At 46.7% G+C, this 144,179-nt stretch overlaps 1 protein-coding gene and 1 pseudogene across 13 annotated transcripts; one reads left to right on the top strand and one right to left on the bottom strand.

The window, feature by feature from the left end:
* Nucleotides 1-32,477: 32,477 nt before the first annotated feature.
* On the top strand, nucleotides 32,478-139,598 carry FBLN2 (fibulin 2). 13 transcript variants are annotated; one of them, XM_036445786.2, is made up of 18 exons: nucleotides 32,478-32,611; nucleotides 64,225-65,584; nucleotides 106,327-106,438; nucleotides 107,828-107,957; nucleotides 111,933-112,113; nucleotides 115,706-115,909; nucleotides 116,505-116,618; nucleotides 117,198-117,299; nucleotides 119,222-119,362; nucleotides 123,355-123,489; nucleotides 126,795-126,929; nucleotides 127,879-128,022; nucleotides 128,166-128,294; nucleotides 128,694-128,819; nucleotides 130,199-130,315; nucleotides 130,809-130,937; nucleotides 136,610-136,733; nucleotides 138,749-139,598. In XM_036445786.2, the coding sequence occupies exons 2-18, from the start codon at nucleotides 64,294-64,296 to the stop codon at nucleotides 139,104-139,106; spliced, it is 3,672 nt and encodes a 1,223-aa protein (XP_036301679.1). In that variant the 5' UTR covers nucleotides 32,478-32,611; nucleotides 64,225-64,293; the 3' UTR covers nucleotides 139,107-139,598. The 13 variants fall into 13 exon arrangements, with proteins under 13 accessions (XP_036301679.1, XP_036301677.1, XP_045440096.1 ...); XM_036445784.2 differs by having other exon boundaries at nucleotides 115,700-115,909; XM_045584140.1 differs by having other exon boundaries at nucleotides 115,670-115,909.
* Nucleotides 104,278-104,772, bottom strand: LOC118723472 (annotated as a pseudogene).
* Nucleotides 139,599-144,179: the final 4,581 nt, after the last annotated feature.

Raw genomic sequence — 144,179 nt, 5'->3', positions numbered from 1 at the left:
TGATTTACAGGAAGAAACTGAGTTGGTGGCTTCTGGGTGAGGGCTGGAGGGACAACTGCCATTGTCCCTGGGTGGAGCCTCCTCTCACTCAGCTGGCAAGTGGGCACCATCTTTCCTGTGTTGAGCTCTCCCTCCACCCAGCTGAATCCAATTCTGGATTAGCCAGATGAATACCATTTGCCCCACTCTGGTGCCTCCCTAATACCCTCTTGCAACCAACTCACATACCAACCCAGGCTTTTTCTGCACTGAGGCTTATGGGAAGCCCACAAATGGTGGCAGGCCTCAGGGTCACTTCTGCTGAGTGACCCCAGGCTTGCTACTAGTGATAGCCAGCCTTGGCATGCAATGTGACCTTTTCCATATGCCTCCAGACCCAGAGCATGGAGCTAACAACCACAGCTCACTTTGTAGCTACTATCAGGTAGCCCAGGCCACTCATAGAAAGCAACTGACCTTGGCCTACATAGAAGCCTCTCCCAAGAAGTTCCAGAACCAATAGATCTTCCAGCCAGCTTCACACCACTACAGAGCACCACCTGATAAATTCCACAAGTGATACACCTGGTCACCTATAAAAAGATGTCTGCAGGCACCACAGCCCACTGGGGGTGAATCCTGCTCCATGCCGTCAGCCCTGCACAGTGGTAACTTGTATGCTGTGTTCCTGGCCAAACCTCACAGATGGTCAGTCTGAGGGTCAACTCCACCCAGTAATGTGCCACAAGCAATCAAGGCTCAACTACAAGAGAAGGGCACACACAACCCACACAAGAATACTCCTAGAGTGTCTGGCTCAGTGGCCAGGGAAGCTGTGGCACAGGGCCCCACAGGACACCAATGCATTAGGCCACTCTACCAAGGCAAGGAATCAAAGCAGCTCTATCTAATACATAGAAACAAACACAGGGAGGCAGCCAAAATGAGGAGATAAAGAAACATGTCCCAAGTGAAAGAACAAAACGAAACTCCAGAAAAAGAACTAAATGAAAACAGCATGGTCCTGGCATAAAAATATACACATAAATCAATAGAACAGAATACAGAGCTCAGAAATAAACCCACATCTTTATGGTTAATTAATCTATGATAAAGGAGGGAAGAATATACAATGGGATAAAGACAATAAAGAATGTTGGGAAAACTGGACAGATACATGTAGCAACAACAAAAAAGAAATTACACCATCTTCTTCCACCACACACAAGAATAAACTCAAATGATTTAAAGACTTAGATGTAAGACCCAAAACCATTAAACTCTGAGAAGAAAACATAGGCAGTAAACTCTCTGACATTCCTCTTAGCAATATTTTTTTCTGATATAGCTCCTCAGGCAAGGAAAACAAAAGAAAAAAAAAAGTTTTTGTATGGCAAAGGAAGCCATAAACAAAATGAAAAGACAACCTACCAATTGGAAGAAGATATTTGCTAAAGATACTTCCTATAAGAGGTCAATATCCAAAATTTATAAAGAACTCATACACCTGAACACACAAAAACAATCTGCTTAAAAAAATGGGCAGAAGACCTGAATAGGCATTTCTCCAAAAAGTCAATAGACATATGAAAAGATGTTCAATGTCACTGATCATCAGAGAGATGCAAATTAAAACTACTATGAGATACCACCTCACACCTGTCAGTATGGCTACTATCAATAAATCAACAAACAAGTGTTGAAAAAGAGAACCAACATACACAGTTGGTGGAATTGTAAATTGGTGCAGCCACTATGGGAAACAGTATGGAGGTTACTTAAAAAATTAAAAATTAAAAATAGAATTACCATAAGACCCAACAATTCCATTTCTGGATATTTATCCAAAGAAATCCAAAATATTAATTAAAAAGATATATACACCCTTATGTTCACTGCAGCATTATTTATAATAGCCAAGCTATGAAAGCAACCCAAGTGCTCAATCATAGATGATTGGATAAAGAATAGGTGGTACATATAAACAATAAAATAATACTCAACCATTAAAAGAGTGAAATCTTAACATTTCTGCAACATGGATGGACCTAGAAGGTATTTCTCTAAGTGAAATAAGTCACACAAAGAAAGACAAATATATAATTTCACTTTTATGTAGAATCTAAAGAACAAAATAAACCAACAAACAAAAAATATACAGGCTTGCCGAAACCAGTTTGGCTCAGTGGTAGAGCATTGGTCTGTGGACTGAAGGGTCCCGGGTTCGATTCCGGTCAAGGGCATGTACCTTGGTTGTGAGCACATCTCCAGTAGGGGGTGTGCAAGAGGCAACTGATCAATGACTCTCTCTCATCGATGTTTCTAACTATCCCTCTCTCTTCCTCTCTGTAAAAAAATCAATAAAATATGTTTAAATAAATAAATAAATAAATAAATAAATAAATAAACAGGCTCATAGATACAGAGAACAAAATGACAGTTGCCAAATGGGAGGTGGTGTGAGAGGCTGGGTGAAAAAGTACAAATTGGCAGTTACAAAGCAGTCACAGGGATGTAAAGTGCAGCATAGATAATATTGTCAATATTATTGTAATAACTATGGTATGGTGTCAAGTGGTACTAGACTTATCTGAGGAATCACTTTGTGGAAATGTCTAATCACTATGCTGTACACTAGAAACTAATCTATACTAATAAAAGGGTAATATGCTAATTAGATCAGACATCTTCTGGACATCCATTTAGACATCCTTCTGGACAAAGCCATGGTGGTGGGGTTGAGGCAGAGGCGGTTAGGGGTGATCAGGTTGGCAGGGGAGGTCAGTTAGGGGGCGATCAGGCCAGCAGGAGAGCAGTTAGGGATGATCAGGCAGGCAGGCACATGGTTAGGAGCCAATGGTTCTGGATTGTGAGACGGATGTCCAACTTCCCCAGATTGGAGAGGGTGAAAGCCAGTCTGAGGGACACCCTTTCCCATGCAGGAATTTTGTGCACCAAGTCTCTAGTATAATATAATATTGACTGTCAATGACAATTGAAAAAAATTTTAAGAGTTGCAAAGTTGTTCACATAAGGAAGGGAAAGGCAAGCTGTGGAGGCTGGTGTGGTGGTGCCAGGGCCAATCCTGCCTGCTCCCCAACCTCCAGGAAAGCTACCATGGCAACAAGACAATAGTTCAGCATGATCAATTTCATGAGGGCAGGGACCCTGTGCTATTCTGTGATCTCTGGCACAGAAGGTGCTGAGAGACTCCAGTCTGGAAGAGGGAATTGATTTTGAAATGAGACTTGCATGCCTGTATTTCACCTTCAGTCGTCTGTAGAAATGGAATTTATATATGTACTAGAGGCCTGGTGCATGAATTCATGTATGGGGGAGAGAGGGTCCCTCAGTCTGGCCTGCACCTTCTCCAATCCAGAACTCCTGGTCCCAAATCGGCAGTCAGACATCCCTCTCACAATTTAGGATCGCTGGCTCCTAACTGCTTGCTTGCTAGCCTGCCTGATTGCCCCTAACTGCCTGCAGGCTTGATCACCCCCTAACTGCTCCCCTGCCGAACTGATTGTCCCCGATCTGCCCTCCCCTGCTGGCCTGATTGCCCCTAACTGCCTCTGCCTCAGCCCCAGCCACCGTGGCTTTGTCCAGAAGGACGTCCAGAAGATGTCTAGTCTAATTAGCATATTATCCTTTTATTACTTCAATAGTATAGATATACACAGATTAAGTTCCTTCCCACTCCAGGTTTGTGAGATATTGGCTTTATAAGACTCATTTTTTTTTTCCTGTTCCTATTGAGATGATTGAATGTTTTTTCTCCATTACTTGTTAATATGTGGACCAGATGACGTATTTGTCCAGGATTAAGCCAAACGGGCATTCCTTGATAAGCTGTATTTGTATGTGGTGCATTGCTTTTTAGAGATGGCTGGATTTGGTTTACTCCTATTTGTTTAGGAAGTTTTCATCAGTGTCTCTGGATGAGATTGGCCAATGCTTTCTTTTTCTCATAGGGAAAACACTGGGAGAAATGTTCTATTTCTCAGCCCACCTGCACCCCATACCTTAGCTGTGCTCGCCATCTTAGCCATATAAGGTGGCCTGGGCTGGGGGCAGAGCTTTCTGGACCCTGGTGAGGCATGAAGCCATCTGTACAGATTGGGGGGACCCGGAGGCAACATTCATTATGTTTGAGATTGATACCTGCTAGCAAAGCCACAGAGTTGATAGAGACACCCTCATTTTGCATGGTGGATGGGGCCCTGCTATGGAGGATGGAACTAGAGTCTTTCCCCATAAACTTCTGCTCTTTCTTTATGCAGCACAACCACCCAATTCAAGTGCCACCAGTTTATTGAGCAGCCTGGGCTTTTTGGGCAAACAATGGGGAAAGGGTTTTCTTCTCCTGTTGATGCTGTTCCTTAGGCCCTGTGGACCCCACTTTCCCTGATGGCCATCTTTGGTGAATCCCAGTGTTTGGGCCACTGTGGACTATGAATTCTCTCCCCATGGTTCAGGCACTGGGTGAAGGCAGTGTAATCTGTGTTCCCCTACACTCTGTGCCTCTTCTGCATCCAGTATGGGGATGTAGAAGGTTGCAAGGAGGAGGCCAGCATCTGACTCTACTATCCTCTTATAGTCAGTCTATATAGCCTCCTGGTTGCATTAACATGCCATCAATACCAGCAGTGCCCTATTGTGGCCTCCATCCCCACCAGCTTGTAGGAGCGTGTGATTCTTCCGGGAGAGGCCTCTCTGCAGAGGCCCTGACCAGAAACCCTTCCCATATGCCCAGTCCCTGTCAAAGCAGAGTTGTCTGTTGCTGTGGTCTTGGGCATGGAGTGTTCTGGTTAGATCTGAATTAGCTTCAAGATGAAGACAATCCCCCCTTCGTTTCCTCTTGTCCAGACATTTAAGGACAGAAAAGTTGACCTAGGGCAGTGGTTGGCAAACTCATTAGTCAACAGTGCCAAATATCAACAGTACAACGATTGAAATTTCTTTGGAGAGCCAATTTTCTTTTAATTTTTTTATTGATTATGGTATCACATAATTGTTCTCATCCCCCCATTTCCATCCCAAACCCTCTCCACATATGCCCATCCCTGTTGTCCATGACCACTGGTTAGGCTTATATGCATGAATACAAGACCTTTGGTTGATCAGAGAGCCAATTTTTTTTTATTAAGGTATTATATGTGAACATATCTTACCAATCCCCACCCCCCACTCCCATACTTGCCCTCCTTCCCCAGAGTTTTTTGTCTATTGATTATGCTTATATGCATGCTTACAAGTCCTTTGGTTGATTTTTTTATCTCTCCCATATCTCCCTACCCTTCCCACTGTAATTTGACAGTCTGTTTTTTTTTACTGTCTCTATTTGTTAATCAGTTTATAATATTCCCTATTATCCATAAATGAGTGAGATCATGTGGTGTTTTTCTTTCATTGACTGGCTTATTTCACTCAGCATAATGTTCTCCAATTCCATCCAGGTTGCTGCAAATGATGAGAATTCCTTCTTTTTTATGGCAGCATAGTATTTCATTGTGTATATGTACCATAGTTTTTTTTTATCCAATCATCTGCTGACGGGCACCTAGATTGTGCTGCTATGAACATAGGGGTGCATATATCCTTTCTGATTGGTGTTTCTAGTTTCTTAGGATATATTCATAGGAGTGGGATTACTGGCTCAAATGGGACTTTCATTTTCAGTTTTTTGAGGAAACTCCATACTGTTCTCCACAGTGGTTGCACCAGTTAGCATTCCCACCAGCAGTGCATGAGGGTTCCTTTTTCTTCACATTCTCATCAGCACTTGTCATTTGCAGATTTGTTGATGATAGCCATTCTGATTGGTGTGAGATGTTACCGCATTGTTGTTTTGATCTGCATCTCTTGAATAACTAGTCACTTTGAGCATGTTTTCATGTGTTTCTTGGCCTTCCTTCTGTCTTCTTTTAAAAAGATTCTATTTAGATCCATTGCCCATTTTTTAAATTAGATCTTTTATCTTCCTTTTATTAAGTTGTATAAGTTGTCTGTAGATGTTGGAGATTAAACCTTTATCAGTGATAACATTTGCAAATATGTTCTCCCATACAGTGAGCTTTCTTGTTGTTTTGTTGATGGTTTCTTTTGCTGTAAAAAAAGCTTTTAATTTTGATGTAGTCCCATTTGTTTATTTTCTCTTTAGCTTCCATTGCCCTAGGGGCAGAATCAGAGAAGAAGTTCTTTCAGCATATGTCTGAGATTTTGCTGCCTGTGGATGCCTCTAGTATTTTTATGGTTTCCTGTCTTATGTTTAAGTCCTGTATCCATTTTGAGTTTATTTTTGTGTATGGTGTAAGTTGGTGATCTAATTTCATTCTTTTGCATATATCTGTCCAATTTTCCCAACACCATTTATTGAAGAAACTGTCTTGACTCCATTATATATTCGTGCCTCCTTTGTCAAATATTAATTGAGCATAGTGATTTGGGTCGATATCCAGATTCTCTATTCTATTCCACTGATCTGTATGTCTGTTCTTGTGCTAGTACCAGGCTGTTTTGAGAACAGTGGCTTTGTAATACAGCTTGAAATCTGGTATTGAGATCCCTCCTACTTTATTCTTCTTTCTCAGGATTGCTGTGGCTTTCCGGGGTCTTTTTTTGTTCCAGATGAATTTTTGGAGAGTTTGTTTTAGGTCTGTGAAATATGTCGTTGGTATTTTTTTAAAATATATTTTATTGATTTTTGACAGAGAGGAAGAGAGAGGGATAGAGAGTTAGAAACATTGATGAGAGAGAATCATCGATCAGCTGCCTCTTGCAAACCCCCTGCTGGGGATGTGCCTGCAACCAAGGTACGTGCCCTTGACGGAATTGAACCTGGGACCTTTCAGTCCCAAGGACAACACTCTATCCACTGAGCCAAACAGGTTTCGGCTGCCATTGGTATTTTAATGGAAAATTCACTGAACCTATAAATTGCTTTGGGAAGTATGGACATTTTGATGATGTTGATTCTACCAATCCATGAACATGATATGTTCTTCCATCTGTTTACATCTTCCTCTATCTCTTTTTTCAGTGTCCTGTAGTTTTCTGCATATAGGTGTTTTACCTCTTTAGTTAAGTTTATTCCTAGGTATCTTAATTTTTTTGGTGTGATGATAAATGAGATTGCTTTTTTAGTGTCTGTTTCTGTAACTTCACTATTGGTGTTTAGAAATGCCATAGATTTCTTGGCATTAATTTTGTATCCTACTACATTGCCGAATTCATTTATTAAGTCTAAGAGTTTTTTGATGGAGTCTTTTGGGTTTTTTATGTACAATATCATGTCATCTGCAAATAAGAACAATTTTACTTCTTTTCCAATTTGGATGCCTTTTATTTCTTCTTCTTGTCTAATTGTAATGGCTAGTACTTCCAGAACTATGTCAAATAGGAGTGGTGAGAGTGGGCATCCCTGTCTTGTTCCTGTTCTTAGAGGGAATGGTTTTAGGTTTTGCCCATTGAGTATGATGTTTGCTGTGGGTTTATCATATACAGTATAGCTTTTATATGTTGAGGTATGATCCTTCTATTCCCACCTTGTTGAGAGTTTTGTGTTTGTTTGTTTTTAATCAGGAAAGGGTGTTGGATTTTATCAAATGCTTTTTCTGCATCGAATGATATGACTCTATGATTTTTATCTCTCAATTTGATTATGTGATGTATCACATTTACTGATTTGCAGATATTGTACCATCCTTGCATTCCGGGAATAAATCCTACTTGATCATGGTGCATGATCTTTCTGATGGCTGGAGCTGATTTGCTAAAATTTTGTTGAGGATTTTGGCATCTATGTTCATGAGAGATATTGGCCTGTAATTCTCTTTCATTGTGTTGTCTTTATCAGGTTTTGGTATTAGGGTGATGCTGGCCTCATAGAAGGAGTTTGGAAGTGTTTATTTTTCTTGAATTTTTTTGAATAATCTGAGGAGGATAGGTTTTATTTTTTCTATTTTTTAATTAAATTATTATCTGTGTACATATCTTACCATTGCCCTCCCTCCCATGTATACCCTCCCTCCCTAGAGTTTTGTGTCCATTGGTTGTACTTATATGCATATATATAAGTCCTTTTGTTGATCTATTATCTCCCCCAGATCTCCCTCCCCTCCCCGCTGTAATTAGACACTCTGCTTGTTGCTTTACTGTCTCTATATATCTATCTTTTGGTTCATCAGTTTATAATGTTTTTTATTATCCATAAATGAGTGAGGTCATGTGGTGTTTTTCTTTCATTGACTGGCTTATTTCACTCACATGATGTTCTCCAATTCCATCCAGGTTGCTGCAAATGATGAGAATCCCTTCTTTTTTATGGCAGCATAGTATTCCATTGTGTAGGTGTACCATAGTTTTTGGATCCAATCATCTGTTGACGGGCACCTAGGCTGTTTCCAAATTCTAGCTATTGTAGATTGTGCTGCTATGAACATAGGGGTGCATATATCCTTTCTGATTGGTGTTTCTAGTTTCTTGGGATATATTCCTAGGAGTGGGATTACTGGGTCAAATGGGACTTTCATTTTCAGTTTTTTGAGGGAACTCCATATTGTTCTCCACAGTGGTTGCACCAGTCTGCATTCCCACCAGCAGTGCACAAGGGTTCCTTTTTCTCCACAACCTGGCCAACACTTATCATTTGTTGATTTATTTTTAAAAAAATATATTTTCCTGAGTTTTTACAGAGAGGAAGGGAGAGAGATAGAGAGCTAGAAACGTCGATGAGAGAGAAACATTGACCAGCTGCCTCTTGCACACCCACTACCGGGGATGTACCTGCAACCAACGTACATGCCCCTAACTGGAATCCAACCTGGGACCTTTCAGTCTGCAGACCGATGCTCTACCACTGAACCAAACTGGTTTCGGCTGGTGATTTATTGATGTTGGCCATTCTGACAGGTGTGAAATCGTACCACATTGTTGTTTTGATTTGCATCTCTCGGAGGATAGGTTTTAGTTCTTCCTTGAATGTTTGGTAAAACTCTCCTGTGAAGCCATCTGGCCCCAGGCTTTTGTTTGCTGGAAGCTTTTTGATGACTGTTTCAATTTCTTCCCAAGTCACTGGTCTATTGAGATTTTTAGATTCTTCCTGATTGAGTTTTGGAAGGTTATATTTTTCTAGGAATATGTCCATTTCCTCCAGGTTGTCCAGTTTGTTGGAATAGAGTTATTCATAGTATTTTGTAACAATCCTTTGTATTTCGGCTGAGTCTATTGTTATGTCACCTCTTTCATTTCTGATTTTGTTTATTTGGGTCCTCTCTCTTTGTTTCTTGGTTAGCCTGGCTAGAGTTTCATCAATCTTGTTTATCCTTTCAAAAAACCAGCTCTTGGTTTTGTTGATCTTTTGTATTGTTTCTTTGTTCTCTATGTCATTTATCTTCGCTCTGATTTTTATTATTTCCTTCCAATTGCTTACATTGGGCTTTTCTTGTTGCTCTTTTTCTAACTCTTTGAGTTGTAGAGTTAGATAATTTGTTACCATTTTTTTCTTGTGTTTTTTGCAATAGGCTTGTAGAGATATGAACTTCCCTCTCAAAACTGCTTTTGCTGTGTCCCATAGATTGTTGTGCTTTCATTGTCATTTGTTTCCAGGATGTTTTTAATTTCTTCCTTGATTTCTCTGGTAACTCAGTTCTTGTTTAATAGCATGCTATTTAGTCTCCAGGTGTTTGATTTCCTTGGATTATTTTTATTGTAGCTGATTTCCAGTTTTATGCCACTATGATCTGAGAAGATGCTTGATATGATTTCTATCTTCTTGAATATGAAGAGACTTTGCCTATGTCCCAACATGTAGTCTATCTTTGAAAATGACCCTTGTGCACTTGAGAAGAATGTATATTCTGTGGCTTTGGGGTGGAATGTTCTGAAGATGTCAATTAATTCCATCTGGTCTAGTGCAACATTTAGAATTGATGTTTCTTCACTGGTTTTTTGTTTAGGTGATTTGTCCAAAGGTGATAGTAGGGTATTAAAATCTCCTAGTATGATTGTATTGCTATTAATCTCTCCCTTAATGTCCTCCAGCAGGTTTTTTGTTTGTTTGTTTGTTTGTTTTTTTAATGAATTTGGGTGCTCCTGTATTGGGTGCATATATGTTTACCAGGGTTATTTCTTCTTGTTGAATTGCTCCCTTTAGAATTATGAAGTGGCCTTCATTATCTCTTGCTATGTCCTTCACTTTGAGATCTAATTTGTCAAATATAAGTATTGCTACCCCACTTTTTATTTTCATTTCCATTCGCCTGGAAAACCTTTTTTCATCCCTTCACCCTCAGTCTGTTAGCGTCTTTTTTTCTGAAGTGGTTTTCTCATAGACAGCAGATATATGGGTCTTGTTTTCTTATCCAATCCATTACCCTATGTCTTTTGATTGGGGCATTTAATACATTTACATTTAAAGTTATTATTGATAGGTACTTATTTGATGCCATTTTTATTCTATACCCCTGTGTTCCTTCTTCACTTCCTATTTCTTTATTTTTACAGCAGACCCTTTAGCATTTCTTGCATTGCTGGTTTGGTGGTGATAAATTCCCTTAGTCTGTTTTTGTCTGTGAAGCTCCTGATTTCACCTTCAATTTTGATTGATGGCCTTGCTGGGTACAGCATTCTTGGATTCAGACCCTTCCTTTGTATGACTTTGTATATTTCATTCCATTCCTTTCTGGCCTGATGAGTTTCTGTTGAGAAATCAGTTGTTAGTCTGATGTGGGTGCCTTTATATGTAACTTTCTGTCTCTCTCTGGCTGCTTTTAAGATTCTTACTTTGTTGTTGGCATTTGCCAATCAAATTATAATGTGCCTTGGTGTCGGTCTTTTGGGATTCATTTTGCTTGGGACTCTGCGAGCTTCTTGGATTTGTGTGGGGTTTTTTCTTTTCTGTCTCAGGAAAGTTTTCTGTCATTATTTCTTGAAACAAGTTTTCCATGTCTTCCTCAGTTTCCTTTCCTTCTGGATGGAACCCCTATTATTCTAATATTGTTTTGTTTTGTATTGTCCCAAAGTTCCCTTAGGCTTTCTCCTGCTTTTTAATTTTTTTTTTCCAGAAGCTGCTTTAATTGGGTATTTTTTTCCATCTTGTCTTCTAGCTCACTGATGCGGTCCTCTGCTTCTTCTAGTGTACTCTTTTTTTTAAATATTTTTTATTGATTTTACACAGAGAGGAATTGAGAGGGACAGAGAGTTAGAAACATCGATGAGAGAGAATCATCGATCAGCTGCCTCCTGCACACCCCCCACTGGGGATGCGCCTGCAACCAAGGCACATGCCCTTGACCAGAATCGGACCCGGGACCTCTCAGTCCGTAGGTCGATGCTCTATCCACTGAGCCAAACCAGTCTCGGCTCTAGTGTACTCTTGATGCTTTATTTTGAGTTCTTTACATTAGTGATGTCATTTTTCATTTCTTCTTGGTTCTTCTTTTCCTCTTGGTTCTTACTCATATTGTCAAATTTTTCTTCCATTCTTTTTAGCCATCTTATGATCATTACTATGAATTCTTGCTTTGGTAGGTTGCTTGTCTCTAATTCGTTTACTTCCTTTTCTGGTGATGCCTGCTTTTCTTTCATATGCGGGCTGTTTCTTTATCTCCCCACGATCTCTCTTTTCTGGATGTCTGATTATGTAGTTCTCTCTCTCCTGCATTGATTTAAGGGCACAAAATACAAAACAACCAGGTATAACACACAAGGCACTGAATTGAAATGTATTTGCGATATAATTATCCTCCAATAAAGGTGACCATTAGAGAAAGGCAAATTGGGTGGTAGGAGAGATAGAAGAGAGAAAAAGAAAAGAAAAAAAAGAAGTGTGGCAAAATGAAATTGCGAGAAGGAGAAAGAGAAAAAAAAGAGAGAGAAATTAGAATGATACTAAGTGAGAAACGAGGAACTAACTATATATATATGGGAAGGAAACTCCCATAGAACAACCCTTAATCACAGCAAATGCCAGCAACAAGTATCTGGAGATTAATGCAACTTACAACACCAACTAGAATCAACTGAGAAAAGGGAGAGCAGAAGTAAAAACTAAAACACAATTAACAAAAACATACAATCAAACAAATAGAATAAGCAAAATAATCTCACAAAAAAGCATAAAACTTTGATATAGTTAACATTCAACATACAACTAAATAGGATATTTTTAGGACAGCAAAAAGGGATGAGTGTAGGCTTGGAGCAGGAAATTAGATATACACAAGTAGGGTGAAATTTTAGCAGAGTGTAAACAGAAAGAATAGGGAAAATCTAGAGCAGGAAAGGGTTAAGATAAACGGGATGCCAAAGGGGAAAGATTACAAAGAGAGTGACGGCATAAAGGTAGGGTTGAGATAGAATAAAGCATTGGTGAAGGAAATGTAAACATAGACTGTAGAACACTAATCCCAAAGTAAAATAAATAGCAAATAATATGACACTTAAAAAAAAGTAATAAAAATAAACAAAGTAAATAATATTAAAAAGTAAAATAGTAGTAATTATGCTGATTACAAATAAAAATGTATTAATTAAAAAGGTAAAATCAATTAGGAAAAAAATAATTTCTTGAGTAAATGTTGCAAATAAAGAAAATAAAAACAAAAATTAAAAAATTAAATAAAATGTGCAGTAGTAAAGGTCATTCACTTTATCATTCTGTTTGGCATGCCTGTTTTCCAGTCCAGACAGTATTGCAGTTCCCTGCATTTCACTGCTCCTCAGTGTTTTAATCTGGTCCTGCTTTTTAAGCAGTCCTTGTTTTGATTTTTTATTACACTAGGGTAAATTTATGTGATTTAGCCTCTGGGTGGCAGTGTTTCTGGGTTGACTTCCAGGGCTCTAAAGCCTCTCTAGATTTTTTCTTTCTTTCTTTCTTTCTTTCTTTCTTTCTTTCTTTCTTTCTTTCTTTCTTTCTTTCTTCCTTCCTTCCTTCCTTCCTTCCTTCCTTCCTTCCTTCCTTCCTTCCTTCCTTCCTTCCTTCCTTTCTTTCTTTCTTTCTTTCTTTCTTTCTTTCTTTCTTTCTTTCTTTCTTTCTTTCTTTGATACTCCACTGATCTGTGGAAGTTGGTGAGCAAGTAGGAGCAGCTGCACTGCCTTGAAACTTCTGGCTGTCCCTCCAATTAAAAAGAGTTGATATCTTTAGATGTCCCCCCTATTAGGAGCCCCGTCCACAATCACAGGTGACACCAGCCCAACAGCCTGGGGCTTCTGCTTGTACACAAGATCCCTGTCCTCAAGCTTCAGCACTAGGTGTGTGCACACTTCTTTCTTCTGTGTGGACTCATCCTACCCCCAAGAAATCAGACCTTTTCACTGTGTGGTGGTGCGCTCCTTTGAGTCCAAGTGTTTGTGCTGCCTGGGACCGGCATTCTGGGGCTCATGGCTGCTTGGTGGTCACTGTGGCTGTGGATATTCAGGTCTCTGACAAGATCCACTTTTCCTTCAAAGATGGCGAGATCTTCCCGTCCAAGCCTGTAGGTAGCTCTAGGAGGGAACCCAGCCCCTCTGTGGGTGCTTCCCTGTTAGGGTACCCTGATCAGCAGCCCCCAACTTTCTCCTGGATTTCGCCTGAGCTTGCTAACAAATACTCCCAGTGCAACCCTCAGCTGCTCTCTCTTTCTGCTTTGGGACAAGGCTCAGAACTCGTCCATCTAGTCTTCCGCCATTTTGTCTGAGCCAAATTTTTTAAGCTTAAACTTCTAATGCCATTTCTTCAAAATAGACTCACTCAGGCCGTGGTATTTTGTGGAAGAGCCACATTCAAAGGCTGCATGTGGCTCTTAAGCTGCAGTTTGCCAATCATGGTCCTAGGGCAAGGATTCTGATGCAACGAGTTTATTTGGAAGAAAGCACAGTGAGAGGGTGAGGCAGGGAAAGGGTGTGTTCCCTGAGTTGCCACTGGGGGACTTAAAAAAAAAAAGTATAGATTAACTTTGACTATTTTAGAACTTTGTAAAACATGGACTCACATGTGTGCAATCTTTTGCACCTGATTCCTTTGGCTGAAAGTTGAATTTGTGAACTATATTCATATGGTTGTTCTTGTGAACTATATCCGTGTGGCCATCAAGTTTTTGTTTTCACTGCTATGCAGTGTGGATAATCCATGACATCTTTTCTCTCCTGCTGCACAAGAACTTTTGGGTGGTGTCCAGTGTGAGAATTAGGTACAGTCCTGCAGGTGACCATTGTGTCTAGATCCCAGAGGACACATGCTCTTTTCCTGAGCAGAAATTTAGGAGTAGGATTTCTGGTCCTCCTGTGAGCATGTGTTCAGCTTTAGTCAGTTTCATCCCACAGTTTTCTAAAATGAAACTCCCGGGAGAAACCAAGATGGCGGCATAGGTAAACACTTAAACTGAAGCCTCACACAACAATTTCAAAAATACAGCTAAAAGACAAAACAAACATCATCAGAACCACAGGAAATCTGAGTGACTGGAAATTCTACAACTAGAAGGAAAGAGAAAACCACAAGGAAAATCAGAGAACTGTAAAAGCCCAAGATATGGAGACACAGCACATGTGTAGAGATGACGAAGCTGGAGAGGACAGGGTGGCTGGGTGCCTGGTTGACATTCTATAGCAGGAAGGAGATAAAAGATCGGACTGTGCTGAACCACAGTTCTGGGCAAGACCCAGGAGACCCAGGCTCATACAGGGGGAATCTGGGCTATGAGGTGGAAACTCAGGGGAGCAGTGAAAGGTAGAGCTCTGGAGGCATGCACGTGAATATGCGCGGAGGACAGACTGTTGACTGTGCTGCTGGATTGCCCTAGCGGGAAGGAGACAAAAACTCCGGTCTGTGCTGAACCCCAGTTCCGAGTGAGAATCTGGGAATCCAGATTCATTGGGGGAGAGACTAGACTGTTCTGGCAGCAGGCGAAACTTGAGGGTGTCTTTCTCTCAGAGGTGCTTGCAGTGAGGACTGAGGGACACTGAATCACACTGAGACTTAGGAACCTCATAGGGTGAAGCTGATGGGAAGCAAGGGCTGTAGGCTCCACCCTGAAATTCCACCCCATCCAAGCTGAGCACAGAGGCTTTTGCAATTTTCCAAGTCTAGTCGAATAAGGCTGTTTCCAAGAGTAGACATAGCTGATCCTCACAGCCATTTGGCCTGGAGGTCAACTCCTCCCACTGATAGCAACAACAACCAAGACTTAACTACAACAAGGCTGTACACACAGTCCACAAAGGGGTACACCAAGAGTGTCTACCTCAGGTAATTGGGGAGGCTGAGTCACTGGCCCATATAGGACACCTAGTACACAAAGCCACCTTACCAACTCAGGGAAGCAGCGAAAATGCCAAGACAAACAGATCACAAATGAAAAAAATGGAGGAAAACAAATGACTGGAGATAGAGTTCAAAACAATGGTTATAAACTTTTTCAAGAATTTCCTAGAAAAGGCCGATAAATTTAGCGAGACTCTCGAGGATATGAGAGAGACTCTCGAGGATATGGAAAAGGAACAACTAGAAATTAAACATACACTGACTGAAATTTAAAAATATTATACAGACACCAACAGCAAACTAGAGGAACACAAGAATCAAGTCAAATACAAAGAAGCAAAATTCACTTAATTGGAAAAGCTAAAAGAAAAAAGAATCCAAAGATTTGAAGATAGAGTAAGGTGCCTCTGGGACAACTTCAACAGCTACCAACATCAGAATTATGGGGGTCCCAGAAGAAGAGAGAGAGCAAGATACTGAAAACCTATTTGAAGAAATAATGACAGAAAACTTTCTCCACCTGGTGAAAGAAATAGACTTACAAGTCCAGGAAGTGCACAGAATCCCAAACAAAAGGAATCCAATAAGGACCACACCAAGACACATCATAATTAAAATGCCAAGAGCAAAAGACAAAGAGAGAATATTAAAAGCAGCAAGAGAAAAACAGTTAATCATCTAGAAGGGAGCACCCCTATGATTGTCAGCTGATTTCTCAACAGAAACTATACATGCCAGATGGAAGTGGCAAGAAATAGTCAAAGTGATGAATACCAAGAACCTACAACCAAGCGTACTCTACCCAGCCAAGCTGACATTCAGAATTGAAGGTCAGATAAAGAGTTTCACAGACAAGAAAAAGCTAAAGGAATTCAATACCACCAAACCAGTATTATATGAAATGCTGAAAGGAATTCTCTGAAAAGAAGAAGAAGAAGAAGAAGAAGAAGAAGAAGAAGAAGAAGAAGAAGAAGAAGAAGGAGACGACGACGAAGAAGAAGAGGAAGAAGAAGAAGGAGGAGGAGGAGGAGGAGGAGGAGGAGGAGGAGGAGGGGAGGAGGAGGAGGAGGAGGAGGAGGAGGAGGAGGAGGAGGAGGGGAGGAGGAGGAGGAGGGGAGGAGGAGGAGGAGGAGAAGAAGAAGAAGAAGAAAAAAGTAAAGATAAAAATTATGAACAATAAATACATATCTATCAAATGAATCTAAAAATCAAGTGAATTAAAAATTTGATATTCAGAATAAACTGGTGAATATAATAGAATCAGAGGCATAGAAAGGGTGTGGACTGACAACTCTCAGAGGAAAGGGGTATGGGGGGTGTGGGAAAAGACTGGACAAAAATCTTACACCTATGGATGAGGACAGTGGTGCAGGGGCGGGAGGGGGGAGGTAAGGGAAAAGGGTGGAATGGGAACCAGGTGGATGAGAGCTATGGAGGAAAATAAGAGGAACAACTGTAATAATCTAAACAATAAATATTTATTAAATTTTAAAAATAATAAAATGAAATGAAACTTCTACCAGGAGTGGACAAAAATTGCACTTGCTTCACTTCCTTGCCCACATTTAATATTTCCGTCTTTTTCCTTCTACAAATCTAGGGGCATGTCGGTTGTTCATATGCATCATGTCCTTCCATCCACCCCAGAGGCCTTGGGCACACTTCATAGACAGAAAACTTCAAAGGTGAACCTCTTGCCCAATGACACACAACTTGCAGGTGGCAGAATGAGGACTGAGCCAGGATTCTCTGCAGGAGATCTGCTGATGCTGGCATGCTGGGGTGGAGAGCTATGGGGACATGTTCAACAGATTTCCAATGTGGTAGGTGAGATGAGGCCTGCTCCTCCCCTGAAGCTGTCCAGCAGGCCAAGTGATGACATCTGTCCTTGTAAATTTTCTGATTTACTGAGGGCAGGCTGCACTGAGCCCTATTTTCTCATGGAAAGGCCAGTGTGAAGTTTGTTGAACAAAGAACCCCATCCCCGACTCCCGAGTTCCCTGGAAGAGTTGTGGTGTGGTCCCGGGCTCAGGGCAATGTAGTCGTGGAGGCAGGCTGTCCTTGTGTGGACCTGCCTCTGATCCTGCTGGATCATGGCCATGTCCTCCAAAACTCTCAAGTTCCTCATCTGTTGAATGGACCTGGGGAAATGCTCATCTGGAGGGTAACATGAGTGTTGCATGAGGCAGAAAGGGAACATTCCTCCACTGGCTCTCTCAGCCCCATGAGAAACTCAGATGAGGGCCTGTTGTAGCTGGGGGTGGGACCAGAGACAGTAGGAGAGCATTCTTCAAAGTGAGTTCCTGGCATCTGGCATTTGGGTGGGTCTGGACAGTGAGAGAGGTGCTGTGATGCTGTCTGCCCACCACTCCTCCTTCTACGTGTTGGCATATTGCTTTGTTCAGCTAGAGCCAAGCTTCTGCAGAAGGAGTTTCCATGAAAGAGCTCCGGGAACAAGGCCTCTTTGTCTGGTTAGGGGTCTGCCTGCTTCCTGGGCTGGCCTGACAGGGCACTCTCTGTGATGAAAAAAGGGGGGCCAGGGACCCTCTCCATTAGATGGGCAGAGAAGACAAGACACTGTGGAGAGATCTTAGCCTGCCAGCAGTAGAGGCAGGACCAGAACCCAGTTTCCTGGTTCCCAATGCAGTGCTCCCCCTCCTCCACCCTAAAGTGGGCTCATAGTAATCCCCAGTCCCTCCCACAGTCTGTGCTGGTGCAAAGAGTTTTTTTTTGGAGCTGACCCCAGAAAGCACAGTGAGGGCTTCAACAGCCCCACACTGCCTCATCCACCTCTTTGTCTTCCCACCCTTCTAACCGGGTAGCCACATTCTTAGTTACAAGGAATATAAATATGAGGAAAATGGTCATGATCTTGGCCCTCATGGACTTCACTGTCCAATAGCAAAGGCTCATGAGCCTGCTAACAATTATGGCACAGGAGCAGTGGCCTGAGATGGGTGTACTGGCACTGTGTTCCTGCAGTCTGGGTGGGGAGAAGCCAGGTGGTCTCCTTGGAGGAAGTGATGTTTTAGCCGAGATCTGAAGGCTAAGAAACAAGCAGCGAGGCAAGGGTCAGTGGGGAGAAGTAGGGTTTTGCTGGCAGGTGCCACAGCACAAGCAGGAGCTAGAAAGTGGCATAGAGCAGGATGTGGACAAGGAAGTGGAGGAAGTCCTGTAGGAGTTGAGGGGAGGGGAGAATATGAGAGGAGGGCTTCAGGAAATGCTCCTATTGAGAGTGGAGAGATACAGACCAGAGCCAAACCACTTGCTGGCCAGGCCACTGGGCGTAGGCTTTGCTCCGAGGCGCCTAGGGAGCCATCAAAGGGCCTACAGGCAGAGTCACATGGCCTGATTGTGCTCAGTGATTGTGAAGAGAACAACAAGGGGTAAAAGACATGCACAGAAATTTCACAAAAGAGAAAATGCAGATGCTTGATAAACATATGTCCATCTTATCCTCATTAGTGACAAGGGACATGCAAATTGAAACCATACCGAGACACCATTTCACATTTCTGAAGTACGTTAACAAGAGTTAGCCAGGAGATGCAGCCTCACCAGCAACCAGAGGGAGCGCACACTGGTGCAAACACTTTGAAATAACAGTTTGCATGAGCTGATCAACTTGAATGCATGCACACCGCATGACTCAGCACTCTGGCTCCTGGATGGCCAGAGGGCTAATACAAATGACACTGGAAGACTGGTACAAGGATAGTTATAGCAGCATTGTTTGCAATAGGGAAAACCAGAAAGCAAACTAAATATCCACAGACAAGTGAATCCAGCAATGTGTCAGTTAGTGGACCATTATATGTGCTAGAGAGATAAGAGCAGCTACTGGGACTGACATGAGTGTTCTCATGAATACAATAGGAATAAACAGAGGATATCTGTTTATATCAAGTTCAAAAACAGCCCAAACTAATGAACACTTTGTGGATGCATACAGAGATGGTCATGCTTTTAGGGAAACCCAGGATTTCTGGATCTGGCAGCCTCTGCAGTTCACAGACCCCCCTTTCTGGTATTTTCACATAACTGGAATCAGCCACTAGGCTCCTGCCACATTCTCTCTGGCTTAACATTTTTATAATGGGTGTAACCTCATTGTTGTATTATTAGTCACCAACCCCAAGCAACACTTTCCCCATCAGACCCGTGTTTGTTTGCCTGGCCTCTGTGAGTCAATGACCTTGTGAGAGCTGGGTATCTCATTGGACAGACTGAGCCAATCACTGACAAGCATCATGATGTCACCATGTGCCTATTGGGGATTTCACGAGAACTTGTTTTAATTTATCTGGCAGTGTCTGAATCTGGTGTAGAAGAAATTGATTTCAAACCCAGGGCTGCAAATTCACTGGCCCTGTTGGGGACATTCACAGATTCCAACCCCATTTTCATTTAGAGGTTCACCCTGCCCCCCTAGAGCTTTTGGGAGAGTAGATAACCCAGCTGCAGCGGTTCAGGCCTGGGCACCAGACTTAAAACCTTCCAATCTGAGAGAACCTGAAACTCAGTGGGTTACTGCTTCATTCTGCCTGGATTTGAGGGTTGTGGGTTGGAGCTGCTGGGGATTTTGCCCACCAGAGAAGTGCTTTAGGTGGAGAATGGAGGAGGGGGTAGGAGAGCTGAGGGACAGAAGGAAGGAACTTGTTCCTGGAGCACCTAGATCCACCTCTCATCTCTACTTCATTATGGAATTCAATATTTCCCCATTTTTGGTTAACCCTCTTTGAGTCAAGTATACTGAAAGGCCAAACCTGCTCTCCTTCCCAAGTCATCAGTAACACCTACTGAACCAGAAACCAGAGTCACCCGGTTCTTCCTCTCCCTGGCTCCCAACATCACACCTAATGTAGTCTCTCTACTCAGTATCTCTCCAGTTCTATTCCTTCCCCACACAGCCACCCTGTTGGGACTCTATCAGCTCTCCCTGGACTCTAGTCCCAGCTCATCCATTAAAACCCTACCATAGCTCCTCATAGCTCTCAGAATAAACACTAAATTCTCCTGCGGCCCACTGGGACCCTCAAGTCCTCCCACAATCTTGTCTTCAAGGGACTCCTTAGCTTTTATAGCACTAACTTTATTTCCTTGAGAACTTACTGTGTCAGGCCCTGCAAAATTCCTTCCCACCTGTTATTCATTTACTAGAGGCCTGGTGTACAAAATTTGTGTACCGGTAGGGTACCTAGGCCTGGCCATCAATCTGGACCGATCAGGTTCCCTACCTCCCGACCTCCCCACCTCCTCCTTCCCTCACTGCCTCAGTAACCCACCACCACCGCTGGTGCCCACCATGTTCTGTACCACCCTCAGGTGGTCAGCACACACCATAGTGAGCGATAGAACTCCTGGTCTCCTGGTTGAACTCCTGAGGGACAATTTACATATTAGCCTTTTATTATATAGGATTCCTCATGAAACTCAATGAGATAGGCACTGTTATCCCTATTTACAGAAGAGGAAACAAGGCCCAGACAGGTATTCTGGCTCCAGCCTCCATAGGCCAACCACTGCACCACACTGCCTCCCCTGCACCTTTTCTTTAGGGCGGTTCTTACTTTTTTGTTTTCAATTTATATCTGTCTTCTGTTACAGTGTGGGCTCCATGTGGGCAGGGGTGACTCTGCCCTCCTGCTGGTCCCCCAGTGGAATGCACAGTGCTTAGCACAGAGTGAATGCTCAAGAAAGAGTTGCTGAGTGAGTAGTATTAGCTAATTGTCCTTGAGCACCTACCCTGTACAAGTCACTCCCCTAAGCACTTTCCATACATTAACTCACTTAGCCTCACAATTGCATGCTGAGGTTGGCAGTTGTTTTATAGCTGGGAACAGAGACACAGAGAAGGGACTTCCCTCAGGCCGTATGGTTAGTATGCAGATCTAGGCCTCTTGGCTCCAGAGTCTGTGCTTGTAGCTGTATTGCCCCTGCATGGATGGGTGGATGGGTGAACGGGTGCTGAGGTCATGTTCCAACAGGGCTCAGGTGAGTGGAGATCAGGAGTGTGGAGCCCAGCCTGCATCCATAGTCTGAGCATGTCAGAAGACTGGGGCTGAACAAATGGCAATGTAGGATAAGGACACTCCTCATTGGGCTTTCTGGGGATGAAATCAGCAGCTAGTGTGCTGCCAAGGGGATGGGTTTCCCACTAGATGCCTGTAGCAGGGCTTTGGGGAGGAGGCTCGAAGGAAGAAGAGGCTGAGGCAGACTCCAGGGAGAGCTAGATTGGCTGGAAGGAGACCACTGCTGATGCCTGCCTGCCCACTGTTTCCCATACCCAGTTGGGTTAGCACAGAGAAGCAGCTCTGTATGTTTGGCTCAACAACTGAGGGGCCCTAAAACCAGTGTGTGTTGGTACTTTAACACAATCACCCCAATAACTAATCCAGCTTGGGTCAATTACCTGAAGCTAAATTTGGAATGTGGAAGGTGAAGCTTCTCTCTGCCCTAGGCCCTGTGCTCAGCACTAGGGAGTGACAGGCTGAGCTGGCCCTAGGGCACAGGGGGAGCTGGGGTGGGCCAGTCTAGGAAAGAGCAGCCTTGAGGCCCTGACAGGGGAGGAGCAGGACAGTCAGGGGACTAGAGGGCAGGGCCAGTACTCAAGAAGGGAGTCGCCTCTGGAGTGTGAAGACAAATCCCATGGAGTTGTCCAGGAATGGAAGGCTCTGGGCTCCCACCCAGAGCTGAGTTCCGACTCTGGCTTCAGTTGCGCAGAAGACCTGGGCTCTTTCTGCTGCTTTCTCCCACTCTCATGTAACCTTCCTTCGGTTCCTCCTTAATTCCAAACACATAAAAGAAGCCGCAAAGCTGTTATTCTCAGGAGTGTTTGAGGTCTGGCTTCCCAGCGTATGTTGTCAGTTTAGTGCAAATAAACTCATAAGAATTCTCTGCAAGTTTGGATACTTCTTTTGGCAACAGTAACCATGTGCTCTGTTCTTGGCGAGGAGTAGGGGGTTGTGGGGGAGACTGAGCTTAAGATGGCAGATCTAGAAGGGAGGACAATCACCCACGCTACTCAGAGGAGATCTGAGCGATGCATTCTCATGCCACCGGAATCAGTATTATCCTAAAATCCTCAATGCTTAAGGACTGGTTGTGTAGAACCTTGTCTGATACCTGGAGGCTATTTGGAGTCTCAGAGGCCAAAGTTTGTTATTTAAACAGACATGTGTCCCCTCCTTCCCTCCCTCCCCTCATTTTCCTAGAAGGGGAAGCTTCCAGAAATGACTGTAAAAGACTGCTGTATACAGGACGGGCCACCAGCTATGTAGGATGGGTAGCCAGAGGGCTTGGGATTGGATTCAAGGGCAACAATAAATGAATGATGGATGAGTGAATGAATAAAAAGGGAGCTGGAAAAATATATATGTAGCTTACTAAGTCTATCTTAGAATGGAGAAGAATCTAAGCACAAAAATACTGGTAAGTTTTTCAAATTTTGTAAGTTCTATATGTAAATAAATACAAAAGTTAAAACAGAGGCATTTGCAGCATTTATTTAGCCAACACTTCTACTATACAAAGAATTTCTTAAACTTATTAAAGAAAGATAAATACCTCACTAGTAAAAATGAATGAAGATCGTGTACACTGAGTCCTCAGGAGAAACACATACGGCTAATCCACATTTAAACCAGACATTCAACTTCAAATAATGGACACCATCTTCACCTAACAGGTTGACCTCAACTAGAAAGGCTGATGATACCTGGTGTACCTGGTTGTGTGGCCAATATGTATAAAAGATGCCCTCCCCATGCTTTAAAAAAAAAAAAAGTATTGATTTTAGAGAGAAAGAAAGGAGGGTAGGGGGGGAGGGAGGAAGAGATTTGTTGTTCCACTTATTTATGCAAGAAATTTGTGCACTGGAGGGTGGGGGGTTCTCAACCCGGCTTGCACCCTTTCACAGTCTGGGGCCCCTCTGGAGATATCCAGGCTAATATGCAAATTGTCCCCTTGACCAAGAGTTCAACTAGCAGGCAGGCTGGCCAACTGCTCATGTCCCTTCCCCCTGGCCAGGCTGGCCAGACCTCACCCATGCATAAATTCATGCACCAGGCCTCTAAATATATATATATCAGTGTGTACACACACACACACACACACACACACACACACACACACACTGAGTGGCCAGATTATTATGTGTTTAGAGATCAAAATAATCTGGCCACTCAGTTTATATAGATTGATTGATTCTTGTATGTGCCCTGACCAAGGATTGAACCTGCAACCTTGGCATATGGGGATGATGCTATAACCCAGCTAGGGCATCATCCATGCTTGATTTGTACAACTTCTTGGGGCCTTGCTAAAAAGCATTTAAAAGTATATAAGCCGATGCAATAGAAACCAAGATGGCGGCATAGGTAAACGCCTAATTGCAGCCTCACACAATAATTTCAAAAAAATACAACTAAAATACAAAATGGACATTATCCAGAACTACAGGAAAGTTGACTGGCTGGAAATTCTACAACTAGAAGGAAAGAGAAAACCAGAAGGAAAATCAGAGGAGCTGTAAAAGCCTAAGGTACGGAGACATGGTGCACACACGTGAGGAGAGGACAGAGTTGGAGAGGAGGGGGCAGCTGAGTGCCTGGCTGGTGTTCCCTAGTGGGAAGGAGATAAAAGCTCCGGAATGTGCTGAACCCCAGTTCCGACTGCACTGAACCCCAGTTCTGGGAGAGATCCTGGGGACCCAGGCTCATACAGAGAGATTCTGTATGAGCCTGGGTAAGGCAGAAACTCAGGGGAGTGGTGAAAGGCAGAGCCCTGGAGTCACGCACATTGACAGTCAACAGTTAGTCCTCTGTGCTGCTAGATTGCCCTAGCAGGAAGGAGACAAAAGCTCCAGACTGTGCTGAGCCCCAGTTCCGACTGCACTGAACCCTAGTTCTGGACCAGACCCTGGGGACCCAGGCTTACAGTCTGAGCTATAAGGCAGAAACTCAGGGGAGAGGCTAAAGGCAGAGTGCCGGTGGCGCGCATGTTGTGCGCAGAGGATGGACTCTTGTCTGTACCACTGGATTGCCCTAGCAGGAAGGAGACAAAAGCTCCAGACTGCACTGAACCCCACTTCCAACCCCACTTCCAATTTCACTGAATCCCAGTTCTAGGCTCATTGGGGGAGAGACTAGACTGTCTGGTAGTGGGTGAAACTAAAGGGCGCCTTTCTCTCAGAGGTGCTTGCAGTGAGTACCAAAGCAGCAAATACCAAAGGGCACTGAGGAACATTGAGACTCAGGAACCTCATAGGGCGGGGCTGTAGGCTCCACCCTGAAACTCCACCCCCATCCAAGCTGAGCACAGAGGCTTTTGCAATTTTCCAAGTCTAGTTGAATAAGGCAGTCTCCCGGCATAGACACAGCTGATCCTCACAACCAGTAGGCGTGGAGGTCAGTTACTCCCAGTGATACCAACAACAATCAAGACTCAACTACAACAAGGCTATACACACAGTCCACAAAGGGGTGCACCAAGAGTGTCCACCTCAGGTAACTGGGAGGCTGACCCACTGAACCATATAGAACACCTTAGCACACAAAGCCACCCTACCAACTCAGGGAAGCTGCGAAATGCTGAGACAAGGAAACAGATCACAAACAAAAGAAATGGAGAACAAAAAGTGACTGGATTTAGAGTTCAAAACCACGGTTATAAGGTTTTTCAAGAATTTCCTAGAAAAGGCTGATAAAATAAATGAGCCTATGAGGATATGATAAGGGATCAACTAGAAATAAAAAGGGATCAACTAGAAATAAAAAATACATTGTCTGAAATAAAAAATATTATAGAGTCCTAAAAACTGAATGGAAGATCGAAAGAATCAAGTCAAAGATTTGGAACATAAAGAGCCAGAAGACACACCTCTGTAGAAGCAAGAAGACAAGAGAATCCAGAAAGTTGAAAATAATGTAAGAAAACTCTGGGACAACTTCAAGAGAACCAACATCAGAATTATGGGGGTCTCAGAAGAAGAAAGAGAGCAAAATACCAAAAACATATTGGAAGAAATAGTGACAGAAAACTTCCCCCACCTGATGAAAGAATTAGACTTACAAGCCCAGGAAGTGCACAGAACCCCAAACAAAAGGAATCCAAAGAGGACCACACTAAGACACATCATAATTAAAATGCCAAGAGCAAAAGACAAAGAGAGAATATTAAAAGCAGCAAGAAAAAAGCAGGTAGTTACCTATAAAGGAGCACCCATACGATTGTCAACTGATTTCTCAACCAGAAACCATGCAGTCCAGACAGGAATGGCAAGAAATATTCAAGGCGATGAATAGCAAGAACCTATAGCCAAAAATACTCTACCCAGCAAAGCTATCACTCAGAATCGAAGGCCAGATAAAGAGCTTCACTAATAATAATAATAAAAAAAAAGCTAAAGGAGTTCATCACCGCCAAACCAGAATTATATGAATTGCTGAAGGGGGTTCTTTAGGAAGAGGAAGAAGATAAAGATAAAAATTATGAACAACAAATATGTAACTATCAATAAGTGAATCTAAAAACAAAGGGAATTAAAAAATCTGATGAACAATATTAACTGGTGAATATAATAGAATCAGAGGTATGGAAGGGGAGTGAACTGACAATTCTTGGGGAAAAAGAGATTGGGGTGTGTGGGAAGAGACTGAACATAAACTGTGCACCTATGGATGAGGCTAGGAAGGGGTGGAAAGGTCAGAGGGTGGGGCGGGAACCTGGTGGAGGAGAGCAATGGAGGGGGAAAAAAGTGAGGAACATTTGTAATAATATGAACAATAAAGATTTATTTAAAATTAAAAATAAAATAAAATAAGATAAAAGTGTATAAGCCCTTTGCCCTTACATTTTCTTAGAGGTAGACAAGTACCCGAAAATATAGATTCAAAAATAGGTTTTTTGTTTTTCTTTCTTTTTTTTCATTTTTTTAATTTTAGAGAGGAAGGGAGAGAGAAAGGGAAACATTGATATGAAAAATAAACTAATCAATTGCCCTGACTGGGGATTGAACCCACAACTTTTGATGCATAGAACAATGTTCCAACCAACCAAGCCATCCTGCCCAGGTCAAAAATATTCTTCAAATCATTTATTATACTAAAGAAAATTGGAAATGATCAATGGAGGATCAGCGATTGTTGTATGTAGTCATACATATGTTTTGATTTAGAAAAGAGCCAATGTATACCTAATAAAAAGGTAGCATAAACATCGTTAGAATCTGATTGTGGGCATACATAAATACATCCATGTGTGCATACATACATATATGACAACAGTGGTTGGAAGAGATTCTCTTGTGGAGGTAGATTTGCTGGTGTTGAATGTTTTATTATTGTATTTCCTAACTTACTTATTAAAATCAGAGTCAGCCCTGGACAGTTTGGCTCAGTTGATAGAGTGTTGACTGGAGGACTGAAGAGTCAAGGGCACGTGCCTCGATTGCAGGCTTGATCCCTGTCCCAGTTGGGGTGCATGCAGGAGGCAACCAATGGATGTGTTTCACATCAATTTTTCTCCCCTTCTGTCTCTCCACCTCTCTTCCACTCTCTCTAAAAATCAATGGAAAAATATTCTCAGGTGAAGATTTAAAAATAAATAAATTAAATTAGTGTCAGCACCTCCCATTTCACAGATGGGAAAACTGAGGCTCAGAATGGGCAAGAGGATTGCTGGGACCAGGCTTCCTGTCTCTGGGCTACTTTTGCTGCCCTGTGGCCCCTTTTAGCTCCTTAGGGTTTCACTGAGTGGCCATAGGCTAATCCTTCCCCCTCTGGGCTGCTCCAGTAGGAAACAGGCTATGAGAACCTTCAGCCTAGTTTTCCAGCCCACTAGTGAAGTTTCAGCCCCTGAGGTCAGCACCCCTGACCCCTCAGTCTCCCCTCTCCCCTCCACCCCAAGCCAGGAAAGCTGTCCTGAACAGCAAGGCTGGGACCAGTCCTTTCCAGGGTGACCAGAACTTTTCTGAAGTGCCAGAAATTTCATCACACCAGGCAAGGGCTGGGCTGGGGGTGAGTCATGAATGTGCTGGGCCATAGGAGGTAGGAGTTAATCATTTCCAGATGGGAGGCATCAGCCCAGGCAGCTCTCCAGGAATAAGCAGAGTTTGGGAAAGCGTAGAGAAACCCCAGCATGAAAAAAAATTGTAATGTTTCCCCTCTCCCCTTTCAGCACACACTCCATTCCATATGCCAGGGGGTCACCCAGTCCCTGTTCACAAACCCTGGGCATGGTAAACTGGCTGCGTCCTACAGTGTGTGTGCTCCGCTGTGTTCTCTGCAAGGGCAGGGAAAAACATGGAGACTCTGCAGTCACACTTCTCTGGACTGGGGCCCTCTATGTCACTAAGCCTCAGTTTCTTTGTCTGTAAAATGCAGCAATAATATCTAGCACCTCTAGGATTGTTTTTAGAATTAAATGGATTAATCAATGTAGGGTGTCTATTAAAATACTGGGCATTAACAAACAGAAGTTTATTTTCATTGCAACCATTGTCCCATTTATTTAAGGTAAACTTCTTGGGAGAGTCTGGGCATCATAAAGCAATGATCCTTGATTATTCACCTGTCCCAAGAGGGCCTGGGAAGTGCAGGCTCCAGATTTAGTAGGTAATGTTGCATCAATGAAACACATTAGCAAAGATTCAGTTGTGAATAATAAAACTCCAAATCTGTAGAGAATTTATTGGCCCTTGTAACTGAAAAATCCAGGGGTGGGGTTCCAGCTAAGCTATAAGCAGTGCTTAAATGTTAGGTCATCAGAAAGCTCTCTCTCCATCTCTCTCCTCCCTCTCCCCATCTCTGTCCCCCTCCTCTTCCTCTCAGCTCTGCTTTCCTTTGAACTGGCTTCATTCTTAGAAGGTTTCCCTAGGAGGAAGCCTGCAAGTCACAGGCTCATACCCACAGTGGGCCTTAAATAAAGAGGTCCCCGCCCTTGAGTCACAAGCCCTTCCCTGGGTGGAATACTCTAGCAAGCCACACACAGGAGGAAGGGAGGATAAGCTCCATTGAAGGAACCACATGGATCCAGAAGGGAGAGAAGAGGGTTCTGCAGAGGAGACTCAGGCCGGTAGCTGCAGCAGGGGATGCAGATGGGTAGGAGCCACAGGTGCAGACTGCACCAGTCCTCCCAAGGGTTCGGAACCGGAGCTCCTGCGCCCATGGGTGCAAGATGTGTGCTACAGCTGCTTAGTAGAACTTTGGAGATAGCTAACTGAAGTGGGATGGAGGTTAATACTTAGGTATAATTTAAGCTACTATAACAGAGATCCTAAAAGATGATGGCTCAGCATATTTGAAAGCTTATTTCTCTTTCATGTGAAGGTCCAGGACAGGTATGATGGCTCCAGGAGGCTCAGGGAATCTTTCCACCCAGGAGTCTACCAGGTGGCTACTCAAGCTCCGTGTCCACAACCAGGTCCTCGCTTTAGCCAGTGGGAAGGGGCAGACTACATCACTTCTGCTCCCGTTCAATGGCTTCCAGGAAGACTGGGAACGTAGTCCCAGCTGGGCAGTCCTGGGTCTGTGTACAGTTCCTATAGCTACGTTTCTGACATGAATAGTGGGAGGTGAGTAGTTTCTGCCCTAAGTGGAACAGCATCCATGGTGGGTGGAAAGGCAGGGGGGTGGGGGAGTTCCTGGTGTATAATCAGCTTCTTATTGGGTTGAAGAGTAAGGTGCTGGGGGTTAAGGACAGGAGTGTGTGTGGATAAAGAGGCTGGAGAGGTGAGTGAGGTTCAGACCAGAGACAAAACTAGTTTCCAAGGACTGACTGCCCACATCTCTGAGCTCCATTCACACCAATAGCCATCGGCTGCCTTTGGCCACCCCTCAGGCCTTGGGGGTGTCCACAGTGGTGCCACCTACTCCCCAGGAGAGGGACATGGGAAGAGACCCACACAGACCCTGTGCTCAGGGCAGTTTGAGCAGTGTCAGTGTAAGAAATGTAAGAGATGTCCAAACATGCAGAAGATTTTTACAACTGATAACATATGCCGGAGAGCAAGATCTCACATACTCTCCATGATGATAGTTTGTAGTTTCTTTTATGCACTTGGGATTTATAAGGGAACTAAGGAAAACTACATGGAGATGGGAAAAAGCAAGGTGGGAACTGGGTTGCAGAGTAGTTAACAAGATGATGTGTTTAATTTAATTTAATTTAATTTTTCCATCACCATCTATCTCTCCTATACCCTCTTCCACCTCCATCCCCTCACCCACAATCACCACACTGTTGTCCACATTTATGAATTCTCTTGTTTTCCTTTTTTGCTCAATCCCTCCATGTCCCCCTCCCAACCCACTTCCCCTCCAGAGCTGTCTGCCTACTCTCTCTCTATGAGTCTATCTTTATTTTGCTTGGTAGTTCATGTGCTATCTTGATGGTGGTTATGCTTCTGAGGGGTCTGAAAAAGAGGCATCACAAAGGAGTGTAAACATAGATGCAGAGAAACAATGGAGAAGGCTTGCTTAAAGAAAAGATAAGCTTTTTACTAAAGAAGTTATAGGCCTACTCCCCATGACCTGTCCAATTGGGAATCTATGATCAGATCATCCTGAGTTAGTTTCAGATACTAAACCAGCTAGATTTATTAGAGCCCTTTTCCTTCCACTGTAGGAAATTCCAGGGACTGGAATGAGGCATCATGAGTCCAGGTGGGCACATGCCCTTGTTCTAACAGACCCTTCAACCCTTGGGGAGGGACAAGCTAGGAGGACAGAGGGAAGACTTGAACAAGTGTGCTTCTAAACTTGGTAGTACCTTATATTCAACTGGGACTCTAAAAACCATTAATGCCCAGCTGCACCCCTCTGGAGACTCAGGTTTAATGGTTCTGGAGTCAAGAGTAGATGTTGATTTTTTTTTTTTAAAGTCCCAGATGATTCTAAGGATGGCCATGTTCTAAGGCCTGGGTCTGGGTGGTGCTGCCAGGTGCTGTTGAGGAGAAGGATGGCAAGTGTTGCTCCACCTCTGCCTGCAAATTACTGTCCATCTTTTTGAAATATCTTTCCCATACTGTGGAATATTTCAGAGTTTTGTTGGGCCCACTTATTTCATAGCATCCTCTGCAGCTCAGGTCAGATAGCTGCCCCTTCCATCCGGTCAGTGTGCCTGCTACAGATGCTCAATGGGAGGCAAGAGCTATGAGGAAGCAGGCTCAGTGCAGAGCCCACTCTTGGAGGGAGGGATGCCATATCAGTCTGCAGAGGCAATAGCAGGGGAAGTTCTGGTGGGAGTCCGGGATCACCATTCAAGGAGAGGGCAGCCCCCATGCTGTCTGCACCCAGGTGTGCAGGGAGATTTTGGGTGCCATTGCTGACTCATGTTGGTTTAATCTGGGTGAAGATAATAGCAGCAGCAGCAGCAGCAGCAGCAGCAGCAGCAACAACAACAATATACATTTAATCCAGGGCTTATCATGTGCCAGACTCTGTTCTAAACATCTTCCAAACAATCCTTTGAGGCAGAAACTATTTTATAGAGGAGGTCACTAAGGCTCAATGTCACCCAGGGGAATGTGGCTTTAAACCAAGGCCACCTGGCTACAGAGCCCTTGCTTCTAAACCCCATGTTTTTGTTGTATGGGGTGATCATTATTGTTATTATTGTTATTATTGTTATTATTATGGTGTGATTTTTATTGTTATTCTCATTTCTCAGATGCTAGGGGAGGTGCACCTCCCCAAGGCTACTCAGCAAGGATAAGCCCAGTGAGCCTTCTCCTCCCCATCAGGTTGCTAGGTGGTGCAGGTGAGCCCCATGACTGCCAGCCCTGGTGCCACAATGCCCAGGGGCTGGTGAGATTATCACTGATGTGAATAACTTGCTGCCCATTCTGAGCATTCTGACTCAGACTTTATCAGCCTAGAACTTCCTCCAACTGAATCTCAGCCAGATCCGGGCTGCAAATTCCTGGTGGGTGATGTGCACTGTGTCTGTGATAACAGTCTTGGCAGGGCTCCCGGGGCATGGCTGCCTTGACTGCGTCTCCGGCTCAGATAACAGAAGACTGGCAACATGTCTCCACTTTATCTCTTGGAAAGCTGTCTGGGCTTTGGGCTCAGCAGGCTGCTGTGAAGCCAAATCATCTATTATCTCTCCTCTAGGCTTCAGGAACTTGCTTCAGGGAAGGGAACCATATCAGAGGGTAGTGAGTTGCCCAGGTGAGTGACATAGGTGTCTTCTGTCACCCTAGGTTGACTGTTAATCCTATGTGAACTTCACTACAATAAATAGACAAAGACAGAAGATGGCAAACAGAGAGTAACAAATGGATGGAAAGGCAGAATTCCAGGGTCCTGACTCTGTGGGCCTGACTCTGGGACTCTTAAGTTGATTGAGGGGAGAGGGCTCTGTGTGGGTCTGCAGGGTCCACGGTGCTGCTCTGGGGATAGTGTTTGGCTGGCAGTGCTGGGGTTTGCTTGTGTAGGTTTGGGGGTGGGGTTTTGAGCCGCTGGTTAGGGAAAGGGGCCTGGGAGGTAGTCCCTTGCCAATTGCCCACTCCCCACAGGGCCTCTTAGCAGGCACAGGCTCCCAGTCTGCCAAACAGGGTGAGTGGTTATCAGACCATGGGATGCCAACTCTACTCATTGGAGTAGAGCCACAGTAATTCATGTTTTGAGCTACAACTTGCAGGCTGATCACCACCTGTTGGGTGGGCCCTTGCTGAGGGCATGGCAGGGGGCGCTCTAGGTCTCCCCATCAACAGCAGGGATTAACCCTTTCAAGAGATGAGGGGGCTGGGCTCAGAGAGGTCTAGGCAGTGGTTGAGGTCACATGCAGTTGTGTGGGCTGGGAAAACTGACAAACTTAGTCTCATCGCTGGGGGCTGGAAAGCATGTAGCTAAGGAAGGACCTGTAGTCGCGGTTTTAAGTGCCAGCAGGCCAGTGGAGCGCGCGGGACCAGGGGCATCCTGAGGCTGGGGCCAAGCTGGCCTGCCTCTTTGCCCTTCAGGTCCTCCCAACCGCCCAGAGCTTCTGAGCCCATCTTTCATGTGGGGACACTGAGGGCCACGCTAGCTGAGGTGGCTGGAACAAAGTCTCCCAAACGAAGGCAACAGTGCGAAAGCTGGAACTCAGAATTTAGACTAGGCTGGGGAAAGGGGTGCAGGTAAGGGGTCGAGATGCTTGGCGAACGTGCAGCCCAGCCATCTCTGGGCCTCAGTTTGCACACCTCGGCTTGGAGCGAGCAGCACTGGGTTGCCCACCCACTACCCCAGCCCGGTCGAGACCCCGCCCAGGAGGCGGAGCAGCCTCCCCACCCCCGAGAGCCGGCTGAAGCCCGCCCCTCGGAGCCTCCGCCCCGCCTCGCGCAGAGCTCCGGACGCGCCGACGGCCCTGCGGACAGACACGGCGACAGACAGACGTGCGTAGCGCCCCGCGGTGAGTGCACACGGACCCCGCCCGGGCCTCCCTCGGCCCGGTGCCTCGGCGCCCTCACCAGCCGCCGCTCGATGCTCTGAGCGCTCAGACGCCCCGACGGCTCGGCGGCCCCACAGCCGCGCTCTCAGAGTCCGGATCCCAGCCGGCGGGACGGCGCCACACGCAGCGCGCGGGCCTGGGAGGGATGCGGGCACTTTGTAGTGGGCTAGGGCTCCGCTGCAGAGTCCCCACCCGCAGGTCTAGCCGCCCTCATTGTGCAGCGTCCTGCCGGTTATTAGCGCCCCCCCCCCCCCCCGTCCCCTCCTGACCCCACGGCTCCCTTACTGTCTCCCCCCCCCCCCCCCACACTCCCAGGTCACGAGGCCCAGTCCCCATCCCCACCTTGCTGTCCCAAGGGGAAGAATGGAATCTTAGGTCAGGCACACCCCTGCTTTCACACATCCTCAATTCCCCCTCCCCCTCCCCGTCACACTGCCATAGCTCTCACACTGGTAGCCAGTAGAAGCCCCATGCATGGGGCGCACCCACCACCATCTCTGTCACACCATTCTACTTGTCTCCTAGTCCAACGCTCAGGGCCCCCGCCCCAAATCGCCCTCACATATGTTTGGGCTCCTACACTCATCTCTCCCACCCTGCTCGTTTGTACACACATGCTTCATACATGTGTGCCTTACACACCGGCTTCTCTCAGACATACGTGCCTCTTTATCATTCAGCTGTGTTTCTGTTAAATGTGCGTGCCTCTCTATCGCACTCTTGTCTGCTACACACGTGACTATTACACGCATGTCTCACATGTCAACAAGGTACTGAATGATGTGTAAATCATGGCACCGCTTGTGTAAAATAAGATATTTAAGTACAGGTTTGCTTGGATGTATAAAACAAAGTTGGAGGAGATACCAAGAGCATGTTGTGGTTACTTGTGGTTACCTGGGGATGTGGGGTGGGGGTGGACAAAGGTGAGGTGACATTTCCCACTGTGTCTTTTATATTTTCTAGTTTTTGAACTATGTGATTTCATTGCCTGTTCAAAACTTTACATCAAATTCAAAAGCAACTGGGCAATTGGTGGGTGACTGTTCATTTGTGAGTTTAAAAAAAATAGATTTGAGAGAGAAACAGATTTGTTGTTCCACTTATTTATGCATTCATTGGTTGATTCCCATATGTGCCTTGACCAGGGATCAAACCTGTAACCTTGGTATATGGAGATGAGGCTTTAACCAAATGAGCTAAGTGTTTAAGGATTGTTTTTAAATCCCCTGCTTTATGATCTTGTGGTGGAGCAGACTGACTTCTTCTTGGCTTGGTATACAAAAGTTTCCACTTGATTAAAATGAGATGGTAACAAAGTCACTTTTTGTAGGGTTTGGCAAATGGTCAAAAGAAAAAACCCCACCCTTTCTCTCTCCCCCTTTTCTTGTGGGTGTGTTTCCTTTGGTGATTTGACCACTGGCTCTTCCTGGGGTGGCACTGCAGCACTGACTTTCTGTCGGGAGCCTGTTTCCACCTTCTGCTGACCAGGAAATGGGAGAGATCCAGACCCTGTGGGGCCAGAGCAGGGGCAGCGAATACAGAAAAGGTCCCTGCCTTGGCACCTTACAAGATTCAGGTCCAGCCCTGCCAGTCACAGACTGTGTTCCGTGGGGCCAGTACTCACCCTCTGAGCCTCAATTCTCTTATCTGTAAAACGGTTGCCATACTTAAATCCCTCAGGGTTTTTGGAAAGAGGAAATGAGACCACTCATTCCTTTATTCAGCAGATACTTATTGAGAACCTACTGGGTGCTGGTCACTGTGTTGAGTGTTGATTATAAAACAGTGACCAAGGAAATGTCTTCTGCATCCAAAGAGTCTGCTTTCTGGTGGGTGACACAGATGGGAGCCCAGTGGATGCTTTCATGCCTTTTTTTCATGCCTTTGAGGTAGAGCAGACAAGCTGGCCTGGTGCTGGGGTGGGGTGCAGGCTGTTCAGGGAGCATGTCAGAGGAGGCCAGCAGAGCAGGCCCCGGGTGCAGTGGGGACAATCAGGCCCTGGGCATCACAGGTGTAAATGACCCAGAGAGGCTGGTTGAAAAGATCCTCATGAACAAGAAGGGCAGGCGATCTGAATGGGCCTGATTTGGGGTTTTGATTGTATTCTGGGTATGATGAGGATTCAGTTCCCAGAGAGGTGAGGTCTGAATGGGATTTTAAAGCTTCCTTCCAGCCCCTTCTGGGTAGGGGGAGAGGGTGGGGCCTACATCCAGTCCTTACCTGACAGTGAAGTTGTGGCCTTCCTCCCAGAGGGTTAGCAACCCTGACCATGCCTTATTGTGAGCAGCTGGGAAGGCTGTGGAATTGGGGTTTCTGGTTAGTGGCATCCATGCCAAGGACATGTGACCAAGGCCTTGGGTTCTCTTTCTCACACACAGCTCTAGCAGTAGCCTCTAGTGTGGGCCAGCCCGTAGTCCTTCCCATGGCCATCCTGAAGGCTGCAGGGACTCACACATGTGGTTCTGAAATGCTTTTGTCAGGGCTGTCTTGGAGGAGACCACTGAGGTCCTGGATGGGGAGGGGTGGAGCATTCAGCAGGGGGAGTTTCCTGGAAGAGGTGTTACTGGCACTGTAATGTGAAAGTAGTGTGAGGGAGACACAGTGACAGGAGAAACCCTGGCTTCTTTTGAGATGTAGGTGGGAGGGAAGGTGGGAGGAAGGAGAACTGGAGTGGGAGCCAGGTCTGTCATCTCTAGGTTCTGCCCCTGGTTGGCCACCCCTTGGTTATAGGGTACTACTGGCGCGTACACACCACTGACTCAACTTCTCCAGGCTGGTCCCCTCCCAGCACCCTGTCAGGTCAAGCCATGCATCATTGTACACCATTGTCCTCACAGTTATTGGCATTTGGAAACATTATAAAAATGCCTCTGTCTTCTCACATATTGAGATTGCTACAATGAAAGTACTAATTGAGGAAAGGTTATTTCCTTCCTTGAGGGTGGGGAGCCCCGCTTTTTGTGTAGGGGCTGTATTGTAGGCCAGAGTGACCTCGCCCAAGTCACAGTGCTGGTGAGGAAGTGGTGCTGCTTGCCTGCCCCCGGCTGGGACCAGGGGACTCTGGGAGTCTCTGCCTGACTAAGGGGGTGGGAAGCCATGTGCCTAGGGAGTGTGATGGCTGCTTTTAGGCAGAGGAGGCCTTTGCCTTCAGATGGACCCTGCACTTTAGGCCACCTCACCTCATAAGTCCTCATTTTTCTCGTCTGTGAATTGGAAACAGCCCTACTTGGCTCTGCTATCATTTAGCCCCCAGGAATGGCCTGAAATGTGGGAAGGGGCAGTGGGTGAAGGCCCAGCCAGATATTGCCTATTATAGCACAGGGAGCACTAGTGTGCCTGCCTGGCCTGAGTCTCATGACCCTAGAACACATGTGTCAAATACAAGGCCCGCGGGCCAAATCCGTCCCGCCAGGCCTTGCAATGTGGCCCGCACCGTGCTGTCATCACTGCACTCCGCTGCATTTCCATCACAATGACAGTTTATGACTGTTCAGTAAACCTTCGGCCCGCGATTTAGGCTGGATTTTAGATTTTGGCCCCTTCTCTGATTGAGTTTGACACCCCTACCCTAGAAAGTGAATATTTTCTCTGCCAGTCAGATTCTCAATCTGTTAAAGGGACCTGGTGGTAGTGCCCACCTAGTAGGGTTGGCATGAAGTCTGAAGGATGTATGAAAAGCCCCAGGCATGGCTTGGCAAGGATATAGTGCTTAATTAACATGTTACCTAGGTTCTGAAATGTGGTTCTGAAATGCTTTTGCCAGGGCTATCTTGGAGGAGACCACAGAGGTCCTGGATGGTGGGGAGGGGGGTATTCAGTTGAACCGGGGTGGTCAGCAGGGAGGGCTTTCTGGAAGAGGTGTTATTGGCACTGTAATGTGAAAGTAGTGTGAGGAAGACACAGTGACAGGAGAAAAACGGGCTTCTTTTGAAGACGTGGATGGAAGGGGAGATGAGCCGTCCTGTCCTCCTACTCTTCCCTGTTCTGATCACTGAGGTGCATTGTGTGCCTTTGGGCCAGCCCTGGGCACTGTGGTTGGGACATACCAGTTCTTCTGTTTTTGATTTTTCAAATTACAGTTGATGTACAACATTATATTTATTAGTTTCAGGTGTACAATACAGTGATTAGATATTTATTTAACTGACTAAGTGGTCACCCCGATAATCCTAGTACCCATTTGACACCATACATAGCTATTATATTGTTGACTATATTCCCAATGCCGTACTTTATATCCTCATGACTATTCTGTAACTACTGATCTGCACTTCTTTAAAAAAATGCTTATTTTCTGATTTTAGATGGAGAGGAAAGGAGAGAAAGAAACCTGTATTTGTTGTTCCACTTATTGATGCATTCATTGGTTGATTGGTTTTTATAGGTGCCCTTGAAGCAGGATACTAAGATGCTAGGAAAATTCCTTGGCAAGTAGAATGGGGAAACTGAGATAGGTCACTGAACAAACCAGCCAACCAATTTTCAGCCAGATACAGGCCACCTCCCTAGGGATAACATCTGGCCTCAGCTGTATTTCAGCTTCAAGCCCAGAAAAGCAGCAAAATCAGGTGGGCGATGCCAGGACCAGCTGCGATAATCAATGATCCAATGACTCCCAGCCCTGGCACTGACCAATCAGTGCTCCTTGGAGGAGCACACCTGGAAAACTGATGAGTATTCTGCTGATCCTTTCCTAGAATTTCCCCCTGCAAAAGAGAGAGAAAAGCCCTCAAACAAATGACCCATTGCCCACACCTTCCCCTTTCCCCTCTTTTCCCCCACAAATTTGCATCTTCTAACTATAAGAGTTCCCATGAGAATTGTAATCAGAGGAGCAATGAGCGGCAGCAGCTCATCCTGGGCTAATTCCCTGAACCTGTTTCTAGGCCCTTTTTCTCTGACTTCCCAGTGAGCCAAGAAACCAGCTTAGCTCTCCTATTGCTGCTTCTATCCGTAGCCCTTCCTTGTTTTTACGGTTTAATAAACATAACCTCATAATCACCTGACTCATGTTGTAAAATTTTTCCTTCACGAAGTGAAGAACCCATACACTATTGGTTGGTCCAGTAACACCCTGATCAGGAATCAAACCTGCAATCTTGGCATATTGGGGACAGTGCTCTAACCAATTGAGCTATCCAGCCAGGGCTAATCTGTACTTCTTAATCTCTTCACCATTCTCATTCCCAGTCACCCCATCTGTTGGTCTCTGTATCTATGAATTTGTTTCTGTTGTGCTTGTTTGTTTATTTTGTTTTGTAAATTCCACATATAAGTGAAATCATGTAGCATTTGTCTTTTTTTGACATTTCACTCAGCACAGTGCCTTCTAGGTCCATCCTTGTTGTAGTAGATGGCAAGATTTCAGTTTTTTTTTTATGGCTTAGTCATATATATATATATTAGAGGCCTGGTGAATGAGAATTCATGCACTGGAGGGGGTCCCTCAGCCCAGCCTGCCCCTTCTCACAGTCTGAGAGCCCTCAGGGGTGGGAGACGACCCAGCGATCAGGGGAAGGCGACACCCATCACACCTCTGCTGCTATCACTGCTGGCAGCTCAAGCCTCGGTCAGCCCTGGTTACCTGAGCCTTGGGCCGGCCCTGGGAGCTGGGGGGTTAAGGGGACTGGGTGTTACCATCTTGTGGCTGGAGGCACTGTCATCTTTGAGGGCATGGCAGTCAATTACATATTCTTTCCTTATTGGCTGTGGGCGCCGCCATCTTTGTGATGGCGTGAGGGTCAATTAGCATATTCCCTCTTTATTAGATAGGATGCAATACTTCTTCTTTATCCATCTGATAAAGTTGCTTCCATAGCTTGGCTATTATAAATAGTGCTGCAATGAACGGGACACACCAGTTCTTGATAAGCCTCCCAGTACATTCTTTCTTCCTCAGCCTGGGTCCTCCATCAGGGCCCTAAATTTCCAGCCATGTATTTGGTCACTAAGTGAGCTTTTGGGTGATCCAGAAAATTCTATTCTTAGATTCTCCCCACAATAAAAACACAACATTGAAAAAATATTCTGGTAGAGAACTCTGGGACCCCTGAGGACACTTCTCCAGCACCCCAAGGCCTGTGGCCTATTGTTGGAGTGATATGGAGGGGAGGGTTTTAAGCAGTAGAATGTTGCCTGCTGTGGAATGCACTGGACAGGCAGAGTGGGGACCTTGTGGGGGCAGGATGGGGAGGATCAGAGCCAGCTCAGGAAACAGGTGATCTTGACACATGCCAACCCCTCAAAAGCACACCAAACTACCTCCTTTACCTCTGCGTCCCCCACACTCTCAACTTTCCTGGTCCTCATGGTAGTTGGTACTGATATAGCATATCAGTGTTTCTAACTGTTCCCCTGTGTATCTTCATAGCAGATTAATTTTTCCACCTTGTCTGATAATGGACACCCCAGGGTCCCCATCCGATGTTGTCTGATTACAGGGCTGATAAAGGCAGGCCCCCTGGGGGCCTTGTGTCCTTTCTTGGGAAAGAATCCAATGGGTGCCCAGCCAGGGTGGCTCAGTGGTTGAGCATTGACTTATGAACCAGGAGGTGGCAGTTTGATTCCCTGTTAGGGCACATGCCCAGGTTGTGGGCTTGATTCCCAGTGGGAGTGAAATCAGTGCAGGAGAAATCAGTGATTCTTATCAGTGATTCTCTTTCTCTCTACCTTCCTCTCTGAAATTAATAAAAATATATTAAAGAAAAAGAATCCAATGGGTTTCCTCTTCTGATAAAGTGATTAGCATAAATTCATCTATTGTCCTACTATGTTCCCATGCCTCTACATTACACCGAGTATATTTTAAAAAAATCCCTCCCCTGTTTTATTTACAATATATTTATTTTAAAAGAACTTCTATCATAACTGTAGATAGAAATAAGGCTTTCTTGCCTGGAATCAGCAATACCTATGAAAATAGCTACAAAGTAGAACCACATTTTTGCCACTTTTTGTTCCCTGCCCAGCCTTGAGCGAGTGAGTCCTGCCCTCTCTTGGTTGAAAAGGACATGTTCACAGCACTGAGGGTTCTGTGATTGTGACTAGTTAAAAGAGGAGATGAACAGGGTCCTTACCATAGGCCTTGCCCTGAGTTCTGGCTTCACCTAGCATGGCTATCTAGCCTCACTTGGAAAGACCCCTCTGGGGTCATCACACACCACTTCTCAGAACCTCCTGCTTTCTGGGCCCTCCTTGGCATGTTTCCTGCTGGGTGGGACTGTGAAGATATCTTCTCCAAAACTAAGTCCCTGATTCTTAGGTTGTGGCTGGTGCTTGTTTTCATGGGCCACCACTCATAGGCACCCCTCCCCCCCACTCTGCACCCTGTGTGTTGGCTGTGCAGAGCTCTGGAGGGGAAGGCAGCTTAGCCCCGGGAGTCCTGCAGCCTGGGGTCTGTGCAATGGGGCAACAGGCTGGCTGGGGCTTAGGGTTTGGACTCCAGCTCTGAAGGAGAGGTCAAGGGGGCTGGCTGTGGGCATCTCTGGGCTGGGTTCACTGCTTGAGTGAAGTGGGCATCTAAGCTTGGACAATTTGGAAGTGCCTTGTGCAAAGCTCACTAACATTACTTTTCCTGGTTAATACAATCACACCCACAGTGATGGCCGATTGGCTACAGGTTCTTAATTAGCTACATATCCTTAATTAGCTACAGGACCTGGTGCGAGAGAACTTTGCTCTCTCTAGACCTCTTACCATATCCCCTCCTTTCCCACTTGTTTTCTTGAACTAAGTACCCAATATTATGCTTTCATGAGAGCAAGAAACTCATTTAATGAACTACTGGGAATGGAAAGGTTGTGGTGACATTAGCTGCATATCCCTGAAATGCCTCACCAAGACCCCAAGTCCAGAGGTGCCTGACCCAGGTACACCCCTTGGAGTGACTGTGGCTTCCAGTGTGTGGGGTGGGAGGAGTGGCTCTTCCTTAGCATATGGCACAATAGCACATGCACCTGTGACCTGGCCCCAACCCTCACTATGATTTCTCTGAATCATCAGGAAAGGATGCTGGCTCCAGGGAGTGCTGCAGCTAGGGACTTCTCATACCCTTCTTTCTTTGTCTGAACTTTCTCTAGTTGATTTTCTAAAAATAATTTAAATGTGCTCACCTTCAGCTGGGAGGTGTTCTGGCTCAAAGGTTTTTTTTCTATTAGAAATGGTCTGTGCTTTCTTTTATTTCCCAGATCAAAGTCCTGGGGGAAAGTTCTGATTGGCCCAGCTTAACAGGCACCCAGGGCTAATCAACTGCAACCAGGGGCCGGTCACCAAGTCACAGTATTGGTGTGGCTTTAGGGGCTGTCTCCATCCATTCTTTGAGAATAGGCACTCAGGGAGCAGGCTGCAGACCAAGAGGTGTCCACCATACAGACAAAGTTTAGTAACTTCAAAAACCCACGCATTCTTGGAGTCTAGCAACAGACATAATAACACAGTTGCTGTTCTTGTTTTCTTGTCATAGTTTTAAGGATTATTTTTGTTGCAGGTGATAGAAAGTACAACTTAAGCAAATAATTATGGAATTAAAATATACAGGGGAGTAGCTTCGGGCTTGGCTGTATCCAGGGGCTCTGAAGATGCCACCAGGGCTGTGTCTGCATTCTCTATTGTCTAATTATATGATAAGCTCTGCCATGGGATGGTCAGGTAACCCAGCAGGTCCAGGCTCACTAAGAGCTTCGGCATGGCTGGTATGGCTGGGTGGTATAATTGTTCCTTGCCAGTCACTCTCTTGGCCATCCAACAGTCCACATGGCTTAAGAGTAAGAGAGGGTAGCTCCCAGAAGAAAATTGGGGTTCTCATACCAGGAGAATTGGGCAGAGATCCCCACAGCACCTCTGGCCTGTTCCAGGAAATGGCCATATATTTTTCCCTGCCCCTATCTCACATGGGGGACCCATCCTGCAGAGAGTATGATAATGTTCTGCTGTGCGTCATAGAAGCTCTTTACCATCTGGGTGGCTCATGTAAGAATAGGGAGTTGAAGAGAGGTAATAAGGGCTATGGATGGGGTCCTGATTTGATTTCCAACCCAACCATACTCACATGGAGTGGTGAGGATGTGGGCAGAATCAGTTATTCTCTGAGGATATGCGGTAAAACTTTTTTTTTTTTTTTTTTTTTTTTTTTTTTTTTTTTTTTACTTTTCTATGACTTCTGAAGGTTCAGGAACTCTATGTAGAGTGTAGAGAGGTCAAAAGAGGAAGCTGAGACTCTGATGAAATGTTTCCTGGAAGAGGGGATATTGAGCTGGGTCTGTAGGGCTGAATAGGAGTTTGCTAAGAAGCAGTAGAGTGCCTGGCAGAATGAACAAAGGAATGTTCAGATTTGAGGTGTTGTGAGAGATTTATTTACTTATTTTAAAAATATATATTTTTATTGATTTTAGAGAGGAAGGGAGAGGGAGAGATAGAAACACCAATGATGAGAATCAGTGATCACTGCCTCTGTACACCCCCTACCCGGGACTGAGCTCTCAACCTGAGCATATGCTCTGACCGGAAATGGAACTGAGAACTCCTAGTTCATAGGTCGATACTCAACCACTGGCTGGGTCCACTGTGAGAGATTTAGAGTAGCTGGGGCCAGTAATTGTATTTTGTTTTTTTTTTTATGTTGAACATGTATTTTTAACTGTTCTTCGACATTTGTGATCATCATCTCCTTGAGTCCTTCCAGTGTTTTCATGTGGCTACTGTGATGGGACTCATGTGCAGACAAAAGCATGGCTGCTCAGAGGGTCACATGCTCTGAGCCACCCAGCAGCCTAAGGGGAGAGTTTGGTTAAAATTTGAACCTTGGACTTCAGAAATTCTAGAGCTTGCTCTGGCAGTGGCTGCTGATGGCCTTAGAAGGCCAGATGGTTATGCTACAGTCTAGGCCAGACACTGCCATTTGCTGCACACTGGTGGCCCTGCAGGCAGCCCTAAGAAATTACTTAATTTCAGGGCCGTGCAAATAAATTGGGGCATTGGCATGGGGCAGACTTGCAGAACATGCAGAGTTTCCCTGGATAGTGCCTCTTTCCATATGCCTCAGTAGCAGAGGGACTGAGGTCTGCTGGGCCAGCCCTGCCTGCCTCCACCCTTTCTGCTTTCTCTCTATCCCTGTCTGTCTGCTTGGCTTTGGTCTGCTTCTCTCTGTATTTCTGCCTGTCCCTGTTTCACCTACCCCCTTCATCTAGAACCCCAGGCCTGAGAGGCTGAAGGGAAGACACATGAGATGAGGCCTAAGGATAGATTGCATTGGGATTTGTGACCACCTGAGGCTCCCAGTATAGCCACTGACTTGCAGGTGACCTCAGGCAAGTTTCTCCATCTATGGAAGTGGCACTCACCTTTATGGGTCTTTGGTTACCTCCTGTACACCCCGACCAGGGCTGGGGACCAGACCTGTGATCTTTCAGTGTGTGAGCTGACCCTCTAACCACTGAGGATACTGGCTAGGGTGGGTCTTTTAAACAATTTACTTTATTTTATTGTTGACAGTATTGCAGATGTGTCCCATTTTCTCCCTTTTTACCCCCCTCCACCCAGCTTCCGCCCCACCAGAGGGTCTTCCCCATGTTACTGTCTTTGTCAATGGGTTATAGATATGTACATATATGTTCTTTGATTAATCTCTTATGTCCTCACCCCACCCTCTGGCTGCAGTCTGTTTTTCTGTTCCATGCATCCATACCTCTGGCCCTATTTTATTCACCTAGTTTATTTTGTTCTTTAGATTCCACTTATAAGTGAGATCATATGATATTTGTCTTTCTCTAACTGGCTTACTTTGCTTAGCATAAAACACTCCACATCCACCCATGCTGTCGCAAAGGATAAAATATCCTTTTTTACAGTTGAGTAGTATTTCTTTTGGAATACTATGTACCACAGCTTTTTTATCCACTCATCTACTGATGGGCACTTGGGCGGTTTCTAGATCTTAGTTATTATAAATAATGCTGTTATGAACATAGGGATGCATTTATTCTTTCTGATTGGTGTTTTGGGTTTCTTAGGATATATTCCCAGAGGTGGGATTGCTGGGTCAGCTGACAAGTCCATTTTTAGTTTTTTGAGGAAACTCCAAACTGGTCTCCACAGTGGCTGCACCAGTCTGCATTCCCACCAGCAGTGCAGGAGGCTTTCCTTTCCTCCACATCCTCTCTGGCATTTATCGTTCACTGATTTGTTGATGGTAGCCATTCTGACAGGTATGAGGTGATAACTCATTTGTCATTTTAATTTGCAGCTCTCTGATGAGCATTTTTTTTTCCATGTGTTTGTTGGCCATCGGTTTGTCCTCTCTGGAGAAGTGTTTATTCAGGTCCTTTGCCATTAATTGGATTGTTTGCCTTTTGTTGAGCTGTATGAGTTCTTTGTGTATTTTAGAAATTAAACCCTTATCAGATGTATCATTGGTGAATATAGTTTCCCATACTATTATTACCTTTTAATTTTGTTGATGGTTTCTTTTGCTGTGCAGAAGCTTTTTAGTTTGATGTAATCCCATTTGTTAATTTTTTTTCCTTTGTTTCTCTTGTCCTATGTAATGCATTGGTGAAAATACTGCTACATGAGATGTTGAAGATTTTACTGTTTTTTTTTTCCCCCCTAGGATACTTATGGTTTCATGACTTACATTTTACCCATGTTGAGTTTTTTTCTTGTGTATGGTATAATTTGGTGGTCTAGTTTCATTTCATCTTTTTAAAATTCATTTTTAGAGAGAGAGAAGGGGAAAGAGGAAGGGCGGGAGAGAGGAGACACACACACACACACACACACACACACACACACACTAATGGGGATCGAATCTGCAACCAAGGTATGTGCCCTGACTGGGAATTGAACCCTTGACCTACTGGTGCATGGGACAACGCTCCAACCGAGCCATACCAGCCTCACATTTATAACTCATCCCATGTTTTGTTAACCCTGTGCTGGGGCCGCACAAATTAAATAATCCTCCCATCTCCACCCACCCACCAAAAGCATTCTCCAGTGTCCACTTGGGCCAGCCCCTCAGTCAGGGCTGAGCAGGAGAGTGGGTCCCTGCTTTAGAGTCACAGTCTAGTCAGGGACACCAGCAGGTAGACAGGACAGCACAAGCTCTCAGCTCTGAGGACAAGGATGAAGCCTGCCAGCCTCAGCTCCTGATAACCGCCCAGTGGCTAGAGGGAGGAGGCGGGCCCTCTGCAATGCAGCCCACAAGGTGTGTTTTCAGGGTACTCAGGAGCCCCCTGGAGTGGTGCTGGCGGGGCTCTGTGCACTGAGCTCGGAGTGGAAGTGTTGTCCATACTTTGGATGGACTCTGATGGACTGAATGAAGCAGGCCAGGGGTGGGTCCTGAAGCCAGTCATGAAAGGCCTGAGGAGGCAGCGTCCAGGCAGGGAGAAGGGAGTGGTCGGACCGCTGGGGAGCAGTGACCCACTGGCTGAGAATGGACATGGGGCAGGGACCCGCCAGGCTCAGCATGTGTGTGAGCAGGCACATGCATGCTCACAGTTACCATCATATACCTATATAGATTCACACATGCTTAAATACACTTCACATTCATATATCCACTCATATACACATACTTATACTTCACACACATAAGTATGTGTATACCCACAGTCACACCTTATATATACACCCACTCCATACCCATTCACAAACAGTTATGTTTCACATGCACACAGATGCATGCACACACTTAAACTCCTACAAACACATGTGCATAAACACACACACATTCACTCACAAGTATCCTCATCTCTTCTAGAAAGGACTCTGTCTTTTGGTTTCCTTTGCAAAAAGTCTCTTGTATCAAAAAGAGAAAGGGCAAGAAAGCAGGAGAGTATCTGCTTGAGCCCAGAAGCAGGATACAACCTGGTTCAGGCCTTTCTGGGGGACTGCTCACCTCCTTGCAGCATTTCAGCCTCTGCTGGGTTTCTCAGCATAGGTGGGCTCTGAATTGGACCCTTGAATTCAAATTAGGGACTGGACAGTGGTGAAAGGGGCGCATCCTCAGGTCCCCTGGTGCACGCTGGGGGGCGGGGGGAAGACACAGCCTCATGTCCCCCATCGCACCCTCAGGTCCCCTGGTCCAGAGCAGAGGGCGCGGCCTCAGGTCCCTCATCAAGCCCTACTGGGTGGGGAGCGCAGCCTCAGGTGCCCCAGCCTGGTGCCAGGGTGGGGGGCATGACCTAAGGTCCCCTGTCAAGCCCCTTCGAGCAGGAGGCCCAACATCAGGTCCCCTGCTCTGGCCCAGCACCACGCAGACTTAGGTCCCTGCTGATTGCTCATTCTGGCTCATTATGGGAACTCGGCCTCTGCTGTCGGTGCAGCCATCTTGTGTTATGGAAACCTGGCCTCCACTGTGGGCGCTGCCTTATTTGTGATGGCATGACAGTCAATTTGCATATTCACTCTCTATTAGAGGGGATACTTATTTTCCAGGATCTAGTGAAATGATCATATAGAATTTTTCTTTTAGTGGATTGCATTGATGTTTTAATATTGAACTACTCTTGCATTTTTAAAAAGATATAATTTACAATTTTATTTATTTATGTATTTTAGAGAGAGAGAGAGGGAGAGAGAAAGAAGCATCTATTTGTTGGTCCACTTATTTATGCATTCATTGGTTAATTCTTTTTTTTTTTTTTTAATATATTTTATTGAATTTTTTTTTGCTCCCCTCCCGCTCTCCCACACATCCCCTCCCTCCCAAGAGTTTTATGTCCATTGGTTGTACTTATATGCATGTATAAAAGTCCTTTGGTTGATCTATTATCTCCCCCAGATCTTCCTCCCCTCCCCACTGTAATTTGACAGTCTGCTTGTTGATATACTGTCTCTATATCTATCTTTTGGTTCTGCAGTTTATAATGTTCTTTATCATCCACAAATGAGTGAGGTCATGTGGTGTTTCTCTTTCATTGATTGGCTTATTTCACTCAGCATGATGTTCTCCAATTCCATCCAGGTTGCTGCAAATGATGAGAATTCCTTTTTTTTTATGGCAGCATAGTATTCCATTGTGTAGATGTACCAAAGTTTTTTGATCCAATCATCAGCTGACGGGCACCTAGGCTGTTTCCAAATTCTAGCTATTGTAGATTGTGCTGCTATGAACATAGGGGTGCATATATCCTTTCTGATTGGTGTTTCTAGTTTCTTGGGATATATTCCTAGAAGTGGGATTACTGGGTCAAATGGGAGTTCCATTTTCAGTTTTTTTAGGAAACTCCACACTGTTCTCCACAGTGGTTGCACCTGTCTGCATTCCCACCAGCAGAGCATGAGGGTTCCTTTTTCTCTGCAACCTCGCCAACACTTGTCGTTTGTTGATTTGTTGATGTTGGCCATTCTGACAGGTGTGAGATGCTACCACATTGTTGTTTTGATTTGCACCTCTCGGACAATTAGTGACTTTGAGCATGTTTTCATGTGCCTTTTGGCCTTCCTTCTGTCTTCTTTTGAAAATGTTCTATTTAGGTCCATTACCCATTTTTTAATTGGATTATTCATCTTCCTTTTATTTAGTTGTATAAGCTGTTTGTAAATGTTGGAGATTAAACCTTTATCAGTGGTATCATTTGCAAATATGTTCTCCCACACAGTGGGCTTTCTTGTTGTTTTGTTGATGGTTTTTTTTTGCTGTAAAAAAGCTTTTTATTTTGATGTAGTCCCATTTGTTTATTTTCTCTTTAGCTTCCATTGCCCTAGGGGTAGTATCAGTGAAGAAGTTCTTTTGGCATACGTCTGAGATTTTGCTGCTTGTGGATGCTTCTAGTATTTTTATGGTTTCCGTCTGATGTTTAAGTCCTGTATCCATTTTGAGTTTATTTTTGTGAATGGTGATCTAGTTTCATTCTTTCGCATGTGTCTGTCCAATTTTCCCAACACCATTTATTGGAGAAACTGTCTTGACTTCATTGTATATTCATGCCTCCTTTGTCAAATATTAATTGGGCGTAGTGATTTGGGTTGATATCTGGGTTCTCGATTCTATTCCATTGATCTATATGTCTGTTCTTGTGCCAGTACCAGGCTGTTTTGAGAACAGTGGCTTTGTAATATAGTTTGAAGTCTGGTATTGAGATCCCTCCTACTTTACTCTTCTTTCTCAGGATTGCTGTGGCTATTCAGGGTCTTTTATTGTTCCAAATGAACTTTTGGAGAGTTCTTTCTAGGTTGATGAAATATGTCCTTGGTATTTTAATGGGGAGTGCATTGAACCTATAGATTGCTTTAGGAAGTATGGACATTTTGATGATGTTGATTCTACCAATTCATAAACATGGTATGTTCTTCCATCTCCTTACATCTTCCTCTATCTCTTTTTTCAGTGTCATGTAGTTTTCCGCATATAGGTCCTTCACTTCCTTAGTTAAATTTATTCCTAGGTATCTTAATTTTTTGGTGCGATGGTAAATGGAATTGCTTTTTTAGTCTGTTTCTGTAGTTTCACTGTTGGTGTACAGACATGCCATGGATTTCTTGGCATTAATTTTGTATCCTGCTACATTGCCAAATTCATTTATTAAGTCAATTAGTTTTTTAATGGAGTCTTTTCGTTTTTTTATGTACAATATCATGTCATCTGCAAATAAGGATAACTTGACTTCTTCTTTTCCAATTTGGATGCCTTTTATTTCCTCCTCTTGTCTAATTGCAATGGCTAGTACTTCCAGTGCTATGTTTCTTTGTTCTCTATGTCATTTATCTTCGCTCTGATTTTTGTTATTTCCTTCCTTCTGCTTACACTGGGCTTTTCTTGTTGCTCTTTTTCCAACTCTTTGAGTTGTAGAGTTAGATCATTTGTTACCCTTTTTTCTAGTTTTTTGCAGTAGGCTTGTAGAGATATGAACTTCCCTCTCAAAACTGCTTTTGCTGTGTCCCATAGATTTTGGATTGTTGTGCTTTCATTGTCATTTGTTTCCAGGATTTTTAAAATTTCTTCCTTGATTTCTCTGGTAACACAGTCCTTGTTTAATAGCATACTGTTTAGTCTCCATGTGTTTGATTTCTTTGGATTATTTTTATTGTAGTTAATTTCCAGTTTTATGCCATTATGGTCTGAGAAGATGCTTGATATGATTTCTATCTTCTTGAATTTGAAGAGACTTTGCCTATGTCCCAAAATGTGGTCTATCTTTGAGAATGTCCCATGTGCATTTGAGAAGAATGTATATTCTGTGGCTTTGGGGTGGAATGTTCTGAAGATGTCAATTAATTCCATCTGGTCTAGTGAGTCATTTAGGATTGATATTTCTTTGCTGATTTTTTGTTTAGATGATTTATCAAAGGGTGACAGTGGGGTATTAAAATCTCCTAGTATGATTGTATTGCTATTAATCACTCCCTTAATGTCCTCCAGCATTTTTTTTTTTTTTAATGTATTTGGGTGCTCCCGTATTTGGTGCATATATATTTACCAGGGTTATTTCTTCTTGTTGGATTGCTCCCGTTAGTATTATGAAGTGGCCTTCATTGTCTCTTGTTATGTCCTTCACTCTGAGATCTAATTTGTCAGATATAAGTATTGCTACCCAGCTTTCTTTTCATTTCCATTTGCCTGGAAAACCTTTTTCCATCCCTTCACCCTCAGTCTGTGTGCATCTCTTTTTCTGAGGTGGGTTTCTTGTAGACAACAGATGTATGGGTCTTGTTTTCTTATCCAATCTGTTACCCTATGTCTTTTGATTGGAGCATTTAAACCATTTACATTTAATGTTATTAATGATAGGTACTCATTTGACGCCATTTTTATTCTATACCCCTGTGTTCCTTCTTCGCTTCCTATTTCTTTATTTTTACAGTAGACCCTTTCGCATTTCGTGCATTGCTGGTTTGGTGGAGATAAATTCCTTTAGTCTTTTTTTTTGTCTGTGAAGCTCCTGATTTCCCCTTCAATTTTGATTGATAGCCTTGCTGGGTACAGTATTCTTGGATTCAGACCCTTCCTTTGCATGACTTTGTATATCTCATCCCATTCCCTTCTGGACTGATAAGTTTCTGTTGAGAAATCAGTTGTTAGTCTGATGGGGGTTTCTTTATATGTAACTTTTTGTCTCTCTCTGGCTGCTTTTAAGATTCTTACTTTGTCATTGGTGTTTGCCAATTTAATTATAATATGTCTAGGCGTCAGTGTTCTGGGATCCATTTTGCTTGGGACTTTGTGAGCATCTTGGATTTTTGTGGGTTTTTTCTTTCTATCTCAGGAAAGTTTTCTGTCATTATTTCTTGAAATACGTTTTCCATGTCTACCTCAGTTTTCTTTCCTTCCGGAACCCCTATTATTTGAATATTGTTTCGTTTTGCATTGTCCCAAAGCTCCTGTAGGCTCTCCTCCTGCTTTTTAATTTTTTTTTCTAGAAGCTGCTCTAATTGGGTATTTTTTTTCCATCTTGTCTTCTAGCTCACTGATGTGATCCTCTGCTTCTTCTAGTCTGCTCTTAATGCTTTCTATTGAGTTCTTCATAGTAGCGATGTCATTTTTCATTTCATCTTGAGTCATCTTCATTTCCTCTTGTTTTTTTTTCATTTCCTCTTGGGTCTTACTCGTATTGTCAAATTTGTCTTCCATTCTTTTTAGCCATCTTAAGATCGTTACTCTGAATTGTTGCTCTGGTAGGTTGCTTGCCTCTAACTCGTTTACTTTCTTTTCTGGTGATACCTGCTTTTCTTTAATTTGTGGGCTGTTTCTTTGTCTCCCCATGGTCTCTCTTCAGGATGTCTCTCTCCTGTGTTGATTTATCTCTCCTGCATTGACTTAAAGGTACAAAATACAACATAACCAGGTAGAATACACAAGGCACCGAACAAAAATGTGTTTGCAATATTAATAACTTCCAATAAAGGTAACCAATAGGAAAGGCAAATTAGGGAATAGGGGAGAAAGAGGAAGAGTAAAAAGAGAGGAGGGAGGAAGCAAAAGAAAAAGATAGGAAAAAGAGTGTCAGAATGAATTTGGAAAACAGGGAGGAGAGAGAGAGAGAGAGAGAGAGAGAGAGAGAGAGAGAGAGAGAGAGAGAGAGAAAAGGGGACAAACTATATATATGGGGAGAGAATTTCAATTGAACAGCCACTAACCCCAACAAATGGTGTCAGCAGTACCTGGAGAATAATACAATCTACAACATCCCCTAATTTCCAGTACAGTACGGGAAAACAGAAGTAATAAAATAACAACTAACAAAAACCAATCAAATAAGAAAATACCGAGCAACAGCAACAACAAAAGATTAAGCAAAATACTCTCACTAAAAAAGCATAAAAATACAATATAATCATCATTCCCCCAAACAGCATCGAAAGAACCATGAGGAAAACAATTTTTTTTTTTTTTTTTTTTTTTTTTGCTAGTTAATACAGCTCAGAGAGGGGTGTGTATGCACTTGGCACTAGGGATTGGAGATTAGATATATAGGCATGGTAGAAATTTTAGCAGGGGGGATACAGAGAGAGTAAAGAAATCTAAAGCAGGAAAGGGTTAAGATAAACAGGATAGCAAAAAGGGGGAGGGGTAGAAAGAGAATGATGGTGTAAAGGTCGTGTTGAGTTAGGGTTAAACAATGTTAAAGGAGAAATGAAAATAAAATGAAGAACACTAATTCCAATTGTAAAATAAAGAGAAAATAAAATGGCACTTAAAAAATTAAAATAGCAGTGTTAAAAATGCTTATTGAACCTAAAAATGTAATAATTAAAAAGTTAAAATCTAGTGAGGAAAAAAGGGAAAAATTGTTTCTTAAGTAAAAGATGAAAAAAATGAAAAAAAATTAGCAAAAAAAATAAAAATAAAAATGTCCAGTTGTGAAGGCCATTCACTTCTGTTATTGTATTTGACACGCCCGTTTCTTAGTCCAGCCCGTATTGCAGTTCCCTGCGTTCTGCTGCACCTCAGTGGCTATTCCTTAGTTTCTTGGTTTTTGATCAAATAAAACTAATAATAAACACAGTCAGTTTGTACTCCAGACCCTAGGTGGCAGTGTATGTGGATTGATGTCTTGTCTTTTTGGTTGCTTTAGCCTTCTTTTTCTGTGGCACTCAATACCAGTTTTTTTATTTTATTTGTTTATATTTATTTATTTATTTATTTATTTATTTATTTATTTTGCTTTGGAGCTGAATCCTGGATGATTTCCCCCTGCTCTGCTTCTCAGTTTCCAGAAAAGCAGATTCCCCCTACTGTCTCTTGGGGTCAGCCAATCTGGGTGATCTCTCCTTTGTAATCAGAAGCAAAGTGTTGCAGGGGAGCCAGCCCAGGTGCAGGATGGGCGAGTCTGCGCGCACTCACAGACTGCTTTCCAACTCCTATGTTCTCCCTCTGAGTGGGATCAGAATGGGTTGCTCCCTAGAGAACCCCACTAGTAGCAACCTTGGGGACCCCCGTCCACTCTCTTGAATCACGCCAGCCCCAACAGTGGGGGGCTTCTGTGGACGCAGATTTCCGGGGTCCCAGTGCGCGCTTTTTTTTTTTTTTTCCTCTGCAGCCCCAGTGGCCTCCGCTGCTGCGGCTGCTGCTTTCACTTTCGCTTTCGTGACACAGACACCCCACGTTATCTCTGCAAAATCCAACCTTTCTGTGGAATCCGCCTGTCCGCGCTGGTTGGACTGCCCGGATTCTTAACAATCTGTTCCGTGTCCCTTGGCGTTTTAAAAGAGTCCCGCTTCTGGGGAAGATTACGCCAGACCCAGACCCGGCACTGGGTCTCCCCAGGCAGAAATCTCTCTGCAGCCAAGCCTTCTTACCGCACAGCTCGGCGCGGGGTGCGAGGTGGCTGCAGTTGCTGCTGGCGGCACGCACCGACCCAGACCCCTCAGGCTATCCCCGCAAACTCTGACCTTTCCGTGGGTGATTGAAGAACTCCCCTGAATCCACGTGTTTGCGCTGATTGGGGAGTCTCAGCTGCTCAATGGTCTCCTCTGCGGTGGTTTTTCCAGGCCTCAGAGAAGCTCCCCCTTTCCTGGTAAGATGGCGCAGCCTTCCCTCCAGGAGAGCTTGCCGCGGCTGCTGCAGTGCTGGCCACCCGGCCAGGAAATCCTGTCCAGCGGACCCTTCCTACCTTCCTTGAGAGCTCTGCTGCCCCTTAGCTGCCAATCAACATTCCCTGAGCAACTCAGACGCTGCCTTTATCTGTTCTGGGACCTGGGTCAGAACAAGTCCGTCTGTTCGGTCGCCATCTTGTCTCCAAAAAAACCATTGGTTAATTTTTGTATGTACTCTGACCTGGTATTGAACCCACAACCTTGGTGTATCGGGACAATGCTCTAACTAACAGCCAGGACCCATTTAGGATTTTGAATAAAGGTGGAAGATCAGATGAGAAGTCCCCAGCGCCAGGACCACAAAGAGAGGAGAGGTCTGAGGTGTGAAGCTGCCTTTCTGTCTGGGGCTGCGTGGAGGGTGTGGGCCTGCCAGGTGGGGAGAGCAGTGAGCTCAGCCTTGGCTGCCTGTAGGGCTGCTTCTCCTCACCTGTCCAGGGGTGTTTCTTCTTTCCAGAATCCTGCCTTACCGGGAGGAGGCTTCCGCTCCCTGCTGGCGAGAGTGCAACATAGTTTCTCGTCTCAAAGGTTGACTGTAAATCCTGGACATTCATCTTGTAATTTCTTACTTGCTTATGTTGGTAATGAGGTAGTTGTTGCATATGCAGCTCTTACCCAGGGTATAAGAAGCTTTTATTCAGGAGAAAAAACCTGGCTATACCTCCTGAAGGGTGAATTTCCCTGGTGATTTCATGAGCTCACCCATTGAAGATCCACAGGGACCAGTGAGCGTGTGAGGACTCAGGGGTCCTGACACCCTCTCGGGCTTCCACCTGGGGTCCCTCTTCTCTTTAGCACTTTCTATCTAGTGTTTCCTCAGAACCCAGTGTCCTCCTGTACCCCAGACATATTCCTCCCTCCTCCTTGGTGGTCTCCTGGCCTGGCCTGCTCCAGCTCTCCCACCTGCAAGGACCCAGGCCTTTACCAGGCCCCTGCCCTGTATCCCACTTTTCACAGTCTGACTTATCTTTTTGTAAACAAAGCCATCAATTTTTGCCCACAGGGAAATAAAGGAAAATAAGACTTTAAAGACAGAAGCCGAATTTGATCCCTTTTCTTTTGATAATTTGTGACTATTTTTCACCTCCCTCCCCTTTTCTCCATATCTTTGTTAAAACCCTGTCTGGCCTTTGTTAGCTTTTTATAGACTAGTATCATTGGCTCTTTTTTTTTCTTCTCTCTTTAACATGTCTCTTTTATTGTGAAAAAGCATACATACAAAAGGCACATAAAAGCAGTTGAACAAACCCTGGAGTAATCACCAGGGGGCACCCCCCCCCCCCCCCAAGCTCCTGGGAATCTCCTGGATCTGCCTCTCTCCACCTAGCTACCTACCACCAAACTTTTATGGAGACTACTTGGCTTGGCTTTCTGGGGCTGCTGTATACTTTTGTGTGCTTTAAGTGATGTTTAGGTTTCATTTGGTTTTGTATTTTATATGACTTGAGTCTTCCTTAGACTTCTTGAAATGGATGTCTTCAGTTCCTTATTGAGTTTCCAGTGTTCTGTGACCTAATGTGATGGCCCCTACCACTCCATCGGAACAACATCCACTAAATGCACTTTGTGGAGTACCTGCAGCACTAGATGTGGGTGACTGACGTTTTTTCTCTTTTGAGCTTCTCTCCTTTCTTCTTTTTTAAAAATCCTCTCTCCAGGATATTTTTTTCCATTGATTTTTAGAAAGAGTGAAAAGGAGGGTGGAAGGGAGAGAGACAGATATTGAGGGGGAGAGAGACACACATCAATTGGTTGCCTCCTCACACACCCCGACCAGGGCTGGGGATCTAACTTGCAATACAGGTACATGTCCTAGACTGGGAATTGAACCCGAGACCCTTTGATGTGTGAGGCCCATGCCCCAACCACTGAGCCATGCCAGCCAGGACTCTCCTTTCTTGATTTTCACATCCACTCACTCACTTTTTCTCCTCTGTGCTTACCTCATTTTCTCCTGTCACCCAGCTGGTTCTGTGCTGGTGGCTGGTCCTGCCCATGGCAGGTCTGGGACCTCTAGGTTCTTAACTCATTGCAGGAAAGATTTCAAGAACGAGTCTGAGTCCTAGTCCAAGTGAGGGAGAGTGAAGCAGGTTTCCTCCAAGTAGTGACAGGGAGGGCTGGGCGACGGTGCCCTGTTTAAGGGGCCAAAGTACATGTCCAAATTGTGTGCTTATCAGTTAGTTCTTGGGACTTAATATATTTCCAGTTTTTGAATTTTGTGGCACTAAATTCTGTCTCGGCCGGCCTCCTGGTTTGAAAGGGCCTTGTTCCAAGTTTGGTTTGTTACCTTGTACTTGTGGTATAATTTTCACCACAATGAGCTTGGGGCCCTCTCTAGTTAAGTTTCCCTCCATCTTGCACTGACCTGGTTTTAGGAGTTTCTGCTGTTGTTGGCTTCTGCCACCATGGCAGGGGTTCCTGTCACTAACTGCTTCCCTTTGATCAAGTGCACAGGTGGGGCTCTGGTGAGACACCCAGTGGCTTCTCTGCCTGTGACATCTGTCCACTCCTTGGGAGCTTTCCCTAACTTCTTTCTGTCCTGTCGCACTCACACTTTCTCCTTTGTTCTGTGCATGCCAACTACAATGTGTCCAGCTGGCTCTTGCCTCAGGGCCTTTACACATGCTATTATCTCTGTCTAAGATTCCATTCCCCTAGATCTTTGCATGGAATCACATTTTTGACAGGCAAGTTTCAGCTGAATTGTTGCCTCCTAGGTGAGGCCTGCTCTGACCACTCTTGCCAAAGGAATACCCTGGTTCCTCTTCTTCACAATGCTGACATCATCTTGTTATTTATTTGTTCCTTGGGTCTTCCTTCAACCAGAATGTTGGGCATATGAGGGTAGGAATTTTGTTGGTCTTGTTTACTGCCACACCCCAGTACCTGTAATAGGGGCTGGCAGGTAGCAGGTGCCTGATTAATATCTACCTACTGAAACACTCTGGCCATACACACTATATTGCCTGGTGAAAATGTAGGTTCCTAGCTGGATGAGAATTCCAGATAAATGATGAATAAGTAGTCCCAAGTGTTGCACGGGACATATTTATACTACACAATTACACAGTACTTATCTTAAATTCCAGTATAGCTGTATGCTTTGTATTTTTATTTGCTAGCTCTAGCAAGCATATTCTTGTCTGCATCCTAAGGATCTGAGAACTGGAAAAAGAAAGAACTTCCTTACCTTGTGATTTGAAGTTATGTGAAGCCAGAACCTACTCTTAGGGGTCTTCTGGGAGGCACCTTGCCAGCCTAGAGAGATTTCATCTGAGCCTGCTATGGATGGGTGCGAGGTTAATTTATCAAAGGAGGTGGTGTCACCATACTGTAGGGCTGTGTGCGTGTGTGCGTGCGTGCGTGTGTGTGTGTGTGTGTGTGTGTGTGTGTTTGGAGGGGGAAGAGCTGGGAGAGGAACTTGTAGCCAGGGTGAGTGAAGGTAGCTGATGTTTGAGCAGCACACTGAGGCACCTCTGACACTGATGTTCCACAGACCTCCCTTCCATCTTTGCCTCCACCCACAGCAGGGATCTGATCAATGAAGACCAAAGCTGCAACAGCCCAGACTACAACCTCAACCTGCCCTCTGCTCCTGCCTTGAATCCACTTTGGATCTTCAGCTTGATCTTCTATTAGACTCTGCATGGTGGTGGCTCCCTGTCTTTCTTTTCCACCTGAACCTGTCCTTGTGGCTCTTTATTATGGAGAGTGGCAAAACACACACACTAAACAAAAAAATAGAGAAGCCCAGAAAGGACACCCACACACCCATCAATTGAGGATTTCACAATTGTTAGCATTTTTTAAATTGCTGACAATATTAAAGATGTCCATCTCTTTCTCCCAACAGTTGTTAATTTTTTGGCATAATATTGCCTTAGGCTATTTTCCATGATGAAATTTGTTATAGTATCTCATAGACATGATTATATTTAAATATATTAATTAAAAAAAATGCCAGCATTTGCCAGATATCACACTTCACAGAATGATTGCTGCTCTTTGCTGTCATTTGGTCCTCAGTCTGTCCTTGAGGTCCCTCACTTAGCCCCATGTCTCTCAGCCGGCTTCTTCATGCTGAGTCTCATTAGGAGTCCCACATGCTCTGGTGGTTAAATCCCAGGCCTGTTTTAGTCCAGGGAAGCTTCTTCCCATTTTTCCTGTGTGCTGAGGAGGTGGGTATATGTCCTATAGAAATGCCTCACTGCTGGGTTATCCTGTATAATAATCCTATATAATTCCTAAATAATAAAGAGGTAATATGCAAATTGACCATTACTCCAACACACAAGATGGCCATCAGGAGAGGGCAGTTGGGGGCAATCAGGCCAGCAGGGAAGGGCAGTTGGGGGGACCAGGCCAGAAAGGGAGGGTAGATGGGGGGGATCAGACCAGCGAGGGAGGGCAGTTGCCAACAGGGAAGGGCAGTTGGGAGGAGCCAGGCCTGCAGAAGAGGGCAGTTAAGGTTGACCAGGCTTACAGGAGAGGGCAGTTGGGGTGACATGGACTGCAGGGGAGGGCAGTTGGGTTGACCATGCCTGCAGGGGAGGGCAGTTAGGGGCAATTGGGCTGGTAGGGGAGTAGTTAGGTGTCTATCAGGCTGGCAGGGGAATGGTTAGGGGGTGATCAGGTTGGCAGGCAGAAGTGGTTAGGAGCAATTAGGCAGGCAAGCAGGCGATCGGTTGGGAGTCAACAGTCCTGGATTGTGAGAGGATGTCCGACTGCCCATGGGGTTTGTGCCTATTGGGCCTAAACGGGAGTTGGACATCCCTCGACGGGTCCCAGTTTGGAGAGGGTACAGGCTGGTCTGAGGGATACCACCCCTCTTTGCAGCAGGCCTCTAGTCTATACTAATAAAAGTGTAATATGCTAATTAGACCAGATAGACGGACGCCTTCCAGTTGTCCTTCTAGACTTCCTTCCAGACAAAGCTATGGTGGCGGGGGTTGAGGCAGAGGTGGTTAGGGATAATCAGGCAGGCAGGCAGGCAGGCAGGCAAAGCAGTTAGGGACAATCAAGCATGCAGGCAGAGTGGTGGGGCGATCAGGCAGGCAGGCAGGCAGGCAGGCAGGAGGGCGGTTAGGAGCCCATGGTCCTGGAATGAGAGAGGGATATCTAATTAGTCAGACATCCCAGGAGGGATCCTGGATTGAAGAGGGTGCAGGCTGGGCTGAGGGATACCCCCTCCCCACTTCATGAATTTCTTGCACCAGGCTTCTATAGTTTGCTTATAATTGCTTACTTAGATTCCAGTGCTTTAGGGGAGACATTGCTGCATAACCAGCTACCCTTGGAGGCTGAAAGCAGCAATAGTCATGTCATTTGCTCAGGGCAAGGCCAGGCTCCTTTATTAGCTCCATGTGGCATTAGCTGGGGACAATGGTGTTACACCTGCCTCCTGGCAGAGAGGGTCTCCCAAATGGGCTCCTGCATGAGTCCAGTGCAGTGATCAGGTCTCTCCAGTAGGGTGGCCCCACATCTTCCCAGATGGTTCAGTGGTTTTAGACATACAGGCAGAGGCTGCCAGTCCTCCTGGAGGAATTTGGTAGGAGTAGTCACAGCTCTGAGACTCATTGGTTAGGTGTGGTTCCAGACCCATCCCTCAGCCAATCCCAGCTAAGTGACAGATGAGGTCTGTGTATTGACTGGTGTGGTCACACCTTCTTTGTAAGCTCAGCTGGATGCAACCTCCTTTCCCTCAAGCTGGGATTTCAGCTTAGACAGGGGCCCCGTATGGAATCTTTTTGGTTTTCTCAGCTAGACCTCAGGAGCTAAGAATTGAGTCAATACACTCCGTAACTAATAACATACTGTTATCTTGCACTCTGCAGGGTACTTGCTTGTTTTTTATTGTTTGGGTTATCTACAATTTCTGCTCCTAAGCCTTCCTCACTATAGGCAGACCTCCAGTTCTGTTCTGTGTGGATCTGTTTATGTGCCCATATTTTGCAAGTGGTATTTATTTATTTATTTTACCTTGAGTGTGCATTTTTATGTGGCATGAGTAGTGTTTGGCTCTCTATGTTATTCTGGTTTCTTACATTTTCCACTAAGTGCTCTATTTTTAAGGTCCATCCTTGTTGCATTGTGTACACTGAATCATTGGCTTCTAATTCTGTGGGGTCCTCACAGGGTTGTGCCTGTCAGGGTCCCAGCAGGAAACTGGAGCCGTTCATAGGTGTCAGCAGATGGTCTTTTGTGCCAATTCAACAGCAACAGAAATCCCCAATTTGGGGTTCAGTAAAGAAGGAAACTTTATTCAGTGCAAACAGTTCAATTGTAATATAGCAGGGCTGTGAAAACAGCTCAATAGTGTTACAGCTCAATTAGGAGACTGCATGGCTGTGAAACATGCTATGAAGAAGCCCTGGGTGAGGTGGCCCAGGGGCAAGGCCCCTATTCATCTAGGCTGGAGCAAGGCATTTGACATTTCAGCCTGGAATGCAGTCAGTCTTCAGTCTTTGATGGAAAGGGAAAGTGCTCTCACAGAGACAGAGGGCTGCTGGCTTATATAGACAGAAGTCCCTAGCTTGGTTTCTGATTGGTCCATCTTCATGCAAATGAGGAATCCAAATCCTTGCAGTTTAAATGGTATTGGCCGGTGAAAATACTGATGAGGGATAAAGGTGCACAGCTGGGACTGGACAGGGAAAGCCTCAATCCAATTGGTAGAAATACAATTCTAGGAACTTGATAAGGAGCCTGGTCAACTGGCAGGTAGTTCATTGCAGGCTTCTCCCTGGAGTGCAGTTTGTGTGAGAGACCCTTGTGCAAAAATGGCTGCTTGGCTCTGTTTCTAATTTGAGCTCAGTCAAACTACCAGGAGCCCTTCTTGGTAAAGATCTGCTTTCTCAAGGGTCCACACGGGTTATGAGAAGAGTAGTTAATGAAGAGACTTAGAACAGGTGGAACCAAGGTTGGAGGAACCTACAGGGGATGAAGCAGCTCTTGGAGTAGCAATGGTGGGTGGATGAGTGGGTAGCCCTTAGCACTCTGGGCCTGCATGGGAAGGGGAGAGGCAGATTTTAGAACCCAGAAGTATCACCCTCCAGGAGCTATGGCCTTGGGGGAGCAGGGGCAGCCACCACCAACCCCATGCCTAGGAGGGAAGGAGAGAGAGATGGGAAATGAACAACCCAACCTTTCTCTCCCATCCTGTGATATCCTATTAGAGGCTGCCATTGGAGGATGCTGGAACCTGGGGACACATTCTGATGAGGTCAGTGTTCTCATTGGAGAGCAGGGTGGATCTGGGACAAGTACTGGCATGGTGGCCTACCTCTGACTTGTTTCCTCCTACCACCAGACAAATTCCCAAGGACCATCATGGATGTGTGGACCTAGAGCAATGTCTTTAGGTACTTCACTGGTTACGAGAACTCAGTGTAATACACTGCTTAGATAGGCTTAATTGCATATATGTTGCTGTTCAGAGTGTCTGATCAGTGGTCACTTAGGTCAGCTAGTATTATAATCATCATCATCTTAAATAATATTATTATTATTAATCCTCACTGGAGGATATTTTTTCCCATTGATTTTTAGATAGAATAGAGGGGAGGGAGGAAGTGAGGAGAGGAGAGGAGAGAGAGAGAGAGAGAGAGAGAGAGAGAGAGAGAGAGAAACATTGATGTGACAGAGACACATTGATTAGTTGCCTCTTGCACACACCCCGATTGGGGCCAGGAATTGAACCAGCAACCCAGGTACAAGCCATTGGCCGGGAATTGAGTAATCATATTATAATTAACCTGCATGCATTAGCCAGCTTTTTAGTTGTCAGGAATAGGGCAGAGATTATGTGGGTTTTGCTTTGCCTCTCCCTGGGCCTGGTGAGCTCCCACCTTGGGAGTGTGCCTGTCCCCCACTCTCCACCCACAACATACACACCCATGGACCCATGAACAATCTAGAGCAGTTGTAGAGATATAACAGGGCCTCTTGAGGCTATGTCCTCGCTTCTCTACACATCCACCTCCTCTAGATACATCCCAGCTGGCCCCGCCCCCTCATGGATGGGCACACAACCTTTAGATAGTACCAGAGGCTCTGAGCAGCATGCAGGGCTCAGACCTCCACTCTCCCAGCTGAGGCCACAGTGGAAATGATCATGGGTTCCTAGTTCAGAGGTGATCCTGGGAAACTCTGATCTCAAACACACCCTTGCCACCATGAGTGGAAAAGGCATGTGGGCTTTGTGGGCCTGAGAGCCCCCATGTCCTGTGTGACATCTTAGGGTGACCAGGGCTCGGTGTTTTTTAAGAGGAGTTGAATTTTCATGGGCACATTTCCAATTGGTAACTATTTTAAAACTAAAAACCCACCATGTGGGATAAACAAGTGTAGTCATGGGCTAGATAGTACCTGTGGCCTCCTGGCCAGCGCCAAAGGTGTGGTAGAACCTCTTCACTGTACACAGATGTCGAGTCGAGATTCACAGAGGCAAGGGCCTTGCTTAGATTCGCATAGCAAACAAAGAAAACATAAAGTCAGGCTCTAATGTTCCTCATCATCACTCTGGGCCTGGGGCAGGGGTGAATCCAAGATATGGAATCATCTGAGTATGGGCAGAGCATGATGCTGGGGGATGGGGTCCAAGGGCCAGGCCCAAGGCCAGGTCACTGTGGGGGCTGAGAGGGTGAACAGACCTAGTGGACTGACTTGTAGGAGAATGCACGGTGGGGTATAGCGGGCCTGGCTTGCAACGAAGGTCCTCTGGGAGGAGCCTGCCAACCTCTGGTGGGACTATTTCCCTCTTAGGATGTGTTGTTCACGTGAGTGTGTGATGAATGGAAAGGCAGAAGGAAGGTGGGAGGAAGATTGAGGTCTGAAAATGTTTCTTTTCTTTTTTAAAATATTTTATTAATTTTTTACAGAGAGGAAGAGAGAGGGATAGAGAGTTAGAAACATCGATGAGAAAGAATCATCGATCAGCTGCCTCTTGCACACCTTCTACTGGGGATGTGCCCGCAACCAAGGTACATGCCCTTGACCGGAATCGAACCTGGGACCTTTCAGTCCGCAAGCCGATGCTCTATCCACTGAGCCAAACCAGTTACGGCAAAATGTTTCTTTTTTTAAATGACACTGTTGAACATTGACTCAGGGCCTCAGTGCTGTCCACTACACCTCCATGGAGAGTCACTGACTTTGTTACTGTTGACAGCAGGCCTACTTCACCTGAGACCGATTCTGAATCAACTTGGCTGTATGGAGCCCTCCACCTTCCTGGAGTGGCTTCTCAGCTTGGGGGATATGCATGTTACCTCTTGGAGTTCAGCAACTCCCCTGGCCCCTGGCCTGGGCATAGACTCCTGTCCCTGGTAGCATTCTTACCATCTTTACTTGGATGATCCCTGGGCTTCTCAAACTCAGTACTGCCAAACTGAGCTGCATGTCTCCCCTGTGGGTCCATGGCCATCCTTCCATAGCCTTCCCTGCCTCAGGAAGCGGCAGCTCCATCCTTCTAGGTGTTTTGGCCAAAACCTGGGCTCATCATGGACTCCTCTCCTGTTACACCCATCCAGTCTAACAGCAAATCCTGTCAACTCTACTTCAGAATTCCCCTGTCCACTGTCCTCTCCCATCTCCTATGACTGGCTTCTCGGCTCTGGCCCGGCTCCTATGTTTTCAACAAAACAGCCCTACCAGTCATTCCAGTAGCCCACACTGTAACCTAAATCTCGCATGATCTGGCTGCCACCACATTCACCTTTGCTCATTTCACTCAGCAGTGGTGATGTTCTACTGTTCCTCACCTCCCTCCTTCTGGTCCTGCCCCAGGTCCTTTATAGCTGCTATTCCTGCCGCCTGACATACTTTGCCTACAGACATTCAGGTGGTTGTCTCCATTGATTCACTCAGATCTCAGCTCAAATGCCACTTCCTTAGAGAATCCTTATTTGACCACCCTGGCTAAAATCAACTATTTCACACCCAAAGCCAGCAGCCACTTCATCCTACTCATTCCCTGTCCCATTAACTTGCTCTCATTTATTTATTTCTTTATTGTACTTATCACATTCAGAAACCCACTGACTTGCTGTGGGTTTATGATCTCCCTGCGTATATCAGAGGGTCAGTGCTAGCAGAATGGCCATGAAGTCTGTCTTATCCTATATAATAATAGAGATAATATGCAAATTGACCATCACTCCAATGCACAAGATGGCCGCCCCCATGTGGTCAAAGATGGCTACCCCATGTGGACACAAGATGGCTGGCAGTAGAGGGCAGTTGTGGGTGCCAGGCCTGCAGGGGAGGATATTTGGGGGAACCCAGGCCTGCAAAGGAGGGCAGTTGGGGGAGACCATAGCAGCAGGGGAGGGCAGTTAGATGTGACCGGGCTGGCAGAGGAGGGCATGTAGGGGCAGTCGGGCCTGTAGGGGAGGGCAGTTGGGGAGGACCAGGCTTGTAGGGGAGGGTAATTGGGGGCAACCAGGCCAGTAGGGATAGCAGTTAGGGGTGACTAGGCCAGCAAGGGAGGGCAGTTAGGGCAATCATGCTGGCAGGGAAGGGCAGTTAGGGGAGGACAGTTAGGGATGACCAGGCTGGCAGGGGAGGGCAGTTGGGAGTTACAAGGCCTGCAGGGGTGGGCACTTGGGGGTGACCAGGCCTGCAGGGGAAGTCAGTTAGGGGCAATCGGGCCAGCAGGGGAGCAGTTAAGCATTAATCAGGCTGGCAGGATAGTGGTTAGGGGATGATCAGGTTGGCAGGCAGAAGCAGTTAGGGGCAATCAGGTAGGCAGGCAGGCGAGTGGTTGGGAGCCAGCAGTCCTGGATTGTGAGAGGGGTCTCAGATTGGAGAGGGTGCAGGCTGGGCTGGGGAGCATACCCCCTCCCGTCCTGCACGAATGTTGTGCATTGGGCCTCTAGTGTCTCTCTATAAAACTCTAATATGCAAATCGACTGAACGGCTGAATGACTGGTCACTATGACGTGCACTGAACACCAAGGGGCAGATGCTCAAGCAGGAGCTGCCCCCTGGTGGTTAGTGCACTTCCACAGGGGGAGCGTCACTCAACCAGAAGCCAGGCTCATGGCTGGCAAGCACAGCAGCAGTGGCGGGAGTCTCTCCCACCTCTGCGGCAGCTCTAAGGATGTCCGACTGCCGGCTTTGGCCTGCTCCCCCGAGGACTCCTGGGCTGTGAGAGGGCGCAGGCAGGGCTGAGGAACCGCTCACCCTGAGTGCATGAATTTCACGCACTGGGCCTCTAGTTTGCTAATAAACCCCAAGTTCTAGAAGGCTTCGTGCACAGAGGATTTGCTCAGTCGCTGCTAACTGAGTGGCTGGCAGAGGCAGACCTTTATTCATGGCTGTGCCAGACACTAAGTGGCCATTGTTCTGTCATTGCCCCACCAGACACTGTGCTTGGGGACATGGGGACATGGGGACATGGGGATAAGTGCATGTGTGTGAGTGAGTGAAAGCCTGAGGCTTCATCCAGCCATGTGCAGATGTGTGTGCCTGGACAGTGCATGTGTTTTCATGTGTAGGCCCCATATGGTGCTGACAGGTGTCCTTTCTGATTCCACCAGGGCCTTGCAGGAGAGGGGACCTTTTGGCTCGAAGTGGCACCTGGGCGGCTCCTGGGCTGGCTGTGGACCATGGTGATGTTCTGGGAGCCTGTAGGAGCCTGGTTGGCACTGGCCCTGGCCCTGGGCGCCAGCACTGGTGCAGCAGCCCCACGGCAGGACTGTACAGGTGTCGAGTGCCCACCGCTGGAGAACTGCATCGAGGAGGCCTTGGAGCCGGGCGCCTGCTGTGCCACGTGCGTGCAGCAGGGTTGTGCCTGCGAGGGCTACCAATACTACGACTGCCTGCAGGGTGGCTTTGTGCGTGGCCGTGTGCCCGCAGGCCAGTCCTACTTTGTGGACTTTGGCAGCACTGAGTGTTCCTGCCCACCAGGTGGCGGCAAGATCAGTTGCCAGTTCATGCTGTGCCCTGAGCTCCCACCCAATTGCATTGAAACTGTGGTGGCAGCTGACAGCTGCCCGCAGTGTGGCCAAGTGGGCTGTGTGCATACTGGCCGCAAGTATGCTGCTGGTCACACAGTACACCTGCCACCATGCCAGGCCTGCCACTGTCCTGACACCGGTGGTGAGCTCATCTGCTACCAGGTCCCCAGTTGCCATGGAGAAGCCAAGGCCATGCCCACTGCCGCCAGTGGGAATTTCTCAGATGCTGAGGAGAGTGAACCTGAGCGGCACTACGAAGACCCCTACAGTTATGACCAGGAGTTGGCTGAAGCAGAAGCTGCAGTGGCTTTGGCAGGCGAGCTTCAGGCAAGCACAGGGGCCCCAGCCACCCTGGGAGGAGGAAATCAGCCACTGTCTGTCATCCAGGCCACCCCTTGGCTGGCCGTTCTCCTCAGGCCAACAGCGGCTGCTGCCCTGGGTCCGCCAGCTCCTGTTCAAGCCAAAGCCAGGAGAGTTATGGAGGACAGCCAGGTGGCTGGGGGGGAGGAAAGGGAGGACATCACTGTCAGGGAGCCACTGGCAGCAGGTGGCCTCAGGGGGCTTGATGCGCCTCCCAGTGCAGGCCCAGCCAGGCCCAGTCACCCTGTGCAAGAGGAGAAGTCAGATGCTAGGGCAGGGCCTGAAGATAACCTTATCCCGGATGCCCAGGCCATGCCACAAAGTACTGGACAGGGGGGAGCCAGCCCCATGCTGGGGTCAAGCACAACCAGTTTCCTCCAGTCTCAGGCCACATCAAGTTCTCCTGGAAATCCAACAAAGCCCAGCAGCCACACCATCCTGACCACACCTCCCCATGAGGCCACCCAGGTCCTACCTATCCAGGAAGTGCCCAAGCAGCCACCAGCTCTGCCCCATCTTCGGCCAGAGGAGGACACTGACCCCAACTCTGTCCATTCTGTCCCCAAAGGTGACCCTGAAGGTAAGTCTCTTTCTTAGTTTCTCCGTAGCAGTCAGTCCAGGGAAGGCAGCCCTGGGCCGTGTAACTGCCTAGGTCTCTGTACAGCTGCCTCGGTCAGGGGAAGCTAAGTCTGGGGGCCCTACACTTTAAGGCATGAGCTTAGATACCCCTTTCTCCTTGGCTTAGCTCTTGGGAATGGAGTGGGTGGGTGCAGGTGAGGTCCCTGTTGAAGTCAGTGCTGGGCTATCTTCATGGAATGGCTGTGGTCAAAGTCCCAATAGGCACCCTCACAGGGTTGGGGTCCCTGAGGAGGGTCCTACTAAGTGCGGGTGGGGCCTGGAGTGTCCACAGTACCCCAGCAGGAGTTGATGAGTTTCACATCCTTCCAGGTATGGCTGTGACCTTGGTCTCTGAGAAGACAGCCTAGAGCAGTGATTCTCAACCTTTCTAATGTCACGACCCTTTAATACAATTCCTCATGTTGTGGTGACCCCCAACCATAAAATTATTTTCATTGCTACTTCATAACTGCTAGCAGGGTTGCCTAAGACCATCGGAAAACACAGATATTTACATTAGGATTCATTAACAGTAGCAAAATTATAGTTATGAAGTAGCATCGAAAATAATTTTATGGTTGGGGGTCACCACAACATGAGGAATTGTATTAAAGGGTTGTGACATTAGAAAGGTTGAGAACCACTGGCCTAGGGCACACAGTCTCACATGGGGGCTCTTTTTGAAAGTCAAGGGCCATGACCGGCACATATTCCAGTTGGTTCTGTTAACACACAGTTGTTCTAGTTCCTCTGCTCTGCACCTGCTTTGGCTTCCACCTACTCAGTGTAGAATCCACAGCCCTCCCGGACCACAGGCCCTGCACATCTTACATCTTGCCTCCATCACCCTTGTCTCCATCTGTCTGATTGTTATAACAACAACAACAAAAATGCCATAGATTGGGTGACTTAAATGATAAACACTTATTTCTCACAGTTCTGTGGGCTGGGAGTCCAAGGTGAAGGCTGGGTTGAGGGCCACTTCCTAGTTTGCAGATGGCCAGCTTCTCATTGTGTCCTCATGTGGCAGAGTAGCTGAGGATACATCTTATCTGAGATAACATTACAGGAGAAGCAAACTCTTTCTTGTTTCTTTTTAGAAAGACACTGATTCCATCATGAGGACCCCCACCTTCCTCATCTGATCATGTCCCAAAGGCTTCATCTCCAATACTAACTATCCCTTTGAGGATTAGGGTTTTAACACAGGTATGGGGTGGGGGTTAAACATTCAGTTCATAGCAACCCTTCCTTTTACTCACTGTGCTCAGCACCACTGACCTCCTGTCTAGATACCATAGCAGCCCCAGAACCTCTGCACTTGCCACTTGCTCTTTCTGAAATGATCTTCCAGGTGTCCATTTGGTTCATCCCTTTCCTCCTTTCTGCTCTCTGCTCAAGGTCACCTTCCCAGAGAGGCTTTCCTTGGGCACCCAACTAAAAAAACACCATACCTTCCTCTTACCTTGCTATAATTTTTTTTCCAGTAGAACGTTAATGCCATGGGCAGAAGGACCACATCTGTCATCTTTCTGCTGTGTAACTGGAGCTTCAGCAGAGCCTGGATGAATGAATGAGTGAATCAATACAAGCTCGGTGGCCACCCCTTTAGCAGTCATCCCTCTCCTCCCTAATTCCCCTGCTGTCCCATGAAACCTGCAGCATTGTCTCCCCTCTGTTCCACACACATATTCACTGTTTTCAACGAGCACAGGTGTACCTCCTTTAGGAGCCTTCCTTGAATCTTTATGTCTTGTTGACCCTCCCCTCAGCTCCATTTTCTTTATTCCCACTGAGGGTGTTCTGGGAATAGATCATTGTCTAGTGATCTCCCTCCACAACTAGGGGGTCTGTGTCTTGTTCAGTCCCATATCAATAACTCTACAAACCTTTATTAGGTATAAATAATGAACAGTGGGGTCTGGGGGAGGCAGGAATGGACCACTATGGAGGCTCTGATGGGGGAGTGCCTGGGAGGTATCAGGGAAGGCTTCTTGGAGATTGGGGCATGAGGGGACTCTGGGTTTTCTGCAGCATTCCCATTGACCCACCCTGATGCACACAGCTGTGTGGCCTTGGGCAAGTCTCTTAATTGACCTGGGCCCCCTTTCCCATCTGTCAAGTGCTATAGGCCTTGTGAGGCAGCAGCTGTGTGCAAAGCCTGTGCACATGCAGGCTCCTCTGACCTGTAGTCCAGGTGGTCCAAAAGTCCAGAGGGCTCTGCGCCCAGCCTGCTTACAGAGGGTAGGCACACAGTTCATGCTCCAGGCCCTATTTCTGCGACTTGATGCTCCCCCCAAGCCAGGGAGGTATCTTTCTGCTCATTTCAAGGTCAGAGAGATGTTCCTAGAGGCTCCAGATCACAGAATGGGAATGGTGGGCTGGGACCAGGACCTTGAGCTTCAGGGGTCTCCTTCCCACCAGGCCCAGGGCTCATGGGGAGTGAGGAGTATGTGTGGGCTGAGGTAGGGCTGTAATGAGAAGGCTTGGGAACCTGGCTCCAGAGCATGTAGCCCCTAGGGTTTCCAAAATAGACTCAGCCCTGCCCTCTACCCACTTCTTGCCTCTAGAATCCTGGATAATTGCTTTCTTCTCAGATCCCTGGTTTTCCCTTTTCTTTTTTGCCCTGGGCTTTCTCAGTGGATTTTTGGAGTTTGGCCTTTGATGAGGCTGCTTGTGGGTAGTGGTCTCTGATTGAGTGCCCCTTACCGCCTGTGAAGGCTGTCCTAGCAGAAGCCCCACACATGCACAGAGAACTATCAGGGTATGAGGATGTGTTTGCTGCTGCAGCTTTTGGTGCATGGGGAAGGAAGGAATGGGAGGCTGATATGGGGGTGGGGGGAAGGGGTGGCTTTAAATGGGACCCAGTAGCTTGGCCATGGTCAGATACACAAAGACTGAGTTACCATCCATCACCCCCATATATCCTTTGTCCTTACCCAGTATCCACCTGTCACCTGTGTAACTTAGGTGTATGGCTTATCTTTTTGTGCCCAAGTTTTGTCATCTTTAAGCAGCATAGAAGCCCCTGCTTCATGGGGCTGTTGTTTTTTTAATCCTTATCTGAGGATATTTTTTTCCATTTATTTTTTTTTTAGAGAGAGTAGAGGGAGGGAGAGAGGGAGGGTCAGAGGGATGGAGGGAGGAAGGAGGAGGAGGAGAGAGATAGAGAGAAAGAGGTGAGAAAGACACAAAGAGAAATATGAGAGAGACACATTGATTAGTTGCCTCCTACATATGCCCATGTACGTGTCCTTTTCATGTCCAGTGCTTGGCAGGGAACTTAGTACCTGCTGAGTAGTTAAAATATTAGCCATTATTACTCATTATCTTTCTTCAGTTTGTTCATCTCTTCAACAGATATTTAGGGAGTACTCTGTGCCAAAAGCAGTGTAGTGAGAAAGGCAGACACAGCCCTCCCTATCTGAGATCTCCTTGGGGAGGAGGAATTGAACTGATAGGCACACACGTTGTAAACACATCCGTGGTCACAACCATGTGCAGGGGGAGTTGGTAGGAGGCCTGATTGGGGCTGGGTCGTGTATCCAGTTGAGCATCTTGGGAGAAGTGGGGTCTTGGAGGTCCCTGACTGCTGTTGTGGGAGAGGACTTGGGGGGCGGAGGATCCCCAGTGATGGAAGGGCACTTTGTGAAGAGAAGCTGGGGAGGTGGCTTTGCCCTGTTTGTCTGGGGGCCTGCTGAGAGGTGGGACATGGGGCTGGAAATGACCCCCAGCCCTGTTGCCATGGTAGCCCTGGGGCCCAGAGAGGTTTCTAAACATTGACCGAGGCCTGGCTGGGGCAGAGGTAGGGGAAAGCAGGGTGTGTGTGTGTGGGGGGGGGGGGGGAGGGAGAGGTTGGTTGGAGGGGAGGGGGGTTCCTGTCTTTGAGCGGAACCCTGCCAGGGATCCAGGCTGCCTCTGAGCATGTCCAGATGCGGCCTAATGGAAGCCACATGCCTGCTCTGTGGGCCCGGCAGAGGGGTGTGATGGCTATTGTCATGCAGGGGGCTTTGTGAGGGGGGTTTCTATTGCTGGGCTGGCATGATGAAGGGGGTTGGTAAGCACACCGTCTCCAACCTCTGCTGCCCTCCTGGGCCACAGGGTTAGAACCCTGGGAAGTTGAGACTCTCAGAGCATCCGGAGGCAGCGTCCTCCTGGAAAAGACTCCAGCACCACCTCTGCAGGTCTCAGGGCTGCAGCAGGAAAGAAGCCCCTTCCTCAAGGCCTCAGTTAATTAGATTCTGCAGGGCAGGGGGTCTCTAAGTGCTTTGATAGTCTGAAGCTATTTAAACTCAAATAACTTTATGCTAATCGTAGACACCATATAGTGCTTATACCTATGCCAGGCACCTTTGTAAGCTCTGTGTGATTATTAACTCTTTAATTCTCATAGCCACTCTCTTAGTTTACAGAGGGGATTCAGGCCACTTGCCCAAGGACACATGTGTAGGAAGTGGTGGGTCTAGGTTCCAAAACTTACTCAGGAAGATACTAAAAATCTCAATAGGCTGATATAGTTAGAAGAAATTGAAGCAGTCATCAAAAAGCTTCCAGCAAACAAAAGTCCAGGGCCAGATGGTTTCACAGGGGAGTTTTACCAAACATTCAGGGAAGAACTGAAACTGATCCTCCTCAGACTATTCAAAAAAAATTCAAGAAAAAGGAACACTTCTAAGCTCCTATGAAGCCAGCATCACCCTAATACCAAAACCAGATAAAGACAACACAATGAAAGAGAATTACAGACCAATATCCTTCATGAACATACCAGTAGGTGCCAAAATCCTCAACAAAATTCTAGCAAATCAGATCTAGCAGTACATCAGAAATATACAACATGACCAAGTAGGATTTATCCTGGGGATGCAAGGATGGTACAATATTCGCAAATCAATAAATGTGATACATCACATAAACAAATTGAGAGATAAAAATCACATAGGCATATCAATTGATGCAGAAAAAGCATTTGACAAAATCCAACATCTTTTCTTGATAAAAACTCTCAGCAAGGTGGGAATAGAAGGATCATACCTCAACATAATAAAAGCCATATATGACAAACCCACAGCCAAACATCATACTCAGTGGGCGAAAACTAAAACCATTTTCCTTAATAACAGGAACAAGACAGGGGTGCCCACTCTCACCACTTCTGTTCAACATAGTGCTGGAAATACTGGCCATTGCAATCAGACAAAAAGAAATAAAAGGCATCCAAATTGGAAAAGAAGTAAAACTGTCCTTATTTGCTGATGACATGATACTGTACATAGAAAACCCTAAAAACTCCATAAAAAAACTATTAGACTTAATAAATGAATTCGGAAATGTAGCAGGATACAAAATTAATGCCAAGAAATCTATGGCATTTCTATACACCAATAATGAACTTACAGAAAGAGACACTAAAAAAGCAATCCCATTTACCATCGCACCAAAAAAATTAAGATATCTAGGAATAAACTTAACTAAGGAGGTAAAAGACTTATTTGCGGAAAACTACAGGACACAGAAAAAAGAGATAGAGAAAGACATAAACAGATAGAAGAACATGCCATGTTCATGGATTGGTAAACTCAATATCATCAAAATGTCCATACTACCCAAAGCAATCTAAATTCAATGCATTTTCCATTAAAATAACAATGGCATATTTCACAGATCTGGAACAAACTTTCCAAAAATCCATCTGGAATAAAAAAAGACCCCAAAGAGCTAGAGCAATCCTGAGAAAGAATAATGTTGGTGGGATCTCAATACCAGATATCAAGCTCTATTACAAAGCCACTGTTCTCAAAACTGCCTGATATTGGAACAAGAACAGACATATAGATCAATTTAATAGAATAGAGAACCCAGAAATGGACCCAAATCACAATGCTAAATTAATATTTGACAAAGGAGGTATGAACATACAGTGGAGTCAAGACAGTCTCTTCAATAAATGGTGTTGGGAAAATTGGACAGAAATGTGCAAAAAAATGAAACTAGACCACCAACTTATACCATACATAAAAATAAACTCAAAATGGATCAAGGACTTAAACATACAATGGGAAACCATAAAAAATACTAGAGGAGAGAGGACCCACGATGGCTGCACAGGTAAACACCTAACCGCAGCTGCACACAACAATTTCAATGGAATACAACTAAAATATAAAATAGACATTGCCCAGAGCTACAGGTGTCGACTGACTGAAAATTCTACAACAAGAAGGAAAGAGAAAACCAGAAGGAAAATCAGAGGAGCTGTAAAAGCCTAAGGTATGGAGACATGCTGCGCCTGAGAGGAGGGGAAGGCTGGGTGTCTGCCTGGCGTTCCCTAGCAGGAAGGAAATAAAAGCCCTGGACTGGGCTGAACCCCAGAACCGGCAGCGCTGAGCCCCAGTTCTAGGCCAGACCCTGGGGACCCAGGCTCAAACAGAGGGAGACGGGGCTGTGAGGTGGAATCCCAGGGGAGCAGCGAAAAGCAGAGCCCCCGGAGTCCCACACATTGCACGCAGAGGACGGAATGTTGACTCTGATGCTGGATTGCCCTAGCGGGAAGGAAACAAAAGCTCTGGCTGTGCTGAGCCCCAGTTCCGACTGCTCTGAACCCCAGTTCTAGGCCAGTCCCTGGGGACCCAGGCTCAAACAGAGGGAGACGGAGCTGTGAGGTGGAATCCTGGGGGAGCAGCGAAAAGCAGATCCCCTGGAGTCATGCACATTGCCCACAAAGGAAGGAATGTTGACTCTGATGCTAGATTGCCCTAGCAGGAAGGAAACAAAAGCTCCAGATGTGCTGAGCTCCAGTTCTGACTGCTCTGAACCCCAGTTCTAGGCAGTCCCTGGGGACCCAGGCTTAAAGAGAGGGAGCCTGGGCTCTGAGGCAGAGTCCCGGGAGTCACGCACATTGTGCGCACAAGACAGTCTGTTGACTCTGATGCTAGACTGCCCTAGAGGGAAGGAGAAAAAAGCTCCAGACTGGAAGAACGCGATGAGGAGCAGGAATTGCTGCCGGACACTGGCAAGCCTGGCACCAGCAAGGAGCCGGGCGACAGGGCCCCTGGGGGGGAGGTGCCTCTGGGCCCTCGACCTCTGATTGCAGGCCATGGAGCCGAGACCGGGGGCTGCTTCCTGGGCGGCGCCGACCCCAGCAACAGCCTGAAGCCGCACAGGAGGCCGTGGAGAACAAAGGGGCACCGCAGGCCCGCCTGCTGAGCTTCTAGGATGAGGAGGAAGAAACAGAAGAAGTTTTTAATGTGAAAAATCAAGTTATAGCAAAAGATAGCAAAATTACTTAAGAATACAAAGAAGATCTTGAAAAATTGAAGACTAAGACAGAACTCAACTCAGCAGCCAACATTGCAACATAAATGCGTTTTTTTTTAAAAAAGGACAGAATGTTGGAGCAGCGGCGGCCAGGCCCAGAGTGGCCAGGCCCAAGGCAGTGGCAGCCGGGCCTGGAGCAGCAGAAGCCAGGCCCCAGAGCAGCAGCAGCCAGAACCAGAGCAGCAGCAGCCAGGCCCAGAGCAGCCAGGCCTGAGGCAGTGGCAGCCAGGCCTGGGGTGGAGGCAGCCAAGCCCACGGTGGCCAGGCCAGGAGCACCCAGGCCCAGAGCAGCTGGGCCCAGAGCAGCCGGGTTGGGAGCAGCCAGGCCTGGAACAGCAGCAGCCAGGCCCGGAGCATCCAGGTCGGGTGCAGCCAGGCCCGGAGCAGCCAGGCCCAGAGCAGCCGGGTCAGGAGCAGCCAGGCCCAGAGCAGCAGCAGCCAGGCCCGGAGCAGCCAGGCCAGAGCAGCCAGGTCGGGAGCAGCCAGGCCCAGAGCAGCAGCAACCAAGCCCAGCGCAGCCTGGTCAGGAGTGGCCAGGCCCGGAGCGGCTGGGCCCGGAGCAGCCGGGCCCAAAGTAGCCGGGTTGGGAGCAGCCAGGCCCAGAGCAGCAGCAGCCAGGCCCGGAGCAGCCGGGCCCAGAGAAGCCGGGCCCCGAGCCGCTGGGTCAGAAGCAGCCAGGTCGGTAGCAGCCAGGCCCAGAGCAGCAGCAACCAAGCCCGGAGCGGCAGTGGCCAGACCCAGAGCAGCTGGTTGTGGATCGGACCAGAGCAACAGAGGCCAGGCCCAGAACAGCTCGTTCCTCACCTGCCCATGCCCCAGGGCTGCCTCTCAGACATGGCTGGAAACTTTTGGGGGAACTTGAGGGTCTGCTGAATCAAGTGATGAAGGCTTAGATCTGGATGTGTTGAGTTAGTATAGTGCTGGGGTGTTGATCTGTGAGTGCCTTGTGTGGGGTCTGGATGAGGTTGGTTGATCTATTTGGAAGTGTCTTTTCTGTGAATTGTATCCTTGGGCATGTGGAGGTATCATTGATTTAAGAAAATGCTAAGTAACTGATTTACTACCTGAAAAATTTAAAGTTCTGAAAGTTTAAGGTCTCTTGGCAAAAAGAGGTTTTAAAGCTAACACCTTAATTTTAATGGAGAAAGGGGAGGACAAGCCCTTCCCACCCAGAACAGGTAATCCAATTCCAACCAGCAGATATTTAAACCATGTGTTCATTTACATTTGAATGGCTACACCTTTTGATAGCCTAAGGGCAAGTTTACATGTAAACAAGTTTGTTTCTCAGTTCCCAGGGCAGAAAAAACAAGGTTTAAAATTATTAGATTTTAAAATTTATTCTTAGAAGTGTAAAAGTTTATTAATTAAAACAACAACAACAACAAAAGGAGATTGAAAAACCTGATGAACATATTAGCTGTTGATTTTAGTAGAGTCAGAGATATGGGAGGGGAGTGGACTGACAGTTCTTTGGGGGGAAAGGGGGAATGGTGGAGGGGGGAAGAGACTGAACATAAACTGTGCACCTATGGATGAGGACAATGTGGGTGGGGAGGGGGCGGAGAGTGGGGTGGGAACCTGGTGGAGGGGAGGAAGAAATAAGGAACCTTTGTAATAATATGAACAATAAAGTTTTATTAAAAAAAAATACTAGAGGAATCCATAGGCAGAAAAATCTCTGACATATGCTGAAGCAATTTCTTCACTGATACTGCTCCCAGGGCAATGGAAATTAAAGAGAAAATAAACAAATGGGACTACATCAAAATAAAAAGCTTTTGCACAGCAAAGGAAATCATCAATAAGACAATAAGAAAGCCCACTCCATGGGAGAACATATTTGCAAATGATATCAACAATAAGGGTTTAATCTCCAACTTTTACAGGGAACTCATGCAGCTTAACAAAAGATAAACCAATAAAAAAATGGGCAACTGATCTAAATAGACACTTTTCAAAAGAAGACAGAAGAAAGGCCAAGAGACATATAAAAACATGCTCAAAGTCACTAATCATCAGAGAGATGCAAATCAAAAGGACAATGTGGTAGCATCTCACATCTGTCAGAATGGCTATTATCAACAAGTCAACAATGACAAGTGCTGGCTAGGATGTGGAGGAAAAGGAAACCCTCGTGCACTGCTGGTGGGAATGCAGACTGGTGCAGCTACTGTGGAGAACAGTATAGAGTTTCCTCAAAAAACTAAAAATGGAACTCCCATTTGACTTAGTCATCCCACTTCTAGGAATATATCCCAAGAAACTATTGATAGAAACATGAATCAGAAATTATATATGCACCCCTATGTTCATAGCAGCACAATTCACCATAGCTAAGATTTGGAAACAGCCTAAATGCCCATCAGCAGATGAGTAGATTAACAAACTGTGGTACATCTACACAGTGGAATACTACGCTGCAGCAGAAAAGAAGGAGTTCTTATCATTTGCAACAACATGGCTGGAGATGGAGAGCATTATGCAAAGTGAAATAAGCCAGGCAGAGAAAGATAAATATCACATGATCTCACTCATTTGTGGAATATAATGAACAACATAAACTGATGAACAAAAATAGACCCAGTGGCAAGAAACATCAATCAGAACGTCAAACCTCAGGGACGGTAAGCGACAGTGGGGGTAAGGGGGAGAGATCAACCAAAAGTACTTACTTGCATGCATATAAGCCTAATCAATGGACACAGACAACAGGGGTGGAGGTGGGGGCATGAAAAGGAGGTAGGGAGTAATGGGGGAATAAGGCCACATATGCATTACCTTAATCAATAAAGAAAAGGAAGAAGAAGAAAAAGAACAACAACAAAAATATAAGAAAGCTGTGTGGCTGGTGCTGGAAGCGGATGGGAGGGGCAGGGTCCAGGCTGTTGGGATGAAGATTTAGTTGTGTCGGAGACCTCTAGGTGCCAGACCGGAGACGGTATTACCTTATTTGTGCTGCGCAGCACCCTTCTGGGTGCAGGGAGGAGACTGCAGGAGCAGGGTTTTCCCTCCATCACCATATAACCCAGGAACTAGCCTTGGGCCTTCCTAAGGTCTGTGGGTCTCCAAGGTTTCCCAGGAGTAGGAGCTCACCTAGAGCAGTGTTTCCCAAACTTTTGACATATGTGTACCCCCTCTATAATTTTCGTAATGCTGAGTACCCCTCGTACTCATGAGAACGTAGAATTAGGCGCAGCTAAGCACGATGCAGTGCATACCCCCACCAAACTCCAGTGCAATGCGTACCCCCACCAAACTCTTCCCATACCCCTGGGGGTACGCGTACCACACATAGAGGATCCTATTTCCCAAAGGATCCTCCCTGCCCTCTCCCTTCTAGTATTGGCCTGTGGAAACTAAACTACTCTGTTTCCCCGGAAATAAGAGTGTCTTATATTATTTTTTTCTCCCAAAGTTGTGCTAGGTCTTATTTTCAGAGGATGTCTTATCTTTCCATGGGCTAGGTCTTATTTTCGGAGGATGTCTTATTTTTGAAGAAACACAGTATGTGAGATATAAGGAGCCCATGAGCACAGCCTGGGGACTTGCAGGAGCCAGGGTGTGATTCCAGACACCAGACCTTGTGTCTGATACAACAAAATGCCTCATGCAAGAACTCAAGGCTTCTGAGGCAGACTGGGGCAGGGCTACCCTTTGGGGAGCATCGCTCTGATCAGCAGTAGAGTACTGGGAGGAGAGCTTACAGTTGAGTTCTTCCCCTCATCACCCCCACCCCGTGGGTCTTGAAATGGGAGTGTGATTCTGTCAGGGCCTTCTGGGAGCCACCAGAACCAGGGCAGACAGTCAAGAAACCTGGGCTTCCCACCAGCCCCCGCAGGTCCACAGTGAGTCCACTGTCATTGTGTGACCTGGGGTCTGGGACATCATCCCTCTGAACCCTTGTTTCCTTATTGGTAAAATGGTGTGCATAGCCCCTGGGCTGTGATGGGAACTAACACTTCTGGATGGAAAGGGCGGAAGCCAGTGTTGGCCCCACCTTGGCTGGCCTGCCCTCCTAAAAGGGTGCATGTACTTCTCATCTATCTCCCTGTAAACTTCTTTCTGCAAAGCATGTTTGTAAGCATTAGAATTGTGTTACAACATTTAAAAATTGGGAAACTTTACATAAATTTAAGCTTCGTGGCTTTTGTTAAAAATTAGTAATTGTAGGCACACTAGGTCCATAGCCATAGGCTGGCCATCAGAGGAGCTGAGAAGAGGCTTCATTTAAACTAATTATTGTCAGGCACTTTGCTGGGCCAGCCTGCCTCAATTTTATTGCCTGACCAGCCCTGGTTGGCAGCTTGGTTGGGTTCTCTGCTGGGACACCTGTCAGAGCTTAGAGTTTCACCCTGTGGCAAACTCGATAGAATATGTGTGGTCCTTCTATTTTATGGAAGGGAAATTGGCATTCCAAGAGGGGAAGGGGCTTTTCTGGAGGTCACAGTGTCCCAGTAGAGGGGGTGGGTTCATGGCCTCCATGGGAGTTCTGGGAGCAGCAATGGGTCTGTGTTGCCTGTAGCCAAGCTCTTCCTGTGTTTGCCTTCCAGAGCATGACTTGTGCCAGGCACTTGGGCAAACAGGCTCACTGCACAACTGTGGTGTCTGGGGCTAAGGCTAGGCCTTCAGTGGTGTTAGGGTCACCGAAGGAGGGACATACGAGGCCAAAAGTGGTAAAGAATTAAAAATTTATTAGATCATCTGGAAACCAGATGGACTGAGCCCCCAAATGGCACCAGCACCCAGGAAGTCAGAGATTTTAAAGGACTAGAAGAGAGCTTCTTTTGGTGGGGAATTACCTGGGCAGGTCTGGATCCTGGGCAAATCCAGAGAAGAAAGTTACTGGTCTTAGCAAATGGAATGAGGTCTAAGCTAAAGGGGATGTGGGTTGCAAAATGATCTAAAGGTCAGTTTTCCAGGGGAGGAGATATAAATTTGATTGTTTGATCAGACCTAACAGGTAGGTTTCTTTATTTTAACTTCTAAAACTATGTTTTCTTTATTTCTTTTAAAACACCTTTATAGAGATATTATTCTCATACCGTAACATCCTCTTAAGTGTATAGCTCAGTAGTTATTAGCACAGTTGTGCAAATATCACCAGAATTCTAATTTTAGAACATTTTTATCGCCCAAAAAAGAAACTCCACAGCCTGTATCAGCCACTTCCCATTTCTTCTTTCTCTGAGCTTCCCAGCAACCATCAATCTACTGTCTGTCTCTATGGGTTTGCATATTCTGGATATGAATTATATAATATGTGGTCTTTTGTAACTGTCTTCTGTCACTTAGCAGAGTGCTTTTATAGTTCATCTATTTAGTAGCAGTTGTCAATATTTCATCCCTTTTTCTGGATGAATAACATTTCATTTATGGATAGACCACATTCTGTTTATCCACTCATCCATTGATTGATATTGCCTTTCCACCTTTTAGCTATTGTGAATATGTCCATATTTTTGTTTGGATGTATGTTTTCATTTTTCATGGGAATATACCTATGAGTAGAATTGCTGTATCATATGGTAACTCTGTTTAACTACCAGATGATCTGCCAAACTGTTTTTCTGCAGCAGCTACATCATTCTGCTTCCGCAGTAATAATGCATGAGGGTCCAAATATCTACATCCTTGTTAACACTTGTTTATTGTCTGCCTTTTTTAGTGTAGCCATCCTAGTGGATGTGAGGTCTCACTGTGGTTTTGATTTGCATTTCCCTGATGACTATTGATTTTGATTATCTTTTCATGAGCTGACTTTAGGAAATTCTAGAAAACATAGAATTTATAAGCACACATTCCATTAGCCATCAAAGTGATAAATATCACATTGTCAAGTAGTTTCTGGGGAACTCTTCTGTATATTCCAGGGAGTAACAACATGAAGAAGGCAACTAAAGAGTGTTGTTGTGAAAGTTATGTTGAGCTCAGGGCTCCTTAAAAAGGCATCAGGGACACTCCAGGAAACCACTGGTCAGTATGACTACAATAGTGTAGGGTATGCTCATATTTTTCACAGATATATATCTTGGCGCAGTATGTGGAAAGATCCTTGCCAGCTGGTGCTCCACTGTGGACTCCTTTTATCTTTTGTTTAGCAGTGTCTAGTGATGGGCCCTTGGGTTGTTTCCAGTCTTTTGTTATTAAAAAGCAATGAATATAGATGCTAAAATCCTCAACAAAATATTAGCAAATTGGGTCTACCACTATATTAAAAAGATCATACACCATGATAAAGTAGAATTTATTCTAGGGCATACTGGAATACAATATTCACAAATCAATAAATGTGATACATCACATAAACAAATTGAAAGACAAAAATCATACAATCATATCAATAGGCATAGAAGAAGCATTTGACAAAATATAACATCCTTTTTTGATAACACTTCTTAGCAAAGTGGGAATAGTGGGATAGTATCTCAGCATAATAAAGGCCATATATAACAGACCTACAGCGAGCATCATACTCAGTGGGTAAAAACTAAAACCATTTCCCCTAAGAACATGAATAAGACAGGAATGTTTGCTTTCACCACTCTTTTTCAACAGTAGAAGCCCAGTGCATAAAATTTGTGCATGGGTAGGGTCCTTAGGTCTGGCTGGTGATCAGGATCGATTGATACCTTCCTGCTGCCAGCTGGGGCCTCCCTTCCTCAGCTGCTGGCTATTGTTCACCAGTTTCCACCTGCAGGGCGGGGCATCCTTTTCACAGTTGCTGGCCACCAGTTGGGGCCTCCCTTCCCTGGCTGCTGGCTGTGCCTGAGACCTCCCTTTGCTGGCTGCCAGCCAGGATCTTCCTTTGTTCCATACTCCCCCCTGGTGGTCAGCACGTGTTGTAGTGAGTGATTGAACTCCCGGTCTCCTAGTCGAACTCCCGTGGGGACAATTTACATATTAGTTTTTTATATATATAGATAGTACTGGACGTCCTAGCCATAGTGATCAGTCAAGAAGATAAAATAAAAGACATCCAAATTGGAAAGGAGGAAGTAAAACTTATTATTTGCAGATGACTTGATATTGTACATAGAAAACCCTAAAGACTCCACCAAAAACACTAATATCTAATAAAGAGGGAATATATTAATTGACTGTCACACCGTCACAAAGATAGTGGCACCCGCAGCCAATAAGAAGTCATTATGTTAATTGCCACATCCTCAAAGATAGCAGCACCTACAGCCACAAGATGGCGGTACCCAGTTCCCTTAGCCTCACTGGGGCGGCAGGTGTGACATGGCTGGGCCCACTACCAGGCAGGTCCGGCTGCTCCGCATGCCTACCTCCAGAGTCCACCAGTCCCCTCAGCCCCCCAGCTACCCAGAGCTGGCCCGAGGCATAGGCAAGCCTCAGATGGCTACTGCCCAGCCTCCCAGGGCCAGCCTGAGGCTCAGGTAACCAGGGCTAGGCCAAAGCTTATGCTGCTGGTAGTGTCAGCAGCAGAAGTCTGATGGGGGTATCGCCTTCCCCTGATTGCCGGTATTCTCCTGCCCCTGAGGGCTCCTGGACTGTGAGGGGAGCAGACCGGACTGAGGCACTCCCCTCCTCCCCTGCCCCACCAGTGCATGAATTTTCATGCACTGGGCCTCTAATATTTAATAAATGAATTTGACAATGTAGCAGAATACAAAATTAACACCCAGAAATCTATGGCATTTTTAATACACCAATAATGAATTCTAAGAAAGAGAAACTAAACAAACAATCCCATTGACCATTGCAACAAAAAAAATGAAGATACTTAGGAATAAACTTAACCAAGGAAGTAAAAGACTTATACTCAGAAAACTACAGGATGTTGAAAAAAGAGATAGAGGAAGATATAAATAAGTGGAAGGATATACTGTATTCATGGATTGGTAGAATCAACATCATTAAAAATGTTCATATTATCTAAAGCAATCTATGGATTCAATGCAGTCCTATTAAAATACCAATACCACATTTCACAGATCTAGAACAAATACTCCAAAAATTTATATGGAACCAGAAAAGATACAAATAGCTACAGCAATCTCAAGAAAGAAGCACAAAGTTGGAAGGATCACAACACTGGATATTACAAAGCCACTCTATTCAAAACAGCCTGATTCTGGCACACGAACAGGCATAAGATCAATGGAATAGAATAGAGACCCCCAAAATTTACTCAAGCCATTACACTCAATTAATATTTGACAAAGGAGACAAGAATATACAATGGAATCAAGACAGTTTCTTCAATAAATGGTGTTAGGAAATTGGACAAAGAAATGAAACTAGACCACCAACTTACATCATACATAAGAATAAACTCAAAATGGATGAAAGACTTAAATGTAAATTGTGAAACCATAAAAATCCTAGAAGAAACCATTGACAGCAAAATCTCAGACATCTCTTGTAGCAATATGTTTATAGATACATCACCTAAGGCAAAGGAAACAAAGGAGAAAATAAACAAATGGGACTATCTTATATAATAAAAGGGTAATATACAAACTGACTGAATGACTGGTTGCTATGATGTGCACTGATCACCAGGGGGCAGATGCTCAGTGCAGGGGTAGTGCTACTCAGTCAGAAGCTGAGCTCACAGCTGGCAAGTGCAGCGGTGGTGGTGGGATCCTCTCTTGCCTCCATGACAGCGCTAAGGATGTCGGACATCCCCCGAGGCCTCCCAGACTGTGAGAGGGCACAGACTGGGCTGAGGGACTCTCCCCAAGTGCATGAATTTCATACACCAAGCCTCTAGACTATATATATATATATATATATATATATATATCTCCAGTGATCGGAATGGCAGAATGATCAGAAGGACCAGAACAACTGGTGGCTATGATGCACACTGTGGCAGCCAACCAGCCTTATCTGGGCCCCAATTGTTTTCCCCACCCCCCACCAGCCCGGCTCTCAATCTGCCCCCAACACCCTGATTGGGGGCGGGGCTGGCTGGCCAACTGCCCATGGCCCCTCTCCTACCCACCCCTGGCCTGACCCAATGGGATCCCCTTGGGTTAGGCCAGCTGGACCCTACCCGTGAACAAATTCATGCATCAGGCCTCTAGTATCAAAATAAAAAGCTTCAGTACAGCAAAAGAAACCATTAACAAAATGAAAAGGGAGCCCACTGTATGGGAGAACATATTTGGCAATGATATATCTGATAAAGGTTTAATATCCAAATATCTGATAAAGTACTCATACAGCTTCAACAAAAGGAAGACAAACAATCCAATTAAAAATGGACAGAGAACTTAAATAGACACTTCTCCAAAGAGGGTATACAGATGGCCAAGAGATATATGAAAAAATGCTCGAAGTCACTGATCATGAGATGCAAATTTAAACGGCAATGAGGTAGTCAGAATGGCTACGATCAACAAATCAACAAAAGACAAGTGCTGGTGAGGATGTGGAGAAAAGGGAGCCCTAGTACACTGCTGGAGGGAATGCAGACTGGTGCAGCCACTGTGGAAAATAGTATGAAGTTTCCTCAAAAAATTAAATATGGAACTGTCATTTGACCCTGTGATCCCACTTCTAAGAATCTATCCTAAGAACCCTGAAACACCAATCAGAAAGAATGTGTGCATCCCTGTGTTCCTAGCAGCACAATTTATAATAGCTAAGATTTGGAAACAGCCCAAGTACCCATCAGTAGATGAGTGGATTAAAAAGCTGTGGTACATTTACACCGTGGAATACTATGCAGCAGTAAAAAAGAAGGAACTCTTACCCTTTGAGACAATATGGAGGGCCCTGAAAATATGATGTTAAATAAGTCAGTCAGAGAAAGATAAATATCACATGATCTCACTCATGTGGAATCTAAAGGACAAAATAAACTGATGAACAAAATAGATCCAGAGACATAGAAGCATAGAACAGACTTTGGAATCTCCAAGGGAAGGTGGGAGAGGGTGAGCAAGTGGGAAGAGACCACCAAAGAATTTGTATGCATATATACATAACCTATGGACACAGACAATAGGATGGTGAAGGCCTGGGGCAGGGGTGGAGGCAATGGAGGGGAAAGGGGGACATATGTAATACTTTCAATAAAGATTTAATAATAAAAAAATTTCTGAACATCTTTATGCCACACCACACTATGGAATCACAAGGTCAGTGTGTGTATGATTTCTTTATTTTTATTTTATAATATATACTCAATCATACATTTTTATAAATGACCACATCTATGTAGCCATCACTCAGGTCATGAACCATCATGAGATAGCCCAGGCTGCCTTTCAGTGTCCTCCCATGGCACTGCTGTCCTACTTCACAGTGTAGCTGTCAGATTGTTATAAAGGGAGCCACATAGGCGGTTCTCTTTGGTGTCGGACTTTCACTCACACAGCATTTCTAAGATTCATCAATTGCCCATTTTATTGCTGAAAAGTGCTCCATTGTATGCCCCAGTTTGGCTGCTCATTCTCCTGTCAAGGGGCCCTGGGGTTGATTCCAGCTTGGGGTCATGAGGGAGAGTGTTATCTTGTACTAGATTTTGCTCAGGTGGTCTGTTGTCTTCTGCATGCAACCCAGGTATGTGCCATGACTGGGAATTGAACTGACACCCTTTTGGTGCACAGAATAATGCTCAACCATGGCCCACTTGGGCCGGGTAGCCACATGCATTTCTTTTGGGAGGTGTTGGCTGGTATGTGCTCAATATAGAAGACACAGAATGCAAGTTTAAATCTGGTAGATGTTGTCGACTTGTCCTCTCTGATGGTGTACCATTTTTATTTATAGTTACAACTAGAAGCCCGGTGCACTAAATTCGTGCACTGGGGATGGTGTCCCTCAGCCCAGCCTGCACCCTCTCCAATATGGGACCCCTTGGGGGATGTCCAACTGCACATTGGGGGATATCAGACTTCAAGGATCGGGCCTAAACCTGCAGTTGGACATCCCTCTCACAATCCGGGACCACTGGCTCCTAACTGCTCACTTGCCTGCCTGATTGCCCCCTAATTGCTCCCTTGCCGGCCTGATTGACACCTGACTGCTCCTCTGCTGGCCCGATTGCCCCCAACTACCCTCCCCTGCTGGCCTGATCACCCCCAAGGCTTTTATTGATATAGATTTGACCCTGCACAGAAAATTTTACTAACCCTGCTTTACAATAAGGGCTTGAGGATTGAATCATTAGGACCAGACACCAAGTTTTCCTTTCTTTGAATAGTGGAAGGAATAATTATCTTGTCTTTAAGTTGCCCTGAAATTAAAATGAGATAATGACTTAGAAAAGCATAAAAGTACCATATAAAGACAACTGTCTTTTTCATGTACTGAAAAGATAATGAAGTGGTAAAATGAAAAACACTATTTTTATTCTCCCTTTCCTTCCTTTACAGCTTTTATTTGAACTTTGAAATTTATAAAAATTTCACTCCAATTTTCATTTCTTTACATTCAATATTATTTTCTATTGGTTTCAGGTTTTATATTAGTTACAGAATAGTGGTTAGCAATCATATACTTTACAAAGTGTTCCCCGATATTTCCAGTACCCACCTGACATCATACCATCATTACAACACATTGACTATATTCCCTATTTAAGTGACAATGGGTTTACAGGTTCCTTCCAGTCTTTCGTGTTGCTCATCTTCCCTTTTCTTTCTCACTTCTTCCCTCATTTTCTTTATAGTGTATCTCAATTGGCCATTAAAGCTCAGTGAAGGCACTGGACACGCTTCATCCATTTTAAAGACCAAGAAAATGAGGCCAATTCCAGTTGGCTGTGGAACTTGACTCAGCACACAGGAAGCACTCAGAGCCATGCTTTCTGTCCTTCCTAGGGGGCAGCCACCCAGCAAACAGAACAAACCTTCCAGTCAGACTTCTGAGCCTCTTTCTCAAGCACCTCTTCATTGTGGATGGCTTCATACTCACTGCCTAGGCATCCTCTGCCATGGGGCAGGGCACCTCGGGCTTGCTTTTGGGTCAAGGCAGGAGCAGGATTCGCTGCCTCTGAAGTGTGAAGGCCGCCTGAGCAAGGCCGGTTAGCACTGGGAGCTTCTCTGAATCACATCAGTCCTTCCAGTACCTTGCAGTGAAGCACCCCTCCACTGAGGTGGCACCACCTCTCAACCCCCCCCCCCACCCCCGCTTTAGGGGTGAGGGTCCTTGCCCCTCTGCCCGGGAGCTCTTCCATGCCCCTTGATCTCTGGCTGGGCACACCTGCATCTTGGGGCCACTGCAGAACCTCTATCTCTGCAGATGAGGCAGATCCCTGCTCTCAGTCTCCCCAAAGCTGTGAATCTGTGGCCTGGACGTCCTATCTAGGTCTCAGCAACCCCATGCCTGCGATGTTCCCCAGGGCACCACGGGAGCGGCTAGGCAGCCCGGCTGTGGCTCCCCAGGGCGCTGATGTTGCCAGGGCCCCAAGAGAGTGGCTAGGTGGACTTTGCCGTTCCTCCCTGGGGTGCCAATGTTCCCAGGGTCGCACTGGAGCAGCTAGGCCGGCCCGGCCGTGCCTCCCATGGCACTGATGTTGACAGTGCCCCCCCCCCCCCCCCCCGGAGTGGCTAGGCAGGCCGCTGCCCCTCCTGGGGCCTGCAATGAACCCAGACCCCTCCCATGGCGTCTGTCCCTGCCCAGCCCACCTCCCAGCCCACTGTGGGTGGTGTCTGGCGCTGCCCACAGGACCTCCTCTGCTCCAATGGAACTGTACCCCCAGAATCGGGCCATGGTGCTGCCCGCCCTGCTTGCTTATGCAAATTAACCGCCAATCACTTTGATTGGCTTGTGGGTGTGGCTTGTGGGCATAGCGGAGTGATGGTTAATTTGCATATTACTCTCTCTCTCTTTTTTTTTTAGATAGGATGTAGGAGAATGCCTGTCTTCCTGATTTCATTATTAAGCAAATATGTGTTGAGTGCCTACCATATAGGTGCTTGGGTACAGCAGTGATGAAAGCAGATGAACTTCCTAACCCTCATGCAGCTTCCACTCTGTGTGGGGGATGCAGAGTCAATCAACTGGCTCTGTAAATTGAGGCGAGAAGTAAGCAGGGTGCCATAAAACTTCCCACATGGTGATGTGGGAAGTAGAATGGGTGTCCTGCAGTGACTTTAGTTTGCACGTGTGCAGTCTCTCTCCTTGTTTTGATCAAAGGCTCTTCAGCAAGCTTGGCCTCACTCCCACTAATACTGTGTGAGGCTGTGGGGGTCTTTTTGCTCCTCTCACCAAACTGGTGCTAGTCCTTTCTGCTGCGGACACGCCTTGGTTATGATATGACCCATCTATTTATTGCCTCAATAATGCGAGTGGCATACCACCCTAGAATCTCTGTAGCGCACATAATAGACATTTAGTGTTGGTTCCAAGTCCAGAGGCCAGGCGTGGCTGATGTCAGCTGGGCTCCCGTTGGTGTGTGTCCTTGTCAGTGGGCAACTCCTGGGGTGGGCTGTTGGGGTCGCCTCACTGGGAGGGCTCCTCCCTACTGCTGGTGCTCTCATCCTTCAGTGGCTTAGCCCCGCCTTCCCTCCTCCAGGAAGCAGGCCCCAGGTGAAACGTTGGAGTACCCAGGGCTCATGAGCCTGGGCTGGGAACTAGAACTTTTGATTTTACCACACCCTATTGCAAGCCAGTTGGGGGCTAGCCCTGGTTCCGGGACTCCTGTTAATGGGAACTGCTGTGAAGTTGCATTGTCAATGGTGTGGCTAAAAGAAGGAAGGAGAATTGGGGCAGTCAGTGCAGTGAATGTACCACAGGCTCTGGGCTGGGTGCTCCATGTATCTCATCTCACTTAGTCCCCAAATGACCTTACTAGTCCTTTCCTACCGGGGGTGATCTGGGGGAACATGTACCTGGCTTAAGGCCCAGAAGCAAATAAGTGGTGGGCCCCAGCCCCGAACCCGGGTCTGCCTATGCTCTAGATTTCCTGCTTAGGTAGGCCTGGTACAAGGTTCCCTGGGTTTGAGTCTGGCTCTGTCCCTCACTAGTTGTGAGACTTAGGCATATTGTGCCCCTGCCATGGGCCTCAGTTTTCTCACAGTAGGATGGGCTTACTGAGAGCTCTCCTAGAGGTGTGTTCTCATTGGGAGAAAGCTGGCATTGGGCACCAAGTGCTGGTATAGTCAGGTTCTATTCACAGCTGGTGTCCTGGGTGCTATGATTTCAGTCATGGGGGTTCTGCTGGGAGGGCAGTGGCTTCTGAGCATGGGGCTGCTTCCTGTTCATATGCCAAGCCTGAGGCAGCCTGTGAACCAAGGGTGTCATCTAGATTCATCCTGCACCCTGAGCCATCCAGAATCCTGGGTGCTTCAGTGAACTGGAGTTCAGAGGTCTGCTTCAGGCTCTTCTGGGGCAGTGGCAGTCTTGTGTGCCTACTGGCACATCTTTCAAGCTGGGCCACGATTATGTGGCCATGGTCTCCTTTGTCCTGCAGTGTCTGAGGCTTTAAGGGAAGCTTTCATCTGGCTGAGGTCAGCATTTTGTGGGTTGGGGATTTTCTGGGACCTCCTTGTCTACTCCAGGGTCTCCATACTGGGAAAGCATGCTAGGGGCTTAGTCACACCAGGGAATGAGCCAAGTTGGCCCTCAGAGAGTGTATCGTTGGGTGTGAATACTGCCTCTGCTGGCAGTGTGACCTCAGACAATCGATTCAGCTTCTCTGAGTGCAAGTTTCTGCATCAGTAAAATGGGAGAGTAACCTCTTCCCTCCCAGGATTACTGAGAAGAGTAGGTGAGAGGATGGCCATAGGGACAGAGGCCCCCTGCACACTGTGAGCTCCTTTGTGCCCTGCCATCGAGTCACTACACTCTGGAAGGTGGGGTGATGGGTTTGTGTTTTTATTTAAGTGAACAGATATGTGTCTTTTCTGGTGGCCAGGAGTTGTCCCCTCTGGTGAGAAAGCAAACGAGCCAGGCCTTGTGGGGTTGGGTGGGGATGTTCATTGGTGCATTCCCTGTTCCCCGTCCGCTTCACTCCAGCTGCCTCCAGTTGTGTAGCACAGTGTACCTCCCTGGCTTTTGTTTCAGCAAACTGGGTCAGCAGATGCTCTAGGCCTGAGATCTTTCCTCAGCAGCACTGCCTGGCTGTAAGTCTGACATCACCCAAACTGGGAGAGTGCTTTCCATGGCCCACCCTCTCAGGGATTCCCTCCATGGGGGAGCCTTTATTACGTGGTGGGCTTTGTGCTTATCACTGGGTATGTATTGGTGCATTAAGCCTTATGACACCCCTGTGAGAGGGGGATTTGTCATTATACCCATTTTTGAGACAGGTTAACAAGCACTGTGAGGTTAAGTGAATTGCCCAAGGTCACTGAGGGCAATGAAACAGATGTTTGCCAAGAGTTAGTACTTGGCACCGAGAGCTCCCAGAACCTGGGATGTTGGGGAGAGGATGACAGATTCCAGTATGTGAATGAAGTGTCTCTCACTTCCAGTCCCCATCTTCTCAACTGCACTATTCACTCGTTCATGGCATGTGTACAGGCCATGGTGTATCAGGTGCCAGGAATCCAGGAGTTCCATTTAGCTTTTCAGAATGCCTGAAAAACGCACGGTTCCATGCTGGTGGCACCTTCTAACAATGATGCCAGATCCACACATTCCTTTTGAACAGAGCTAAGCTTGCTGAGGGTTGCCATTTTATGTAAGCTGCTTTTCTCTTTTTGCAGAGTCAGCTTCTCATCATTTGCAAAAGTCTGAACAGAAGTAGCCACATTGATGGCAGACGTACTTCACCACCCTCTGCCTGGGGGACCACGGGGAGCCTGTCCCTGGGCCATCAGCCACTCAGCCACCACCTCTCAAAGCTTCCCAAGGACCAGTCTGAAGCCAGGCATAGTGGGGCCTCCGAGCCTTAACACATGATCAAAACCCACCATAACACACCCACATAGCCGTGGCTCCACTAACCACAACACACCAACATCCTGGGGTTCCAGTTGGAACCTCACTCCACACTAGGCAGCTGAGACAGACCCTCAGTGAGGCCGCTCTAGGATGAGGGGGGTTCAGAAAAGATGTCTCAATCTCATAACTGTCCAGAGCTCACCCTTCTTTTTCTCTTTGAGATACTGTGTGTGTGTGTGTGTGCATGTATGATGGAAACATTCAATCTTGACACTTATTTTGCGAGTCTAAAAATAAAGACTCCCTCCTACATTTCCACATACCATGACCCTACACTCAGCACACTTACCAAGTCTCTGCTGCCATCTCGTGCTCATGCTGCCATCTTGTGCTCAGGCCAGGTTTCTTTTCTTCTACTTATCTCCAAAGTGTACACAGCTCATTTTGTAGTCATATCTAATCAATGTTTGCTTGTTATATCTCATGAGTTTTTTTCTTTCTAAAAGTTTGTATGGAAGTATAGTATAGATATTCTTGAGTATTGTTTAATCTAGATTAATATACCAACACTCCCTATAAACCTTTTTGGTTTTACATTATATATATATATATATATATATATATATATAAAGTATAATATATAGATAGTAAAGCGCACATGTTTTCATAGAGCAGCTCAGTGAATTTTCATTTAGGTATAACTGGGCATCTCCATCCCAGTCACAATATAAAATACTTCAAGTTCTCAGAGTTTTCCTAGTATCCTTTCTCAGTCAATTCTAGCCTCCCAATCCCTTGGGAACCACAGTGCTGACTTTCATCACCATCAGTTATTCTTACTTATTTATGAATTTATTTTGTGCATTGGGAACCATCAGTATAATTTTGTTTGTATTTTGAAAAATAATACAGGATACTATGTTTGAGATTCATTCATGTTGTATGTAGCAGTTTTTTTTTTTTAATTGCTCTTTATTATTCCACTAGAGGCCCGGTGCACGAAATTCATGCATGGAGAGTGGGTATCCCTCAGCCCAGCCTGCACCCTCTCCTATCTGGGACCCCTCAAGGGATGTCCGACTGCCCGCTTAGGCCCAATCTCATCAGGATTGGGCCTAAACGGGCAATTGGACATCCCACTCACAATCCAGGACTGCTGGCTCCCAACTGCTCGCCTGCCTGCCTTCCTGATTGCCCTAACCACTTCTGCCTGCCAGTCTGATACCCCCTAACCACTCCCATGCCAGACTTATTGATGTCTAACTGCTCCCCTGCCAGCCGGTTTGCCCCCAACTGCCCTCCCCTGCAGGCCTGGTCACTCCTAACTGCCCTCCCCTGCAGGCCTCATCCACCCCAACTGCTCTCCCCTACAGGCCCGGTCACCCCCAACTTCCCTCCTCTGCCAGTCTGGTCACCCCTAACTGCCCTCCCTTGCAGGCCTAGTCCCTCTCAACTCCCCTCCCCTGCTGGCCATCTTGTGATGGCCATCTTGTGTCCACATGGGGGCAGGATCTTTGACCACATGGGGGCAGCCATCTTGTGTGTTGGAGTGATGGTCAATATGCATATTATTCTTTTATTAGATAGGATAGAGGCCTGGTGCATGGGTGGGGGCCGGCTGGTTTGCCCTAAAGGATGTCCTGGATCAGGGTGGTGTTCCCTTGGGGCATGGGGCAGCCTGAGTGAGGGGCCAGTGGTGGTTTGCAGGCCAGCCACGCCCCCCAGCAACTCAAGCAGAGGCCCTGGTGTCTGGGATTTATGTATCTTCTACAGTTGAAACTTTGTAGCCTAGAGCGGAGCTAAGCCTCCTGCTTGCTCTGTGGCTGCAGCCATTTCTGTTGGAATTTGTTTACCTTCTATAATTGAAACTTTGTAGCCTTGAGTGTAGGCTTAGGCCAGCAAGGGCAGGCGGAAAGTTTGGCTTCCTCCGTTGCCAGGGAAATCCAAGCATTCCTCCTGCTCTCTGTGGCTGTAGCCATCTTGGTTGGGTTTATTTGAATACTCACTCTGATTGGCTTGTGGGCGTGGCTGGTGGGCGTGGCTTGTGGTTATAGCAGAGGAATGGTCAATTTGCATATTACTCTTTTATTAGAATTATAGAAGTAAATCATAGTTTTTCTAGTGTGGATGAACATTTGGGCTGTTTTCCATGTTTGGAAATACTGTTACTGTGAACACTGAGAAGTGGGAGTCTCTGGAAGGCTGTTGCAAGTGGAATTGCTGCATCAGATTTGGTTAACTTTAGCAGATATCACCAAACAGTTTTCCAGTCTGTTACTACTTTATATCTCCACTAATGAGAGTGCCAGATGCTCCACATCTTTGCCAACAGAGGATGTTTTCATTATTCTTTTATTTTAGCCAATCAGGTGGATGTGTAATGTCTCATTATGGTTTTTTAATTTGAATCCCCTCATAATTTATGATGCTGAACACATTTTTATATTACCATTGGCAGCTTTGTTGTTATTTGCTCATTTTAAAATTGGGTTTCTTTGTTTTGCTGATTCATAGGAGTTCTTTATGTATTCTGGTTAAGTATCTTTTTTTTTTTTTTTACCACAAGTATTTTATCTCAGTCTGTGACTTTTCTTTCCACTCTCTTAGTCATAATTTCTAATAGTATAATATATGCAAACACTGTCTCCTGAGAAACACAGATTTCTAATTTTAATGAAATACAATTTATTGATCTTTTATGTTAGTACATTTTATGTTCTTTAAAGAAATCTTTGTCTACCCAAGAGTCATGAAATGTTTTTCTATGTTCCAGACATTTTAACTTGTTTCACTTTTCACATTAAATCACATTTAGATTTATGTCTTTGAGTAGTGTGAATAGGAGTCAAAATTCATTCTTTTTTCAAATGCATATTCAGTTGACTCAGCACCAGCTATTGAAAGGGATGTCTTTCCTCCCTGCATTGTCACCTTTGTCAGGAATATGGAAAAAATTCTATTTCTGGTCTCTTTTGTTCTATTCTGTCAAGCTAACTATCTTTTCATACTGTCTTATTGTAGCTCTATAGTAAATTAAATGTTTTTAATTGTTTTTTTTAAAGAGTGAGAGGGATAGAGAACTGGAAACATTGATGAGAAAGACATCGATCTGCCGCCTCCTGCATGCCCCTTACTGGGGATCAAACCTGCAACCTGGGCATGAGCCCTGACTGGGAATACAGCCATGACCTCTTGGTTTTTGGATGAACACTCAACCACTGAGCCACACCAGCTGGGCTTTATGTTAATTTTTGATATTTAGTGGGAGTTTTTCAGTTTTGTTCTTTTAAAAGATCATTTTGGCTACTCAAGGCATTTGCATTTTAAATTTCTACATTTAAGAAGCCTGCTAGGATTTTTTATTGATATTATGTTGATTCTGTATATCAATTTTGGGATAATTGTCATCTTAATATTAAGTTTCTAATCCATGAACATGGTATATCCCTCTATTTATTCAGATTTTTATTTCTTTCAGCAGTGTTTTTATTATTTTGAGGCTATAAGTTAGCCATATCTTTAATTAGATAAATTCCTAGCTAATTACTTGAGGCTAACGTTAGTTTTGTAAACACTGTGGGTCAACAGTTGGGCTGGGCTGTGCCGACCTGAGCCAAGCTTAATCTTGTTTCAGCCCCATGTGGTCTCATCCTAGTGGGTTAACCTCAATGTATTCATGGCAGGGTCCCCAAAAAGAGAACAGAAGCTGCAAGGCCTCTTCATGTTTCATTTTTGTTGTATGCAATGCAGTCATGCTGCAGCCCATACTCAGGGAGTGAAACAGTGCCACCTCTGCAAAGAATGGTGGCTATTTTTACAGTCCTCACAATGGGATGGCAGCATTTATACTGAGTTTGCCAGCTGCCCCTGGGGTGTTGTATGCTCATTAAAGTCTTTCACATGTTAACTAGTCAGGTATGGGCTAAAGTAACTGTGAATGCCCACATGATAAAGAGCAGAGGGAAATAATTTCAAGTTGGTTTCCGAAAGATAACAGCCTGTGCTTTGGGATAAGCAGAGATGAGTTTCGATCTTGGTTCTGTCCCTTCCCTTCATCTTTAAAAGGAAGATATTGGCCCCTAACTTTCAAGGTTTGGAAAGTCCCCATGGGAGCCTCGTTAAGGAGCTCTGCAGGCTCCAGTGGAAGGGAGAGGCCCAGCCCTCTGACTGGTTTCCTGCAGGAAACCACTCTCGCTTGGGGACCAGAAACTTGCAGAGCTCAGGGTCAGGCTTGGTTCCAGGTGTAGGGGAAGCAGAGTGACACCAGAGCCTGTAGTGCCCACCCCCCTCCAACCCCTGTGCATGGTAGAGGGACCATGGACAGTGCTGAACCTGCTATGGAAGTGGGCTTGGGAAGGATCCTGGGAGTGGTGGATCAGTTATCCTTGACTGGTGCAGAATGAGAGACTTGAACTTCTCCTTTCTTCCCCCTTCTCCCTCTACCCCTTTCTTTGCTTCTTTGGAAACTCTGCTCAGGAGCAGGCACTGTGGAGCACACAGCCTGCCTTAGACCCTGCGCTGTCCCTGGCTGGGGTATGTGGTCTGGAGCAAGTTGTGTCTCCTCTCTGGGCTGCTGCCTACTCATCTGTAAAATGTGTGTGAGGATAGGACACTCTGGAGCTGAAAAGAAGATGCAGAGGGTGAAGCTGGGGCCGGGTGGGTGGCCCAACCAGGGTAGAGATCCAGCCAATCAGCACCTCCTTAGTCAGGTTGGGGGTGGTGGGCAGCTGTAGGCAGATACTAGGAAGCAGTGGAGGCTGGGGCTGCCCTCTGGGGGAGGAGGAGCCAGTTGAGGAAAGCATCTCTAAGGGGCTGAATTGGCTGGAGTGAATTGGGTGGGCCCTGATGGGAAGGCTTGTCCAGAAGCTCCTGCTGTTTCTCAGCTGGCTGTGTCTGTGATCCTGGGGCAGGAGGACAAAGCACAGGAATTCTTATTTGTTCACTCTGCCCTCTTTGTAAAGGACTCAAGGTGCTCACCACCTCCTCTCCCAGAATCCCAGGCTAATGGGAAAATTGGAGCTGCAGCATCTCTGGGCTGTTTGCTCAGTCCCACAGACATTGTCCCAAGGGATGCTTGGTAGAAACAGCCTGCTCATCACCCTCTTGCTAGGTACAGACATTTTTCTGTAGCATTTTAAAATCCACAGTTCTCTCTTTTAAAAAATTTATTATTCAATTATAATTGATATACAATATTATATTATTTTCATGTATATAATAGTAAATAGATGTTTATTTACCTTATGAAGTGATCATCCCAATAATTCTAGTACCTACCTGGCACCATACATAGATATTACAATATTATTGATTATCTTTCCTATAGTCAATAATATTGACTTTATATCCCCATGGCCATTTTATACCTGGCAATTTGTACTTCTTAACTTCACAGTTCTTAAGGGCTTTAGTCCTAATGTCCAGGAGAGGGGACTGTCTAGAGGGGTTGCAACCTCTGGGCTGGATTGTTTAGGACACCTATTGTCCTGTGATCAAAGGAAGTTAGCACCTCCTGAGTCTCAGAATCTTTTTATAGCAGAGCACTTTTTTTGTTTTTGTTTTTTAGTAAATTGCTTTATTTTTATTTATTTATTTATTTATTTATTTATTTCATAGAAATGCAGGTTTATTTCGATAGAGACATGCTGAATACAAAGGGCTGAAGTAATGAGTAATCGTTAACATAAAATAATAGAACATTTTTTAAAAAATTAATATTTTTTCTTGAACATTAACTTACCAGACACTGAATAACTGTACAAATTAATAAGCATAACACAAATAAACATATTTTTCTTGTTCTCTGAAAGCAAAATATTTTCTGCTATGCACACCAAACATGTCAGTACAAGGCTAATGATGTGGCAATCAACTGCTAGTATCAGTGGAGAGAAATAATGCGCCTGCGCATAAGGCACGTAAGGGAAATGAATGCAATACGATTATAGTAATCAGTCATTAGCGAACCTTGTAGTTTGTTATTAATAATTATGTATAACCGGATATTGTAAAAATTAAGTTACAAAATTTTTATTAAAACATTCTTTTTTTTTTTTAATCAATCTTTATTGTTCATATTATTACAAAGGTTCCTTATTTCTTCCCCCCTCCACCTGGTTCCCATCCCACCCTCCGCCCTCCCCACCCCCCATTGTCCTCATCCATAGGTGCACAGTTTATGTTCAGTCTCTTCCCCCCTCCACCACTCCCCTTTTCCCCCCAAAGAACTGTCAGTCCACTCCCCTCCCGTATCTCCGACTCTACTACAATCAACAGCTAATATTGTTCATCAGGTTTTTCAATCTCCTTTTTCTTTTTTTTTTCTTTTTTTTTTTAATTCATAAACTTTTACACTTCTAAGAATAAATTTTAAAATCTAATAATTTTAAACCTTGTTTTTTCTGCCCTGGGAACTGAGAAACAAACTTGTTTACATGTAAACTTGCCCTTAGGCTATCAAAAGGTATAGCCATTCAAATGTAAATGAACACATGGTTTAAATATCTGCTGGTTGGAATTGGATTACCTGTTCTGGGTGGGAAGGGCTTGTCCTCCCCTTTCTCCATTAAAATTAAGGTGTTAGCTTTAAAACCTCTTTTTGCCAAGAGACCTTAAACTTTCAGAACTTTAAATTTTTCAGGTAGTAAATCAGTTACTTAGCATTTTCTCAAATCAATAATACCTCCACATGCCCAAGGATACACTACACTCAAAAGACATTTCCAAATAGATCAACCAACCTCATCCAGACCCCATACAAGGCACTCACAGATCAACACCCCAGCGCTATACTAACTCAACACATCCAGATCTAAGCCTTCATCACTTGATTCAGCAGACCCTCAAGTTCCCCCAAAAGTTTCCAGCCATGTCTGAGAGGCAGCCCTGGGGCCTGGGCAGGCGAGGAGCGAGCTGTTCCGGGCCTGGCTGCTCCGGGCCTGGCCTCTGTTGCTCTGGTCTGCTCCACAACCAGCTGCTCTGGGTCTGGCCACTGCCGCTCCTGGCCTGGCTGCTGCTGCTCTGGGCCCAGCCACTCAGGGCCTGGCTGTTCCTGACCTGGCTGCTCTGGGCCTGGCTGCTCCTGACCCGGCTACTCTGGGGCCAGCTGCTCCGGGCCCGGCAGCTTCGGGCCTGGCCGTTCCCAGCCTGGCAGCTGCTGCTCCGGGCCTGGCTGCTCCCGACCTGGCTGCGCTGGCCTGGCCGCTCCGGGCCTGGTCACTCACGACCTGGCTGCTCCGGGCTTGGTTGCTGCTGCTCTGGGCCTGGCTGCTCCCGACCCAGCTGCAGAGCACTTCTTGAATAAACAATACCTGCATAAGATAAGCAACACACAAAAATACAAAAGGGGAAAACAGTTTGCTTTCTCCCTCCCCAGTGACAACTACTTTGACCAGTTTCTTTGGTCTTCTTCCATTAACATCCATGTATATCCACACATCCCTTTAAAAAGATAAATGGTGGCTTATTATACATGCTATTCAGCATTGAACCGTTCCTTCTGAATTCTTCATAGTATTCAGAAATTGTTCTATGTAAGTGTATGAAGATCAAACATTCTTTTAAACACCTGCATACAGTTTCATGGATATATTTCAGTTGTTTAATTACTGCCCTATTGATGGGATTTTGGTTGTTTCTGGATCTTTGCTCTCAATAATTCAGCTCTGATAAACATCTATGAGCCTGGTTGTGCCTAGGGAGTATCTGTCAGGAGTTTAGATGTCTAGAAGGGGAAATTTTTAAAACACTTTTTAAAACACTGCAATGCATTATTCTCTTTTTATTGTGTTAAAGTGTAGCCGTTTAAAAATAATTTTATTGATTTTTAGAAAGAGAGGGAGGGAGGGAGAGAGTAAAAAACAATACATAGATGTGAGAACACAACATTGATTGGCTGCCTCCTCTCCTGCACAGACCCTACTGGGAATTGAGCCACAACCCAGCCATGTGCCCTGACTTGGAATCAAACCATTAACCTATTGGTGCACAGGATGACACCCAAACAATTGAGCCACACTGGGCAAGGCTAAAATGTAACCATTTTAAGTATCCAGTTCAATGGTGTTAAGTTCACTCACACTGTTGTGCAGCCATCACCACCATCTATCCACAGAACTTCTTCATCTTCCTAAACTAACATCTGTACCCATTAAACACTAACACCCCATTCTTATTCCTACCCCCAGCCCCTTGGAAACCTCCATTCTACTTTCTATGGCTATGAATTAGCTTTTTTTAAGGTAGAATCATATAATATTGTCCTTTTCTATCTGGCTTATGTCCCTTTTTGGATCACATCTTAAAGACTCTTTAGTCTACGAATTTTCTAATCATACTATCTTTGTAAGTAATGTTTTTGTTGCAAAGTATTTGTGAATAGAAGAGTGTGTAAACTTATATGAACAGTTAAAGAAGCATTTAATGTGGGCACCAAGGCCCTTGCTGGTTTGGCTCAGTGGATAGAGCGTTGGACCGCAGACAAAAGGGTTGCAGGTTTGGTTCTGGTCCATCGCACAAATCTTGGTTGCAGGCTAGATCCCCAGCTCCAGTTGGGGTGTGTTGGAGGCAACCTATCCATGTATCTCTCTCACATCGATGTTTCTCTGTCTCTCCTCTCCCTTCCACTCTAAAAATAAATAATGATAATGGAGGAATAGCCTCAGGTGAGGATTAACAAAACAAAAACTTCTTCAAAAGTGAAATTGAAACAGTTTATTAAATAAAGACTGAGAAAATGGGGGGAGAGAAGAGTGGACACTCAGGAAGGCACAAGTCAGTGGGGACAGAAGCCGTGATTGGCCTGCCCTGAACCCTTCCCCACTCCACAGTAACTACTATCCTGACTTCTGTGAGCTTTACCACTTTTCTTTAGAGTTTACCACTTACCGTATTTTTTGGACCATAAGACGCACTGGACCATAAGACGCACCAGTTTTTAGAGAAGAGAAATGAAGAAAAAAAGATTCTGAAACAAATAGTGTCCTAAAATATTTTATGTGCATTAAAACCCAACATCACAGTCATAAACACATGTAATCAACCCTGTAAAGTAAACAGCAGCATTTAGAACCATTTTAGAGCTGGGCAAGCACACAGAGACCACACAGAGCCGGGCAAGTAAAAAAACTTTTTTTTTAAAGTATATGTGTAGGCTATATTTGGACCATAAGACGCAGGGACTTTTTCCCCCCACTTCTGGGGGAAAAAAAGTGCGTCTTATGGTCCGAAAAATACGGTAAATACCCTGTTTCCCCGAAAATAAGACAGTGTCTTATATTAATTTTTTCTCCCAAAGTTGCGCTAGGTCTTATTTTCAGGGGATGTCTTATCTTTCCATGCGCTAGGTCTTATTTTCGGAGGATGTCTTATTTTTGGGGAAACATGGTAGTAGTTTGCTTTTTTTCCTGTTTTTGTACTTCATCTACAAGGCAGTATGCATCCCTCATCTGTGACTTGCCTTTTCCCCCATAATCATGCCTGTGTACTTCATCTGCATTGGGTTGCATGATTGGAGTGCATTCCTTCACACTGTATGTTCATGCCACTGCTTGTCACCTTTTCTCTGGTTGATGGGTGCTGAGTTGTTTCCAGTTTGGGCTATTGTTTGTGGATCTCCAGTGGAGACTAGGAGCACCCGATTCTCTTGGACGTGTACCTGAGAATGCAGTTGCTGCGTTATTGGCTTTGTGTATCTTCTGTATTTCCTTATGATAGTAAATTGTGTTCTGAAGAGGATCCATTCTCCCTCTGCTGCGCAGGGATGTCAGAGGCAGGGCTCCTGCCAGAGTCAAGGTCGTCATGATCATGCTGTCAGGGCCTGAAGCTCTGATTCTGTGAGGCAGACATGGCCACTCATCCTGAAGCCTGGAGGATGCCAGCCATGTCACTGTTAATCCCAGGAGGCCAGAGTGAGCCTGGTGGCCAGGACTGCAGTGGTCAGAGCCAGAGAGTGCTTCCACCTGAGAGCACAGTGCTGTGAGTTACTGACAGGTGAGGAGGGGCATGCTCCCCAGTGGCCTGAGCTCAGACAAGGTGTAAAGTAGATAGAAATGGAGTCAATGAAAAACCCAGAGGAAAGCAGAAAAGATAGGGAGGGAGTGCTGAAAGCTCTACCAGCACCTTCTTCTTAAAGGGATAATTGTCTTATCTGTGCATTTATTGATCTCTTCCTTTGTTTTTAGTTCACTAACTGGAGAGTAGTCACCAAATCCCTTTAGTGTGCTAGTGGGCAGGGTATACTGTTTGAGAGCAACTGCTATTTGCCAGGCACTGAATCTCCTCACCTCCCATTTTGTGAACTACAGGCAGAGAGGTCATTTATCCACTTTACATGCAAGGAAATGGAAACTCAGAGAGTTGGTTTGGCAAAAATCAGTTGTTGAACAGATTCTGACCATGGAAACACCAGGGAGATGTGGTAGTTCCTTGGCCAGCTGAGCTGGATGTGCAGAGGGTGAAGGGAAGGCACTAAAGCTCAGAGACTGGATGGGGTCAGCTAGGACCCTGGTGAAGATGTGGAACAAAGGAAGCCCAGGACTGAAATTCTGAAAGGTTGGTGCCCAGAAACTTAAAAAGAGCGAGAGCGCTGGGGAACCTCAGAAGGATGGTAAGAGAAGGAGACCTGGAGGAGAGGACCTCTGGCCTTGAAGCATTGGAGTGGGAAGGGGTGGGCCTTCTGGATGAGGACATGGTGGGTACACATCGTGTTGGGCTTTGCCTGGCCCTGCTTCCTATATGGCTGAATGGTACCAGGCAATGCCCTGCTTGGCCCCTATAATGCTCTCTGATCCAAGTGGGCTGTCCTCCTAGAAGAAGGGGTCTCAGCACCTGAGTTCCTTTGAAAAGGAGGGGAGACAGGATGGGAAAGGCCAAGAGAGAATGGTGGGCAGTCTGCCAAGCACAGGAAGAAGCCTGGTATCTGATCAAGGTTTCACATACCATTTAATCCACAGGAAGCAGAAACACCTTCAGGCTGGCGATGGTCAGTTTCATAGAGGGGGTCTTCAGGGTCAACTGTGTCAACCCACCACACAGCAGCAGTGGGGCAGCTGAGGCTGGGGCTTCTCACCCCCTACTGAATTGCCAAGTGGGCATAATAACAGCACTCACTCCTAAGTAGAATCACAGTGCTTGGGCCTGTGTCTGGCTCATTGCTAATACTCAGTTCATTTCACTTGCTACTGTTATCCAGATAGGGCACCCCATGTTGCCTGGCTAAGACCCAGGGATCTATTGCAATCTCCTAATCTCTTTGTAAGGCAATCTTGGAGAAGGCTGAAGGAGAAAGAGTTTAGTCCAGGAAAAGAAAGGCATTGGGAGCCTGAGCTATGCAGAAAAGAGACAAGCTGCCTGTGGTGTGAGCCCTCCCTCACCAGAAGTATTCAAACAAAGGTGAGACTCCACATGCCCAGAGTGGGATTAGACATGATTAGGCATGGAATGGCCACTCTCAGTGGCCACAGGAATTCAGGTCCTGGGTCAGGTGTGTCTGTGCTGTTAACTTCTCATGGTGAGCCCCAGTTCTGTCATCTGAAAAAGGTTCTCAGTTGCCCAGTGTGTTACTGATGCATTTGTTGAACCTACCCTCTACCAGATAGGTGCCTGCGAGATAAATATGACCCAAATGACACCCGACATTTGAGTAAGAGACTGCAGAGGAAACTGACAATGGAAAGAGAGCACTTGTTTATCACATGGTGAAAAATGTGGAAGGGGTTTAAAAGTCAGAGGCATGATAGAGAGTAACAGGGCTGGCTGGACAAGCTGTCTTTTGCTGTCTAGGTATTTTACACTTTAATGTAGTCAATTGTATTAAGGTTTTCATTTTACATGTGTGGGTTTTGTTGTTTGTAGGTTATTTTTTACATTGCTTTTTAGAGAGGGTAGAAGGGAGAGAGGGAGGGAGGGAGAAAAAGAGGAAGGGAGGGAGGGGGAGAGAGAGAGAGAGAGAGAGAGAGAGAGAGAGAGAGAGAGAGAGAGAGAGAGAGAGAGAAACATCAATGTGAGAGAGGCATATCAACCAGTTACCTTCCGCATATGCCCGATGTGGGCCAGGGATTGAACCCGCAATCAAGGTACATGCCCTTGACTGGGAATCATATCCTGGACCCATCAGTATGCCATCTAACCTCTGAGTAACACCAGACAGGGCTTCTGTGTGGATTTATTTCTTTATTTCTCCAGCTTTATTGATTTACTACAGGCTCGTTGCACAAAATTTTTGTGTGTGTCCCTCAGCCTGGTCTGCACCTTCTTGCAATCTGAGATCCCTTGGGGACAGTTGGACATCCCTCTTGAAATTGGGGACCACTGGCTCCTAACCACTGGCCTGCCTAGTTGCCTGATCACCCCTAACCACTCTGCCTACAAGCCTGATTGCCCCTAACCACTTGCCTGCTTGCTTGATTGCCCCTAACCTCTTGCCTTCCTGCCTGCCTCATCACCCCTAGCCACTCTGCTTGTCTGCTGCATCACCCCTAACCACTTATCTGCCTGCCTGATCACCCCTAATCACTTGCCTGCCTGCCTGCCTGATCATCCCTAACTGCTTGCCTACCTGCCTGGTCACTCCAAACTGCTTGCCTGCCTGCCTGATGGCCCTAACAACTTGCCTACGTGCCTGCCTGATCACCCGTACCCACTCATCTGCCTGCCTGATCACCCCTAACCACTTTGCCTGCCTGCCTGATTGCCCCTAACCACCTCTGCCTTGGTCCCTGCCACTGTGGCTTTGTCCAGAAGGATGTCCGGAATGATGTCTGGAAGGTCATTCTGTTGTCCAGTCTAATTAGCATATTACACTTTTCTTTTTATAGATAATTGACATATAACATTATGTAAGTTTAAGGTATACAATGTAATATCTATAACAATAGAAGCATAATATCCTAATTAGAGCAGACACCCTTTCACATGTCCTTCTAGATGACCTTCTGGATGAAGCTGGGGCTATGAGGGAAGCCCAGGTCCCAGGTGCCAGAGGGAAGCTGGTCCGGCAGCTGGGGGCTGGGGGAAGGAAGGCATACTTTTGCATAAATTTCATGGGGCCTCTAGTGTGTGTGTGTGTGTGTGTGTGTGATTAATAAAGTTAGCTAGCACCTTCATCACCTCACATAGTTACCATTTTTTTCCTTGTGGTGAGAACACTTAAGATCTATTCTCTTAGCAACTTTCCAGTATATAACATAGTACTGTTAACTATAGATTCCCAGAACTTGTTTATCTTATAACTGGAAGTTTGTCCTCTTTGACCAAAACCCTTTTAATTGTTCTCCCCGCCCCCCCCCCCCCCCCCCCCCCTGCTCCACTTCCTCCATCTTCTGGTAATTGTCAATCTACTCACTGCATCCACCAGTCCAGCAACTTTAGATTTCACTTAGTAGTATTTGTCTTTCTCTGTCTGGCTTATTTCACTTAGCATAATGCCCTCTAGGTCTATCCATGTTGTTGCAAGTGACAGATTTTCCTTCTTTTGTATATATGTGCCACATTTTCTTCATTCACTCATCTATTGTTGGACTCTTGATGCTTTCCATGTCTTGGCTGTTGTAAATACATTGTGTGTGTGCAATGAGCATGGGAAGTGCAGATGTATTTTCATGATAGTGTTTTTATTTCCTTTGGATGCATACCCAGAATTGGAATTGCTTCTAGTTCTATTTTTAATTTTTGAGGAGCCTCCATACTGTTTTCCATAGCAGCTGTACCAGTTTACATTCCCACCAGCTGTGCACAAGGATTCCCTCTTCTCCACATCTTCACCGCTACTTATTATATCTTGTCTTTTTTATGATAACCATCCTAACAGGTATGAGTTGATATCTCATTGTGGTTTTGATTTGTATTTCCTTGATGATCAATATTGTTGAGGACCTTTACATGTATTTGTTGGCCATCTGTATGACTTCTATATAAAAATGTCTATTAGGTTTTTTGCCCATTTTTAAATACTTGGTGTTTTTTTTTTTTGCTATTGAGTTCTTACATATTTTGGATATTACCAGATATATGATTTCTAAATATTATCTTCCATTCCCTAGGTTGCCTTTTCATTTTGTTGATTGTTCCATTTGCTGTGCAGGAAGAAGTTTATAGTTTGATGTAGTCCCATTTATTGTTTTTTTTGTTTGTTTGTTTTTTAGTTGCTTGTGCTTTTGGTGTCATTACCAAAAAATTGTTATTAAGACTAATCAATGTCAAGGAGTTTCCCCCCTATGTTTTCTTCTATGAATTTTATGGTTTTAAGTCTTACACTTATATATTTAATCTGTTGTGAGTTAATTTTTATATATGATGTGAGATAATGGTCTAATTTCATTCTTCTATGGACTTATTTTGGAAGAAGGCTCTCTTTATCCTAAAATTATTTTCTTACATTTTTTTCTAATACTGCCTTTCTAGAATTGAAATTTATTTTCATGTATAGTGTGAGGTAGGACCCAGCATCACCTGTTGAATCCTTTCCCCACAGGGTTTGAATGCCACCTTTATTGCATACTAAATTCCTTTATGCACAGTTCTATTTCCAAACTCTTTCTGTTCCTCTTGTCTCTTTCTTTATCTGTTTTTAATTTTTAAATTTATCTTTATTTTTGAAAGTAATACAGAGGTACCCTTTTTTCCCATTGACCCCCCTCTAGCCTGCCCCCACCCCCCACCCCAGGCCTTCACCACACTATTGTCTGTGTCCATGAGTTATTCATATATGCATACACGTTCTTTGGTTAATCCACCACCCACTACCCATCCTCACCTTCCCTCTGAGATTCATCAATGTTTCTATGTCCCTGGATCTATTTGCTCACCAGTTTATTTCTTTAGATTCCACATGTGAATGAGATCATGTGATACTTGTCTTTTTCTGACTAGCTTGTTTTGCTTAGCAGAATACTCTCCAGGTCCCTACATGATCCATTCATCTACTTAGCTATTGTAAATTGTGTTGCTATGAGCATAAGGGTGCATACATTTTTTTCTGATTGGTGTTTCAGGTTTCTTAGAATATATTCCTAGAAGTGAGGTCACTGGGTCAAATGTTAGTTCCATTTTTAATTTTTTTGAGGAAACTCCTTACTGTTTTCCATAATGGCTGCACCAGTCTGCATTCCCACCAGCAGTGTACTAGGGTTTCCTTTTCTCTGCATTCTTGCCAGCACTGTTTGTTGATTTATTGATGGTAGTCATTCTGACAGGTGTGAGATGATAACTCATCGTTGTTAAAATTTGCATCTCTCTGATGATTAGTGAATTTTGAGCATTTTGTGTTTTAATTATTAGAATTTTAAAGTATATTTTTCTATTCAGAAGCTTTTTGGGGTATTTTTTTTAACCTTTGTTTCAATCTCTATTCCCAGGCTTCTTCAGCTACAAAGAGTGATTTGTGTATAAGCAAAACTGAAAAGAGCTGCAGTATCTAAGGGGGTTAAAACTATTAGATCTAGATTTTATCAGATCCATATGCAAAATGTGAACAAGCAGTCAATAGAAAATAGCAGCTCCCAGTGACTTCTTCAGAAGTTGACTTATTCAGTTTGCTTTATTCTTAGCAGCCTCATTAAAAATCTCCTCAAGATCTGGAACTTCGTCCTCCTCCTCCTGCTGCTCCTCTCTGGTAGCAAGTGGTGCTTTTCCACCCATTGATTGTCTCCTTAAACTAACCAGACTTGCCCCATGCTGGTGTGAGATGCTAGATCCTAGGCACCTGTCAGCTGCTTTGTCTCTGCACAGACAGTTACAGTGAAAGTGTTTGTGGCTGAGATGCCTGAACTTTAGGGCTTTAAGAGGGAACACTTTCTGGTTTGTGAACATGTTAACCTCTTCAATACCAGAGATATTGTTTACCCCTAACTTCTTTAAGGAGAACTGAAGTTTTTATGTCTGCTGTAGCTGTTCTGTGAACTGCCTTTTTCTTAGGAGTGTTCCTTTCCCACCATTGCGCACTTGTGCCTGTGGTTTGATGAGCTTCTCCTGATTCAGGATAGTTTCTTTCATCTCCTAAGGGAAGTCTTTAGGGAAGAGGAATAGCTATAACACGGTGGCACTAAGATGCAGCTCCAGGCTCAAAGCTATTCCATTATACTTTGCTATCCCTTCAGATATATGTAGTTATTTTAGATGCGCTTCATTTTTTAATGTCACTTATTTTCAGACCTCAGAGGGAAATAGTCGGGTTAGTTGTATTCCTCATTTTCTAGCACCTTATACCTTATCACCTTTGTAAGATTCTCTCTTGCTTTACGATGTATTTTATTTCCTTTCCTTATTGCCATCCCTCTGCCCCAGTTTTCTTCTGTATAATTTGTGAGTTTTTTCCTTTTATGTGTTACTGTGAAACGGGTATTGTTATTTTTGTACAATATTTTAAATATGTGTAATGAATCTCACTTGATTTTTCCTGTTCCCCTCAGTGTCTGTTGCTTACTGCTCTATATTGCTGTGTGTGCATGCATTTACCTGCACATGGTCATGCAGACATCTAGTCTGTTGTATCTGACAGGTGGAGTCCTACACGGAGATGTCTCCAGTTCTCTTCCCTCACTCCTCCAAAGTGAACTTCAGATTTCCTCCAAGACCCTTCCACAGAGACACTCCAGTGCTGACTGTGTGCTGGGCCTGGTGAGGAACCCCTGGAGTGCACACTTAGGGCGGAGCCACCAGGCCCTAGGTGATGTGCACATTTCATTGTGAGAGTTGTGCCAGGTCTCCATCCAGACTGGCTGCCAGTGCCCACTGTCACTTGAGGGCACATTGACTGCTTGTTCTGATTTTTTCAGTTTAAAAGATACTTTATGTTGAGGTGGTTTTTTCTTGTTAATTTTCAGGATGTTATTATATTTTCTCAGTAGCAATTCTTTGTCAGTTGTAGACATTCCAAAAATATCTCCTAAGCTGTCAGCAATCTATTATATTGTTCATGGAGGTCTGTTACACAGAGAATTTTAATTTTGATGCAGTCAGATTCATCCATTTCTTACTGTATGATCTGTGACTTTGAGTTTTAAGGTGTTCTCCCTGCCTTTGACTCCTCCCATTTTCCCTAGTCACTGAGATTCTCTGTTAACTTCTTAGCTGAGTTGTAATCTTTCCTTGCTGCTACTGTTGCTTTCTTATGGCTTGTCTGGATTAGAGACTTGGGTCAGGCTGCTTAGAAGCAGAGCCTGAGTTGGGGTCCTTGTGCACATGCTGGTTCGGGGAGGTGCAGGGAAGGAGTTGAACAGTGTCTGTGATCCCACAGGGAGCTCAAGTGTGAGTGGCCCCACAGGGCTGTTGCCTTCGTGCTCCCATGATACTCACTGACTGGCTGGGCTCCTCCCAGTCCCCACTTCTGTGGGGCCAACTTAACCTCCCAGACATTTCTCCAGAGGAGCTTGCATCGCTTCTCGGCCTTTTGGCTAAGATCAAGTGCAGAGGAGCTTGCAGTTGTGTGCTGGCAGCCAATGTGCAGGGTGAGTTACCTACCCAGTCATGGGGATGTGGACAGGCAACAGCAGTACCTGCTATACTTATTGACCCTAGATACTTTGGAACTGTATGCCTCCAATAGGGTGGTGACTCTGCCCGTGTTACCACCCACAGTCTCCACGAAGGACCTGATCGAGACTTGCTGCGCAGCTGGACAGCAGTGGGCCATCGACAATGACGAGTGCCTGGAAGTCCCTGAGAGTGGCGCTGAGGGTGATGTCTGCAGGTAGGGTGGGCACCTGAGGGCAGGCAGAGCTGCCCATTCACCTTCTCCAGATCCCTGGTTGCCTTGGACTGCAGGTCCTGACAGTGCAAGGTGAGCACATGGTTCACCTGCTTCCAGGTGCTCAAGGGCGATTGGATATGGCAGCTGTGGTCCAGTTGGTGAGGCTTTCTGCAGGTGCGGAGAGCCCAAGACTGGACCCCAAAGTAAACTAGCCACATAAATTTATAGTGGGCCTGTTACACATAATCAGGGATGTACAGTTTGGAGCAAGTGTTAAAGGACCCTTGGCACCCAGGAGTAATTGTGTGCTTTGTTGGGCAGGGCTCCATTCACACAGGATATACTTGCTCAGTTTTGAGCTAGAGAGCCCAGTCCTCTTTCTCTCCCCACTTTGCTACCCCCGAGTCTCTAAAAGAGTGGCCTTTCACCATCCTCTTCTACTTCCTGGGCTGATTGTTTCTTTTGTCTCTGGTGTCTCAGCAAAGGCACCATTTACACCCAGGCCAGCCCAGTGCCAGGCCTGGAAGATGTGTTGATCAGCTACTCACCATTTCTTTTTTCTAGCAACACCATCTTTTCCAATCCACTCATTTTTCCAGACAAAGGAAGACAAGGTTCAGATAAGTGATGTGATTCACCCAAAGCCATACAACTCATTGGGAGCATGGCCAGGAGTAGACTTCATGTTTTCTAATGTCCAGCTCACCATACCTCCTTTAGAAACATTTAAATGCTAACCATGTCCCTTTCCTTTTCCTCTGTTGTCCCACCAGTTTGGGGCTATTTAGGAGTTATATCATACACAAGTCACAGTCCTGGAATTTTGAGCTGAGTAGCCCTTATAAGTAGTGCATGCTTGCATTCCTGTTGTGATGGGAAACTCACTGCTTCATGGCCAGCCGATTGTCACTGGGTAGCCCTCGCTGGGACATGTTCTTCCTCAAGTGGAGTTGAACCCTGCTTTCCAACAACCCCTCCTCTGTGTCCTGGCTCTGCCCTCATGCTGCTGGCTCATCAGTTGCCTCTGCCCCAGGGCAGCCCTACCGAGATTGGGAGGCTTGACCAGCAACACTGTAGGCTACATTCCTCCATACCAACCAGGAGTGGGTCTTCCTGTCTTTCTCAGCCCTATGTGGGGTTTGGAATGCCAATTCCCCTTTCTCATTATCAGGACACAGTACTGAGACCAGTGGGGCCCAGGCCTAAAGTCTTCTTGGTTAAGGAGAAACAAACCAATGTGACTCAGTGGGCGCGAGGTGCTGGCCTTGCCAATGCACCTGTCATCAGCACTGCCTTGCTCATATGGGCTTCTCTTCTCTGAGCCTCAGTTTCTTTCCCTGGGAGGATGGGGTGGGTGTCCAGGTGGGGCTGAGAGCACTTCTATTTCAGGACAGCTCAGAAACACTGCTGCGCATCCTACCTGAAGGAGAAGAGCTGCATGGCCGGTGTTGTGGGCGCCAAGGAGGGCGAGGCCTGTGGGCTTGAGGACAGCGACACCTGTGGCACCTCCTTGTACAAGGCAAGTCCGACCGCACCCTTTGTGGCCTGAGGGTCCTTGAGGGCTGAGGTTTAGGTTCCCCTGTGGGACTCCACAGTGAGGGTGATCCTCTCACATGGGTCAAGGGTCTCTTCATCAGCATAAAGAACATCAGCAGTTATTATATTGACCTACTAATTCACAAAATATATACTGAACACCAGTGTATGCCAGGCCCTATGTTAGGCATGAGGGATATAGAAACATGTAACACAAAAATCCTTGCTCTCTCTGGGTTTTCCTTGTAGTCAGGGAGACAGATGGAGATCACGGTGAGTATGTTAATATTCAGTATATTAGAAGGTGATGGTGCCAGGGAGGAAAAACTGAAGAGAAGATAGGGACAAGCTATGTTAGAGATTGGGAGGGACTGGAGTTTCATCTGCAGTGACTGGAGATGGCCTCACTGAGAAGGGGATGTTTGAGTAAAACCCTGCAGGAGGATAGGGGTGAGCTGTGTGGACTTCTGTGGGAAGTCAGGGGTGTGGAACATTTGGCTCGGGGACCATATAAGGCCCACAAAATCTTTTGGTCTGGCCCTGCCAAGGCATTAGGGATGAGTTAATTAAATGTTTGACCAAATATAGCAGGCTAATTTTTAAGTTGATAATTTTGTATGGCCCTTGAATGACGTATAAATATCCCATGTCCCTTGGTAGAAAAAAAAAAAAAGGTTTCCCACCCCTATTCTAGGCAGAAGGAACAGCAAGTGCAAAGGTCTTGAGGCAAGTACATGGTTGGCATGTGTGAGGAGCAGCAAAGAGGCCTGTGTGGTTGGAGTGCAGTGAGTGAGGAGGGAGTAGTAGTGATGGGGCAGAGAAGTGACGGGGCAGACCCTGTCTAGCATTGTAAGAATGGGGGTTTGCTCTCATTGAGGTGGGAGACACAGAGAGTTTTGAAGGGCATTATCTGGATCCCTTCTGCAGTTGTGCGGACCAAGAGGGTTCTTCTCCATGGATAGTGTGGTCAGGATGGAATTAAACCTCACCAGCAGTCATAGAGCAGAGAGAAGAGGAGGGGGGTTCTAGCAGAGGGAACAGTGTGAGCAAAGGTGCAGAAGCAAGAGCCTGTGGCCTTGGGGTTCAGTAGCCTGTGGCAAGGAGGTGCAGTGGGAGCAGGCTGCCAGGAGTCCTCTGGCTCTTACATGAAGGACAGAAACTACTGCTGTGAGATATTTTGGGCTCCAGGCTGCAGGTATGCAGGGCCCTGGGAGGGATTTACAGAAAACCAATTAGTGTGTTAGGGCTCACGTTGGCCTCAGGTGGCAGGGCTAGACGTCAGTTTGGTTGCAAGTAATGGAAAACTCCCTAAACATTTCTTATTCTGTCAAATGCTGGTGGTTGCGGGCAGCCATGTCAGAACTGACGGAATGAGTGGCTCTGTGCTCTTCAGGGACATAGGTTTGTTCTGTCTTGTTGCCCAGCCAACTGGAATATGCTGCCTCCTTGTACAGAATAGCTGCTTGAGCTCCAGGCAGCAGGTTAGAAGGATGGGGAAGAGCCTCTCTTTAAATTATTTTTCATTGTGCCAAATACACAGAATGTAAAATTGACCATCTTTTTTTTTTTTTTAATATTTTATTGATTTTTTTACAGAGAGGAAGAGGGATAGAGAGTTAGAAACATTGATGAAAGAGAGTCATCGATTAGCTGCCTCTTGCACACCCCCTACTGGGGATATGCCCTCAACCAACATACATGCCCTTGACCGGAATCGAACCTGGGACCTTTCAATCCACAGGCTGATGCTCTATCCTCTGAGCCAAACTGGTTTCGGCAAAATTGACATCTTAATTATTTTTTAGTGTATAGCTCAGTGGCATTAAATACACTCACACTATTGTACAACCATCACCACCATTGATCTCCAGAATACTTTCATCTTCCCAAACTGAAACCCTGTTCCATGTAGCACTCACCCCCATACCCTTTCTCTCCGGCCCCTGCAACCACTCTTCTACTTTCTGTCTCTATGAATGACTACTCTAGGGACCTCTTATGTATGGAATCACAGTCTTTGTCCTGTGTGATTGGCTTATTTCACTGAGCACAGTGCCCTCCAGGTTCACTTATGGTGTAGCAGGTATCAGGATGTCTTTTCTTTTGAAGTTGAATACTATTCCATTACATGTAAAAAGCACATTTTGTTGACCCATTCATTTTTTGATGGACATTGGGTTGCTTCTATCTCTTGGCTGAATGACCAATGTTGCTGTGGACACAGGTGTGAGAAGAGTCCCTCCTTTGAGGACAGACAGTACTTCCACTAACAGCACATTAGCTAGAACTTAGGCCAGTGGTCACACCTAGCTGAAGAGTGACTAAGAAATGTAGTCTTTATTCTGGAGAGGTCACATGTTCCACTGAAAATTGGGAAGAAGGGAAAGCAGACATTGAGGGCCAATGCCTGGCTGGTTGTGCATCAGAGGATGGAGCAGCCCAGGGCAGTGGGCAGTCTCAGGAGCATCATTAAAAGAGATGTTTAGGGGAGAGAGTGTAAGGAGTTGAAGAGGGGTTACAAACCTGGATGACTAATAGGGACATTTTGAGGAGTGTAACATTTGGGAAATGATTTGGACTTTAATTTTTATCATGGTGGGTTGATTTTTTCTAAAAACAATTGATATTAGGGAAAGGACTTTGGTGACAGAAAAGTTTTAAATCTCATTTTTGTCTGTATGTTTGACCCTGACCAGCCTTTTTTGAGCCTCAGATTGTCCATCTATAAAATGAGGATGATAATAATATATGTCTTATGGGGTGGTTGTGAGCATCAGAGGTAAGAAAAACTAAGTAATTTATTAAGTACATGGTGGGTCTTGACTAAGTGCAAGTGGTTACTATTGGGTGATTCAAGTCTGGAGTACAGGTTATTGCTATGTAATAAACAATCCCAAATCAAGTTATTCATGACTAGCTTATCTCATGAGGTAGTTTTGCTGATCTGGGCCATCCTCAGCTGATCTTAGCTGAGCTTACTTAGGAGGTGTCTGCTGCCAGCTGATGGCTCCCCTGGCACTTTATGATTTAGGATGTCTGTAGCTGGGATGACTTTTTTCTACTCTATGTAGTCTCACAACTTGTAGCAGACTAGCCTTAGCTTGTTTAGTTAGTGGTGGGCATGGTTCCAACACAGGGAATAAAAGTGTGCAAGGCGTTTTGAGGCAGGGGCTCAAAACTGGTGTATTGTCACTTCTGTCTCATCCTATTGGCCAAAGCAATGAGGTGCTACCAAGAGTTAGAAAATAATCTCCCTTCTGATCGGAGGAACTGCACTATCACATTGCAAGACAATGGACACAGGGAAGATGACATGATTTGGACTATCAATCAACCACAGTAGTTTAAACAATTGAAGATTTTTTTAGAGGTGAGCATTCTGGGACAGGGGAGTAGCTACACAGTAGCTTCAGAAACTCTGGAATAGAACTCTGGAAAATGAAATTCTATTTTTCTACTCAGTCATCTTTAGCCTTCCCTTCCATCTCGAAGGTCATTTCATGTCCCAAGACGGTTGTTAGAACTCCAGCCACCATATCTCTTTCAAAAAGGAAGAAGAGGCTTGTGAAAAGGATGTGCTTTCGAGTTGAGTCAGCCCAGTTCAAAGCTTTCCTGAAAGCTCTACCCAGTGGTCTCCTAGAGTCAGTGTGCTAGTCAGTGGGTGGAGTGGATGTGACTAGGGCTAATTTGCAGTTCTTTTAATAGAGGCCATTGATTAATTATTTCAAAAGACTTGCATTAACCTTACTCTGAGCTAGATATGGGGAATTGGAGAGCACATACTAGAAAGAATGAACAAGACAAGGTTAGTTCACTCTCTTTTATCATCTCCTCTGTTGAGCCTGAAACAGGCTGCTTCCTTGGGGCTCTCAGTGAGCCACATAGGCTCACAGACCCAGGGGAATGTAGGTGGGCTCTGGGGCCCAGGCTGTAGCAATGACTGCATGTCTCCCTCCAGCAATGCTGTGACTGCTGTGGCCTGGGGCTCCGTGTGCGGGCTGAGGGCCAGTCTTGCGAGTCCAACCCCAACCTGGGCTACCCCTGCAACCACGTCATGCTTTCCTGCTGTGAGGGTGAAGACCCCCTTATCGTGCCCGAGGTCCGCCAGGCTCCGGAGCCCGAGTCTGCACCACAGAGAGGTGGGTGTTGCCTCATCCTGAGCCAGGGTTTATAGGACGGTTGGGTGAAGAGGAGAGAGCTTTTGGGGCTTCTAGGCAATGCTGGGTGACCCTGGCCTTCTGTGGAGGCTCTGGGTCCATGGACATTGTAGCGTGGGGCACAAGTTCGGCACCACAGAGTTCCTCAGTGGCTGCTGAGAATGGATTGAGGCCTGCCATTTCCAAGATGGTGATTTCATTCAGTTTTCCAAGTACCAATCACTTTACTCACTGAACTACCAATTACCTACTACCTATCACCATCCACTCTCATCCAGGCTTTTATCCATCCATCATCTCACCCATCTCCCACCCATTCTCTGGTCTATTTTGCCATCCATATTTCCACCCACTATACCATTCATTTACCATCCCTCATCTATCCATTCTCACATCCACTCATCTCCCCACCCATCTGCTTACCTGTTTGCCTACCCATGTACTCACACATTCATTTACTCATCCATTTGTTCATCTATCCATCTGTTTGTCCGTCCATCCATCCATCCATCCATCCATCCATCCATCCATCCATCTATCCATCAGTCTGTCCATCCATTGGTCTTTCTATTCATCTTATTTGTTTGTCCATCCATTCATCCACTCATGTATTCACGTCCCCAAACCTTTCACGTATCTATCATTCACTTACCTTTGTTCATCCATCCTCCATTCCTCTCACCTATGTCATTCTTGTGTCCTTAGGGAACAGGGTATAATTGGTATGGAGAATGCATTTGTAAATGTTTCCCCACCTGTCTGATCAGCCTCTTCAGGCTAGCACTCCCTTTTATGCTTATATTAGAGGCCCAGTGCATGAAATTCGTGCATGGGGATGTGGGATGTCCCTCAGCTTGGCCTACACCCTCTACAATCTGCCAGTTTAGTCCCGATCTCGCAATCCAGGACCACTGGCCCCTAACCACTCACCTGCCTGCCTGCCTAATGCCCCCAACTGCCCTCCCCTGGCAGCCTGGTCACCCCCAACAGACCCTCCCCCCCCTGCTGGTCTGGTCGCCCCTGACTGCCCTCCCCTGCCAGCCTGATTGCTCCTAACTGCTTTCCCCTGCTGGCCTGATCACCCCTAACTGCCTTTGCTTCAGCTCCCACCACCATGGCTTTGTCTGGGAGGATGTCGGACGTCCGAAAGATGGCTGGTCAACCCAGTCTATTTAGCATATTACTCTTTTATTAGTATAGATTCTTAGCCTAGCCCTGTGCTTGTCCCAGAAGTCACTAGCAAATGTCTGAATGAATGATGGGTTTGTTTGGTGCTCCCCCTTCACCACCAGACCACGAGTTCTCTGAGGACTGATCAGACCTGTGCCCTTACCCTCTCTATCCTTATCTGGCACTGGTCCCCAGAAGCCATAGGGAGACCAGTGTGTGTGTGTGTGTGTGTTGTGGGATAGGGAGCTCCAGGTACCAATGTGGGCCATGGAGCCTGCGTTTGCTCTTGCCTGAGGGTCAGGAGCCAGGTCTTAGAACTTCCAGTCCTCAGTGTCCCTGGGATCTCCTCCCTCTTGTGCCCTCCGTGTGCTGTGATCATTGTTTCAGCTGCCAGATTCAGCCTCTGTCACCCTATCTAATACTATCTCCTGGACTCAGGGCCATTAGCCTTCTTTGTGCCTCTGGGCCAGCAGGAACTCAATCAAGGTGTGCCAGTGAGTCTGCAGGTGGTCTTTGTGGAGCTGGGCCTGTAGCCCTGGGGCTGGTGACATGAAATCCCTGGTTGGCCACTTTTGCAGGTGTTCATACATTCTGCCTTGACTAGCCAGAGATCACGTGCCCAGGAGGGTTCCAGAAGCACAGGCCTAGTCCTTTCTGCAGCTTTGTGGATCATCTAGGGCACTTGTGGGCCTGACCTGGGCACTTCAAGGATTGGGAAACAAAAATCCCAGAGGTGATCCTTACATCAAGGTTAATGTATGGCCCTTGGAGTCCAGCAGACTGGTTGGAATCCCAGGTCCACTGTTCTTCTCAGCAAGTCATGGGCCTTCTTGGAGACTTTGTCAGACACAGATTCTTCTCTCCTCCTCACTCCATGTGGGGAGGGATGGCAGGATGCTCATCAAGGGCTTGTGGTTCCTGACCCTGTTACTATCACCATGTTTTCATATCCATATGAGGAAGGCTCACTTTGCCCTTGTAGACTCCTATTTTTGACATGGGCTCTGGTGTACTGGATTTGACCAGACCCAGTCCATCCCTGGGTCTCTGGCCTGATAATGCAAGACAGTGGAAATCTGGGCATGGGAATTAGATGCCTGCTGTCCAAAGTTAGGACTTCCTGGGAGAAACCTTGTATCCTGTGGGTACAAAGTTTGCTGGATGTGATGGTGGGCCCAACAGAAACCAGCATGATGGGGCAGAGACAAGTATATGGAGGGTGTCCAGGCCAGGGGAAACTGACAGGACAGAGGGATTGGTCGGCCTCAGCAGCCAGCATGAGCACAAAGGCTGGCCAGTCCAAAGAAGTGCCACATGATGAGGTTAGATCTAGGGGCTGCTTGAGCATGAGTGTAAAGGACAGGGTAGCAACCATAAGTCTGATTCAAGGTAAAATTTGGGAGGAAGTCCAGCTTCAGGGGTCAGAGGGTAGACGTAGGGCCAAGAAGGGTCCAGAGCCAGAAGTTTGAGTTTCTCTCCTTCAGTGACTAACTGGTGGGTAACCTGGGCCTCAGAGGATACAACTGGCAGGTCAGGTCAACTTGGGTGCCATTCCTACTCAGGTGACCTTGTGCAAATCAATATGCACCTCCAAACTTCAGCATCACTGCTGCTGGGGGGGATTATTTGTGAGACATGTGCTGATGAAGTGGGCTGAGCATGAACCCTGCAGCATGACCAGCAACTTGCCCAGCAGAGCTAGGCACAGGGTCATAAGGCTGGAACATCAGCCATCACGATCATCCTATAGGTGCTAGGCCTGGACTGATTGGGCTGGAGCTTAATGTAAATGCCTTCAAAATGAAACATGTTCTTCACATGTAAGCGTATGCAGTTGCTCCCTTGAGGTGGCCTGGTGCTGGCAGACAGTTGGGGCCCCCGGCTAACATGGAGTGTAGATGGGTTTCTGGCCTCTCCCTTTTCCATGACTGTATATCAAGAGCTTTTTAAGGCAGCTCGGCCCTAGAAGCCTTCTCTCCCACTCGCATCGGCTCCCCAATGCAGCCTGGAAGGCATGGGGAGACCTAGTGCTGGGAAAGCCCGAGTGACGGTTCAGATCTTAATCTGATGGAATCCAGTTTTGGGGCCCTTTCTGTTGTTAGGTGTTGTCCTCCCTGATGTCCCTGAGGTCAGAGGTCTGAATCCTATTTATCACTTTAGCCAAAGCTTCCTGAGGGTTTTTGTGGACCTGGCTCTGATGGGTTCACTCTTATTGTTGAGGTTTGTCCACCCACCCATCCTTCATCCATCCATCCACTCATCTTTCATCCATGCACATTGCCTCAACTGGGCACGCAGAGTTCTGATGAGGACCTGCACTGATTTTGGGGGGGCCTGAAGTCTCAACCACCTGCTGGGGTCAGCACAGCTCCCATCATGAGCACTGACTCCTGCCCAGTTTCAGAGGTGCAGTTGGGGAGCCGGGAGGCCCTGTCACTGGGCATGGAGACTGAGGTGCCCAGTAGCCTGCCCGGTGATGACCAGGATGAGTGCCTGCTCCTTCCGGGGGAGCTTTGTCAGCACCTCTGCATCAACACTGTGGGCTCTTACCACTGTGCCTGCTTCCCCGGCTTTTCACTGCAAGATGACGGCCGTACCTGCCGCCCAGGTAAGCACCTGGACAGGTAAGCACCTGATCTTGCCAAGCATTATGGCACTCCAGGGGACTACAGGGTACTTCTCCTGCCACCCCACACATTGGAAGCTGCAGGATCCGAGGGTCTCTGGTGGTGGGCCTTGTGAAGCCAGGCAGATAGGCTCCTTTCTGGAACTATCTTCAGGGTACACCCAGTGCCCTGCTCTGGGTTCGGGTGCTAGGACTCAAACCACATAGGCTCCCATCAACCTAATCTGTGTCCCCAGTGTGGGGCCCATGGGTGGTTAAGCCACAATAGTTAGTCTAGGAGGTTGCCACAGCCCCAGTCTGGGGGGACTTTCTGCCAGCTTCCAGGAATAGATTTGTCAGTCTAGAAATTCATTCCTCTTTTTCCTTGCCTCCTCTGTCCTAAATATCTTACCTAAAGTGAGATTGCTACCTAACCTACGTTGCTTCCTGAACCTCAGTTTCCTCTCCTGTGAAATGGGTGGGGAAGGATTTAAATGAGGCAATTCCTGTCAAGTGCTGGCACGGGGCCTGTTAGAGCCTATGTCCTGGCTGAAGATGTGTGACAGACCTTCCCTCCTATCTGCTCTGCCTGGGACAGACAATGGCCCCCCACAGCCAGCGGCTGCAGAGGAGTCTGCACTGAGGTCAGAACCTTCCCAAGTGGCCCCCAACACCATCCTGCTACCACGGCCACAACCCAACACATGCAAAGGTAAATTGTGTCTCGGGATTGGTCTGGCCTTGTGCTAGATGGGGTGCTTCTGCTTGGAGGGTTGGTTGGTCTTGCCTATCTGAACTCAGTGTAGTTGAGGAGGTGAGAGTTGTGGGGAGGGACAGCTGGGGTGAGAGAGGATGTGAGAATAAAGGATAGCCTGGGCGATTGTATGTGACCCCAAGCAAGCCAATTAGCTACTTTTTTGGCCTTAGTTCCTGTGAAATTGAGAGGTTACGTTCTTGCTTGTGGAACTGTTGTGAAGACAATAATGTGTACAAGCTCTTTTTTTCCTGCTCCTCTCTTTCTTGGTCCTGCTCTCTGCATCTGCTCTTTATTCTCTTTCTATCTCCACCTCAATCCCATCTCTGTTTCTTGAGGGAAGCTTTGGTGTCCAAGTGGTGGTGGTGGCAGCGGGAGATCTAGTCCATTACCTCAGACACAAGCTGAGGTATGAGCCAATTTAACAGTGAACTTGGAAAAGGGGGCAAGAGTGAGGCTCCTTGGCTCCCAGTCCTTACGCCTGTAGGATAGACAGAAGTGATGAGCCTGCTCTGATTTCTGTGCATTTCCTCTCAGACAATGGGCCTTGCAAACAGGTGTGCAGCATTATTGGAGACACAGCCATGTGCTCCTGCTTTCCCGGCTATGCCATCATGGCGGATGGTGTGTCCTGTGAAGGTGAGTGCCATGGGGGTTACTCTCATACCTGTGCAAACCTGAGTTTCCTACAGTCAGGCCCCCCAGAGATTGAACAAACAGAATGAGGGAGGTGGTCCATATCTAAGACTTAGAAAATTAGTGAGGGAACAGGTTTGGTTGCTTTGATGAAGAGCCCCAAATAGCTTACGGAGAGATTCCTCTCATGTCACCATGTACAGGTGATCTTGCAGTCCAGGGTGGACACACAGATTGGCCAGGACCCCACACCTCTGTTGTTATGTCTGCTGTTCTCTAGAGCAGTGCTTCCCAAACTTGAGCATGCACCAGAGCCAGCTGGAAGCCTGGTGACAACATGGAGCCTGAGAATTCTGTAGAATCCCCAGAGAGCTTCACCCAGTAGGTCTGGAGTGGGGCCTGAGAATTTGTATTTCTCACCAGACTCCAACTGCCCTGTCCTTGGAGGTTGCCTGTTTGCATGACCAAAGTCTATTCTGACCACATTGTCCCTGTTCCAGCCATGGGTAGAAAGAGGGAAAGAGGGCATGCACACCCAATTACTGTAGGGCAGGACCTGGAAGTGGCATTCACCCCTTCCATTTGCCGCTGATGGGGAGCAAGACTAGAGAGTAAGAGTCCCAACTGGATGGTATATACTCAGTTCTGTTATTAAAACCAAGGAGAGGAGAGTGGATGTTTGTCATGAACAAAGGAGTTGAAGAGGTTCCAAAAGCATGTCCTTTTCATGCCTTCAACCCTGCTAGGTCTGGATCTTGTCTCAGCGGGGCCTCAGTTAGCCAGCCTTCCTCCTGTGAGATGGGGCATTGGGCCCAACACCTGTTGGGTGGCTTCTACAGTGAATGGTGCCTTGAGAACAACTTGAGAGGCCTCAAGACTGCATCTCTTCATGTCTTGAGTCAGGACAGACATGGAGCAGGCACATGGTCTAATACACACTTCAGTTCAGGTTCAAGTTCAGGAGAGGTATCCCTGGTGAGTTTCGGGGGTACCAGGATTAAGTCTGTCCAGGAAAATGCCCACATCCCTGCCAGAAGCAGAAACCCATATCTAAGCCCTTGGCTGAGGCAGTTTTCTGATTTGTATGAAAACCATCCAGTGCCCAGAGAAGACAGGAGACATGCCCAGGGCACACAGCATGGTGATGACTGGCAGGCCTTGATCTCAGGTGGTAGGGTCAGATCTCAGGTACTCTCTGGGCTTTGTTCCCCATCTCTTGGGGTCTTGAAGACAGAATGTATCTCTCCTGGGCTGGGATTCCCTTGGGCCTAGCCAGGCTGCAGGCCAGTATCTGCATCTCTCCAGGTCTCTCTCCTCTGCAGAGTCCCCAACAATAAAGGCTGTGGGTTCCAGGCCAGAGGTTGCAGACAGGCATTCTGAGGGTGCAGCTTAGCCAGAAGGGGAATCCTGCTGAGCTCTATCCTATTTAAAATAATCAAATGAGTTCCCAACCATGAAAACCTCAAGAATTTTTTTTTAAAAATCCAGATTTCTGTTTTCAGGGCCCACAGCTCTGTCTGCCTGCAGAGCTTCCTCTGGGTCCTCCTCCCATTATGTTGCCAGCCTGACCTCCAAGCACTTGAGTTTGCAGCCACTGTTTGTGTGGCCCCCCAGCTTCCTGTGGAGATGAGCACCTCGAGGATGTGGGGGCAGACAAACTCTGCCTCTGCCCACTTTGACAGTTGGCAGGCAGGCTGCTTACCCTCTCTGATCCTGACCTTACCACCTGTCCTTCCTGGGATTCTAGCATTGACTGTACAAACTCAGACTTGGGCCCAAAGCCCAGAGGTACCACTGATGGGCTGGGAAGTCCCCAGCTGGTGCCATCCCTCTCTAGGCCTCAGTTTCCCTGACTGTAACTGGATGCTCCGTGACAGGCTATGCCCTCTAATGGCCCTTGTTTTTCCTTCTGCGGCTGTCACTAGACCGAGACGAGTGCCTGCTGGGTGCTCACGATTGTAGCCGGCGACAGTTCTGTGTGAACACCCTGGGATCCTTCTACTGTGTCAACCACACAGTGCTCTGTGCCCAGGGCTTTATCCTCAACGTGCACAGGAAGTGCGTGGGTAAGCGAGAGCCCCTGCTGCCGCTCTGCGCCACACAGAGCCCATCACACATGCTCCAGGGCCTGCCCTCTGCACTTGAGCTCTCAGCACAGCTGGCTCCCCATGTCATGTCCTGCGTGTCCTGGTGTCCTGTCCTGTTTCTCCACTGATGCCCCTGGGAGGCTGCTTTCCCCAAGGACCTGCCTGAGAGTCAGAAAACTCTAATTGATGTATGACTTGGCTGGGTCACTGGGACAAGGAGGTCAGACCTGTGGCAGCAGGAGAGAGTGTGTGAGATCTGGAGGCAGGGGCCTGGGTGTGAAGCAGGACCCTCCAGTATCCCTCTGGCCTTGGATAAATGACTTCCATTTCCAAGCCTCAGTTTATTCATCTCTAAAAAGAAGGCATTGAGGACCCCAATTCTCCTCAGAGATTATATTACCTGTGTATGTGGTATAGCAGAGGCTGGGCTTAGTGACCATGTGATGGCAGGTGTTGAGATTGCCCTTAGATGTATCCAGACTCCCCTCCAGAGGTGAATGGATAAAGCCATATCTGAAAGACCAGCTTTGCACTCCAGTGTAGTGTTCATTTGCTGTGTTACTATGAGCCATGGGGCTTTCCTCTGAGACTATTTCCTTCCCTCTAACCTCAGAACTTGGAGGACTGCACAGGCTGGTGCCCCATTCCTGCCTGCACATGGTGTTTGGTAACAGCTTTTCCTACCTGCCTCACAGAGCCTGTGTAGCTGGTCGCTGGGGCTCCTAGTGTGCTCTTTGGCCAGCGAGGTGGGTGGACTTGATGTTGACCCATATCTGGAGGAAACGTTATAGACCTGAAGTCACAGGGACTTGGGCAGACTGGGAAGTGCTATGGAAGAGACAGGCCAAGGGAGAGGCCATCCTAGCTGTGGGTCTGCACCTGCCTCCTGTTTGCACCTGCCTCCAAGGACAGCGAGGAGTTGCTGGTGGAAGGAACAACTCACACAGAGGTGTGGTATGGTGGTAGGAACAGTGCAGGTGTGATCAGGGCACATATCCAGAGGCCAGTCCGTCGTCCGTGTGTTTAGGGACCATGTACAGGCTGAACATGTTTGTTCCCTCGCCTTCTGCTACTGGTCTGATAGGCCGTGTGCTGGGCTGTGCAGCCACTGCAGACATGTTTGTCCTGGCCTCCAGCCATTGGCACAACATGTGCCCTCCATGTGCTTGCCAGTGGTTGGGCAGCTCTTCCTGTCTGTGCTGTGTGTATGTGTATGTGTGTGTGTGTGTCTGGGAAGACGAGTCCCAAGCCTGGCAGCATCCCTCCCAGGATGCCTGCCTGCTTGCCATGGCGACGGGTATAGCTCTGCTGGCAGCCTGGAAAAGAGACAATGTGCTAAAAGAGGTGCTGGGCAGCCAGAAAGCAGGCTCTGGAATTAAAGGAGCAAAGGTCCATTTCATTTACCAAGTTTATTGAGTGCACATTTTCACTCATCTCTTCTCTCCTTACTCATCCTGCACAGACTACTCAGAGTCTCTTCTTTGTCCTCCTCGACCACTCACATGTTCATCTTATCTGTTACAATCATTGTTTCCATCATTCTTCATCCACAAATGTGTACTTGTATCTTCTGCAGTTCACTTGTTAGCTCCAGGCATGTTTGTTAACCCCAGTCAGGAGATTGGAAACTGGTGCCCAGATGAAGATAGTGTTTGCTGCAGCCAGACTGCCTGGGTTAAAACCTTGGCTCTGCCACTTTTTAGTTATAAGACTTTAGACATGCCATTTAACCTCTCTGAGCCTCATGTTCCTCCCCTGTGAAATGAGATAGTAATAGCACCCACCTCAAAGGGTCACTGTGGAGATTAAGTGTATAGAATTTACAAGTATTTGATGTCATTATTGTGATTCAATACATGTGTTATACTGAGGCAGCCTGCTCAGGTAGTGAGTTTTCAATTACCAGAGGTAAAGTAGGACAGTGTTGGGTGGTGCCAAGTCCAGAGGACCTGTGATGGACATGTGACCTCTGTGAGCACTCCCCTGTGCCTTGCTGTTTGCCTTTTGTGCCTTGCCCTTTAAAAACTGTCTAGGCTCCTGGGAAAAGTGTCCAAGGTGGACTGGGCTTTGAGAAGATAGGAGGGGAGCAGTTGCCAGCTCTAGGGCCTAGCCCACAGCAGGGGAAAGGGCACAGTTCTGGGCTGGGCCCTCAGGGATCTGTTCTTGCTGCTGCCCGTGTAGACTGTGTGAGTTTGGTCAAGCCACATTCCCTCTGGGAGACCTGTGGCAGAATGACAGTTCCTGTGCACTGCCTGGTACCTGGCAAGCCTCAGTCAGAGGTGTCTGCTGTTGTTCACACCATGATTCCTCCCAGGTTCTTGGCTCCTGTCTTGGCTCGTGGGCTCCGGTGTCTCTAGGGTCCTGGGAATATGTCTCCCTCTGTTAATCTATCCTGCAAATCAGAAGTTCTTATTTTGCCAACCAAGCCTTCCTTGGAAGCCACTGACCCAGAACTCTTTCTTTTCCTACCCCATCCCCATCCAAACCAGGGTTGGTCTGGCCTTAATCATTTGTTTCCCCTGTGGGTTTGGGAGCGTCTCTTTGCCCACAGATCTGCCTCCCTCCTCTCCACCTGGTCCCATCATCCTTGTGGACTCGGCTCAGATATAGCTCCTCCTGAGCAGAGACTTACAGTAGATGGTGCTCTGCCCTGGGTCTGGTGACAGCTTTCCTCCTGAGTCGCCACCCTGCCTTTCCTGACTGCCCTGCCAGGCTGACAGTTCCTTGAAGGAGGGGGCTGTGGTGACACTCCCACTTGACCACTTGGACCTAGCACCACAGAACAGGCACTAGTGAATGAGTGTCCAGGATTAACAGTCAGTGAGTGATTGCCCCCACCAGACAGCTTGCAGGCTGGCACTGCCATGTGTCTGTGTGTCTTCGCACCAGACCTTTGGTGATGCCAGAGTTGGGAACTCTCCACAGGTTCTCGTCCTTGTTGCTGCTGCTTCTCTCTCCCTTTCCCACTGCTCATCTGGGAACCAATCCTTGGCCTCTTCCTTCTATGCTCTGTCCCCCAGATGAGTCCAGCAGCTGCCCACTCTCAGATTAGTATCCCTATGTAGATCCCTTCAGTCAACTCAGAGGTGTGTCTCCAGCTGCCTCTTGGCTCAAATTCACTGTGGCCTCAGGGCTCTCATCCTTCCCCTGTGAGCCTGCTTCTCCTGGCCACCCTGCCCTAGGTGCTAGTGTTCACATGTCACCTACTTGGCCAGGAAGCTTTGCAGACATCTTGGCTCCTCTTTTTCTCTCACCTTATCTCAGTTACTGGTAGATCCTGTTGGTCCCATCATCCCTACGTTTTTTAGAACCGACTACTTTTCCTTGCCTCCTTGTATGGCAGTCCAGCATCTCCTAACAGCTTCCATTTTCATCCCGGAAGTGTTCACACCCAGCCAGCTCCTACTCCCTTCTACATCCCCTAACACTGTTCTCTACCCTGCAGGACACCCATCTTGGCTGGCCCTTGGGCCTGCCTAATGGGCCTCTTCAGTGCCTTGGCATTGGCTCTCTTCTCTGCCTAGAACATCTGCTGGGCTCATTCTGTCACTCCTTCAAATGCTTGCTCTAATGTCCTCTTCTTTGAGGACCCTTCTCTAATCCTCCTAGTTAATGTGGTGAGTGCCCACCCGCCCTCAGCACTCCTCTTCTCCTTCACCCACAGTGCTCATGACTGCCATTCCTGTTACACATCTGCTTACACAGCCATTGGGCCTCCATTTTTTGAGTGTCCCCAGAATGACAGTTTCATCTGTATTGTTCACCATGAATCCCTGGTGCCAAGAACAGTGCTTGTTTGCACATGGAAGGTACTAGTAAATCTCTGTCTAGTGAATGGATGCTTAGACAGGTGGATGTCAGCACTGTACTACTTTGGGTAGTGAGCACCTTGAGGGCAGTGTTGGCTGCATTCAGCCACCGCCCAGGAAGCACCCTGTATGCAGTCTCTGATGGCATCACTCTCCTTGCAGATATCAACGAGTGTGTGACAGACTTGCACACGTGCAGCCGGGGTGAGCACTGCGTGAACACAGTAGGCTCCTTCCGCTGCTACAAGGCTCTCACCTGCCAGCCGGGCTACACTCTTGAGGAAGGCGAGTGCGCAGGTGAGGACAGGTCTGCAGGCCTTCCCCTGATCTGTCGCCTGACCTACTTTGGCCACCCTCCCACCCTGTTCAGACCCACCCTGACCTGCCCAGAGTCACACACTCCCAACACCTAGATTTTATGCCTTTGGGAAGACTCCACAAATGATGGATTTGAGGCAGAGGGGGTTTCTGAGGCCGATGCGGTAGGCTAGGATGTGCTCCTGGCTTTGCTACCATCGCTGGTGTCTGGGTACCACTTACCCCTTGCCATGCCTCAGTTCCCATTTGTATATTGGAGTGGAGCTCCATAGATCACTTCTATCCATTTTACTGGAAAATTCTAGCTTCCTAGAAAGAGGGAGAAGTTTCACTGAACCTCTTCCTGTGCTTATAGGTTCTGGGTGGCAGGAACATGTGATAGGCATGGTGTCCTTGTTCCTGATCTCCTGATGAGGGACATGAGGCCACACAGGCAAATAAGAAGATGGCAGAGCAGTCTTGGCTGGGTGCTCTATTAGTTGGGAATTCAGAGAGGGCCTCTGTGGAAGTAAAGTCAGAGTGGAGATCTACATAATGAGAAGCTGTTGGGAAGGGTATTCTAGGCAGAGGAACAGCAAGTGTGAGGTTTTTTTGAGAGGAGAGAGATTTTGACACAAAAAACAGAAAGAGAATTTCAAGTTTTGGAGTAGGAATGCCAACAGCTTGGAAGGAAGGCACAAGATCCGCAGACCCTGTTAGGAAAGGAGCTTAGAGTCTGTTTCACATGTGATACATTTTGTTTTTAACTAAAAATGTCTAGAAGAACATCACCAGGGAGGACAGACCTCCTGAAATGCTTGTTTGTTACAAGTCCCCAAAGATGATGAGGAGCCCTGAGGTTGGGTGTGAGCTCAGGGAGGTAGATTAATACAGTCCTGTCTGGCTCTAAGCTGATGGTGGAGTTGGAGGTTGGGTGGGCTAGGAGGAGAAATGAGCCCAGCCCCCTCTGCCTATCTGAGTGCACACCCATGACCACCCACAAGGGCAGATGCAGATCCAGGGTCAGCTCCTCTCGAAGAAGCCAGGCACCTGGGAGGAGTGCCACCTCCCTGGACATGCCCCAGCATCCCCTAACCCTCTATCAGCTCAGGCTGCTGGGCTCCATGGAGTGTGGAAAGGCTGCCTCTCAAGCACCAGGTGGTAATCAGACAGGGGCTGTGCACGTTCATGTCCAGCTGCCTGGAACGCAGTACAGGGGTCCCCTAGAGACTGGGCTGCTGTAGGAAAGTGGTGGAAGCTTTGGAAACTAGAGAGGGAATGGAAGGACAGAAGACATACAGACTCATGGGCGTTGGTCTGGTGGTCAGTGAAGCCTAATGAGTTTTGGCATGCCCTTAATTCTGTGCCACCTTTCTGCTCTGCCTGTTTCCTGGTCTGTAAAAAGCGGTCTGATTGCCTGTTGTGCAGGAATCACAGGAAAGTAGAGGGCCAGTTCTGGGTAAACCAAGGAGCACTGTGCAGAGGTGGGGGCCTATTCACCTGCTCATTGCCATAGTAGGTAGGGGCAGCAACTCCATCCAGGTCTGGCAGCTCCACCCTCAGAAGCCATGAGCCTTGCTGCTGCCAACGTCACTTCTAGAGAAGTCTGGGCACATGGCCTTAGGGATCTGAGCTCAGGCCCCCATGTTTGCCTACCCAGGGAAGCTTGGGGCAGTGGTTAAGGGTGCAGACACAGCCAGCACCCACTAGCTATGGAATCATGTCTGTGCTTCGGCTCCCCCTGTGTAAGAAGGGGCTTGCCATAGCCCCTACTTCCTAGGGTTGTTGTGAGCATTAAGTTGATAAATACATCTGTGTGCTGGGGACAGTGTCCGGTACCATGGAAGAGCTTAGTAAATATGGCAATGTCATCATTTCATTGTTATTGGGTGTGGGCTGGCAGCAACAGTGCTCTGCCCGATTTTCCATGATGCAGAATACCTTAGTCGGCAACTAAGTAATTGCGGATTTTTTAAAGAAAATCAAAGACAATTTTTTCATGGAACTAAATAACTTTATTCTGTAATGTATTGCCCATTTTGATCAATGACCTTTTGCCATCTTTCAGGCAGCATCATAATCCCACATTCAAAAAACTTCTGGTTTTTATTAGCAAAAAACTGAATCAGGTACGATTTGACATCATCATCATTATTGAAATTTTTACCATTCAAGGAGTTTTGTAAAGATCGAAACAAAAAGTAATCAGATGGTGCAAGGTCAGGACTATATGGTGGATGTGGCAAAACATCCCAACCAAGCTCCATTAATTTTTGCCGAGTGACCAAAGATGTGTGTGGCCTTGCATTGTCATGATGGAATACAACACCTTTTCGATTTGTCAATTCCGGCCGCTTTTCTTCAACTGCATTGTTTAATTTCGTTAGTTGTTCAATGTAGACATCAGAATTGATCGTTCGGTTGGGTGGTAAGAGTTCAAAGTAGACAATTCCTTTGTAATCCCACCAAACTGATAACAAAACCTTCTTTTGATGAATATCAGCTTTTGATGTTGTTTGAGTTGGTTCACCTGGCCTGCTCCACGATCTTTTCCGCTTGATATTGTTGTAAACAACCCATTTTTCATCGCCAGTTATCAGTCGTTTTAAAAATGGATCATTTTCATTACGTTTCTTTAGCAAATCGCAGCTGCTAATGCGTTGCGTTAACTGTGATTCTTTCAGTTCGTGAGGAACCCATATATCGAGTTTTTGAACATAGCCAAGTTGTTTTAAGTGATTTTCAATGCATGTATGTGATACATGAAGCTTCTCTGCAATCTCACGTGTTGTACTGTGACAGTCCGAATTGATTATTGCTTTGATTAGGGCGTCATCAACTTCAACTGGACGACCAGAGCGTTTTTCATCTTTGAGTGAAAAATCACCAGAACGAAATTTGGCAAACCAATTTTGACACTGCCGTTCTTTTAAGGCTTCGTCACCATAAACAGCACATAACTTTTTATGAGCTTGCGATGCGTTTTTTCCTTTGCGGAAATAAAAAGCAAAATATGACGAAAATGTTCCTTTTGATTTTCCATTTTTCAACAAACGCCAAACGAAAACTACAAAACAGATCAAAAAACTTTTTTTACTGATTAACAGCTGAATAGCCAACTATCAAATAACAAAATGTGTTTTACATTTGTACTACGTCTGCAAACCTAAAAATTCAACTGAAGCCATATATGTGTGAAACCCGCAATTACTTAGTTGCCTACCCATAATTATCAAGTTCATGGTTGGATATGTGGGCAAGGGCCCACCAGCCTGCCAGCCCCTGACTCCCTGCCTCTGTGCCAGATGTGGATGAGTGTGAGCTGGGCACACACAACTGCCAGGCAGGCTTCACGTGCCAGAACACCAAGGGCTCCTTCTACTGCCAGGCACGGCGCTGTATGGAGGGCTTTCTCCAGGACCCAGAGGGCAACTGCGTGGGTGAGTGGGGTGGAAAGCGCCCTGCCCTGGGTGTCTTTCGAAAGGGTTGTGGGCTGGGGACTCTGAGGGTTTAGAGAGCAAGGAGATCTGGCTTGCTGTTCTTATTCTCGCCTAGACCCAGGAATCACCTGCAGATCAGAAGCTCTTTTCCTGAACTGTTAAACCATGGCTGAGTTACTTCTCTAGTCCTCAGTTAACCCATCTGTGAGGTTGGACTGGATGAATATATATCCAGTTTCTTTCAACCCAGTTAATAGGAAGGATATATTTTATATCTTGACATGACTCGCGTGCGCATACACACACACACACACACACACACACTCACACACACACACGACTGGAACATAAGCCTCACAGAACATTACTGCACCTGGTACAGTAATGGGACCTGGAAGCTGACTGCATGTGTACCCATGGGTTGAGATCTGCAGTTTGACCAGATACTGGCCTCGTAGTCCCCATGTGGATCTGATGAAGTCATCTCTCTTCCACGGCTTCCAAAGATGACATTGGGGCAGTGCCTGAGGAAAAAGGGAACCAACCATGAAAATATTAGGAGGTAGTGTGTACCAGAGGAGGGACGACAGCATGTGCAAAGGCCTTGCTTGGTGCTGTGCCCAGGCCTGGTGGGAGGCCAGCGGATGAATTTGACAAGCTGGCAGGTTTGGAGAGGCCAGAGATGGATGTGACTTGCCACAGTTATCCTAGAAGTCAGCCTTGTCTCCCTCCACCCCCTGGCTCTAGCTGCTCTGTTAAAAAGCAACTGGCAGGTGCTTGGGTTCCAAAAATTGGAGCCTTTTGTGCCATGGAACAATCTGACCCCATTCCTAACTTGGACTGATCTGGAGCCTAGGACTGGCCTCCTCACAGTGAAGCCCTGGACCCAGATGCTGGGGCTGGGGAGGGGCTGTGCCAGGCTTCCTGTCACCCATACCCACTTCTGCAGACATCAACGAGTGTACATCACTGTCTGAACCATGCCGCCCTGGCTTCAGTTGCATTAACACAGTGGGCTCCTACACATGCCAGAGGAACCCACTGCTCTGCAGACGTGGCTACCATGCCAGCCAGGATGGGACCGAATGTGTGGGTAAGGCCAGACAGCTCTCTGTCCCCTCCTCCCCTTCCGCCCTACCCAGCCAGCCTTGGCCGTCCTGGGTTCCTGGTCTGTGGGAGACCTCTGTAGGGGGCGAGCTTGGGCCTTAGGAAGTCTTTCTTACCTTCTCCTGGCAGATGTGAATGAGTGTGAGGCGGGCATGCACCACTGCAGAGAGGGCCAGGTGTGCCACAACCTTCCTGGCTCCTACCGCTGCGACTGCAAAGCCGGCTTTCAGCAGGATGCCTTTGGTCGAGCCTGTGTAGGTAGGTGGAGGCTGGTTGCCAAGACCCCTATCTAGCTCCCTTGAGTGGTGCCTATCTGCCCCAGGCCAGCCTTCTGGCCACCTCCCCCTTTCTAAAAGCCCCTACCTACCCTGCCCACTCTGGGCTTGACTGCTGGCTCTGCTCCCTCTGCTCTTCTCAGCCTTGTCCCTGTTGCCCTCTTCTCTTGCCCCTTGCTATGTCTATCTGTCCCTCTGTCTCCAGTCTCCCTCCAACACTCTCACTGCCTTTCTCTCCTGTCCTCAGTCCTTTTGCTCCCGCTTCTCTGTCTGGCTCTCTCCCTATCTCTTCTGGGTCCCTGGATTCCTCTTCTAGTTTCCTCTTATACCCGGAATGGAGGGAGCCAACTTCCAAGAGTTGCCCACCCGCCTTTGCCCACAGATGTGAATGAATGCTGGACTTCCCCTGGCCGCCTATGCCAGCACACATGCGAGAACACACTTGGCTCTTACCGCTGTTCCTGCGCCTCTGGCTTCCAGCTGGCTGCTGATGGCAAGCACTGCAAAGGTACTGCTGACCCAACCCTCTTCCCCAGCCCTCCTCACTTTCCTCCTGGGGAGGAGAATCTGATGAGAACCTTGGGTAAGCTGTGCACCTCTCTCTGACCACTGGGCCTGGCAAAGGAGCTTGCCCTGCCATGGATCAGGACCAGGCCAGGACAGAGGCCCAGCTGTATCAGACAGCATCTGAATGGACTCCCAAACCTGACCTCCTTCTCACTCATTCACTCATTTGTATTATAATCACATGTGAGCACCTCCTGTGCCTGGCTGTTGTAGGGATGGAGCCTCTTCCTCTGAGGCTTTGCCGTGGTCATTCATTCATTTTATGGCTCTTAAGCCTTCACACACCCCATCCCTACCTAATGCCCTTTCTCCACTGCTCTATTGGCTGATGTTAGAACCTCAGAGATGAAACCAGTGTGGCCTCTGGGCCTGGAAGCTTAGAGCTTGGTAGAGGAGGTCATACATTCATTCTATGTGTTGTGAGGTCCTGAAGATCTAGATGGGAATCAGTTGCCTGCAAGGCCCTGCCCAATCTGATTTTCCTCCTCCCACTCCCTGCACTCATTCTGTTCTGACCACACCCACTGGTCCTTGAGGACAACACACATGCGCCAAGTGCCATGTGCCATCTCAGGGTCATTGCTCTGCCTAGAATGCTTCCCTCGATGCCCACAAGGTTTCAAAATTGCAGCCCTCCCAAACACAGACCCTGCTTCATTCTCTGCTCTTTCTCTGTTGCACTTGCTACCTTTTGACACACTGGTTATCCTACTCATTTAATTAGCTCCATCTCTCCTCCGTTCCTCTGCAGCATTATCAGTGGGACTTTATTCCTCTTCTTCATGGCAACATGCCCAGTGCCAGCAGTTCTTAGCTGGGTGAATGAAAGACCCATCTTGCCCACAGAGTCCAGTCGGTGTTTTATCGAAGCCTGGAGGCGACCCTTCACTCATTGTTCTGCCCACATTCTCCTGCACATCAGCACTTGCACCTCCTCTCCCCCATGCAGTGGCTGATGTTAGAGGCCTGAGGGGTTCCTTGTTAGCACCGGGGTGGCACTTGGAGAGCCATGTGTGTTATGTGCTGAGGACCCTCAGTAGAGAAGCATTTAGTTCCTGACCAGGGATCTGAGTCCAACCTGTGGCTGCTTCTTCCAGGCAGCAGGTCAGGCCAGGACTCCATAGTAAGTCCAGCCCTGCCCCTGACCAGCTGCCTGCCCCAGGTGAGCCACTTGTCCTTACCTGAACCTCTGATTCCTCATTTGCTCAAGGGGTGGCTGGAAATAATGCTCTCTCAAGAAACACCCCAGGTGAGCCTGGAGTCTGGTTCTCATCTATGGGTTAGGGGATTCCATTGTGACCACCACTGGTCTCCCTGTAGATGTGAACGAGTGTGAGGCCCAGCGCTGCAGCCAGGAGTGTGCCAACATCTATGGCTCCTACCAGTGCTACTGTCGCCAAGGTTACCAGTTGGCCGAGGATGGGCACACCTGCACAGGTACTTCAGCTCTGCCCAGGGACCCTTCTTGAGAGGTACCCCTTCCCTGACTACCTGGCTCTCAGAGAGTCTCTGCTTGGCCAGGGATACAGAGGACACTCAGAGGCTTTAGTATCAAATCAGAGTTGGAATCCAATCCCTGTGACCTCTGGCTGTGTGACCTTGGGAAGATGCTTTCTGAGTCTAACCTTAGGCTCCTCCCCTGCAAAGTGGAGACCTGGTCCTGACCTGAGTGGGATGAAGGGTTCAGTTGAATGTGCCCAAACCTGTGTTTCGTACATGATTATTCCTTAGCTGGTAGTATGTGTGTAGCAGCCCCAGGGAGCAAGCACTAGAATGGGAGTCCTCTTTTTGCTGTGTGGCTTTGGGCAAGTCACTTCCTCTCTCTGAGCCCTGTTGTCCTCCTCTGTAAGATGGAACCCTGAGTTCACATGGCTGTGAGTGGCTGGGCCCTGCCTTGGGCAGAGTCACAGAGTGAACCTCTCTCTGGCAGACATCGACGAGTGTGCTCAGGGTGCTGGCATCCTTTGTGCCTTCCGCTGTATCAACGTACCAGGGAGCTACCAGTGTGCATGCCCAGAGAGGGGCTATACCATGATGGCCAACGGCAGGTCGTGCAAGGGTAAGCAAGGGGTCCCTGTCCACCAGAGCCTCAGCCAGGACCCTAACAGATTTAGAAAACCTCATACAGCGTTCTGTGCACTTGGAGCTCTGACACCAAGGGCATAGTACAGAATGGCCAGTGCCTGTGCTGATCTGTGGCTGGGATGGGAAAGGTGACAATCTTTCTGCTTCTTAACCCAGCTTAGAATTTTCTAGACTTGAACTCAGTTCTGGGCCTTGCCCTAGGAGCAGGACAGAGATCCTGTGGATGGTTAGAGACCTGTCTAGTGAGAAGTCTGCAGAAGAACAGCCTCGGGGGTCCCAGTCTCTGTTCCCAAGTGTTCAAGATGCTGTTCAGGCCAGCCAGGTCTTTGTACTCAGAGGATGAGGTGGGTCCCCTAAGATAGGCAAAGGGATCACAGAGAGGCTTATCCCAGAACCACATGCTGAAAAGACTCCCCGGTCAGAGGTATACAGGGCTGGGAAGGGATACAGAGGAGAACATGGGCTCCCTGGCACTGGAGACATGCAGAGAGGGTCTGGGCAGTCACCTGTTAAATGTGCAATCGAGGGACTTCTTCCCTGGATGGGAAACCAGTTTCTGAGACATCTAATCTTCTAAGTTGGAGAGCTATGATCTTTAGTTCCATCAGAATATACTGAGGCCATCAAATTCTGGCAAGTGACCAGTGCAAGGTGGAATGGTCTGGAATCCACGTGGGGCAGGTTATAACAGCAGCACTGGCAACCTCCCTGGGGAAACCAACCATGTTCAATAGGTGCTCATGAACATGCTACTGAGCTCCTCAGAGCATGGCCACCTGTGCCTCCTGGCATGCATGACCAAGTCTTTCCAGGCGGTGGAGCTGAGAGCCTCAAGGCCCCTGGGTTGCAGCTTTGGTTTCCTGGTGCTTCTGGGGGACCAGGGATCTGGGTTGAGGCTTGGATGGGTACAGAGCTAGACCATTGGTTGCTGCCTATAAGTGAATCCTGAGATCAAATTCGTAGGTCTCAGCCAGCCGTGTGTGTGTGTGTGTGTGTGTGTGTGTGTGTGTGTAGAGTAGAATATAGAATCAAGTAGTGTGGAATAGACGTGAGATAGGTCAGAGTGCACTGTGCCCATAAGGCTTGTTTCAGTTCACATATGTGCCCTTAGTCCCAATGCAAAAGGATTTTTTACTATAGGTTGATGTAAATTAATAATAATAAATTAAAAGGTTCTGAGAGAAAACAGGTAAATTAAGACTTGGAGGCCTGTTGGACTCACTCATAGAAGCTGACCTCAGCCTCCCTGCCTGGCTGCTAATCACACTGCTTTTTAATTTAATAAATTGTTGGGACCGGTTTGGCTCAATGGATAGAGCGTCAGCTTGGGGACTGAAAGGTCCCGGGTTCGATTCCGGTCAAGGGCATGTACCTTGGTTGCGGGCATATCCCCAGTAGGGGGTGTGCAAGAGGCAGCTGATCAATGACTCTCTCTCATTGATATTTCTAACTATCTCTCTCTCTCCCTTCCTCTCTGTACAAAACCAATAAAATATATTTTAAAAAAATAATATAATTTAAAAAATAATTGGTATAGACTTCATAAAAGGTAGGGATTTCACCCACCATAAACTGAGCTGTGTGGAAAATACTGTATTCCCAGAATATGACTTCATTCTTGAGATCGAGGCTCTGTCTGTAAGGAAAAAAAAGTGTGGTCACTTCCAAGGTTGTCAGAACCGAGTGACTTTTGCCCTTGATGGCAATTCAGGTTGAAAACCTGGTCACATTTAAGACTGTCTCTCCTTGGCCCCTCCTCCCTGGCATGCTAGCCAGGGTCAGAGGAGTGCCCAGATGTCCAAGGTACCTGTGCTATACCAGAGGGCTCACTAGTCCAAGGCTGTGCTGATCTTGCCCTTTTGTCCCCTCACACCATAACCGGTGGCCCACTTCTATGAGAAGCAAAAGAGCTGGTGAGGCGCAGGTCTCCTCTGTAGTCCAAGCTGCATCATCAGCCACCACCGGAAGGTCCTCCACACATGACACTTTTATTTTCTGTCCAAACTTTTTGCTGAAAGAGCCTGCTGTCACAGTTGGACGGGGCAGAGCTCAAATGCTGGTTCTGCCTGGTCATGTCTGCTTCCCAAGTCATGTCCATGTGGTGCCCTGTCTGTGGCCACTGACCTTTGAGCTGAGCAATTGCTCCTTTGTGCTCCCTGGTCCTGTTCTGACTTGGACTAGGCACTGAGTCTCAGGGCTCCAGTTGGGGGAGGCCTGGGGCAGTGTGTGCTGGCCAGTGTCCCATGTCAGCACCTGTCTTCCTGAATAAGGAAGTGGAAAGAAAGAGGTTAGGGCATGAGACTCAGCCCATCTCTGGAATATGTGTTGAGGGCAGGGCCTTGACGGTATTTGCTAGCATGTGGAGTGATGCCTAGCATATGATAGGTGCTCACCAGGACCAGCCTTGGGGGCTTTGTGATAAACTTTGACAGGTCATATTCCCATGGCTGACACCACTTATGTGGTCTAACCCCAATAATAACCACTTAATAAACCGCCCACCCTCCCCCCCCCACCAGAAAAAAGAAAGGAAAGGAAAGGAAAGGAAAGGAAAGGAAAGGAAAGGAAAGGAAAGGAAAGGAAAGGAAAGGAAAGGAAAGGAAAGGAAGGAAAGGAAAGGAAAGGAAAGGAGGAAGGGAGGGAGGGAGGGAGGGAGGGAGGGAGAGAGAGAGAGAGAGAGAGAAAGAAAGAAAGAAAGAAAGAAAGAAAGAAAGAAAGAAAGAAAGAAAGAGAGAAAGAGAGAGAGAGAAAGAAAGAAAGAAAGAAAGAAAGAAAGAAAGAAAGAAAGAAAGAAAGAAAGAAAGAAAGAAAGACAGACAGACCGACCCAAATCTGGGTCAACTGTGAGGAGCCAATGGCTGCCTAAGAGCAGAGCTTTTGATGCTGACTGGCATAGAAATTGACAAATCAAAACCAAATTGGCTGTCAGAGGAGGAAAATTGGGTCGAGATCAGGCCTGCAGGGGAGGGCAGTTGGGGGGCAAAATCAGGCCAGCAGGGGAGGACAGTTAGGGACAAGATCAGGCCGCAGGGGAGGGCAGTTGGGAGCAACCAGGCAGGCAGGCAGGCAGGCAGAGGCAGTTGGGGGTGAGATCAGGCCAGCAGGAGAGGGCATTTGGGATGAGATCAGGCTGGCAGGAGAGGGCAGTTAGGGGCGATCAGGCAGGCAGTCAGGTGAGCAGTTAGGAGCCAGCAGACCCAAATTAGGGACTGGGCTTAAACCAGCAGTTGGACATCCCCCAAGGGGTCTCTTATTGGAAAATGTGCAGGCTGGGCTGAGGGAACCTCCCCTTCCGTGCACAAATTTTGTGCACCGGGGCACTAGTAATTAATAATAATGCAGGAGTAAACTCTTTCGTTTAGTCACAACTTTGCCCCACTCTATATACATAGAATATAGTATAACTAAAATCATGGGGAAAATAACCTGGAATCCTGCTTTCTTAGTGTATGTGAAGCTTTTACCAGCATTCACCTCAATATGGGCAAGCTTTTAGCAATGCTATTAGCCCACTGACTCAGTCCCCCATTTCTGCATGTCTGCTGTGGCATTGCCACCCTGATGGGGCTACAGTGGCGCCCCTGGGTGTCCGGCCCTATTGGGCTCTCCCTTTGACTTCAGCTCTCCAGGAGAGGCTTCAGGGTCAAAGCCCCGCAAATGCCAGGGGCCTTGTAGCACCAAAAGGCAAGGACCCTAGGGTCCTAGGGAAGTCTTGCAACAGCTTCCCCAGCCACTGACCCTTGGGCTCTTTCTGAACACATCTGTTACTAGGGCCAGGGCAGCAGTAAGAAGCTGCTCCCACCCTGTTCCTGCTCCACCCAACTGGGTTTCAGGGTCAGCACCTCCTGCTCCCTCTTTGGTGGCCAGCGGTGTCGAGTGAGGAAAGGAGGAGGCCATCCCTACGTGTACATTCAATTATTGAATCATCAGGCAGCAACCACACCCATCCTGGCCCCACCACATCTGGCCGCCTGCCATGTTTTCCTCCCAGATTGGGATCATGACATAGTTGGCAGAGAAGAAAAGTGGGGCTTGATGAGATGAATAGTGTGAGATGGTTTGAATTGTGAAGCATGGTAGGCAGAGCCTAGAGTGAAGCAGGTGGAGTCCAGCCAAGGCCCTGCCCTTCCTGCAGCTCTATGACCCTGGGCACGTCTGTGCAGGGGAGGTGATCCCACACCTGCCTCAGGGGGTATGAGGATAGAGGGATAAGTAAGGGTGGCATGCCTTGAGCATTGAATGGACATAAGGTGGTAAACTTGGGGTACAAATTGGCTATTGCTGTCAGTACTTTTATGTTGTGGTTGCTATTGTTAGGAGTCAGTTTGGCATCATGACTGGGTCTCACATTTTGGCATTAGGTGGATCTGGCTTCAGCCCCAGCTGCTGTGCTGTTGTGACCTTGAGCAAGGTCACATCCCTCTCAGATTTTCAGTTTCCTCCTCTGGGAGGCCAGTGATTCTTACCCCAGTGGGCTGGTAGGAGGGTTGGGTGAGAAGAATCCCTAAATGAGGTCAGTCTGGAGGACTGGAGAACAAATCTGCAGTCTTCCAGGGAAGTGCCTGGCAGCCCACGAAGCCTGTACCCAGTACAGCCTTGGGCCTGCTGAAGCTGTCCTCTTTGAGCTGAGTGACTGATCTGTACACGAAGGTCTCTGGAACCCATTTACTTAATCCATGAGTCATTTGTGGAGCACAGACACACACACACACACACACACACACACACACACACGCGCACACACCTCGTGCTTGCTTCTCTGAGCGTTCCTTAGAGAGATTTACCCATGTGTTCGTGTGTGTGTGTGTTTTAGGTGTGTATGTGTGTCTGTGTGGGTGTGCTTAAGCACATGTGGTTGCCCAACCATGTGCACAGGAAGCATGAGCATGTCTGTGCAGTTTATGGGGCATTTGTGTCTGTGAATTCGGAGTCTATTTACAGCTGATGAATCTTGAACTTCCATCCAACAATACATGGAGAGTACATGCTCTATTGGCCCTCTGCTGGGCTGGGGTCACCACAGTACTGAGGAAAACCCTCTCCCGCTGCCCTACTGGAGCCCACACTGAGGCCAGGGAGGGTGGAAACTAAACAGACAAACAAAATATGTAGGTGTGTTTGAAAGCAGGACTAGCAGTACAAGGAGAATAAAATGGCTTGAAATGGAGGGTCATGGGGGATAGTCAGGGAGAACATCCTGTAGGGTATGACCCTGAGCTGAGACCTGAAAATGAGAAGGAACCAACCATGGGAAGATGTGAGGAAAGTGTTGCAGCAGTGGAAACAGCATGTGTAAAGACCCTGAGGTGGGACAAGGGTCAGGGCATTGGGGAAGCTCAGAGGGATCTAGCAGAACTGTAGCCCGAATGGAAGGAGAGGGGTTGCACTGTAGGGCTTGGTGTCAGTGGGAGCATGGGAAGCCCTCAATGATCATGACAAAAGATCATTTTAAAGCCAGGTCCTCTGGCTGCTTGCTGGGCGTGGAGGGGACTGGATGGGATGTGAGTGGCATAGCCTAGAACTGTTAGCTGTAGTCTTGCAGTCAGGAAGAGCTGCTCTGAGGCCCAGGCCTCAGCTTGGGTGATTCAGACAAGGGTCCCCAGCTGTGGGGGAATCCCTCCCATGACTTTCCTCTCCTCCCCTCAGACTTGGATGAGTGTGCACTGGGCACCCACAACTGTTCTGAGGCCGAGACCTGCCACAACATCGAGGGCAGCTTCCGCTGCCTGCTCTTCGAGTGTCCTCATAACTACATTCGAGTCTCTGAAACGTGAGTGTCTCCACACCAGCCCTTGGCCCAGGAACCCTGCACAGATACCATGCTGTCCAGGGGAGAGGCCAAGAGGCCGTGGCCCCTGCCTTAACCACCTCCTGCTCTTCACCTGCCCCCACTGCAGAGTCTATAGTCAAATTGACCACAAATGGCACAAATGAAAGCACCTTCCAGAAAGTTCAGAGTCTAGAGAATGAAGAGAAGGTGCATAGAAAATCTCTCTCCCTATCTTTCTCACACATGCACATACATGCCACGTTTGTTATTTATTGCTGTGTAACAGGTTATCCTAACACTTAGCACCTTAACCTGACAACCAGTTATTCTTTAAATAATTTTGGAAAATCAAGAATCCCAGGATCAGCTTAGCTGGATGGTTCTGGCTCAGGGTCACATGGGGCTGCAGAATCCAACATCCAATCACGTGGTTCTGGTCAAGAGGTCTCAGCTCCTCACCATGTGGGCCTGTCCATGGATACGTCTTTCCCAGCACAGGTCATTGAGAGAGTGAGGGACATTTTGCAAAAGTGACACATGCTTATAAAAACATTCAAATAATAGGCCCTGGCCAGTGTGGCTCTATGATTAGAGCATTGGCCCATGGACCAAAGGGTTTGGGTTTGATTCCCAGTCAAGGGCATGTACTTGGGTTACAGGTTCAATCTCCAGCCCCAGTTGGGGTGCCTGCAGGAGGCAACCAATCAATATTTCTTTCTCATGTTCGTTTCTCTTTCCCTTTCTCTTAAAAAAAAAAAAAAAAAAAAAAATTAATGGAAAAAACATCTTTGGGTGGGGATTAACAAAAAAAATTTTCAAACAATAAAAGTGTGCCAACCAAAGTTGCTCAACAGATCACACAGTTGCTGACTGGTTGGAGTGTGTCCATTTTCTCTTTGGTCTGAACATAAAGTGCACACAGCTGCCCTGTCCCTGGTGCACTCAGCCATTCTCATCTCTTGCAGCTCTTGTGTCTGTATGTAGCCTGTCCCAACTGGGGTTTCCTGCATGCATCCATCTATAATTCATTTACTGCTGTCCTGCTGACAGTTACCTATTTTCCACTATTATACCTGGGGAATGTCCATGTGCAAGTGTGTTGGGACATTTTAGGGAGTATGTCTAGGGGACCCTGGGCAAGTGACCTTCCTTCTCTGGGTCCTAGCTGCCTCATCTGCAGCATGAGAGTGATAGCAGCACTGTGGGTTGATGTGAGCATCAGATGAATGAAGATGTAAGTTTCACACAGTGGATGGCATGGTATAAATGCCGTGTCTGTGCTACTGGCTGTATTGCTCCTGGTCTGGCCTTGTGCTGTGGCCTTTTGCTCAGATGATCTCTAGAGTTTCTGAGCCTTGGTGCCTAAACAGAATCCCATTTTGGAAGTAGAGAGTTTTTATATTGCTCTAACAATGAAGATGCCGGTGGCTCAGAGGGCCAAGATGAGGTCAGATTGTTGCTATGCTTAAAAATTGAGGCCTTGGCCCCCTAGGGTTTGGCTTTGTCACCACTCTCATCCAGCAATGCTGGTCTTGAGGCTTCTACCTGAAAAATGGCAGGGCATCCCAACTCAAAGGAGGAAATGGCCCAGAAGCAGTCAATTAATAGAAGAAAAGAAATTTGGAAAACGATTGCAATAATAAAATCACTCTGGCCTGGGAATCTATTCCAATGGACAGTGTGCCAGTAAAGAAAAGGCAGAGAGGAAGGAGCATAGGGGTGCACCAGAGCTGCTAGAGAGTTGTGCCAGGCACTGTAGAGGGCGCTGCATGTATATAAACTTACTCCACACTTATCCCCTCTCCCAAGAAAATAATCTTACAGATGAGGAAGCTGAGACCCGCATAGTAAGGAGACTTAGCAGATGCTACAAGGCTACTAAGAGTAGAGCTGAGGCCAGCTGGCCCTTGAGCCTGCCTCCACCATATCCAGGATGGTGGACAGCAGGGGTGGGAGAGCCCAGGATAGTTGTTTGGGAGCCCTGGCCCTCTGACCAAGCCCTGTGCATCCTGCAGGAAATGTGAGCGCACCACGTGCCATGACTTTTTGGAGTGCCAGAGCTCGCCAGCTCACATCACGTACTATCAGCTCAACTTCCAAACTGGCCTCCTGGTACCGGCTCACATCTTTCGCATCAGCCCAATGCCCGCCTTTGCAGGGGACACCATTGCCCTCACCATCACCAGAGGCAACGAGGAGGGCTACTTCGGCACACGCCGGCTCAATGCCTACACAGGTGTTGTCTACCTGCAGCGATCAGTGCGTGAGCCCCGGGACTTCGCCCTGGATGTGGAGATGAAGCTCTGGCGGCAGGGCTCTGTCACCACCTTCCTGGCCAAGATGCATGTATTCTTTACCACTTTTGCCCTGTGAAATGCCTGCCTGAGCGACTGTGCAGGTCTGCAGCACTTGGGTGCCCCTGATGGTCCCTGTGCCACCCTCCATACCACTCTCCAATGCACCTCTTTCTTTGGGTGCTCAGCACCGTGTGGGTGGGGCCTGGTTTGCTACAACTGGAAAATAGCCTAATTTTGCTAAATGGATTCCTCTCAGGTTTCTGGGAGGGATCTTGGCAGCAGGAGGTCAAGAGCAGCTCAAGGTCACTTCAGGTGTCTGTGGGTGGAGTGAGAGGACCAAAGGCTATATGACAGTTAATGGCGGGAAACAGACCATGCGGGGCTTTGGACTCAACTGGATGGCCTGACCCCAAAGTTGACATTCTATTTCATGTTTCACTGTGATTACTTTTCACTTTAAAAAAACATCTTAAGTGTTTTTGTTTAATTATAAAAGTAGTACATACATACTGCAAACATTTTCAAGTAGTACAAAAAGGTTATAAAGTAAAAAGTGACAAAAGAAAAATCCTTATTTCTGTCAAGTGTTTGAATCTGATGGTGTGTCTGAGGGTCCTGGGTCCCAGCCTGGGTGTTGAGTCAGTTTGTTCACTAAGAACCTCCTTGATGTCTGATGAAAGGAATAACTCCAAACTAGGAGTCCCATTGAGATGACAAGTTTGTGGTGTAAACTTGCTGGCGTTCTGGTCCTGTCTTGTTTCACCAATGCTTCTCCCTCCTTTCCCCTTTTCTTCTTCTCTTTCCCCAGTGTGGCCCTCAGCTGGTGTGTCACCTCCCAAAGTGTGGCCCTAGGTTGGTATGTTATATCCCCAAGTGTGTCCCCCAACTGGTGTGTCATTTCTCCAAGTGTGGCCCTCAGGTAATATGTCACTTTGGATATTGCTGAGAAACTCCAGTACTGATCCCTCTTGCTAAGGCCTACACACATCAGGTCAGGCAGAGGCCTTGGGCAGGATCCTGAGAGATGAGAGAATTTATTTTTCTCCTGCACTGTGCACTGGGGGCTCTTTGAGGCTGCTGTAAGGAGGAGGCCTCAGCTTGGGAGAATCCCCAAACACACACTTGCTACTGCTCTTGGCCCTGTCTCTAAAGCAGGGATTCCAGCTGTGAGAAGTGTGTGGTTCTGTGGGCCTGTGTGAGGTGGACATAGTGGACATCAGCTGGTGTTGAAAAAATGGAACGACTGTCAGTACTCTATCTCTGATGAAGAAGACATGGTCAGAAAACAGCAGTGCGTGTGTCACACCCCCAATGCCACTGTCCCAGGGCCTTCTCCCAGCTTACAAGTGCTCCCCATGGGCCCTCGGTCAACTGACATCACTCCCAGGATTTCATCTATCTCTGGGGGTAGCCCCTATGTTTCTCTCCAGGATGCTATGCCCATGGAATCAGCACAGTCTAACTTGGCACCAGCTTATCTGAGGCTCTCCTTATGTGAGAGTTTTCAAGGTTCAGTGATTCTAGGCTGCAAGGAGCTGGACATGCTACAGTTTGGAGAACAAGTGTCTACAAGGGTGTCCTCACTTCAGATGCCAGATAGAAGCTGGAAGGTTCCCACAACTACCCTCACTTTCAAATATCAGGCTTTCGCCCTCAGGATATGTCACTATCCTGCAGAATGGGTGACGGTGCACCCAGTGTTGCCATCCCAGGAGCCTTTGGTGCCAGCATTTCCATTGGAGCTTGGTCACATACTGTGAGCGTGGCTGGCCTTCAGTGTCCAGTCTCTCCTAAAGATGAGAATAATATGGCATATCCCAAAGCTCCTATCATAAGCCACATTATTAGACTATCCAGGGCCCAACACCCCCAGATAAACACACTCCAGTCAGGAATTTCCAATGCCTAGACCTCACCTCCTTGTAGCCAAGGGCAAAGGCCAGACTTTAGGGAAGAGAGGGCCAGCCCCCCCAGCCTTTAATGTAGGCTTTCTTACAGGATGATGGTATTTAGGCATGTTCACTTAGTATTACTTGTTACTTCTCTTAATCTGCTAAATGTGCCTATGATAAATATGTGCAGAATCATTTAGCATAGAAATGAGTGAATGGTTCCTCAGGCCAGACATCTCCCATCCTGAGAAAGCCATAACTCAGTGCTCCAGCATGTGGCCAGTGGTGTAAGCATAACCTTACCATCAATGGCAGTGTTGTTCCACACTGCAGCAGGTGAATGACCTGGAAAGTGAGACTGGGCCCATTCAATTATTAGCCATTCAGCCAGTCCATCAAAATGTCCTCCATAGTGAGGTCACTCAGATTTGCCACTTCCATTCGACCTTGTCAGGTTTCAAAAGCAGGAATGGACTTGGCTTTGCCTTTCAGGCATCTGGTATGATCGAGATGAGTCTGTGTCCTTTTTCTCAAAATCACTTGAGATAATATAATACTGGCCCAATGTTCTGCTGGGTTTCCCTCATTTATAACCCATTTACCCCCTTTCTCTCAGCTCTCTCCACCTGCACTCTCCACTCCAGTTCTTCCACCCTTGTATGGGGCCTTAGGTTTGGCCCCTGTTTTGATCTAGATTACAGGCAGCAACACTAGCCTAGCAAGTGCCTCTCTAGTCCACTCCTACCCTGATAGGGTGTAATCATACAGAACTTCTGGGCCAATTCCACCAGCAGGCATTCTGCCGCTTTCACTCCCCATCTAGATTCTTCCAGATGTTGATAAAGGCAGTATCCACCCTGTCTGGCCCTTAGGAATTGTGACATCAATGATTAGAAGTTTAGTCACAGTTTCTTGCTTAGGAATCCTCCCTCCTTCTGGTACCCATAGTTGCAGCCTTGCTCCTGGGACAACAGCATCAGATAGGAATAAATCAAGTTGCGATGATGTTGGAGGGAAAAAGTATAGTCATGCCAGCATCCTTCCCCTGTGGAAGAATTGTGTCATCATAACACACACCCCGCCTCCCCAGATCACCTAGGAAAGCAGAGAAGTCTATTCAGGGAGACCTGCCCTTGGCCCCCTCACGGTGAGTGTGAGCACACTGCTGATAGTATGTAAGCCAGCCCTTCATGTCTGCATCTCCACCAATTTTGTTTTAGAAAACTGGTTTTAATCCTCTATCTAGCCATTACTCCAAGGAAGATCTCTCTGCTTGCTGTTGGACACTGATCTGTCACAAGTGTTCCTTGGTCTAATGAAATGAGAAAAGGTGATTCAAACTGGCATGTCTGTTGTTCCAATAACGTCCAGTATCAAGCATTTCCTTCTGCTGGCTGCCATGTGAAGCCCATCCCAGAGACCTCTTCCTGCCAGGATCTCTCTGCAGGGTCTGAGAGCTTCCAGAATTAGTCCATTCTCCAGCAGTGCTCAGGGACTTTCCCCAGGGGATCTTCTGTCTCTAGTTGACAGGACAATTCTTGTTGACGTTTTGTGCCTCAGAGGGACAAGAGGAATGTGTTCCTGCATTGCTGAAACCCCATAGGTCCCCTTGTTTTGTGAACCCAGATGGCTACCTCAGGGTACACTAGTACACCTGCTTGCCAATTCCAATTTATTTCTGGTCCTAGAAGGGAGTTCTTTTAATGGGCCTCAGCATGTCCAAATCCCCATATTGATCTCCATAGAACTTGACCCACATGGGCACCCTTTTAATAAACCCGTTTACATTGCTCTTCTTCTGACCATGCCATTGGCACCATCCATGAGTCAATGAAAAAAACAAACTGGGCAAATGGCATGCAGCCAGCCATTTGCCCAGTTTGTCTGCTGACTTGTTATACTTTCTTCCCTCAGAAGGTCAGCCTTCCAACAAGATGTTGTCCATATATCTTGAAGCTTCCATCCATAAACCAAGCAGCTTCTTTTGGTTAATCAAGAGCTTTCAGCCCAGACGGTGTGGCTCAATGGTTGAATGTTGACTTATAAACCAGGAGGTCACAGTTCCATTCCCAGTCAGGGCACATGCCTAGATTTTGGGCTCAATCTCCAGTAGGGGGCATGCAGGAGGTGATTCCAAACTCAGGTGATTCCAGACTCAGTCAAAGGGGACACATCTCTTTGCTTGTGATTATACAGAGTACCTTCCAGCACTGCCCTAGTAGTATCTTCCTGCACAAACCATGTCCATTTTATCACAGAACTCTTCTGGACACTCACTGGCTCTCCTCATTAGAGCATTCTTTCGAAACCACCCACAACAGGATGAGAATGTCAGGTTTCAAGACTAGTTTATGGTTTTCAGTCACAAGAGTAGTCTCAGTTGAGGCCATGTCCAATTGTCTCAATGGAAAATTTCTGGACCCACGTTTCAGCAGCTGTATTGCTATGCCATAAGCCTGAGTCTGTGGGAGGACTCCAAGGCTTTGTTGGATCAGTTTTATGTATAGAAGCTAGCAGTGTTCCCAGATGTGGGATATATGTCCTTCAAAACCCAAGTAACCTGACCAGTTGCTGGTCTTCTAACATGTTTTGTCCACCAGTATTGCCTGGAGGCAGACATCAATGGCTTATTTTATAACTGGCTAGGTAAGCCCAAGTCAGATACAATGTCTATCTCAGGATGCACTCTTGTCAAGGAGACAGCCATGACGTCTGCTCACACATCCCACTGCACATATAAATGCTCACCTTAATCCCATCAGCCATTGCATTTCCGTATTCTCCCAACCCAACTATAGCTCCATTAGGACTTTACTAAAAAGTTTTTGGAATCACAGTGCATTGGTATCTCATAAAACAAGTGTTGGGGTGACACATGGGCCCATGAGCATAGTTGCCAATTTACCAAAGCAGATCTGGCAGCTGCTGCTGCCTCAGCAACAGAGGAACACTGAGCCACGTACATCACTGGCCACTGGCAGCAAGGGAACTGTGTTGGCCCCTTTCCATCTTGGGATAGAAGCACTCTCTGGCATCTTGGGATAGAAGCACCCTCTGGCATCCTGTACAATCTGTCTGGGTCTGATCCACAGTGAAGCAGCTGAAAGACTAGCCCATGACCATGGGACCCACTGTTCATGCACAAACTACATGACCCAGAGGCAGCCTCATAGAGCATGTGAACAGCTTTCTAAAGGTGAGTGAAACACTGGCTTGAGGGAAACATAAAACAACGGGTACCATTGTTTAGGATGCAC

The sequence above is a fragment of the Pipistrellus kuhlii genome, unplaced genomic scaffold, assembly GCF_014108245.1.
Source record: "Pipistrellus kuhlii isolate mPipKuh1 unplaced genomic scaffold, mPipKuh1.p scaffold_m20_p_2, whole genome shotgun sequence".
Lineage (NCBI taxonomy): Eukaryota > Metazoa > Chordata > Mammalia > Chiroptera > Vespertilionidae > Pipistrellus > Pipistrellus kuhlii.
Note: the sequence above shows the minus strand (reverse complement) of the source record. Positions and strands in the feature narration are given on the sequence as shown.

What these genes read in the sequence shown, in the direction of transcription:
- FBLN2 (XM_045584140.1), top strand. Translation starts at nt 64,294, where the DNA reads ATGGTGATGTTCTGGGAGCCTGTAGGAGCCTGGTTGGCACTGGCCCTG. An exon ending in CGTGCACAGGAAGTGCGTGG is followed by an intron (nt 119,363 to 123,354) that starts GTAAGCGAGAGC and finishes CTCTCCTTGCAG; the next exon opens with ATATCAACGAGTGTGTGACA. An exon ending in GGATGGGCACACCTGCACAG is followed by an intron (nt 130,316 to 130,808) that starts GTACTTCAGCTC and finishes TCTCTCTGGCAG; the next exon opens with ACATCGACGAGTGTGCTCAG.